We start from the raw sequence: 144,179 nt of genomic DNA, 5'->3' as shown, positions 1-144,179 counted from the left end.
CAGTAGTGCTTATTATCTTCCAATTTTTATTTCTGCATCACGTAGTTCCGAAATAGCTGGTCACTCCAGCATTCGCAAGTTTCTGGAACTCATCTCCCAGGTGTACTGGTGTCCCATGTAGTCTAAAGATGTGAAAGATGTTATCGCATGTCTGCACCATCTGTGCACAAAAAAAAAAATCTTCTGGCAGAGACTAGTGGGTCTTCTTCAAGTGCCCGATCATGCCAGGGTATATATTTTCATGGATTTTATTACAAACTTACCAGAATCATCTAACTGTTCTGTCATCTGGGTAGCAATGGACATATTTTATAAGATGGCACATTTCATACCACTCCGTGGTATAGCTCTCCCTCTTTGTGCAACATATTTTATTTCTTTCTTTTACATATATAGCGCCAACATATTCCACAGCACTGTACAGAGGTCCTTACTTACTGTCCCCATTGGGACTCACAATCTAAATTCCCTATCGGGGTGTGGGAGGAACCCGGAGTACCCAGAGGAAACCCACGCAAACACGGGGAGAACATACAAACTCCATTCAGATGTTGTCCTTGGTTAGATTTGAACCTAGGACCAGGACTGCAAGACAATAGTGCTAACCACCGAGCCACCATTTTGTTTACACTGATTTCCTGACCACATTGTTTTTGACAGAAGTGTAAAAAGTATAAAAAATATGGGCACGTATATATAAATGAGAGCCAACAACTTTTGAAGTCGAAAAGGTATATTCTTTGTATAAATATATTGATGTACAAAAATACTATTGCAATAGTGTAATATTCACCCCATATGATGAAGTCTTTTGGTTCAGATGAGCCGGTGAGACATCACTTTTTCCGGACTTGAAATCTGAAGAACTGCAGCAGAGATCCATGTGGAAGGTCAGTCGGCGTTTAGGTTACGCCTGGTGTGACATTTCGGGGGTCCTCCCCCTTTCTCAAGCATTTGACAGAGGTTAAAATTAAATCGTAGATTTTGGCGTGCTGTTTGTAAACTGCTAGACATCTAGCTGGATTTGTCATTGCGTATCATGACACAGCATTGACTAATTTGAATGTTTTTTTATTTATAATGTTGTGTTAGAGATTTCAAGTAATGGAAATGTTTCAACTATTGTTTTGGAAATCATTTGAGGTCCAAGCTCAATGACTCCGCTTTTCTAACATGTTGGGAAATAATGACAATTTAATCTATGAAGCGCCAACCTTTTCTGCTTCGCTGCACAATAAGTTACAGGGTACAGTGACGGAGTAAGGGCCCTGCTCGCAAGAAATTAGGGTGAACAATAGGAACAAATCACTTTTTGGCACATTCCCATTTAAATTCTTCCTACCCTCCTGATCATATGTATAGATGAGGATGGAAGTAAACTCATTACATAAGTAAGAAGTCTTGGTGATTGTACGGGCAAAGCAACTGTGCCCAATTGATCACCATGGGAAACCAGCTGTGATTGACTGCCAGACTCTTGTATTAACCGGGATCAAAAAGAAACCTTTAAATCTCACAGTTTCTCCCTTAGATGCTGCAGTCAGTAGCCGCGGCATCAAAGGAGCTTAACAAAGAGAGGGGGCTTCCTCTGTCAACCCATTGTTGCAACTGAAGAGTAGAGTAGCAATGGGTACCATGGAAGTCAAGGGCCTAACAGAGGCATGGCTTAATAGATTGTCTATTATGATGCACTGAAAGGCAATAATGCTATAAAATAATAGGTATTCCAAAGCATGATATATGTGATCAAACAATCCCAGCTAAGTCCCTAGCGGGTCAAAAAAAATTAAATGGAGAGAAAGTCCCCCCCCCCCCCCAAAAAAAAGCCCCTTGTTTTTAGTATAAAACATTTTATTGTTTAAAAGTAGTACACCAAAAAATAAAAGCTGCAAACGTAATGACCCATAAATTGACTTAACGAAAACGAGAAATGCCATGGATTTGCTCTCTTTTTCCCATTCACCCCCAATTTTTTTTTCTTATAAATCTTCAATAGTAAATTTTATGTATCCAAAATGGTGCAAGTGAAAACAAGCCATTATAACCTGTGTGATACCTCCTAAAGAGAACGAATTATAAATGTAAAACCATTAGCTGTGTCAGTGGGTAACCGACAGCATATGCATGTGATAAGAGGATCTTCTGTCATTATGTAAAATAATGATCTACTTTCACGGCACACTGAAGCAGGGCAGCTCAGTAAGACATTTCTTTGCAGTCATTAGACATCAAGATTTCTCATACCTTCTTATATAAAACTACAGAAATAGTCTTCTTTTCAGTGAAATGTTAATCGCTAATTACCGTATATGATCAAAGTGCGAAGAAGTCATCTTTTTGAGAAATAAGGCTTAATGCAAATGACGAAAAAAAAAACCTCTACATCAATCCATTCATAAGCATATTTTGTAATAAACCCCTACTGCCGGAGCAGACTTAGCTCTGTTTTTTTTTGCCGTTTTAATTTTTTATTATGAATTGGCCTGTTCTGTCCACCTATATGTATCATGTGACACATCATTACTTGCAGCATTGCGAATCCAGGAAGCATTAATAAAGGCTATGTACACCTTTGGAAGGATTTTTTTTGTTTGTATTTTATTAAAAGAATGTGTTGTGTTTTTAAGCAATTTTTAAATTTAAGCTGTATTGTTCTCTCTTAGCCGAATCTGTCATTTCAGCTGAACTGATGGCTCGGTTGAGAGCGGGTCGTGCGTGTCTCTGACACACAGGATCCAGATAATCCAGCTAATATCGATCACATTTAAGTTCATAAGCTCAGCTAGTGTCTGAATCACTAAGAGACGGCCGCTGTCAAAATAAGCTTTACTGAGCATGTATCCAAACAGAACAAATGGTCACATCGTCGCTAAGCAACCAACGTAGTTATGTTTAGATATGTGCATCTATTGCGCATCCGTCGGAATCCAGCGCAGGTGAACTTTACAGACATTTGGAATAAGGATCTGCTCATCAAAAAGAGGGATAGCATCTAAAATAGGATCATATATAGATGGTGATAAAAGAACAAGCAATTCTTAACCTTGGGACATTTAGAATAGTGCACAGTATCAATAGCACAGAGATGTATGAAAGCGATTCTAGTTCAAGTATATATAAGGGGCATATAGTCATCAATATAATAGTATATATCAGGGGTCAGCAACCTCTGGACTCCTGCTGCTGCGCGAAACTGCAATCTCCAGCATCCCCTGACAGGCTTCGGCTGGAATAATAAAGCCTTTGGCTGTCAGAGTATGCTGGGAGTTCTGGTTTCACAACAGCTAGAGTGCCAAAGGTTGCTGTCCCCAGGTCTATATAGTACCTCATAGGATGTCCACCTAAAGGCCTGACAATGAAGTATGGTGTGTCAATACCACTATATAAGAGGCATTTCACAGCCCATATGCTGGCTCAATGCTACCCCTCCTGCAAATTCCCAATCTCTATTACACCATGTAATGGCTGCCTCCCTCCACCGTCATATACTTACCGGTCTCCAGCATCTTCTGGCTCTTGGCCAGTGCCGCTCCTTGTTCATGCTGCTGGAGGCCTCCCACACAGCCGGTGCTCACCTACTGGTTCTCCTGCTGCTGCTTCTTTCTCTGAGTATAAAAAGGTACCTCCCACATTACTCCAGGCCTGAGCAATTAGGTTCATACTCTAGCTTGCTAGCTGTAATCTGCTGAGACTTCTAGTTTGATTATCTGTTACCGAACCTGCCTGAAATTGACCTTGCCTGCCTGCAGCCTGAGTTGACCATTTGCCTGTTAACCATGCCGACCGCCGGCCGCCTGCCATGACCTCTGGCTTAGCTAACCACAAGTGTACATCTGACGCCTGCCCTGACCTACCGGACGCTGCTTGTTGCCTGCCATTATTTTACTTCGCCTGTCCATGTCGGCCGTTGCCAACAGAGAGTATTCGGAGGGTAGTGACCTAGGGATCCTATCGACCAAATGTACACCTCTGTATGAAGGTTAAAGGGTGCACAACTAGCTATCACTTAGTCTCTGCTCCCCAGTTTAGCCCCACGCCAAATCCGTTGATAACATAGTAGGTCCACACCATCCTCTGTCAGTCACTACTTCTACGGGCCCAGTGGAACAACATAGATACGATGGAGCGAGGTGATGAGGGACAGCAATGAGGGACAAAGAATCAGGCATAAGCCACCAGCATCCCCATATATGGTTTAGATGCAAGTGGATCACAACCCTCAGGGGGATTATTAAATTCTCTATACAGAATATCTAGTTCAAATATCCATTTCAGTTCTAGTTTCTTTCAAAGATTTTTACTATCCCCTCTTCTCCTTAGGGGAAGCTATTCCATCTATAATTTTGAACCATAGTGCTATATTATGTTTAAATGCCAAAAAAAGCTCTGGAATTGGCAAATCAGTCAAATATTTTCTATTACTATACCAATGTTGATTGATCCGATTGCAGTATTCCTGTGTGGTCTTCCCCACATAGAAAAAACCATGTAGACATTGAATAACATAAATGACAAAGTCAGATTGACAGGTAAAAAAATTCTGATCTGATAAATCTTACCAGTTTTTGGGTGCTAAAATTTGTCTCTCTTTAACATGCTATTGCAGTTGCAACAGTTTCAGCAGGGGAATGACCCCTTTCTTTTATTCGTGAATAGATTTTTAGGCCCCAAATCAGCATGAATCAACATATCTCTCAGATTTTTTGGTCTTCTGTAGGACGTAATCAGTGGAAGCTGAAATTCATATATCTGCGTAAACGCATCTTACAGGATCGACCAATGTTTTCTTAAAATCTTAGAAACGTTTACACTCATATAAGAATAAGTGGAAACAAAAGGTACTCTGTTTAGTGATGTTCTGATCTTACACTATATGGACAAAAGTATTGGGTAGTAGTCCTAAAGAACTCACTGTGCTGAAATCCAGCGTGGTAATGTAATAGGCTGCCACCGTTTCAACATGTTAGTTAGTGAAATTTCTTTCCTCTTAGATATTACACAATCAAATGTAGGTGGTATTATCGCAAAATGAAGGCATTTAGGAACCACAGCAAATCAGCCACTAAGTGGCAGACCACGTAAAGTTACAGAGTGGGGTCGCTGAGTGCTGAGGCTCGGAGTGCATAAAAGTCGCCAACACTCTGCTGACACAATACCTGCAGCATTCTAATTCTCCTCTGGCATTAACATCAGCACAAAAACTGTACACCAGTAGCTTCATAAAATGGGTTGAAACAACGGCCGTGTTAACGGCCCCATTGAAATACATGAGTGCGTGTGACGGCCGTTGTTTTAACGGCCGTCACACAGACGTGATACACGCTCATCTGAATGAGCTCTTAGAAGATCAATCTCAGCTCTTTATTTGCAAATAGCGAGGCAGGTAAAAACAGGAGACATGCACATAGCAGTTGACCTACGGCTGTTTCCCAATCTCCGGACACTTCCTCAAGGCCTCTTCTGGATGAATGGCCAAAACTTCCCACAGACACACTTATCCTATCAAGTTGCGTAGCTATAGGGATTGCAGTCTTATAGATGTGCTGACTCCGATATACCAGTCCATCTCAATGAATTAGAATATCATCAAAAAGTTAATTTATTTCAGTAATTCAATTCAAAAAGTGAAACTCATATATTATATAGATTCATTACACACAGAATGATCTATTTCCAGCATTCTTTTTACTTTAATGTTGATGATTATGGCTAAGGGTATGTTCACACGGCCTATTTGCGGCCGTTTTTCTCTGTCGTGTGAATGTAGCCTTATTCTACAGCTGTGTGAAGAGAAGCGCCTGCTGGAACTGTTTAAATCGGGCCCTCTGCTGCCAATAATGTTTATTAGGAACACTTTGCTGCCAATAATGTTTATTAGGGGCACTCTCCTGGCATTATTTAAGGGGGGCCACTGCTGGCAATATTGTTAATGGGGGCAGTCTGCTGAAATTATTTATAGGGCACACTGCTGGAAGTATTGTTAAAGCCAGGCAGTCTGCTGAAAATATTTACATAGGATACTCTGCTGCCAATAATGTTTATTAGGGGCACTCTGCTGTCAGAAATGTTTATTAGAGGCACTCTGCTGCCAAAAATTTATATTAGGGGCACTCTGGTGGCATTTTTATGGGGGCACGCTGCTGGCAGTATTGTTAATGGGGCAGTTTGTTGGCATTATTCATGGTTGGGCACACTGCTAGCAGTATTCTTAAGGGGGGGCAGTCTGCTGCCACTATTTAAATAGGATACTCTGCTGCCAATAATGCTTATAAGGGGCACTCTGCTGGCATTATGTGGGGCACTCTGCTGGCACTAATTATGTAGGGTACATTGCTGGCAGTTTTGTTAATATTAGCACTCTGTTTGCATTATTTATGGGGGCATACAACTGGCAGTATTGTTAATGGGAGGCACTCTACTGCCACTGTTTGTATAGGATACTCTGCTCTCAATAATGTTTTTTATGGGCACTCTGGTGGTATTATTATTTATGTGCGGTACATTACATACTTACATAGTACGGTTGAAAAAAGACACATGTCCATCAAGTTCAACAAGGGATAGGAAAAGGGATGGGAAAAATGTCTACACATCGACATAGGAGCTAATATTTTTTTGTTCTAGGAAATTATCTAAGCCTTTTTTAAAGCCATCTACTGTAGCTACTGTGACCAGCTCCTGCAGTAGACTATTCCATAGATTCACAGCTCCCACAGTAAAGAAGGCTTGTCGCTTCTGCAGATTGAACCTTTTTTTCCTGAGATGGAGGATTTCACCAAATTTTTTGGATGTGCCATTCATATATTTATATAAGTTAATCATGTCCCCCCTTAGTCATCTCTTTTCAAGACTAAATAGGTTTAATTCTTTTAATCTTTCCTCATAACTTAGATTCTCCATGCCCCTTATTAGTTTTGTTGCTCTTCTTTGCATTTTTTCAAACTCCAGGGCATCCTTTCTAAGAACTGGACCCCAGAACTGAACTGCATATTCTAGATGAGGCCTCACTAATTCTTTGTAAAGTGGTAATATTAGATCCCTGTCCCGCGAGTCCATGCCTCTTTTAATACACGACAATATCTTGCTGGCCTTTGAAGCAGCTGATTGACATTGCATGCAGTTTTTTGGCTTAGGATCTACAAGTACACTGAGATCCTTCTCAACAAGTGACTCTCCCAGTGTAGCTCCCCCTAGGACATATGATACATGCAGGTTGTTGGTACCCAGATGCATAACTTTACATCTATCTACATTAAACCTCATTTGCCAAGTGGATGCCCAAACACTCAGTGCATCCAAATCAGAATGCAATTCACGAACATCTTCTATAGACTGAACAATACTACATAGCTTGGTGTCATCTGCAAAAATAGAAATAGTGATATTAATCCCATCCTCTGGGGTACAGCACTTATAACCGGGGATCATTCAGAGTAGGAATCATTGACCACAACTCTCTCGATACGGTCCTTGAGCCAATTCTCAATCCAATTACAAACTATACTTTCTAAACAGACATGAGCCATGAGTAAGGACGAGTGTTGTCCGAAACGCCTAGGCTGCTGTTACCACCCCCATGCACTTTGAATTACTTTTAACCATCGAAAATAAACTTGGAACATTGTTTCCTTTTAAAATTCTTCTAAAGCGCTGAATCATTCCTTCTTTTGTCCTGTTGCCTTGCTATGTGCCATCACGCTGGATCCGAGTGCAGTCTGGACTGAGACGATCAGTGGGTGAGCTGAAGGATTCCTCCTAACTTTCTTTATATACTTTCTAAACCTATAGACCTTAATTTACCCATTAGACGTCTATGAGGGACAGTGTCAAATGCCTTTGCAAAGTCCAAAAACATTATATCCACAGCGGCCCCTCTGTCTAGGCTTCATAAAATCAAATCAGGTTGGTTTGACAACTTCTGTCCTTAGTAAAGCCGTCCTGGCTGTTACTTATAATACTATTTTTTGTCACATAATCCTGTATATAGTCCCTCAATAGCCCCTCAAACATTTTTCCCACTATTGATGTTAAGCTAACTGGTCTATAAATACCCGGGGAAGACCTAGAGCCCTTTTTGAAAATAGGCACCACATTTGCCCAATGCCAGTCCCTCGGCACTATACCAGTAACTAGAGAATCTCTAAATATTATGAAGAGGGGGACAGAAATAACTGAAATAAGCTCTTTAAGAACTCTTGGGTGTAACCCATTTGGTCCCGGGGCCTTGTGCACATTTATTTTATTTAATTTAGCTTGGACCATATCTACATTCAGTCAATTCAGTATATTAGTTGCTGTATTAACAGCACTGGCACCGGCTACATGAGCTGCTCTTTCTTCTGCTGTATATACAGAGCTAAAGAACACATTTAGTAACTCTGCCTTCTCTTGATCCCCTGTGACCATCTACCCATTACCACTATCTAGGGATCCTACATGTTCAGACCTTGGCTTTTTTGCATTTGTATACTTAAAAAATTTTTGGCCATTTGTTTTACTATCCTTGGCCACCTGCCTTTCATTTTGTATTTTTGCTGATTGGATTATTTTTTTGCAGATTTTTTTAAGCTCTTTGTAATTTACAAAGGCTACAGATATACCCTCAGATTTGTATTTTTCAATTGCCCTTTTTTTGTCATGTATTGCCCTTTTTACATAAGGCGTAAGCTATGTGGGGTTTAATTTTAGTCGTTTATACATTTTAATTTATATTTAATTATAAATGTAATAATTTAATTTTAATTTATCATTTTAGTCGTTTGTACATTGCTGGCAGTATTGTTAATGCAGTCTGCTGACACTGTTTCTAGAGCTACTCTTATGGTGCTGTAAATAGAGACACTTTGGTTAATGTTTTGGGTTTGTATTCTGTACTTGTTTATAGGACCAAATAAAATATTTTTATAGGGCAGAAATTAAATACAGCATAGCATATGTATTTCTGTCTGGTATTAGCTATATTGCTCCTTCTACTATGAGAGTATATTATAAATACCCAGCACACGCCAATGTATTATTACTGTCTACAAAATGATTGTACAAAGCCCAAAATACAGTAAAAAATACAATAGTGAAAGTTATATGAAGACTTCCAGAGCTAAATGTGCTATAATATCAAGATGTATGAAATAAACAGTGCAGAAAACTGTGTGATCACATGTTAAAGGGATTCTCCCACGAGAAACATTTCTCACCGATACATGGGAAAGGCAATAATAATACTGGAGTCCTTTAGTAACCGTTTCTCCAGAGAAGTAACTTGAAACTCCTGGACCCCAATAAAACTTTGTAACAGGGTGCCCCATCTACCATGTCTTAAGATAAAAAGGGGGGATAAAAAAGAGAAAAAAACGGCGCTCCTCTAAGGTGATATCGTTCTGGTATTTGTAAGATATTGAGTAACTTAATGAATGGAGCTCACCTTGGTGAGTTGTGCAATGTCGCCAGCACAACTTAACTTTGTAGCTTGTACACGCTTGATCACACTGTGCTTGCCTCTGGAGCCATAACCGCATGGGGTGAATTCGTGTCAGGAACTCCTCTCCTTGCGGTTTTGAAGTAATGCAGATTAGGAAGAAAAAGCTGCTCCTCTGAACGGGCGCTCAGGTGTGGATTGTACTGATATCTTCACAAAATCGTCAGGGTGTATTTTCAACGATTTTATTATTAAAAAAGAACAATATAAAATTTGATTGCTGCAACGCGTTTCAACCACGCACTGTGGTCTTCATCAGGCATATAAATTTGGTTACAATACATCATCTTATATACTTGTATCATATGCTTCACTTCCAGGTTAAACTGGCAAGGTGAAGGTTCATCATGGGTGTTTCAGCACAGGTGTGTGTATGTTTTTTCCTCAGACTGATTTTCTCTTAATTGCTATTTCTCCTCTTTTCTACCTTTTAACCAACTATTTTCTGCCAAATGGTAGATATTCTTAGCTTTAGTGTAAAAGAGGATTGATTTTTTGTATACATATATATATATATATATATATATATATATATATACACACATATATATATATATATATATACATATGTCCACATGCAGGTGACCGTATATTTCAAAGAAATCATCATCGTCCGCGTATTCTCGCCGCTGACAGACAGTGTGAGTACTCTTAGTTTCTTTGATAATTGTGTTTATTCTTTTTGATAGTTTTGATGCTATCCTTTATTCTAACTAAGATAATTGTATTACTGGTAAAAAATGCTTCTAGTTTCATTGCTGTTCGTTTGAATCTAATTGTCGGGAGCCAGGCGCTCCTGTTTTTTATGTATATATATATATATTTAATTTTAAGAAGAGAAATATTCCCATTATTATTTATTCTTTGTTGGTGTATCACACTCAATCTTATCCTATCATTTTTAATACAGATGTCATTGTATTTTAATAGATCGTTCAAACTACACTTGATCAATTTTTTCATTGAGTCCGTTTGGGCTCAAGGTCCCAAATTTAAATATCCAGAAGGACTCCCTTTTATTCAGGGTAGAGATTCTGTTGTGTGTTTTAACATTTACTTGTTCGATTGGGGAAATTTTTATTTTAGAAAAATCAGATGAATGGTTATATAGTAAATGCCTTGATAAGCTATGTTTGAGAAAACCGTTTTTTGCATTAAAGCGGTGACCATTTAATCTCTTTCTTAGTGTCTGGGTTGTTCTTCCAATATATTGCAATCCGCACTCACATTCAATCATATAAATTACATAATCAGTTTCACAGTTCATATAAGTATTAATTTCAAATATTTCTTGTGTTACATTTGATGTAACTTGAGTTTTTCCTTTGTTAATATTAAAACAACACAAACAGTTTCTTTTCCCACATTTATGGATCCCTGCCGGTTTATAATAATGATCTTGGGTAGAGGTGGGGATATTCGTTTTCAACCTACTAGGTGCTAATATATTTTTAATAGTTCTCCCCCGACGGAATGTTATCCCTGGTTTTATAGGGATAATTTTATTTAAAATCGGATCGTTTAAAAGTACATTCCAGTGTTTTTGCAATGCACTTCTAATAACATTATGATCTTTATTAAATGTTGTAATAAAATTGTTTGAATGTCTTTTCTTTAAAATATCTTTGTTATGTGCTATATGTACTTTTTCTACAAGGCATGCTTCTTGAGATGTATCTAAATTTTTTTGATACGCATGTTTAAGGAGATCTTGAGGATATTTTTTCTCCTCAAACTTTGCTTTGAGGATTTTGGATTGTTCTTTGTATCCATTCACTGAGGAGCAATTTTTTCTTATTCTCCTATACTGACTGTGTGGGATATTTGTTATCCATTTTTTATAGTGTGCACTTTTGAAATTTAAAAAACTATTTTTATCTGTGTCTTTAAAATGTGTTTTTGTTAAAAATTTATTATCAGAATGACTGATTTCTAAATCTAAAAATATTATTTTTTCTTTTGATATATTTTGTGTAAATTGTATTCCCCACGTATTCTTATTTAAAATATTTATGAAGCTGTTCGCTTCCTCCCTAGTACCAGACCAGATTAAAAAAAGATCGTCAATATACCTTTTATAATAGACAATTTTATTCCGATATATATGAGCATTCTCTATATGTATTGATTCAAAATGCCCCATGAATAGGTTGGCATAGCTAGGGGCAACTCGTGTCCCCATAGCTGTGCCCCTTATCTGTTTATATAATTTAGAATTATGTTTAAAAATATTGTGGGTGAGAATAAAATGTAATCCTTCTAATAGAAAATCATTTTGTTTTTTCGGGAGTATACCTCCATGTTCTAAAAAAAAATGTATGGCCTTTAATCCAAGAGTATGATCGATATTCGAATATAAGGAAGTCACATCCAATGTTATCAATACGTAATTTTCATTCCAGCTGTATCCTTGTAATTCTCTGATCAGACTCGTAGAGTCTTTCAGATACGATGGTAATTTTTTCACTAGATTTTGCAAATGTAAATCTATATAATGTGAAAGCTGACTTGTCAGGGAATTGATACCAGATATTATTGGTCTACCTGGAGGATTCGTTTGATTTTTATGAATTTTAGGTAGATGGTAAAAAAAAAGGGGTTTCCGGATTTGCTGTCATTAAAAATGATTTTTCTTTTTTATTTATAATGCCCTCTTCGAAGTTAATTTTTATAAAATCTGAAAATTCTTTTTCATATTGATCTGATGGATCAGAGGTTATTGTTTCGTAATATTTTTTATCAGAAAGTATTCTCTCAGCTTCTTGGATATAAGTTTCTCTATCTTGTATTATAATTCCTCCTCCTTTATCCGCTGATCTTATTACAATATTTTTATTATTTTGAAGGTCTTTGAGTGATTTTTTCTCTCTTTTATTAAGATTACATTGGCTAGGTACGCTTTTTTTCTTATTGATTATTTTCAATTCATTTGACACTAATATATAAAAAGTTTCTAAAAAATTGCCCTTATGATGCAGTGGGTAGAAGCTCGATTTTCCATTGACTTCAAGATGTGTATATGGGTCTTCTACACTATTATCTTTTTCCGTCAGCTTTCACATTATATAGATTTACATTTGCAAAATCTAGTGAAAAAATTACCATCGTATCTGAAAGACTCTACGAGTCTGATCAGAGAATTACAAGGATACAGCTGGAATGAAAATTACGTATTGATAACATTGGATGTGACTTCCTTATATTCGAATATCGATCATACTCTTGGATTAAAGGCCATACATTTTTTTTTAGAACATGGAGGTATACTCCCGAAAAAACAAAATGATTTTCTATTAGAAGGATTACATTTTATTCTCACCCACAATATTTTTAAACATAATTCTAAATTATATAAACAGATAAGGGGCACAGCTATGGGGACACGAGTTGCCCCTAGCTATGCCAACCTATTCATGGGGCATTTTGAATCAATACATATAGAGAATGCTCATATATATCGGAATAAAATTGTCTATTATAAAAGGTATATTGACTATCTTTTTTTAATCTGGTCTGGTACTAGGGAGGATGCGAACAGCTTCATAAATATTTTAAATAAGAATACGTGGGGAATACAATTTACACAAAATATATCAAAAGAAAAAATAATATTTTTAGATTTAGAAATCAGTCATTCTGATAATAAATTTTTAACAAAAACACATTTTAAAGACACAGATAAAAATAGTTTTTTAAATTTCAAAAGGGCACACTATAAAAAATGGATAACAAATATCCCACACAGTCAGTATAGGAGAATAAGAAAAAATTGCTCCTCAGTGAATGGATACAAAGAACAATCCAAAATCCTCAAAGCAAAGTTTGAGGAGAAAAAATATCCTCAAGATCTCCTTAAACATGCGTATCAAAAAAATTTAGATACATCTCAAGAAGCATGCCTTGTAGAAAAAGTACATATAGCACATAACAAAGATATTTTAAAGAAAAGACATTCAAACAATTTTATTACAACATTTAATAAAGATCATAATGTTATTAGAAGTGCATTGCAAAAACACTGGAATGTACTTTTAAACGATCCGATTTTAAATAAAATTATCCCTATAAAACCAGGGATAACATTCCGTCGGGGGAGAACTATTAAAAATATATTAGCACCTAGTAGGTTGAAAACGAATATCCCCACCTCTACCCAAGATCATTATTATAAACCGGCAGGGATCCATAAATGTGGGAAAAGAAACTGTTTGTGTTGTTTTAATATTAACAAAGGAAAAACTCAAGTTACATCAAATGTAACACAAGAAATATTTGAAATTAATACTTATATGAACTGTGAAACTGATTATGTAATTTATATGATTGAATGTGAGTGCGGATTGCAATATATTGGAAGAACAACCCAGACACTAAGAAAGAGATTAAATGGTCACCGCTTTAATGCAAAAAACGGTTTTCTCAAACATAGCTTATCAAGGCATTTACTATATAACCATTCATCTGATTTTTCTAAAATAAAAATTTCCCCAATCGAACAAGTAAATGTTAAAACACACAACAGAATCTCTACCCTGAATAAAAGGGAGTCCTTCTGGATATTTAAATTTGGGACCTTGAGCCCAAACGGACTCAATGAAAAAATTGATCAAGTGTAGTTTGAACGATCTATTAAAATACAATGACATCTGTATTAAAAATGATAGGATAAGATTGAGTGTGATACACCAACAAAGAATAAATAATAATGGGAATATTTCTCTTCTTAAAATTAAATATATATATATATACATAAAAAACAGGAGCGCCTGGCTCCCGACAATTAGATTCAAACGAACAGCAATGAAACTAGAAGCATTTTTTACCAGTAATACAATTATCTTAGTTAGAATAAAGGATAGCATCAAAACTATCAAAAAGAATAAACACAATTATCAAAGAAACTAAGAGTACTCACACTGTCTGTCAGCGGCGAGAATACGCGGACGATGATGATTTCTTTGAAATATACGGTCACCTGCATGTGGACATATGTATATATATATATATATATATATATGTGTGTATATATATATATATATATATATATATATATGTATACAAAAAATCAATCCTCTTTTACACTAAAGCTAAGAATATCTACCATTTGGCAGAAAATAGTTGGTTAAAAGGTAGAAAAGAGGAGAAATAGCAATTAAGAGAAAATCAGTCTGAGGAAAAAACATACACACACCTGTGCTGAAACACCCATGATGAACCTTCACCTTGCCAGTTTAACCTGGAAGTGAAGCATATGATACAAGTATATAAGATGATGTATTGTAACCAAATTTATATGCCTGATGAAGACCACAGTGCGTGGTTGAAACGCGTTGCAGCAATCAAATTTTATATTGTTCTTTTTTAATAATAAAATCGTTGAAAATACACCCTGACGATTTTGTGAAGATATCAGTACAATCCACACCTGAGCGCCCGTTCAGAGGAGCAGCTTTTTCTTCCTAATCTCCATCTACCATGTGACATTTGTAATACTGGAATCTTATTAGTTGGCAGCAGGATATCCGGGCCCTCTTAGGTATCAGGACTTGGGTGCTACTGCTACCTCTGCACCCCCTATGGATACGCCCCAGTGCTCAGACCCCCACTAATCTAAACTTCTGACATGTCACTATGACATGTCAGAAGTTTGTCGAACGTTTAGTTACCCTTTAAGAATAATAATGGCGAACATTTACTATTAGTACATGTGGAAACTTGCAGGAATTTGGGTCTTTATCAGATCTGTGATTAAATCTTTTTTTTGTGTTAGCAGCTTTTGATTTTCGATAATTCAGGATGCTTACAGGATAGCAGCAGCCAGCAATTCTATGGCGGTCAGTGGCTTCGTTGTCTTATCTTTGCCCTCCGTGTGATGGACATAAACCAGCAAATTTGGATCCAGCAAAAGAGGTCCATGTAATTATAATATTAATTACAATTGTGTAGCAATAATAATAAACTCCTCAACATTGAAATTGCAACACCAAGAAGGAAAAGTTTTGGAATTGTGGAAATCACAGGATCGATAGACATATTAATGATATAAAAAAATGGAAACAAAATATTCCAAACATCTTGATTTATTTAGTATCTAGTAGGAGCGCCACGCACAGAAGTACACACACTTGCACGCCTTGGCATGCTATCAATGAGGTTATTAATGGTTGTCTGAGGAATGTTATGCCAGGCTGAATGCACTTGGGCATGCAAATCATTATAATTGGCTACTGGCAGCACCCTTTGCAATTACCGACCATTTAAGTCCCAGATGTACTCAATGGGAGACAAGTCCGGAGACGCTGTAGGCCATGGTATCACATTTAGGCCACACAGGCTGCTCACAGCAGCACGAGCAACATGCGGCCTGGCGTTGTCCTGTTGAAAAACAGCTTCTGGGAAACTTTGGAGAAGTGGCTGTACCACTGGTTGCATGACCAAATCAATGTAACGCAGAGCTGTTAGTGTATCTGAAATGAAGAGGGTACCGGCTACCGTACATTATGCCACCCCGCACCATAATAGTAGGACCGGTGTGACGTTTCTTTGTGAAGGTCTCTTCATGGCGTTGCCCACGTGGTCTCCAGAGCAATCTCCAGCTATGATTGCATCCCAGACAAAAGTGGGACTCATCGCTGAAGAGGATAGATCTCCATTGAAGCCTCCATTGCCGTCTTGCTGTGCACCATGATAGCCTTTGAGAGCGGTGGTGTGTGGTCAATGGAACACATGTAGCTGGATGCCTGGTTCATAGCCCAATGTCGTGCAAAGGTCTTCTGTTGGTTTGTGTCGACACCGGTTGCCTTTCTAGGCTTGGGATGTGACGTCCAATTTTACTTGCAGTAGAGAATGGATCACTACCATTCTTCCAATCAGACTACCCGTCCATGTAGAGGTTCGCCTCTGCACACCTCTTGCTGTCATTCCCGTTCAGTGTTGTTCTCCCAACCTCCAGGACACGCAACATTGAACAGTGCTGACATCTCAGCCTAGGCGCGTAGCGATCTGCCGGAGTGATAAACCAAGTTCTCTCAGTTCAAGGATTCTTTCCCTCTCAGTTTGCGATAAGTGGCACATAGACGAACATGAGGCATCGCACAATCATCCTACACCACTTGATCTGATTTTTGAGGTTTCACGCCGCTAAAAAACCTTTGCTTTCAATCTGGCTTTTATGCCCCTCCCACATGCCACAGATTGGAGCTAGGTGCTTGAACATTTGATAATTTGCAGATCTTAGGGACACCTGCTACTTCCTCGATTTGCATAACCTTAGAGCTTGCCCTTCTTGGTGTTGCAATTTCAATGTTGAGGAGTGTAGTAACATTATATTATTTATAAAAGAATAATAATAATAATAATAATAATAATAATAATAATAATAATAATAATAATAATAGCAAAATAACACTAACAATATATTAATACAAATTATTTTAAATTAAATTTAAGTTAAATAATCATAATAATTTGTAAACTGTAACAGGCATCAATGGGTTTGATCGAGGGTTCTAGAACTGGGGTCAAAAAGGAATTTTCCCCCTGTGGCATTGGCCGAATGTGTCCAGGGTTTTTCGCCTTCTTCTTGATCAACAGTTTTAGGTATAGGGATATAATTTATAGATATAAATATACAATAAGAAATAGAAATATTAGTAATTTTGGTAGTTATGTACTTGTAATAATATAATGATAATCATAATATAATTTTAGGATCAGTGTAATAATGAAACATAATGATAACAATAGTTATAATATTACTAATAATGATAGTATAGTACCATTAGAAATCGTATAATAAGTCATATCACTACCAGAATAATCTAGTAGTAATAAAAGAATATAATTGTAATGGCAGGGTGTAGGGAGACGGACAAGTGAGCCCTAATCTACCCGCCACTCTGTCCCTGCCTACTTGCAACGACCCGCCCTAGGCGACGGGGTACAACTGGGCGGCGGTCCCTGCGCTCAGTAAGTGCACGACAAACACGACAAACATACAAGGAACACAAGCAAGGAAAAGGGGCCGTTGCCCACGGCAACACCGTGAGCAACCAGAGTGGTGAACGAGCCGAGTCAAGCCAGGAGTGTGCGAGGTACAAAACGAAAAGCAGAAGAGTAGTCGGTAAGCCAGGGTCTGTATGGAGCAGGATCAAAAATAGCAGGAGCTGTAGCTGGGCCAGGAAACCACAAGGAAAGAAACACAAGCAATAACAAGCACCGAGGGACAGGAAGTGCAGGCTTAAATAGACCGAGGGCGGGAGCTAGCTGAGTCTGGCCAGGTTACGATAGGCTCTCCCACTCCTAAGCCTGCCAGCCTGAATGGTGGAAGCAGGAGTCAGTCTCAGGGAAGTATTCTCAGGTGCTGACTGATTAGTTCTGGGAGTTAACCCCGAAGCTGTGCCTGGCAGATCCTTTACAATAATAATACAATTTTTAGGTTAATTTATTATAGTTAGTAAACTTTAATAGGAAATAGCAAGTTTGATTCAGGGTTCTCGGACTGATCGCCTTTTCCCGTCAAGAAGGACTTTTCCCTTTGTGGCACAAATTGGCTGAATGTGTCCAGGGATTTGCCTTCTTTTGGATCAACAGGGATAGTATTGGGATGATAATAATAACAGTAGTATAATTTTAGTAATATTATATTCGTTACCATAGGGTAATGATAGTAATAATTGTTAGAAATAAATGATAATTCATAAACATAATTTTGTGTCTTCTCCTCTTTGTCTCTTGGAAAGTACAGATTTTTCTTGCGGAGATGCTGCTAGTAGGGAGTCTTAAGGGCAATGCTTCCAGGAAAAAGCATGCAAACTAGCTCTTCTCCAGAAGAAATCTGTATATCTGGTTCCACCTATAGATGACTACCCTGTAAATCAATGTCTGACCCTTTATAGAGCCTAGAAACACAACAGAGGTTAATAGCCAATCCAGAGACATCCATCTGTAGACAGCACTGTTTCAGAGTTATTGCTCCCCATTAGCCCAGTGTAGGGTTCTGGTTGGCTGAGTGCGATGCTTTTAAAGCTGCTTTTGAAAGATACAGATCTCCTTGGTCAGACATTGACTATAACAGGGATGCATTAAAAAATAATAATTTGTCTAAACCGACGCTAATTTTGCAATACAATAATCAATTTAAAGAAATACGGGACATGGTACATCGGTATATCCCAATATTGTTTGAGGATCCAAAATTGGAGTCTATATTAAAAAATGGGTACCGCATAGTTTCCCGTCGAGCTCCAACTTTGGGTAATATTCTTTCCCCTTCATATCTGCCATCTATTAGTAAGCCTTCCACTTGGTTACAATATACGGGGTACTATAAATGTGGGTCCCACCCGTGTAAAGTTTGCACTTTCAGTAAAATCACTAAAACTTTTTCAGACTCCAACGAAACAACTAGTTTCCCCATCAAAACCTATATTAATTGTAATAGTGACCATGTTGTCTACATAGTTGAATGTTCACACTGCAATCTTAAATATGTGGGTTGCACTACAAGGAAACTGAAGGTCAGGATATTAGAACATCTTAGCTACATCAGGAACCCGGCTATTGTCAACATTTCAAATGTAAGTAGGCATTTCATCACCTGTCAACAGGAACATCGACTCCTTTCAGATTTATGCCATAGAAAAAATGATTAAAACGAATAGGGGAGGTGATTTCAAACATAGGTTACAAACACGAGAGGCATTTTGGATTTACCATCTAAATACCAGATTTCCACAAGGTCTTAACCTCCGAAAGGAATTAATGTTTCATTATTGAAATTTACATATTATCTAGCCCCTTATTATTGTGAATTTTGGTGTTACTGTTTTCATGTCTTGGGTCTTATACTAGCTTCTTTCTGTATACCAAATCAACAATATTTCATTTAAGCCAATTATGGGACTTTATGTATTTACATTTTTGTATTTATCTTTCTTTAAATTCGTAGTGTCGCATTACATTTATTCATATTATTATGCATGTATCAGTCAAGTGTATATATATATATTTTTTGTAATCTAGATATTCCGTTTTTATTCTTCATATTTTATCAGTGTAAATATTACCCTTATGGGAATTAATTCCCTTTCAGTCATCAGTATTCATCACATTTATATGGCAAAAATTTTTTTTCTCAACTCGTTACCTACATTTCCATAAGAATGTACAATTAGTGAGTTAGTTATGATTCTCATTTGCCGACCTTACCATTCCGGCTAAAGAATTATATTATTATATGTTTACATATTCTTATGTATCATACTTTGTATCAGTTTATTTATTTTGCATAGTCTTGCATAGTCATTTTTTTATGTTACTTTCATTGTAAATTTTTCCCATATGTTTTTCCTATTCCCTTGATCTGACACATTTGTTTATGACTCATGATGCTCTGCAAGTGCAAAATATATGTACATCTTTACGTATTTTTCACTAATAGTTTGAATATTTTCCTGGGGGGTCTCATTTTAGTTATTTTCCAACTTATTTAGTATTATTTTTATATTTAGTCTGTATTGGATACACACCCTCCTACGGAACTTGTCTCCTGGATTTGAAATTAACATACTATTGGGCGTTGTTACGTTCTAAGTACATCCTCCCATTTTTCCAGGATACATTTACCCCTATGCCTTGCAGCAGCTCATTTGTCTGAGCCATGAGTAAGAGCACAGCCAGTGCTTGAAACGCGTAGGCTTCATATCGTACCAATTCCACCACCTTGTCATCCTCCTGGTGTTTTTCGTTCATTTCGTTGTATCATTTGTGTTTTGATTTTTCTAATAAAGTGGGAACAGAGTTTCCCCCACCTTTACCACACATCGCTGGATCATTCCTCCTTTTTGCTATTGACTATAAGGGTAGTCATCTATAGGTGCCACTAGAGAGACAGCATTACAGATGGAGGATACTGTAGCTGCAGGATCAGACAACAAAGGGTTTACTTGTAGTTGGTTACCATTATGACAGATAGGCCTGCATAGGTGCTGTAGACACAAAACAAAATTTTTAATCAAGACCATTTGCAAAGTTGCTTAATTTTCAATGAATTGGGACAATAAAAAAAAAATGGTGGAAAAAGATGTACATAGCTTTTAATCTCAAAATGGTCACATAATTATTATAATCCTCATTTCCATTAGTTGTAGTTTCAGCTTTGAACATTTCGTTTTTAGATCCAAAATTCTGTGAGAAATTATTATTAAAAATATATATCTTTATAGAAGATGCAGCTCTGTTTTTCTGATACAGAGCTCCATACATATAGTTATAGAGGTAAATTATATCATTCTAGCTGTTTTTAGTCACCACTAGGAGCTTACTATATACATATTTATACAGCTCAATATAAAAGCTAGTGGTGACTGTAGGCAGCTAGAATTTTTTTATTGAAAGGGTTGTTCAGCAAAGACAACCCCCTTTGTAAATGCAGCCTCCTGATATTCAGCTGCTGAAACCTCCTATGGTCCTCTACAGTCAGTACAGGTACATTTTAAATGGGTCCTAAAGTGGCCTGGCTTGTGTCTGCAATAAATGAGCGGGACACCAAGGGTTATATTATTTACAATGCTCCTTTAATGAACTGCAGAAAGGAAAAAGCTAATTGGTATTGGATGTAGGAGCCTATAGATGCAAAATGCCTGGTGTGATAAGGCTCTCTCATTACTGACACAACAAAAGCCAAACTCCTTATGTAAATTATAATATAGATTAAATCTGATTTTTTTTTGGTCAATAATATAAATATATTATTACAAAGGACTCTTAACTAGTAAAAGGCCCCGTTCAGGTTTTGATGCGCATTCTACGTCAAAATCAGCGTCAAATCCAATAACAATCCAAATTTGATGTATGCGAATGGGGTATTTGTATCCCAGTCCACATGCACCGCAAAAATATCAGTGTAGATTTTTATACTTACTACAGAAAAAAATCAACAAGTATGAGTGGCATGCTACTTATTCCCACGGATTCTACATAGAAGAAGCAGCAGATAAGCCCCACGTACATTAGCCCCATTGAATAGGGGTAATCCTTGTGTGGATCTGCGGCCCTACAAATTGCATATCCGTGGCAGAAATCTGAATGTCAGCCTTAAATTTCTGACGCGGATCTTGTAATAAATATGTGTTGGATTTGCCTATATAAAATTTGACACTTGTGAACATGCCTTAAAAGTCATAAAAAAAACAAATAAATGCAAAGTTCAGACTATCTCCCCCCCCCCCCCAATAATGAGTAAGTCAATCAACTCCTAATTGCAAGACAAATGGGTGGTGAATAATACACTTTTTGACATATTACCTGACATGATGGTTGGGAAACCAGAGTTTTCCTTCTCTCTCAGGGCCCCTTCTACAGTTTTGTGCCTGTAGTTGAATTTATGTAGAGGAACACGACATCTCCTGCTCAGACAATGGCCCCCTCTCCCTCCAGGCTCCTTTTTCAACTTGTATACTCCAGTATCTCAATCCCAATAGGAGAAAATGGTTTCCTAGGAAGGATTTACAAGGCAGGATGTTCTAGGAAATGATGAGGATGTACAATGTTTCTAGTGTTATTTTATGTATTTTTTATTTATCTGTCCTTGAGTTAACAGTCGTCTAATGCATTATGTAATCACATTCTGTTGCGTTGTCCCATTATAATATACTATGTCCCGTATTCACTAAGACTGGCATATCTTACACCAATCTAAGTAAAGGAGATAGTGAAAGTGCTTTGTTCCAAACTAATACATTTGGCTCATTTTGAACTGTCAAAATTTTAGCCATTTTCACCTATTTATTTAAATAAATGTGGTCTAAACTACGTCTCTTAGGAGACCATGGCAACTTTTCTTTTCACTTTCAGTGCAGTAGTACTGCAAGAAATGTTAAATCCCCTGATCTGTACTGTCATGCTTCCAAAATACTCCTGCTACATGTTAGGCTACATTCACACAAATGTAGCCCACCTTGGACGCGAAAAACTGCAGTTTTCCACGTCCGAGGTAGATCCGTGTGGGACGCATTGTCACGGTTCCCCCACAGACTACAAGTCTATGGAGGAATGCGTGACACGCAGTAAAATAGGACATGTCCTATTTTTCAACGGACCATTCACACACCCTGTTAAAACAATGGTCGTGTGAACAGCCCTATTGAAATACATGGGTCCGTGTGACGGCCGTTGTTTTAATGGCTGTCACATGGACGAGATTCACGTTTGTGTGAATGAGCTCTTAGATTCCATAAAAAACAACATATTATGGAACTTTTCATAATGCGGTCTCCTAATATTTTTGGGTACCCGCCGCTATGTTGTATAGATGAATTAACAAACCAGTCTGTGGCACTAAACATTATTTGTTGGATAATGTTGTCAAAGTAAATGTATACGTGCATAGCGGGAAACCATTTCTAATCTTAAATAGAATGACATCAGCTTTTTCAGATGGGGTTTAAGGTAATATAATCAGGAATTCATAGGCTATGGAAGAATAGATTCACCCCCTTGTAGTGTAATATTCCCCAATTAACTTCTCCAGTGCATTCATGTATATCACAATTTCATTAATGATATCTCATCAGCTGCTGGACCCCTGGAGACAGGTTATGTAAATAGAGACCATCAAGCAGAGAGGATTTACTTCTACACACAAATCAAACCCAATTATATCAATAGTACAAGAAAAATCCATATCCATTATCTGAATCGACCATAAAACATCTATGCAGACATTGTAGTGAATACTGTCACATCACATTGTAGACAATGACCCTGGATAAAGCCTTTGTTAAGACAAAAAAACAAACAAAAACATTTAACATGAGATCAAACAGAAGGGGGGAAACAAAGAGATGATCTGATGCTGATTCATTTTAATATGTATAGGAGGGATCTGTTGCCTGTCAGAGCCATCCAGACAGGGCCTCTAGTTAACCTATGCAGCATCATTTTTATTCATTCCCTAGAGGCTTAGACATTTTATCTTTGTTTCATTTGCTGCAATGAAAGAGCAGGGTGACCCACTGTGATGCATAAAGGATTTAGCTGTACCTTTCAAGATACTATGTCTTCTGAGGTTAGAATATGGCATTTAACTACGCTGCCCTAACTTAGGTGAATCAGTGCAGTGTTAATTGATTGGGAATAATTCATAAATCATCCAGAAACGCTGAATAATTTATGAAACATTGACGGGCGGTGGAAACAAATAGCTTGGATGTGACATAGAAGCTGGAAAAATATACACAACATCTTTTCCTAGAACACGTATCAGCTCTACATAGTCACTGATTTTAATTCCAGAAATACGTATTGTAGATGAAAATTACAGAATGATTTTGGTTTCAACTAGTAAAATAAAATAAAATGTTTTTACTTCACGTGTATTGCCACAATAAAAGCGATTATTTTTGTTCACTTTAAAACATCCCTTACAAGGGTACAGATTTTAGAGTAGGGAATCCCTAGATCAGGTCCCTGGAAAAGTCTCCGATAGCAATATCTGGTGACTTACAATAGTATACAGATATGACATATAGGATCATAGAGTGAAAGCAGAGTTCAGGGTAAGCAGAGGTCAGGGTAAGCAGAGTTCAATCCATATAATCAATCCATACAACCAGGGGTGTAGCTAAGGGGCTCAGGCGGTTTATGTGCCCCGGGCGCAGTTAGGATAGAGGCACACCTAGCACAATTAGCGCCTCTGTGAGCAGCATTCAGCTGTTTTATTCAACAGCTGTTTTATTCAGTTTGAGGGAGAGTGGACAGAAGCATGGGGCAGGGGCTCTGTGATGGAGGACAAGGACATGGAAGACGAAAGGTGGAAAGGGCTTTCTTAGGGGAGGAAGGGCACAGAAGGTGGGGGGGTACTGCATGGGATGGGGGGCATAAAGTGGAAGGAGCTCTGTAGGAGCAGGGGTGCAGATGGAGATAGGGGTCTGTTATGGTAAAGGTGAAAAGCAGATGGCAGGGACGCTCTGTGAGGGAGGTCTGGAACATGCAAGACAAAAGTTGGCAGGTACTCTTATAGGGGAGGGGATACAGAATATGGTAAGGGTACTGTGGCTGACATGTGACTGGGGACATGGTGGCAGGGGTCAAGTGGGGGTCATGGGCATTTGTGACAAAAGGTAGCAGGGACTCTGTTGGGGAAGGAGGACCAAGAAGGTGGTATAAGTAGTGTGGATGGTAGGGTACAGGCGGACAGAATAGAGTGGTGGTTCTGTGGGAGGCAGTGGGACAGAAGATTGCTAGGGTCTGTTGGGGTAAGGGACACATAGTGGCAGGGGCTCTTTGAGGGTGTGGGAAGCAGAAAGTGGTATTGGCTTTGTGATGGTAGGGAAGAGGTGCACAGAAGGTGGAAGGCATTCTGTGGAGGAAGGGTTTACAGGGGCTATTTGGAATGGCAGGGGGGACACAAAGTTACAGGCAGGCATAGTTTTCTTACCTGTAACTGCTGCGTAGGCTATCCTTATGGCCTGGCTTCACTAGCACTGCTGCTGAGGGCTGGTGATGACATTAGCAGGCACTAAAGCCTCCCGCTGCTGCAGGCCCGCCACAAAGGGAGCTCCACCTCCTTCTAGAAATGCAAACACACGTTGCATCACTGTGAGGAGGAGAGGGGACAGGAGGAGCCAAAAGGAGATGAGGGCAGACACAGGCTGTTTCTTGGCAGGGGCATAGCTAAAGGCCCTTGGGCCCTGATGCAAAAGTCCTTCTTGGGCCCCCCCCAACTTCTTCTCATGGCCGACAGCCCGCAGCTTTCAGTTGCATCGCTGGGTCTCCTAAGTGACCCAAAGATGCAGCATCAGCAGCCAGTGGCATCGCTAAGGCTATGTTCACATCAGTGTTGCCCTTCCGTTGAGGGGTTCCGTCGGAGGTTTCCCTCACCATTGATCTCAATGGTGACTGAAATGATGCTAATGGTTTCAGTTTGTCACCGTTGTGACAGGGTTCCGTTGTTTTGACTGAATCAATAGCGCTATTTGTTCTGTCAAGAACAACGGAACTCTTTCACAACGGTGACAAACGCAAACCATTAGCAATGTTTCCGTCACAATTGAGATCAATGGTGAGGGAAATGGAAACTAAGGTTTCCGTTTGCCTTTCCGTTGAGGGGTTAACCCGACGGAAACCTCAGAAGTAACCCCTCAACGGAAGGGCAACGCTGATGTGAATAGGCCCTAAGGTCTTAAAACGTCAGGGGCAATAGCCCCAATACATATGCCCCCAAAAAAGTGTGTGCGTGTATGTATATGTGTATGAGGAGACAGCATACCTATATATATAGGAGACAGCATACCTATAGCACTATGACCCTATAGTTATGGATAGGATTAGATACAGTGGTTTAGCAGACTTTATCACATATAATAGGCTTAGATATAAGGCCCAGCTCGCTGACATTGCGGCTCCAGCGCTGGACCCAGGAAAGGTAAGTATAATAATTGCTTTACTTTTTTATGTGTTACTCATTTTTTTGGGGGTTTGTGTTTTTTTTATAGGTTTGGTTGTTGGACTACTTCAGGCTTGGATGATGATGGCTTTTTTTATTCTCTATGAAATGGTTAGCGAAGGGTTGTGTGGGGGGTTTTATTTCAATAAAATATTTTTTTCTATGTCCTTGTATTTTTTTAAAACTTTATTACTACAGCCTTAGTAATGGCCACAGGCTGATTGGCATTGTCCATTACTAAGGCGGGGCTTAATGTTAGCCAGTGAAAAGGCTAACACTAACCCCCATTATTACCCCGGTACCGCTAACAGGGGGGCTGGGAAGAGCCGGGTACAATCCAGAACCAGATCATCTGTAGTGATGTACTTGGGCGGGCGCACGCTGATATTATTAGGCTGGGAAAGTCCAAAAACAGTGGACCTTCCCACCCTGGTAATGGTAGCCTGCTGCTGTTATGTTGTATCTGGCTGGTTATGAAAAATGGGGATGAGCCCACTTTGTTTTTTCTAATTTTTTTTTTATTTTTTTAATGACATGGGATCCCCTCCCCATTTTTCATAACCTATTGTAACTTTTTATAGACGTGCTGAGGGAGGCCGCGGGTCCCCTGGCTTCGGGGACTGGTCGCAATTGCGACCACTGCAACCCCTAAAGCTACACCACTGGGCCCCTTCTTATTACATTTCCATACGGCAGTGCCACTAGTACTGCCTTGATGACGGCCCTGTTCACAACCACCCACGATGCTGATGGATAACTGTAGCATTACACTGTGACTGTGTCCATTCAAATAAATGGGCCCAGAGGGAGAGTCATGGGGAACCTACTCTATTCTATCCATATGCATTAATGAAGTATATGAAAATGAGTTCTCTAATGCAGAAAAGCCCTTTAACATATGAACATTGTGGTTACCTAATTCAGTAGAGAATTAAAAAGAAAGATCCACTTTTTAAAGTTTATCCAGCAGATAACAGCTAATTGCGGTGGATGCAGCAGGGTAGTGAAGAGATAAATGCTAACAATTTTGGTAATTTAGGGTAGTGAATGGGTTAATGATAACATCCCTGTTGGACTAGGGTAGTGAACAGGAAAATGACAGCATTCCTGGACATCTAGGGCAGTGTTGGGGTTAATTTTAACATCCTAGATAGTGTAGGATAGTGTAATGGAGACATCATTTGTGGTCTGTGAGCATATGTATTGAAGAATGCAGGAGACACTCTTTATCTTGCCTTTCTAAATGGTTTTTATGGCTGGGGAAGCTAGCCATAGTGGATCCCTGGGTACTTCCAAAGCAAAGTGATCTTCTTTACCATTGGCCTGTAGTACATCCTGAAACCACAGATCTTCACCTCTCAGCTTGGATACTGAAAGGTTCATACTGAAAAAGAGGGGCAATACTGAAGCAGTAATATCTACCCATCTCGCAAGCTTATAACCTCAATAATTGACTTAAGAGTGTGAACTACTTATATTGGGTTTTTTGGGCCTACAAGACATATCCTTCATCTTGCAGATTTTAGATTTTCTCCTTCCGGCCTGGAGAAGGGATTAAAACAAGCTACCCTTAACTCCCTAACGCTCCATGACCTACTATTAGGTCACGCTAACTAGAGCGTTCGCGCTCCTTGACCTAATAGTAGGTCATGGGAATAACCGCCCTTCCACCCCCCTTCCCGGCACTTTTATGAGCTGTGACAACTGCTGTCTCGTACAGCAGTTGCCGCAGCTTCTTCAGCAGGGATCGCGTTGTCCCCACCGATTAACCCCTCAGAAACCGCGTTCAATAGCGATCACGGCTTCTTAGGGGTTAAAGCACCATTGACGTCCCACGACATTATCGCGGGCGGCGATGGTTGCTACGGCCTAATAATGGCCTCCGGCTATGCCATCTATGGAAGCCTAGTGGGTCCTGACAAAGTCAGGACCCACTATGCTTGCTGTCAGCGAGTAGCTGACAGCTCTAATACACTGCACTACGCAAGTAGTGCAGTGTATTAGAATTGCGATCAGGGCCTCCTGCCCTCAAGTCCCCTATTGGAACAAAGTAAAAATAAGTTGTATAAACATAAAAGTTTTAAAATAATAAAAGTAGAAATCCCCGTTTTTCCCTTAGCAGTCCCTTTTTATTAAAAATATCAATAAAATAAATAAATAAACTATACATAATTGGTATAGCTGCGTCCGTAACAACCTGAACTACAAAAGTATTTAGTTAATTATCCCGCACGGTGAACGCCATAAAAAAAATAAAAATTAAACATACCAGAATCACAATTTTTTGGTCACTTCACCTTACAAAAATGGAGTAAAAAGAGATCAAAGAAGTCGCATGTACCCAAAAATGGTCCTGATCAAAACTACAGTTCGTTACGCAAAAAACAAGTCCTCACACCACTTTCTTAATGGAAAAATTAAACAGTTATGGCTCTTAGAATATGGCAACACCAAAAGTAAATGATTTTTTATAAAAAGTATTTTATCGTGCAAACGCAGTAAGACATAAAAAAAACTATAAACATATGGTATCGCCGTAATCGTATCGCCCCACAGAATAAAGTGAATATTTAATTTATAGCGCATGGTGAACACTATAAAAAAAAAAGGAATAAAAAAACGCAGTAGAATTGCTCTTAACAAATAGAATAAATGCTCATCAAATGCACCCCATGAAAACTACAATGAATTCCTCAAGGGGTCTAGTTTCAAAATGGGGTCACTTTTACGGGGTCTCCCCCATACTGGTACCTCAGAAGCTCTGCAAATGCGACATGGCGCCCAGAAACCAATCCAGCAAAAACTACATGCCAAATAGCGCTCCTGTCTTTCTGAGCCCTGCCATTTGCCCAACCAGCAGTTTATAACCACATGTGGGGTTTTTCCGTAATTGTAACTTTGATTGGAAAAATATGTGATTTTCAATTTCACAGCCTAACTCCACAAAATGCAGCAAAAAAAAGTGTATGGTCTAAATGCTCACTATACCCCTTGATAAATTCCTTGAGGGGTGTAGTTTGCCAAATGGGGTCACTTTTGGGGGTTTCCACTGTTTTGGCACCACAAGACCTCTTCTAGTCTAAATATATTTCTAAAAACTGCAGAATATGGGCAATAAGTATTGAGTTGCGTTTCTCTGGTAAACCCTTCTGTTTTACAGAAAAAAAATTAGTAAAAAGGATTTTCTCACAAAAAAATTAAATGTGTAAATTTCACATCTACTCTGCTTTAAATTCCTGTGAAACACCTAGGGTTAATAAACTTTCTAAATGCTGTTTTGAATACCTTGAGGGGTCTAGTTTCTAAAATGGGGTGTTTTATGGGGGTTTCTAATATATAGGCCCCTCAAAGCCACTTCAGACCTGAACGGCTACCTAAAAAAAAGTGGCTTTTGAAATTTTATTCAAAATATGAGAAATTGCTGCTTATGTTCTAAGCCTTGTAACTTCCTAGAAAAATAAAAGAATGTTCAAAAAATGATGCCAACATAAAGTAGACATATGGGAAATGTGAACTGGTATCTATTTTGTGTGGTATAACCCTCTGTCTTAAAAGCAGATGCATTTAAATTCAGAAAAATTCAATTTTTTTCCAAATTTTCTCACAATTTTGATATTTTTCACAAATAAATACTGAATATATCGACCAAATTTTACCACTAACATAAAACCCAATGTCTCACTAGAAAAAAAGTCTCAGAATCGCTTGGATATGTTTAAGCATTCTGAAGTTATTACCACATAAAGTGAAATATGTCAGATTTGAAAAATGGGCGCAAGATTCATGAAAACAGCTGCGGTTACTACAGTTTCTTCTACCAAAGTTCCTTTCTGAGACTTGAGTGGGATCCTTAACATCCCTTCGAACTCATTCTGACATATTTGTAAAACTCTGAACATTAAAATAATTTTTTTTAGCGGCCAAAACTTCTGCCAGAAGAGTAGTGGAAAATCAGGACTTATCCATCTAGTCCCTGTACACTCAAATTAGGGATGACCGAATCATTTTCAAACCTGACCCTTCTTTCCTACCAAAAGTGGTATCCCAATTTCATCACTTACAAGAGATTATCCTCCCATCTTTTTGTGTCATTCCAAAAAATTATAAGGAAGGAAAATTTCACCATCTTGATGTTAGAAGGTATATTCTTCAATACCTACAATGAACTAAAGATTGGAGGAAGGATAATAATCTTTTCAAAGACAAATGCAAAAGGATTGATTACTCTTACCGGTATTCGTTTTTTCCTGAACCCATGACAGCACCCCTAGAGAGACTTTCCATTCGCTGGAGAGGAAACTTGAGATGAAAATAAACATACCTCTCCACACCCCCAGTCTTTAGCAAGAACTCAGGTTGAGAAAATCACAGTTTAGTTTATAGGAAAAAATCATCTTTCTTTTCATATATTTTCAAAAGATCGCCTCACATCTAAGCACGGGAACCACTGCTATTTAGGATTCTTAGGAGAAATACAGAAGAGAGATAGGAAAGGGGACACCACCTAAGGCAAAAACTCTGATAAGGTCTTCATGAAATCTCTATCCTCTAGAATGGAAATGTGAGAGGGAAAGGCAGTAAGTGCCTGGATCTCACTAACCCTATGGGCGGTGGTACAGCCCGCAAAAAGGTAATTTTAAGAGTCAGTATTTTAATTGTGATGGAGTCTAGGGGCTCAAAGAGAGGACCTATCATGACTGAGAGTACAATGTTTAAATTCTGAGGATTTAATTTAAGTCTTGAGGAAGCCACTAAGAGTCTTTTGACTCATGGGTGATCTGTCAAGCTAAAATAGAAAAAGGTACTTAGGACAGAAACCTTTGACATGTTGGGTTTAAGATTTTATCCAACCCTGCTTGGAGGAAGTCCAGGTTTAAGGGAATATCTGGTTTTCCAAAGGGTCCTGCTCTACTCCAGTGAAATTAATAAAGGCCTTCAACACTTGCCAATCGATATCTGAGGTGACTTGCTTTATGCTGGCTAATAGGGTAGAAATAACAGACTCAGAAAATCCTCTCATTCTAAGGATTATTCTCTCAGTTTCTATGCTGTCAGATGTAGGTGGGATACTTTAGGATGAATTACTTGAATCTGGGACAAGAGATCTGGCCTATTTGAAAGGATCCATGGCTGATCTTATGACATCTTCCTCAACCATGTAAACCAGGGTCTCCGGCTAGAAGGGGGCAATGAGGTGGCCTGCGACGGAGCTGGACGGCTGCAATTTATGTGAGGTCCTACTCATCTATACCTATCCGGATCCTCCTCCTCTCCACACTGCTCCCTAGGAGGATTGGGGACCATTTTCGGCATCTACACCATCAGCCGAACATAAGAATTGGCCCCCTCTGCCAAATTCTTTAATTTTATGCCAATACAATACCACCAGAAAGGGGCACAGACACAGAGTGATGTTCAATATAAAGCAATGTTGCTGAACACTATAAAAACTACTGTGTCTGCGTCCCAAGTAATGACCAAGATACACTTGGTGCGTCGATCAACAATTGATGAACCCAAAAGAAGAAATGATCGACTGGAGCACAACAAAATAATAGCAAAAATACAAAATTTTATTAACATGAAAATATGACAAGGTTAAAACTGGAACAGGGAATGAGTCACACAATAAAAAGACATCAAAAACAATCATGCACCAGATGTAGATGTGACATAGATCTATACAAGCTTGTTTATTTGTTAATACAGCAAAGGAGAATAGTATATGTGCCTATGCGGACCTGTAGCTAATAAAGCCTAATGAATGATGGCAAAAAGAAGGTCAACAAGGGATAAAATACATGTATGTACTGCCTGGGTTGCCTCTATGAGAGTATATGTGTGGCAATAGTTATATGCAGATACCTGAATACAGTGATTGTCTGTATATGTATGATAGCCTAATATACGCAGTGGCGGATTATCATTAGGGCGTTTCGGGCGGTCGCCCGGGGCCCAAGACTGCCAGGGGGCCCAACCCCCTCATGCCCAGTGGCGTCGCTAGCACCGGAGGGAGCCCCGGTGCCAGGACCGCACCTGTCAGGCGAGGGGAGCTTTGCTTCTACTTAGCAGCCGTGGTCTGTGCTGCTTTAGAAGCTCCCCTTCCAGCCCCCCTTCCCTGCTCTAAACACCTCTGCTGCTAGCTGTCGGGACATGGGGGAGGGGAGACTGTCGGCGGGCTCTGTGCTGTGAGCAGGAGAAGAGCTGCAGTGAAGACATAAAAGGTAAGTGCATGTGTGTTTAATATCCATATTCATGTGTGTTTAATGTCCATATTAATGTATGTTTAATGTCCATATTAATGTGTGTTTAATGTCCATATTAATGTGTGTTTAATGTCCATATTCATGTATGTTTAATGCCCATATTCATGTGTTTACAAGGTGTACTTTGTGTATAATGTGCATACTCGTGTATAATGTGCCTACTTAGTGTATAATGTGCATACTCGTGTGTACTTTGTGTACTATGCATACTTTGTGTATAATGTGCCTACTTTGTGTACTTTGTGCATAATGTGTGTACTTTGTGTACTGTGCGTACTTTGTGCATAATGTGCCTACTTTGTGCATAATGTGCGTACTTTGTGCATAATGTGCGTACTTTGTGTACTTTGTGCATAATGTGCGTACTTTGTGTACTTTGTGCATAATGTGCGTACTTTGTGCATAATGTGCGTACTTTGTGCATAATGTGCATAATGTGCGTACTTTGTGCATAATGTGCGTACTTTGTGCATAATGTGCGTACTTTGTGCATAATGTGCGTACTTTGTGTACTGTGTGTACTTTGTGCATAATGTGCGTACTTTGTGCATAATGTGCCTAATTTGTGTACTTTGTGCATAATGTGCGTACTTTGTGCATAATGTGCCTACTTTGTGTACTTTGTGCATAATGTGCGTACTTTGTGCATAATGTGCCTACTTTGTGCATAATGTGCCTACTTTGTGTACTTTGTGCATAATGTGCGTACTTTGTGCATAATGTGCCTACTTTGTGTACTTTGTGCATAATGTGCGTACTTTGTGCATAATGTGCGTACTTTGTGCATAATGTGCGTACTTTGTGCATAATGTGCGTACTTTGTGCATAATGTGGTACTTTGTGTACTGTGCGTACTTTGTGCATAATGTGCCTACTTTGTGTACTTTGTGCATAATGTGGTACTTTGTGTACTGTGCGTACTTTGTGCATAATGTGCATAATGTGCATAATGTGCGTACTTTGTGCATAATGTGCCTACTTTGTGTACTTTGTGCATAATGTGCGTACTTTGTGCATAATGTGCCTACTTTGTGTACTTTGTGCATAATGTGCCTACTTTGTGCATAATGTGCCTACTTTGTGTACTGTGTGTACTTTGTGCATAATGTGCGTACTTTGTGTACTGTGTGTACTTTGTGCATAATGTGCCTACTTTGTGTACTAGTGTTTAGGTAGTGTTAGCAATAGTTACGGCGCGGCAGGGTGGTGGTGGAGAAGGGGGGCCCAAGTTTGGGTAACAGCCCAGGGCCCATGGTCTTCTTAATCCGCCACTGAATATACGCCATAGTGTGTATTGCAGGATCAGTGCTACAGATAACATACAGCAATGTGCATAGACGCACAAAGAGGTAACAGGCCAATACCAGGCAAGAAAGTCAGTAATAGCTGTACAACATACCAGTGGACATGATGAGGATGTCTGGACCCGACGCGCGTTTCGGCAACTGCCTTCGTCCGGGGTTAGGGTCAAACTGCTAATATCTACCTATATATAGAGCATAGCTCAGGTGTTTGCAATGTATACAGAGATGAGGAAAGGAGGAGGCAAGATCAGGTGACAGAAGTCGGCGTCTGGTGCGGGGTACCAAGATGGCGCTGCCCCACTTCCGGTCCGCGTCATCAGAGAGGATGTGGGGCGGCGCGGACTAACCACGCCCCCCACACATCCCACTCCGAGTAGAGACAGCGGTCGGAAGAGGCCAGGGCCACTCCCCCCATGAACACGAACATCTGATCAGGATGTCATGAACACCAGCGCGCAGTCCATCAACGATATGTGCCAGAAGGAAACAAGAAAAGAAAAGAAAGATGCAAATGATTTGCAAGATATTGTGTATGATAGAAAATAAACAAATAGCGTTAAATGACTTCCTATGGTGTGAGTTGTGTAATATGTGACATAAAAACTAAGAAGGAAGGGGTGATAAGAATGAATAGATAAATGCATCGCTGACAATAGTGAAAATGATAAAATAAACATGATGAAATGAACAATGTGATGAAGAAATATGAGTGTAAGAACTTAAAGGTAGAAAAAGTGAAAGTGTAGGAGATGATGGATATGAATGCCAATAAAAATATGCGTGGGGTGACAAATATGAAATATGATGCAGGTGAGTTAAACTACAAAGTGATAAAATAATAATGAAACACCATACAACAAATTGATATGTGTGTGAACATACAAAAATAGTGGACACAAAATAATTCTGTGAATATCAGTACGGGATAGCACCTAAGTACTGAGTCTAAGATAACCATTATAATGAAGCCACATGTATTAGTAAAAAGGGGGTATAGTACAAACACATGTCTATACATACGGCAGATAGTATATGTTAACAATTTAAGTTCTCTGTATTTGTGAATCTTAAACATATATAGTTGCGGATAATAAATGAGTAGGAACAAATATTAGATAACTAATACATGATACAATAAATAAGATATATAGTCGATGCAGAGAATGTATATAGAACACAGTGTAGTATATCTTGTTTCTTCTTAAAAGAAGCGAGGGATGGACCGCAAGACACCTCCTCAGATGGACTCGGTAGAAGAGTATCATAGTTCTGTATACATGAATAAATGGAAAAAACAACAGGAAATGGTAGTTAGTTTTTTTTAAAAATGACAACAGGGATGAGGAAAAGATAAAAGCCAAGACCCACAAGGAGTCAATGGTTACAGAAAAGAAACATAGCTCAGGGATTCATTTAGTCCATGTGGAGACATTGTCCCAAGGGTCCAGATCCAACGAGACTCACATTGTGCGAGTTCTTTAACTCTTTAATTTAGTTCTTTAGTTCTTTAATTGCGGCCTACAGACCAACCCGAAGCCGCGGCCGCTGGCGTGACCCACGCTCTTCGCTCCCCGGGAGTCCTGACACTGTGGCCCAACCAGCTGTGGCCCCTGCCAGCCTCAACAGTGATCCCAGCTGCTCGCTATCCCACAGGCGGCTCCTCAGCAAGCGGGGCACCGTCGGCGACGGCCGCCATCTTCAGACCCGACCTGCGGCTCCTTCTACCAGCCATCCTCACCCACCAGGAATCAGGTACGCAGTGGGGACAATTTGGGACTTTTTCTGCATGAGGCTGGAGAAATTAATCAGTGGGGCCTAGTGACAGTGCTGGATCCCCAGCCTTAATTTTGACAAGGCTACAGTGGCCATTGTTCCCCCGAGCCCTCTCCTTCTACAAGGGACTTGTTGGGACTCTTGCTCACCAAAAATGTCTTATTTCTATTTACGGACCACAAGAACCTCACCTATCTCCAGACGGCCCAACGACTGAATCCTCGTCAGGCCAGGTGGTCGCTGTTCTTTGCCCGGTTCCAGTTTGAGCTCCACTACTGTCCGGCCGACAAGAATGTGAGGGCTGATGCCTTGTCCAGGTCATTCGAGACAGAGGACACTATGGAGTCTCCACAGAGTATCATTAACCCATCCTGCATCATCCCTGTCAACCCTCTGCAAGTTAGAGACATTGTGTGCGCCTGGCAGACAGAAGAAGAATCCTCCGCTGGGGAGACAGTTCCAAATTGGCAGGTCACGCGGGCGACCATAATACCTGATTGCTCGTCAGTTCTGGTGGCCCACAATGCCCAAGGACATCACTGACTTTGTCTCCTCCTGCACGGTGTGCGCAGCAAATAAGGTTGCCCACTCCAAACCGGCGGGCTTGCTCCAGCCGTTGCCTGTGTCCGATGCCCCCTGGCAGCATATTGCTGGTTGCAGTACGATCTGGGTGGTGGTGGACCGATTTTCCAAAATGGCTAATTTCGTTCCACTGACCAGCCTAACGTCTGCTTCCCGACTGGCCAAACTCTTCGTCCAACACATCTTCCGTCTGCACGGCTTGCCTCTACATATTGTGTCGGATCGGGGAGTTCAGTTCACCTCTAAGTCCTGGAGAGCCCTCTGCGTACTCCTCGGTGTGAAGTTAGACTTTTCCTCTGCCTACAATCCCCAGTCCAATGGTCAAGTCGAGAGAATAAACCAGATTATGGAGAACTATCTACGACACTTTATCTCCAGGCAGCATGATGACTGGGTGCAGCTGCTTCCTTGGGCTGAGTTCTGCTACAACAACCATACTAGTGAGTCCACCGCTAAGAGTCCTTTCTCTGCATTCAGGGACTTTCTACAGATCTAGCAGCAGACTCGATCTTCTATTCTGCTGGCGGTCGACCGCATGAAGAGAAAGGCAGACACAAGAAGACGAGAGCCTCCCCAGTTCCTTCCAGGTACTAAGGTCTGGCTGCCCTCTAGGAATATCCGGCTGAGGGTGCCATCGTACAAGTTTGCTCCCAGGTTCCTTGGACCCTTCGAGATTTCAATAAATCAACCCTGTTTCCTACAAGCTTCAGCTGCCAACTATCCTCAAGATCCCCAACTCCTTCCATGTCTCCCTGCTGAAGCCGGTGATCTTGAACCGCTACTCCAAAACTTCCACTCCTGCAGTGGCTCCCAGCGGTTCATCAGAGACTTTTGAGGTTAAAGAGATCCTGCACACCAAGAGAGTGGGTGGAAGAACCTTTTATTTGGTGGATTGGAAGGGGTTTGGTCCTGAAGAGAGGTCCTGAAGAGAGGTCCTGGGGGCCAGAAGAGAACCTCAATGCCCCTACTCTCCTGAAGAAGTTTCTCTCTCGTACTGGCCCCAAGAGGAGGGGGCGTAAGAGGGGGGATACTGTCATGCCCATGGCCGCGGGCCATCAGGCTCACTCACCTCCTGATGCCCGCAGCCATGGAACTGTGAGGGCTGGTCCCCCATCTCCTCCTCAGGAAACACCAGTGCTCACTTCCACTAGGGTGTGCGCGCAGGCTGTGTGCCCGCTCTTAAAGGGCCAGGGCGCGCACCTGAAATTAGTACTAAATTAGCCCATGAGCACCCTGGACTATAAGTAGGGCCCAGCCCCTTCCTGCAATGCCTGAGCGTTGTTGTTGTACCCTAAGTCTGTCTAAGCAAATGGTTTCACAGTATTTCCCAGTTCCCAGTGTTTCCCGTTCCTGCTACCTGTAACCTGTATCCCGTGCTATCCTGGTCAAGTGCCGTGCTGAGCTGAAGTCGTGCTGTAAACTACGCCTGTGCTGCTACACCACGCCTGTCTTGCTACTGTCTGACCTACCACAGGTACACTATACGAACTACAGACTGTGACCTGTGTCCTGTTGGCCGGCTGCCATACCGTTAAGGCGGTATGGCCAAGTGGGTCCACGTACCCAACGTGACACACAGTATAATGCCCCATAGCTGCCCACATACAGCACAATGCCCCATAGCTGGCCCTACACAGTATAATGCCCCATAGCTGCCCACATACAGTACAATGTGAACATAGCTGCCCCATACAGTATAATGCACCTATAGCTGCCCCATATAGTATAATGCCCCCATAAAGTATAATGGCACATAGCTGCCCCATACAGTATAATGCACCTATATCTGCCCCATATAGTATAATGCCCCCATAGCTGCCCCATAAATTATAATGCCACATAGCTGCCCCATAAATTATAATGCCACATAGCTGCCCCATACAGTATAATGCCCCATAGCTGCCCCCACACAGTATAATGCCCCAAACTGTATAATGCCCCATAGTTGCCCCATACAGTAAAATGCCGAACCCCCGATCAGAATGAATGGCAATGGGGTAGTGATCACCCTGGGGAATAAAACTTTCCTGGAGACTCCATGGGTCAGATTCTAACTGTTCCGCCATAAAGATATGGACAGAAAAGTTCTGTATGAAATCGAGCTGTTAGGATCTCCTACTGAAGAATCCTGGTATGACTCTGGGCCCATACCACGGGCAGGATATAGGCTGTCAGGTTTACAAGGAGGGACATTGCTTGTCTTAGAGAAATGTAGGGATCCAATTGATTACTTTTTTTTATTTTTCTCTTCTGATAAATAGCATCTTTGATGTATTGAATTCAGTTGGCTCCTGAGAAAGATCTCATTTTTTATTGGTGTTAGTCTTGATTTTCTTGAATTTATAATTAAGATCTGAAAGGATAGAGGATACCTCATTTGCTTGATAAGCTGAGGTCTTCTCTGTTCACAATATGTTTAAAAATGTATTCAAATTTGGAACAAAAACATATTTCCTTTTCCCTGATGTGAGCCAACATTTCTCCTACAAATTTGTTGAATACCCGAGGGGGTCATAGAATTTACAAAGGGAAGAGCCTGAAACTGGAGATGATGCAGAACACCCCAAATCCTTACTGCCAGCCTCAGAAATCTTTGATGTTCTGAATGGATAGGGATGTGATAGTAAGCGTCGCATAAGTCGATGACGGCCATAAAACAGTGAGTACAGAAGATTTACCATAGATCTTATAGTTTTCAACTTCAATCTGTTGTATTTAAAAAACTGGTTCAAGGCTTTTAATTTTAATATTGTTCTGAAGGAGTCTTTTTTTAAATTTTTTTACCAAGAACAGAGGGGAGTAAAACCCCCTACCTCTCTCCGGGACTGGAATTAATACTTGTTTTCCTAATAATTCTAGAATTTCTGAATTCAGGGCAGATTGCCCTTTTGTCGACTCCTGCGGCTTTGTTATCAAAAACCTTTCTGGAGGTGGAGCATGAAATTCTAGTTTTAACCAAAGGGCTATAGTCTCCAGAACTTACTTGCTTTATGAAATTGCTGACCAAGCTGGCAGAATTTTATTTTTTTTACCTTCCCCCAACCTGGGGCCTGGCGTCATTGCCGATTGGCTCTTTTGTTTCGGTCATAGGAGTTCTCAAAAATTAAACCTTTCTCTCCAACCCTGGGGAACTTCCATCTCTCTTCTTTCCTCTGACTGATTTGTCCTACCTAAACCTTCTAGAGGGACAAAAAGTTTTTATAAAATTTGTTGTTCAACAGTTTTTTTATTAGTTTTGAAAAATAGAAAGAAAAAGCATAACAGTACAAAACATGCAAGGAAATGCATGTAACTTACACAGGTACAGTACATTGTCTCAATTTCATACATAACAGCACTAAAGTAATGGCGTATTGAAGGCATACAAAGTATACATCTATATAAAACAGTATAGAGCAATGTAACATAGTAGAAAATAAAATAAACCAAATCAAAATAAAACAGAGAGGAGGTGAGGAGTTACAGGGAGATCGTAAACCAGGAAGGCATGTATTTGTAATTACTATTACAAACTAATGGATGGAATGTTTGCGGAGGAGTAAACAAACATGAGGCAGGTCTGTCCAGCGAGCCCGTTTAGTCAAGCATTTTGTTCTCAACCTTTTCGATGTGGCATAATGTAGCTCATATTGGAAGTGTAGGAACATTCTATTAAGTACTTCCGAAATAATTAAAGCTGCAACCGTTTTGCATCTCTGCGCAATGTGATACCTGGTAGCTATCAGAATATACCCTACCGGACATCTCATATTCGCTGGTATATCACCTAAGTTCATATCTAGTAAAGCTAAGGCAGGATCAGGATCAAGAGTCAAGCCCATAAATTCCGAAATATATTGAAAGATATGTTGCCAGAACGGATATACTGTTTGGCAGGCCCACCAAAGGTGGAACAGTGTACCTCTATCTCCACAGTTTCTCCAGCACACAGGGGATGCGCTAACAGACATGTGTTGCGGGATGAGATACCATCTAAACTGAATTTTCCTGATGGCTTCTATATGGTTAATACATTTTGAGGTTTCTGCAGTATAGGAAACAGCCACTTCCCAGTCCTTCTCAAGGAAAGTCTGCCTCATGTCCGTCTCCCACTGACACATATATTTTTTCTTAGTAAAAGGTGTGTGGGTGGCTAAAGCGAGGAAGGCCGAGGCCAGCCCCTTCAAGGGAGACTTCTCCAAGTTGGAGTACCCGTTGTAGAGGAGGCATGTTGATGCTTATGTAAAAAATGTTGAATCTGCAAAAAGGCAAAAAACTGATACTTGGGAATTCAAATTCTATTTTGTATGTCTGTAAGGCCTCGTGCACACTTCCTTCACGGTTTTTGACGGATCCGTGTGCTCGTTTTGTTGGCCGTGTGGTTTGCGTGTGCACTCCGTGTTTCCGTTTCCGAGCATGGTACTGTCCAGGGTGCTGAAAGAGCAGGGTTGTTCAGCGTTTGTCACTGTACAGGGTGCTGAAAGAGTTAATGAGCTGCACTGATCGGCGGTAACTCTTTCAGCACCCTGGACAGTGACTAGTGATGAAGAATGACCATGCTCGGCGCTCGCAAAATACAATTTTAATGAAATGAAAAAATCAGTTCATACTTACCCAGAACCCCCTGCATTTTCCTCCTGTCTGGCCTCCTGGGATGACGTTTTATCCCATGTCACGCTGCAGCCATCACAAGCTGTAGTGGCGGTCACGCCGGACTGGATGACATCAGAAGGCCGGCCTCCAGGGATGACGCTTCATCCCACGTGACCGCCTCTGCAGCCAATCACAGGCTGCAGCGGCCATATGGACTGCCGCGTCATACAGGAAGGTCGGACTGGAGGAAGAAGAGGGACTCGTCACCAAGGCAACGACCGGGGTACGTATGAACTGCTTTTTATTTTATTTTTATCAGCAGCCTCTTCTCTCTATCAGTGCTGGATAGAGATAAGTGGCTGCCGATTAGTGTAATATCTCTAATGTACTTCTGCCCGCCCGGCCGTTGCTAGGCAACAGCTCCGTCACACACGGACGGCACACGGATGCCTTCCGTGTGCCTTCAGTTTTTTTGACGGCCCCATTGACTTGCATGGGCCTCGCGGTCACGGAATCTCGGACCAAAGTAGGACATGCTCTACTTTGGTCGGAACGGAGGAACGGGACCGTCAAAAAAACTGAAGTGTGCATGGCCTTATTGAAATGAATGGGTCAGGGTGCTAGCCGTCAGAAAAATGGTTAGCACCCTGAAGAAAAAGAAAAAGTGGGCATGAAGCCTTAAGGAGCATAATTGCGAGTTGGTATACAAATCTGATATACACGTAATACCGGATTGTATCCATAACGTCAGGTCTAAATTTGGGATCCAATTGGAAATATAGTCAAATTAGGCAATTACATAGTTACATAGTTACATAGTTAGTACGGCTGAAAAAAGACACATGTCCATCAAGTTCAACCAAGGGAAGGGAAAAGGGAAGGAAAAATTTCTACACATAGGAGCTAATATTTTTTTGTTCTAGGAAATTATCTAACCCTTTTTTAAAGCCATCTACTGTCCCTGCTGTGACCAGCTCCTGCGGTAGGCTATTCCATAAATTCACAGTTCTCACTGTAAAGAAGCCTTGTCGCCTCTGCAGCTTGAACCTTTTTTTCTCCAGACGGAGGGAGTGTCCCCTTGTTTTTTGAGGGGGTTTTACAAGGAACAGGATTTCACCATATTTTTTGTATGTGCCATTAATATATTTATATAAGTTAATCATGTCCCCCCTTAGTCGTCTTTTTTCAAGGCTAAATAGGTTTAATTCTTTCAATCTTTCCTCATAACTTAAATTCTCCATGCCCCTTATTAGCTTCGTTGCTCTTCTTTGTATTTTTTCCAACTCCAGGGCATCCTTTCTATGAACTGGAGCCCAGAACTGAACTGCATATTCTAGATGAGGCCTCACTAATGCTTTGTAAAGTGGCATTATTACATCCCTGTCCCGCGAGTCCATGCCTCTTTTAATACACGACAATATCCTGCTGGCCTTTGAAGCAGCTGATTGACACTGCATGCTGTTATTGAGTTTATGATTTACAAGTACACCCAGATCCTTCTCAACAAGTGAATCCGCCAGTGTAGCGCCCCCTAGGACATATGATGCATGCAGGTTGTTGGTACCAAGATGCATAACTTTACATTTATCTACATTAAACTTCATTTGCCAAGTGGACGCCCAAACACTTAGTTTGTTTAAATCTGCCTGTAATTCATGAACATCTTCCATAGTCTGAACTATATTACATAGCTTGGTGTCATCTGCAAAAATAGAAATAGTGCTATTAATCCCTTCCTCTATATCATTAATAAATAAGTTGAATAATAGTGGTCCCAGCACTGAACCCTGGGGTACACCACTTATAACCGGGGACCATTCAGAGAAGGAATCATTGACCACAACCCTCTGGATACGGTCCTTGAGCCAATTCTCAATCCAATTACAAACTATATTTTCTAAACCTATAGTCCTTAATTTACTCATTAGGCGTCTATGGGGGACAGTGTCAAATGCCTTTGCAAAGTCCAAAAACACTAAATCCACAGCGGCCCCTCTGTCTAGACTTCTGCTCACCTCTTCATAAAAACAGATTAGGTTAGTTTGACAACTTCTGTCCTTAGTAAAACCGTGCTGGCTGTCACTTATAATGCTATTTATTGTCACATAATCCTGTATATAGTCCCTCAATAGCCCCTCAAACATTTTCCCCATGATGGATGTTAAGCTTACTGGTCTATAATTACCCGGGGAAGACCTAGAGCCCTTTTTGAAAATAGGCACCACATTTGCCCTGCGCCAGTCCCTTGGCACTATACCAGTCACTAGAGATTCTCTGAATATTATGAAAAGGGGGACAGAAATAACTGAACTAAGCTCTTTAAGAATTCTAGGGTGTAACCCATCTGGTCCCGGAGCCTTGTGCACATTTATTTTATTTAATTTAGCTTGGACCATCTCTACATTCATCCAATTCAGTATATCAACTGATATATTAACAGCACTGGCACCGGCTACATCAGCTGCTCTTTCTTCTGTTGTATATACAGAGCTAAAGAACCCATTTAGTAACTCTGCCTTCTCTTGATCCCCTGTGATCAACTCCCCATTACCATTATCTAGGGGTCCTACATGTTCAGACCTTGGCTTTTTTGCATTTATATGCTTGAAGAATTTTTTAGGATTTGTTTTACTATCCTTGGCCACCTGCCTTTCATTTTGTATTTTTGCTAATTTTATTACATTTTTACAGATTTTATTAAGCTCTTTATATTTTACAAAGGCTACAGCTGTGCCCTCAGATTTGTATTTTTTAAATGCCCTTTTTTTGTCATGTATTGCCCCTTTCACAGAAGGTGTAAGCCATGTGGGGTTTAATTTGAGTCGTTTATACTTATTACCTGTAGGAATAAATTTTGCACTATAATAACTCAAAGTAGATTTGAAAATCTCCCATTTATCATTTGTTCCATTATTTGACATTAGTTCTTCCCAGTCTATATCCTGAATTGCAGCCCTCATCCTGGGGAAATTGGCTTTCTTAAAATTAAATGTTTTTGCCCTCCCAGCCTGCGTTTGTTTTTTACAGTATAGGTAAAATGTAACTATATTATGATCACTGTTACCGAGGTTTTCACGAACATTGACATTCCCAACAAGATCTGCATTATTAGAAATGACCAGATCCAACAGAGCTTCACCTCTAGTCGGGTCTTCCACAAACTGGCCCATAAAATTTTCCTGCAACAGGTTGAGGAAATGTCTCCCCTTTGCAGTTGAAGCCGAACCATGACACCAATTAATATCCCGGAAATTAAAATCTCCCATTATCACTACAGTACCCGCCTGTGCAGCCCGCTCCATCTGTTTATATATCTGACCTTCCATCTCCTCAGTTATATTGGGGGGTCTATAGATTACACCAAAAGTAATTTTTTCAGTGTTTACCTCCCTTTCTAGTTCCACCCACAAGGTTTCAACCTCCTCACAGTCTTGACCCACTATTGTCTCTTTCACACTCGCCTTCATATCACTTCTCACATACAGACATACACCACCACCTTTCCTATTTGTCCTGTCTTTCCGAAAAAGTGTAAAACCCTGTAGATTTACAGCCCAGTCATGTGAAGAGTCCAGCCATGTTTCAGCAACACCAACTATATCTATATTTTCTTCCAGTATCAAGGCCTCCAGCTCCCCCATTTTGCTTGCTAGACTTCTGGCATTTGTGAACATACACTTTAACTTGCCTGTCAGTTTTTCACTTTTATTATCAGAAATGTGATTTGACATTAATCGGTCCTTTTTATTTACACTGATGTTTTGTAACGAAAGGATCTCCTTATCTTGTCTAGCCCTCTCCCCACATTCTGTTTCTCCCCCCACCAATATAGTCTGACCCCTCTCTAACCTGGCTACCCCTTTTTTTTTCTACATTGACCTCCCTCCTCAGCCCTAGTTTAAATACTCCGCCACCCCAGCTAGAATTCTCTCCCCCAGCACAGCGGACCCCCTTCCATTTAGGTGCAAATCATCTGCAGAATACAGTTTGTACCCCAATGAAAAGTCAGCCCAGTGCTCTAGGAACCCAAATCCTTCTCCTCTACACCAAGACTTCAGCCATGCATTTAACTCCCTAAGCTCCCACTGTCTTTCCTGTGATGCGCATGGCACAGGCAGTATTCCTGAGAATACAACCTTGGAGGTCCTTCCCTTCAGCTTGTAGCCTAGTTCTTTAAAATTATTCTTAAGGCTCCTCCACCTACCATTTATTCTGTCGTTGGTACCGACATGGACCACGACAGCTGGATCATCACCAGCCCCTCCCAGCAATTTGTCCACCCGTTCCACCACATGCCGAACCCTGGCACCAGGGAGACAGCAAACCATTCGGTTGAGGCGGTCTTGGCGACAAATTATTCTATCCGTCTTCCTGATTATAGAATCCCCTACGACTATCAATTGTCTTGGCTTGCCTGCATTACCATCCCGCCGACTACTAGCTGGGCTGTTCTCCCGGCTGTTAGGGAGATCAGTATCCACTAGGGCTGCCTTTTCTGAGACTGACACCCTCGCATCATCACCCAACGTGGCAATTTTGCTTGGAATGCCAGAAACCGGATCGGCCTTCCTTGTCTTTGACCCCTTTCTACTGCCCCTAACTACATTAACCCAGCTACTTACCTGATCCTGCTCACCCATGTCTTCACCCTCCAGTTGTAACCCACTAACTGCATGCTCTGTGAGCAGCAAGCTCCGCTCAAAATTGTCTATCCTCCTCATTGTCAAAGGAAAAATCATAGATTCGGTAAAGGTTTATTTTAAATTTTGGAAAGGCAGCAGTTGGGAACCCCTTTTTACTATCTGTGGCCTTCTGTAAAATATCATCTAAGATAGGGCCGAAGAGAAATTCCCCCTGATAAGAGATAGCACAACGTTTAGACTTAGAAGGCAAGTCACCTCCCCAGTTCTTTAACTATAATGTTCTACGAGCTGAATTAGAGAGGGAAGTGGTACGAGCGGTTAATCTGACTGCGTCCACAGAAGCATCTGCCAAAAAAATTAGCTGCTTTTTGTATGGTGGGCAGAGAGGCCAGAATCTGGTCTCTAGGGCATTTGCTTTTAAGTGGAGATTCCAGCTGATTAAGTCAAATAATAAGGGCCCTTGTGTTGCAGGTACCACAATGTTAGGTTTAAAGGAGGTTGATGCCGACACACAGGCTCTATTTAAGAAACTCCGTTTTTTTAAATCTAATGGATCTTTAAGCAGTCCCATGTCATCAAAAGGCAAGGCTGTCTTCTGGGAAACTTTGGAAATTGGCACATCAATTTTGGGGGCTCTATCCAAATTACTACAAAATTCCTTTTCAAAGGGATAATTAGGCTTTAACTCTTTAAGGACAAATTATTTACATGTACTGGAAAACATTTCTTCTTATGCCCCTGTAGAACCTCAAACATCACATCATGCACAGATTTAGGCTTCATGGTATCTTCAATTTTCATAGTGGATCTAAGTGCTCTTAATAGTTTGTCCGAATCCTCTAACAGAAAACATGGGCAACCACCTTCGCCTGTAGAAGCTGGCTTTTGAATCTCCCACCACTCTTCGGAACGCCCACTTCCACGGTAAGTGCACAGGCATCCTCCATCTCCCAGCATTGCGTGCACATGCTTCAATACGCGCAAGCTTGATCAAGCGATCCTCCTCCTAATCAGAAGCAAGCACTTGGTGATGGCGTAACTATGAGAGCACACACCCCCGGCGTTGCTACTTCCAACCGGAATTGCGCCTGATGTCACCGATCCACCAGTCCCTCTCCTGGTCTGTAGCGTGCTAGAAGGGAACGGGCGATAAAGAACCAGTTTCCTGAGAGGATTTAGAACATGAATCCCCTGGAAGATAACTACCCTCAAGGTACTTGAAACTAAGTTCCTTTCACCCTGGCACACCAGTGCCTGTAGGACAAGAAAACACAGCGGCGTGAGGAGAGGCTCCACCTTTCCATCTGTAAGTGTCCTGTCCTGGGAGGCAGATCCTGACTCTCTTAGTGCTGTCATGAGTGAAAGGTGCTGGTCACAGAGTTTTAGCAAAAAGAAAAAAAAAGCTGGAATAACTCCACAAAAAATATTGATACGTTTTTTAAATTGGACACGACCGATTTTTTTCAAATCTGACATGTATCACTTTATGTGGTAATAACTTTGAAATGCTTTTTATCAATCCAAGCGATTCAGAGATGGTTTCTCGTGACATATTGTACTTTGTTTTTGGTCGATAAATTCATTATTTATTTGCGAAAAACCATCAAAATTGTAAGAAAATTTGCAAAAATTAGCATTTTTCTAAATTTAAACGTATCTGATTGGAAAACAGATAGTAATACCACACAAAATAGTTACTAGCTAACATTTCCCATATGTCTACTTTATGTTTGCATCGGTTTTTGACGTCCTTTTTTCTAGAACGTTAAAGGGCTTAGAACGTTAGCAGCAATTTCTCACATTTTCAAGAAAATTTCAAAGGCTATTTTTTCCAGGGACCAGTTCAGTTCTGAAGATTTTTTGAGGGCCTTATATATTAGAAATCACTCATAAACGCCCCAAGTTAAAAACTGCACCCCTCAAAATATTCAAAACAGCATTCGGAAAGTCTCTTAACCTCTTTAAGCTTTTCACAGGAATTAAAGCAATTTAGAGGTGAAATTTACAAATTTCATTTTTCTTTGCCGAAATTCGGAGTTTTACCTGAGAAACGCAACCCAATATTTATTGCCCAGATTCTATTTTAGAAACATCCCACATATGGCTCTAGTGTACTAATGGACAGAAACACAGACCTCAGAAGCAAAGGAGAACTTAGTTGATTTTGGGGCCTCTTTTTTTTAGAATATATTTTAGGCACCATGTCAGGTTTGAAGAAGTGTTGTGGTGCCAAAACAGTGGAATCCCCCCAAAAGTGACCCCATTTTGGAAACTACACCCCTTAAGGAATATATCTAATGGTCTAGTTAGAATTTTGACCCCAGTTTTTATGCTAAATTTATTAGAATTAGTCTGTGAAAATGAAAATCTACTATTTTTTCTGAAAAAACTGACATTTTTAGGAATAAAAGGAGAAAGAACACCCCAACATTTGTAAAGCAATTTCTCCCGATTACAGCAATACTCCATATGTGGTAATAAACGGCTGTTTGGACCCACGGAGGGGCTCAGCAGGGAAGGAGCGCCATTTGGATTTTGGAGCGCAGATTTTGCTGGAATGGTTTTTGGTGCCATGTCGTGTTTGTCACATCCTGGAGGGACTAAAACCGTGGAAACACCCCAAAAGTGACCCAATTTGGAAACTACACCCCTTAAGGAATCTATCTAGTGGTATAGTGAGCTTTTAGACCATACAGGTCTTTTGCAGAATTTATTAGAATTAGGCCGTGAAAAAGCAATTTCTCCAAAGTACGGTAATACTCCATATGTGGTCATAACTGGTTGTGGTTTTTTTTCATTAGAAATTAATTAACCCTTTCAAGACTCATCCAATTTTTTCTTTTTCATTTTAGTTTTTCACTCCCCGCCTAATAAGAGACATAACTTTATTATTTTTCCGTTAATAGAGTGGTGTGAGGGCTTATTTTCCATGGGAGGAGTTGTACTTTCTATTGACACAATTTAAAGTACCATATAATGTACTGAGAAACTAAAAATAAATTCTTTGCAGGCTGAAATTGGAAAAAAAAGCAATTCCTCCATTGTTTTTTGTTTCGTTTTTACGGCTTTCACCGTGCGGTAAAAATGACAACTTAACTTTATTCTGCGGCTCAATACGATTACGGTAATACCAAATTTATGAGTTTTTTTTTAATATATATTTTACTACTTTTTCAAAGAAAAAACTATTTCTTAAAAAAAAAAAAAATGTTCAGTTTCACCACATTCTGAGCGCCATAACTTTTTTATTTGTTGGTCGATTGAGCGGTGTGAAGGTTTCTTTTTTGGAGGACGCACTCTAGTCTTTATTGGTCCCATTTTTTGGTACATACAACTTTTGATCAGTTATTATATTTTTTTTTTTGAGAGCTAATGTGGACTTTTTCGGACGCAGCGATACCAATTTTGTTTTTTTTCCCCATTACTTTAGGGGAAAAAGGCAGTTTTTTTTTTACATTTAATAATTTTTTCCACTACTAATAAAAAAAATTTTTTCATTTTTTTTTAAATCTCTCGTACAATACACTGCAATACAAACGTATTGCAGTATATTGTCATTTTTACAGGCTTCTGTAACAGCGCGATTGCTGTTCCTGTCCGTTAGTCCCGGGTGTCAGCTGTAATACATGGCTGACACCCACAGCATATGAAGCGGGCTCAGCGTGAGAGCCCGCTCCATGACGTTCTAGTACATCATGGTGCGCAAAGGGGTTCAGTGGCAGCGAATGGTGCAAAGTGAAAATTACAGTTTTCCACTGATATGCCATTTTAGTGCACAATATGTTGTGCCCAGTTCGTGCCACTGAAGACAAATACCTCATAAAATGTTAAGCGGGTTCTCCCTGATATGGCAATGCCATATCTGTGGACATAAACGGCTGTTTGGGCACGCTGTAGGGTTCAGAAGGGAGGGAGCGCCATTTGGCTTTCGGAGTGCAGATTTTGCTTGGTAATGGTTCTGTTTGGGGTATTGCTGGTATTTAAGTTTAAATTTGTGGGCTGTAAGCTGTGCGGAGAACATCAGGGAATAATAATGTGGTAAATAATCTGCAGATGTGTAGCCAGTGTCACACAGATAAACGGTGCCCAATCTTATCCACTTTTGGAACACTGCACATAGTTAGTTACATATAGTTACATAGTTTGTACGGTTGAAAAAAGACACATGTCCATCAAGTTCAACCAAGGGATGGGAAAGGGGAAGTAAACAATTTCTCCACATAGGAGCTAATATTTTTTTGTTCTAGGAAATTATCTAAGCCTTTTTTAAAGCCATCTACTGTCCCTGCTGTGACAGCTCCTGCGGTCAGCTATTCCATAAATTCACCATTCTCACAGTAAAGAAGGCTTGTCGCCTCTGCAGGTTGAACCTTTCTTTTTCCAAACGGAGGGAGTGCCCCCTTGTTTTTTGAGGGGGTTTTACATGGGACAGGATTTCACCATATTTTTTGTATGTGCCATTAATATATTTATATAAATTAATCATGTCCCCCCCTTAGGCCTCATGCACACGACCGTAAAAACTCCCGTTATTAGGGGTCGTGATTACGACCCCTAATAACGGGCTCATAGACTTCTATTGGCGACGGGTGCCTTCCCGTTTTCTCACGGGAAGGTGCCCGTGCCGTTGAAAAAGATAGAACATGTCCTATTTCAGGCCGTAATAACGGCACGGACAGTCCATAGAAGTCTATGGAGCTCTCGTAATGACGGGTGGCTACATGTGTGCACCCGTCATTACGGCAGCGTTGCTAAGCGACGTCAGTAAATAGTCACTGTCCAGGGAGCTGAAAGAGTTAACTGATCGGCAGTAACTCTTTCAGCACCCTGGACAGTGACTACCGATCAGTATAAACCTGTAAAAAATAAAAATAAAAGACGTTCATACTTACCGAGAACTTCCTGCTTCCTCCAGTCCGGTCTCCCGCCCGTTGCCTTGGTGACGCGTCTCTCTCGACATCCGGCCCGACGTCCTGGATGACGTTTCAGGCCATGTGACCGCTGCAGCCAATCACAGGTCAATCACAGGCTGCAGCGGTCACATGGACTGCCGCGTCATCCAGGGATGTCGGGCTGGCTGTGAAGAGAGGGACGCGTCACCAAGACAACGGCGGGTAAGTATGAATTTCTTTAACTTTTATTACAGAAAAGGCTGTCCCTTCTCTCTATCCTGCACTGATAGAGAGAAGGGGCTGCCGATTAGTGCAGTGCTATTTTGCCGCCAAAAACGTGCTCGTAAATACGGGTGGAATACGTGTGACACCGGACCCATATTTACGAGCACGGGTTCGTAAATACTGGTGCAAAACGGGTGGAATATGTGTGACACCGGACCCGTATTTACGCCAGTATTTACGGGTGGGAAAAAATACGGTCGTGTGCATGAGGCCTAAGTCATCTTTTCTCAAGGCTAAATAGGTTTAGTTCTTTTAATCTTTCCTCATAACTTAGATTCTCCATGAACCTTATTAGCTTCGTTGCTCTTCTTTGTATTTTTTTTCCAACTCCAGGGCATCCTTTCTATGAACTGGAGCCCAGAACTGGACTGCATATTCTAGATGAGGCCTCACTGCACATATTGTGCAGTCATATTCTGAGAGAGAGAACTTAATTTTTTCTGCAACAAAGCTGTGTGGGTTTATTTGTTGTGGGACAATCTGTAGTTTTCATATTGGTAGCATGCGATTGTTTGATCACTTTTTATTCCATTTTTTGGCAAGCAAGGTGACCAAAAATGGGCAATTTTTTTTTTTAATTCTTTGTGTTCACTGCGCGCTATAAATTACATTTCACTTTATTCTGTGGGTCGATACAATTACGGCAATACCATATGTATACTTTTTTTATGTTTTGCAGCTTAAAATCAGATTTATTTATTTATTTTTTTAAATTACTTTGTGTCACTATTTTTTGAGAGACAACTTATTTTTCAGACAAAAAAAGCCGCGTAAGGGCTTGTTCTTTGCAAGATGGGTTGTAGTTTTTATTGGTAGTATTTTGGGGTACATGCAACTTTTTGATCACTTGATTCTATATTTTGGGAGGGGTGGTGACAAAAGCAAATCTGGCATTTGCTTTTTGCGGTATTCACTGTGCGGGAAAAATAACACCATAGTTTTAAAGTTTGGGCTGTTATGAACGTGGTGATACCAAATGTGTACTTTTCAAATTTACATTTTTTTCCTACAATAAAAGGCTTACAGGAAAAGAAGTAGTTTTTGCCTTTTTAACTTATAACTATTTTTACACTTAACAGTTATTGTGACTCTGCAGGAAGCCTATCAGGACCACCTAGAGGCTGGTCCTGATAGTCTTCCGTACATGGCAGACCTGGGGGCCATTGACTGGCCTACAATTGCCATGCCAACCATCAGATCGTGGGGACTGCCGATCCATTATAAACGCCTTAAATGCAGCGATGGACCACTGGCCGGCAACAGTGGAGTGTCAGCTGTCGGAGACAGCTGCTCTCTCGGCGGTGACAGTGTCCATCGTGAACGACTAGAAACTGTACGTCCTGGTGCACGAAGAAACTTCCGCCAGGACATACAGTTGCACCTTGGGGTTAAGGTATGTTAATTTTTTCTTTTAAACAAAACAGGTCAGGAAAATATTTGTCAATATTACAAAAAATTAGCACAAATATCTGTGACTGGAAAAAAAACACGTGAACATACCCTTCGCACAGAATTAGGCCCGGTGAAGGTACCATATAGTTGGTGCCAAATATAGGATCGGCACATTCAGTGAGACCTTGAAAGTCTTATATATGATGTGAACAGGACCTTAGTTGTCAGTCACGCCAACATAAAATTAATCATTTTGGGGAGTGCACAAAAAAAAAAACAAACTTGAAAAGAAGATCTGCCATGATATTGTGACGCTAGTCACCCAAAACAGGTTGTTAAAATAGAGGAAAATGTCTCCACTTCATCATAATACGTTTGAAATTCTTTGGTTATAACCAGTGAATGTCTACATTTGTGTAATTTTTAATACTGGGAATCACAGGGAGTTTGTTTGTAAATTGGAAAAAAAAAAAAGCCAAAAAAAACACAAAACACGATATATCGTCTAACCTCCGTTTTACACGGGCAGATATTGCCAGCGTTAAACCACCTATAATGAGCGCCAATGAATACAGTTTGTCCATCAGCGCTCGTCTGCTCCATTCATACGGAGCAACGATCGTTAAGTTACTACAATTGTTGGCGCCCATATATTTGCATCCTTTCAGCAGAACATCCCGTTTATATAGAGAAATGTGCTGGCGACTATTTTTTGGGCAGCGTAAAAGATGTGAACAGCTACAAGCGATTGCTCCTTCAGCAGCAGAGCTTTCACCTGTTTACACAGGGCAATGATCGGGAACAAGCTTTCCTATGAATGCTCGTTCACCGCGTGTAAAAGGGCCTTAAAGTGAAGACATGCCAAAGGAGTAAATACTACCAATTAGGCCTCTTTCACACAACAGTATATAGGTCAGTATATTGCATCAATATTTGGAAGCCAAAACCAGTAGGCAGTCCAAAACACAGAAGAGATACAAATCTTTCCATTATACCTGGTTTATTTTTTACTCCTTGTTTTGGTTTACAAATACAGATGCAAAATACTGACCTCAATACTGCTGTCTGCTACGGGTTGGCTCCTACATTACAATCCACTTTGAATGAATCAGTCGTGAAGATCTAATGTACTGTTGTTGGATATACAAAAATCACGTCAGATGTGCCGCAGAATCCATGCCAATATGACTGGTTTTTCAGAAGTAACTAAATGTTATAGAGCAAGAGGAGCTCAGCAAATTGAGTTATAGTTTTGTTGGAAATGATTCAGTATAAATTATTATTGCATTTTAATTCCGCCTCATTCTAGGGTTGAGTCCAGTGGGCAGTACTACTCAGGGTATGACAGTATTCCATGCATGAGAGTGCATACAGAGAAAGCGGTCAATCACTGAGTAGGACCTCCCACTGGACTCTGACTAAGGCTGGGTTCACACGACCTATTTTCAGACGTAAACGAGGCGTTTTATGCCTCGATTTACGTCTGAAAATACGGCTCCAATACGTCGGCAAACATCTGCCCATTCATTTGAATGGGTTTGCCGACGACCTGTCATTTACGCGTCGCTGTCAAACGACGGCGCGTAAAAAAGACGGCTCGTCAAATGAAGTGCAGGACACTTCTTGAGACGTAATTTGAGCCGTTTTTTATTGATTCCAATGAAGAACAGCTCCAAATTACGGTCGTAATTGACGCCTCGCAAAACGCGAGTACATGCAATTACGTCTGAAATTACGGAGCGGTTTTCTCCTGAAACCAGCTCCGTAATTTCAGACGTAAATGCAGTTATCGTGTGCACATACCCTAAGAATAAACAGGGATTTAAATGAGTAGATTACAAGTTATACTTAATTTCTTCACACAAAACTATATATTAATCTGCTCAGCTTCTCCTGCTCTATAACATGCAGCCTGCAGATAGGACAATGTTCAACATGACAGGTTCCCTTTAAAGAGAATCAACCCCAGAAAAAAAACAAAAAGTTCTCTCATTGTTAACCAAGAATGCATGTTATGGTTTGCATAATGAGTGTTTTCAACTGAAAGTCTTTCACCAAGGGACAGAGGCACTGCAAAACTGTTCAATCCTCAATAACTGCAAATACATTTAGGGCACATTCAGACATGGCGGAATGGGTACTGAATTCCGCTGCGGACAGTCTGCAGCAGCTGTTTTTTTTACATTTGTTTCTATACATTTTTAGGAAAACTTAGTTCAGACGTTGCGGAAAATAACGGTGCGGAAATCAGGCTGCGGTGCAGAATTTTCCCTCCGCAGCATGCTCATTACATTGCGGAGAAGCGGAATTTCACTGTGGTCTTCAGCCTTTGCAATGCAAAAACTGAAATCTGTGGAAAGTCCGCTGTGATATCTGCAACGTCGGAATTACCTGTCAAATATGCAAATGTTGCTGCAGATTCGTTGCGTAATTGCCCCAAATCTGCAGCAACATTTGCAGCGGAAAAATTCCGCCACATCTGAACATGGCCTTAGGCTGAAAGTATGTCAATTCTGTAAGCTGTTCCATAAAATCATCTAGACAGGAGGTCTTGTCAAGCACATGGACATGTCCTGTGGCTTTGCTTGCAGTATTATTTCAAAGAAACAGGTCAAACATACCGTAAAAGTGTGTTCTACTAATCCAAAAAAAGATCTAGTCTATGAAAAGCATGGCTATATTATGGTCCTCAGCCACACCCTAGAACTTCTATATTGCCATCTATAGGTGATGTATTAAAGCTCCCATAGACTTGTAGGTGATGTATTTATTACAGCTCTGTACAACTGGGAAGCTTGTATAGAGCAATACAGCTGTGCAGATGAGCCCTTTAATGTAAATTGTAACCTGTATTATATTAGCGTGCGAGGCAAGTTTTTAGGACATTGCCCCAAATGTGATTTTTAGTGTCCCAGAAACTCCAGGTGATGTTTTTCAGTGGTCAAACATCTTTCGCCCTGTTGGCCCTTCTCCTAGGCTGCACGAGAAAGGTCACAACTACCTGAGGATTTCAGGCTCAAAGCAGTTGGCATTTTTTTAAGTCTCAACCCATTGTCAGTGGGTTGAAAATGCTTGCAATAGTCCCCATGCACACAACCATATTTTCATCTATCCCGAAACAGTTTCATGGCCATCCGCAACTTATCGGTATATGCGAAACGCTATCCGCAATTATGGCCCGTAGCGTATCTGTATTTGATCCGTATATAAGGATCCGTGAAAAAAAAAATGGAGGCTGCAAATTAGGTCACCAATGTTGACTCCATAGAAGCTTCTATGGGAGCTTCCATGCCGTAGTTACGGACAAGAATAGGACAAGTTCTATAATTTTTTCAGCACGGACACCCATCCAGAAAAATACAAAAAGGTGTCCATGGCCAATAGAAATGAATGGGTCCGTAATTACAGATGAAAAATACGGTCGTGTGCATGGGGCCTAATGTGGAATTTAAGTTGAGAGCCCCAATAGGGACAGGGACTGATGAGTGATCACAATTTCTGTCCAGTGCTGCAGAATATATTGGAGCCATAAAAATAAATAAAAATATAAAACATGAACAGTTTTGGGGTTTTACACTTTAAAGTTACTTTGCTAGGAGGGGCTCCTAAAACTATCTTTGTGATTACCCTTCATTGTAAAACGGGAATTATAGACTGGGATATTTACGCCAATACCAATCCTGATGATACATTAATAAATTGCACATTAAATCCAAATGCATTTTATTTTGGTAAATATGAGACTCTGCTTATAACAGACACTACAGATTCAGACATATGTTGTGGCTAGTTACTGATGGAGCTAGTAAACAGAACTGATGTGTACATGCCACAGCCTTTCAGTTAGAAGATCATGAGACAAATTTTCATACAAGAAAGTACAGTATTTATTTCCATCTGTGCATAAGCCGAGTTCAAATGTCAATTCGGAAGGGGCGAAAACAAACATGGTCTGTAAGCGGTGGGAAAAGGAGAGTTAGAGAGCAGGCTGCCACTGTGGCAAAGCAAACAGAAGTAATGGAGTTTTTTTCCTCAGCCGACTATATCCTTCAGTTTGCTGCCTGAACAAAATAAGCAGAAAGAAAATGGTGAGATAATTAACCTTTAATGCACAATGTGAACAAAAACACCTGCAAGTCAACTCAAGAAATTCATGAAATTGGTTATGCTTTCATTGCCATATGTGATTTTTTTTCAAGCGGTGCCACGTTTTTCATACTGCTATATGTACCTTCCAGAACAAAGAACTAAATTGACTTTGATAATATGTATCATTTTTGTAGAACCGGCCGTGACACTGGAGGGCCCTACACCACGTCTCTCCAAATTGGCACATAAGAGGGGGAGGCTGCAGAGTGTATGCGGTGCACTATAGTGATGCCAGAGTTCACGAGTGGCGTTCGTAAAAAGCACTAAAGTGGCAGATACTCATCATGAGAGCCCTTGCATGGCAATGCAAATTTATTGAACGGATGCTAAGTTATACAAAATTGCACCACTTTATTTAAGGCTTTTAAGTTTACATTTGGCCACCATAAAGCAGTTGTAGCATTAGGTTGGTCAATTGAGTTACTGTGGTTCCCTGCTGGATATATACACAATTTTTACACCCACACGTTAATGCATACAAAACAACAAGGCATTGATAAATAAACCAGCAAAAAAAAAATGGATTACTGCAACGCAGGCCTTGTGACCGATAACACAGGATTTAAAACTACGTCCCACATTCACATCCACTGGACTCTTCCACCATTTAACAACGCAACCAAAACAATACACATGGGAATCCACCACTGACAGGAAAAGGTACTAAATCTGTATTATTTGGTATTACATATGCATGAGCAAGCAAGGGGAAAGACAAGGGCTCACAGTGAGAATCTACAGCTGCAGAAGCATGGAAATGATTTACAAAATATTGATAAATCATAAAAAAAAGAACTCTTAAAATATACACTTGTTGTAGACCCCCACGTATTACACATCTATAAACAATTGTCCCTATTTAAAGAGTGGGGAAATGGAAACACTGGAGTAATAAAAAGAAAGCAACAGATAAATGTCCCTCCAAAGAGATCTCAAAAGGCAGAATGTTCAACCAAGACAGACTATGAGAAATACATTTATTGTAATGACTCCTCTGCCTCCAGACAGGTGCAATACAAGTCTCCACAGGATTCCCTAAAAATGAATGAAGGAAGAAAGGCAAAAACCATAGTCGTGAGAAACACTTTGTGCAACACAATAGATGCTGCTCTTGTATTTCTTTAAAGGAAGGAAAAAATATATATAGTTACAAGAAGTTACAAATACCAAAGATGCAAGGTCATCGGGAGTAGTCTATAGAGGAGCTCTTTGGACTTTCTCGTTTAGTAAGCTAAAATAGTGGTGCTTTTCATTGTACACTCCGATAGAAAGGAAGGGCGTGTGAAAGAATACAGTACACGTTTTTGGACGTGTGAAAACATTGCTGAGTGAACAATGTCTCTGTTAACAGTAATACTGGATGTGGGCTCTGTTGTTCCCAGTTGCATACGTAAAGAACATCTCAAAGCAGGCATCTTTCTTGTGACTTTAGGAGGGGATCTGATGGTGCACAATCTGAACTTGCAACTTCCATCCATATAGCAAAGGGTACCACCACAGGAAAGTCCATTGGAGTTGTTGACAGGATAATTGGAGTTGGAATGCTGGCACTGTTGTTAGACAACAGTTCTTCAGACCTGAAACAAGAGACAGAATTAGTGAGTACACCATTTACAGAGATGTAGCTGGTTTGTGATGTACAATCTGTACAAGTGAGAACTCCAAACCAAGAAGACAGATTGCCCTCCAATATAAAACTAGTGCAGACAATTGATTGAGGGGTTGCACAAGGCAAGCTTTCGGCTGCTCTAAATTTAATACAACGGCCATTGTCACCTACCGTTAGGTTTTATAGACGTTACATTAAAATGTATACGTACACATCATGTTTAGTGTCTACGATCGCCATATATGCCAGGAAAATCTCCTGATCCATATGGTGGTATACATAATCTACAGGTCCACATATTTTTTTTTTGTAAATCACATATTTTTTTTATTGGAGTTTCAAAATTAGACAATGCAAAACATAGCATACAAAACCTTTCCCTAACCCTCCCCCAGGCACCGTCCAGGTCCACATATTTAAAAAAATGTACACTGCGCAGTGTCCAACTGTATGGAAAAACCACAGCAAACTATGAATTCCTATATAGTGAAGTCAGTGGAACATCCTGGAGCTGAATTCCCAGCCAGAGCTTTGCTGACGAAGAAGCCCCTGACATCACTACCCATACATGGATAGTGAAGTCAGGCTCCTCCTGTAGAGGAATCACCAGCCAGAGCGTCGGCAATGCTCTGGCTGGGCATTCCACTCCTAGAGGGAGCCCCAATGGTGCCATCTACAAGGAGGGGGGTTGGCGTGGCACCACAAGGGAGGGTGGGGCTGTGTGGCACTACCTAGGTGGGGGGCTGTGTGGCACATTCTACAGGGGGAACTGCGGCACTATCTACAGAGGGCACTAAATATATGGGTGTGCAAAATGAGGGCCTAACTTCTATATGGGGGCACAACGTTTTCTGCCACTGTACTGCTGCCGCGAGTTCCCCCGCAAAGGGGCCCACTAAGTCTGTGTCGCCCAAGGGCCCACATAAACCTGGAGCCGGCCCTGCATTAAATGCTCTAGTAATTTCAATATTGCCTTTAACGATTTTCACCCCAAGAACATACAAGAAAATGTTGCATAGTTGGGATAGTAATGAGGGAAGGGATTAAAAGGATTCCTATAAAATGTTTACGCTGATCTGTCTTAATACTTTGCGACCATGATAAAGGGCAGCATATTACATAGGCAAGTCTAATCTACTGTTCGCCTAAATGGCACAAATAAATATTCAGCTAATAGCCGGTGACAAAGAATACAGTGGACTAATAGGTATAAGTACGATGTATTCATGAGTGAGAGCGCTTCCCTCACCCCTCCTACAAGTGTATCTGCATGTATACATGGCGGGCATCAATCACTGCTGAGAGGATATGCATACAGTGTACTCATAGTTATAGTCTGTTAGCCGCTATTGGCCAAATAAAAAAAGTGCCGTTTCGGCTAACGGTAAAGCAGTCTTCTCCCTTTAAGCTGAAGGTATAATGTAAAACCAGACAAATTGTTCACACTCATGAAATGCAGATTGGCAGCTCGTAATGACCTGTACATGCATTAAATAACCTTACAAACAAGCACAGAATGATTAATAAGGAGTCACTAGAGTGCTCATCCAGTCATTGTTTTCATCAGATGATGGACACATTCAGCTATACCAAAGTGCAGGGAGTATGTATGTTAGTTTCTCTGAAATACATGAGCAACAGGTTATCATTTAGACAGGCCATACGCTCTTTATAGATGTTGGACAAACAATCGTTTGGCCGACAGCTATTCCTCCTGACTCTCCCATATATGTCTGCTGGTCCGGGACGCTGCAATACAAATTAGAGGTTTGGCCGGTCACTCAAACTCGGCGGGTTCAGCCGATATACATCTAATGTGTATGACCAGCTTCAGACATCCCATTTCCACATGCCCTATTAGAGGAGATGGATGTCACAAGGATCAAAATCTACGTGTCATTACTGTCAGACCAAATTTTACAACCACAGATGCGTATGAAGGCCTTATTGTCCAACTGATGAGTACATGACGTTTGTATAACATTAAAATATGGCGGAGGTAGATCTGGATAGGGAAATTGGCTATCACTTCAAGTCCATTCAGCCACTGGGTTGACAAACTAAGTAGAATATCTTTACTAAGTCAGCACTAAGTAATTGCCCCCAAGGAGAAGAATATAGACCTGAAAGGATAGTAGGATGTCCATACTCTATCTGGAGTCCATTGTTTAAATTGATGAGAGTTTATATACAAAATATGTGAACTTTTACCTGGCTCAGAGCTACAGCACATCTGTGTATTAAAGCAGCCGACATGTTGACTTTTTGCGTGCCTTGCCCGGTACAGGAGTTTTTCTGTTAATTTGTCGCACAAGATCATAAAAAATCTGTGAATGGAAACATTCCAAATGTAAGGAGAGCATAAATTAATTCACAGGGAAAAATACATACAAGAACTGGATTGAGTTCACTATGCTTAGGGTTAGTGGTATGGTATAAGCAGTATGTAAGTTTATAAAGATTCCTTATTCACCGCAGGCTTTTATATGTATTGTCGCACTTTCAAACATGGACTCATCTTAAGTTTGTGTTTTTTTGGATATTTTTTCTCAAAGCAATTAAAATAGAGCAAAAGTTTTACTTGCATGCAATGCTATCAAAATCAAGATAATCTTTATTGGACTAAGTAGATACACAGCGCTGTGAAAAATTATTTGACCCTCGTCAGTTTTCTTCTATTTTTGCTTATTTGTCAGATTTAAAGGCTTCAGATGATCCAACTAATTTTAATATATAAGATAGACAACATTAATTGTTAGTCTTGGGGGTCACCTAGAGGTTTTTTGGCAAATGCGAGACGATCCTGTGTGTTCCTTTTGGTCAGCAGTGGTTTGCGCCTTACAACTCTCCCACAGATGTCATTTTTGCCCAATATCTTTCTTATTGTGGAATCGTCTACATTCGTTGATGTGACTGGGAATGTTCACTGTTCCAAGATTTTTCTTGTGGATAATTTCTCTCGCTGAGGTTCGCTGGAATCCCAGAGCCTTAGCAATGGCTTTGTAACCCTGGTAGATTTCAATGACTTTGCTTGGCATCTGTATTTGAATCTCCTTAGAACGTGGCATCGTGTGCAGTTTTCTGGGACCCTGTAGCCTGTTTCACATTGCCAGACAGCTTCTATTTAAGGGATGTTTAGATTCAACAGGTCTGGCAGTAATCATGACTGAATGTGGCTAGTGAAATTGGTTGTCAATTGAATTTGGTTAACTGGTTGATTTAGTAGCTGAGGGTGCAGTTTCTTTTTCACATAGGGGCAGGTAGAGCTGTACAGCATTTTTCCTTCAATAAATGAAATAATTAAAAAAAGCATTTTGTGTTTACTTGGGTAATCTTTGTCGAATATTAAAAGTAGTTTGATGATCTGAAACATATGCAAAAATGGAAGAAATTGGACAAATACATTTCACAGCACTGTATATGAACAGAAGATAACCAATAGAAGACCGTACAAGGAAAGCCAAACTGGATGCTTATTAATAGCTTAATCCACCAACTGAGCTGCAGTATTTGGCCTAGTACAGGTATACGGATTACTCTGGACAAGTTATATTTTTTATTGCAGGTTTTTGACAGATGGTAAATTATGCTCATTAGGGAATGACGACCTTATGAGAACACATCAAAACTCGAACATAATTCACTATAAAGACAGAATTAAACCTACCTCATTGACATTAATCTTGGACTTAGCAGAAGATTCCAGGAATGCACAATTGTTCCACTGTCTTGCTAGATTTTGCCCCTGTTCCTTGCCAACAACCCTTTCATCTTCCAAGTCACATTTGTTCCCAACCAAAATCATCGGCACCTAGACATTAGAACACTGGTTAGAAATTCCACCTTACAATGTTTACAGCATCATAGTAGACCACACAAGTCCAGACTAGGTTTACTGGTTAGATGCTCTCTGATCTAAAAAGTTCAGCTTACATACATAGCTCAAGTCCCTTCTTAGAGAGGGAAGCCATACAGGTAATATAAGAAAGTTACAGAATTGGTTTTTAGCAGGGATTTACGTATTGATCTAGATCACTGCACATAAAAAACTTGACTTTTGCTTCCTTTACGGTCATATGCAAATATAAAAAGTATCAGAAGGCCAAGAGATTACATCCCCCATACTTGGCATATAGTCTTAGCGAGGAATCTGCACTTGCATGCAAAGGCGGCTGCGAAGGACATTCAACAAGAAGTATAAAGTAGCATGGATACAGAGTATTCCTATTAATATGAAAGAGATGCTAAGTGGTTAGGCTAACCATGCGGTCTATTGTTGTCACTGCCTTGTATATTAAGAAATATTTGCAGTGCAGGAAAAACCAGTCCAGATCTAAAATATATTTTAGACTTAACAACTTTTTGTTAAATATAAAAGGTAGCCCCATATTATTTTAGAGCACCATTCACTTCCAAGGTGCTCTACATGTGAAATACAGAAAGGTTTAAATACATAACATGACGATAAAAACAACAAGAGCAATAAACATGAGCTTACTGAATGACCGACTGGTACAGAAGGAGAGAGGACCCTGCCCGTTAGGGCTTACATTCTACAAGGGAAAAGGGAAGGAGACAGTAGGGTAGAAGCGCTTCATCCGGTAGAGTAGTGGCATCAGGGTTATTGTAGGCTGTGAGCTTATCTGAACAGGTAGCTTTTCAGGTTGCTTTTGAAGGTTTGGATGGTAGGAGAGTCTGATGTGTTGGGGCAGAGAGTTCCACAGTATGAAGGATGCACAGGAGAAATCTTAAAAGACGACGATGAGAGGAGCAGATTAGAGCAGAGCAAAACAAAGTCTTGTGAGGACTGGAGATTAAATGTTGGCACGTATCGGGAGATTAGGGCAGAATGGAGGGGACAGGTTGTGAACAGCCTTGCGCGTCATTGTTAGTATTTTGAAATGACGTCACTGGGCAACAGGTAGCCAGTGAAGGGACTGGCAAAAGGAGATACACAGAGGAACGAGGAGAAAGGTGGATTAATCTGGCAGTGGAGTGAAGGATGAATTCGAGGGTGCAAGAGTGTTAGAGGGGAGGCCTCGAAGGAGGATATTGTAGTAGTCTAGGAGAGATATGATGAGGGCATAGTTTAATATAATTCCCAACTGATGTACATGTCTGAAAAAGGTGGGTGCAGTTTGTGACAGGAGAAAGGAAAGGGGTTGTCATGACCGTACATTGCAACAGCTCTTCAGTGCTCTCCATTATAGAATACAGGCAATGCAAAAGGTGCTAGAAAAGCAGCCATGGGGAATTTGATTTCCCTGCGACTGCTCGCTCCTATAACACATTCACTCTTACACAAAAAGGAATTATATAGGGTACTAGTTTCTCTGTAGCGAAGAGCAGACAGACATACACCTCGCTTATCACAATATGTAACGTTAACAAAAATATATTTTTCATTTTGTGTGTTAATATGTACATTTAACAATACTAAGGCTATGTTCACGTCAGCGTTGGGCTTCCATTCGACCTTTCCATCGAAGGACATGATGAACTGCAAGCCTAATGGAAACCATAGCTTCTGTTTGCATTACCGTTAATTTCAATGTTAATGCTTCCGTTGCAGTTAGTTTCCGTGAAGTTCCAGTTTTTTTGCGGAAACAATAATGTAGTCGACTACGCTAAGGTTTCCGTCAAACACGGAAACCATATGAAATGGAAACAAACGGAAACCAACTGCAACGGAAGTATTACCATTGAAAATCAACGGTAATGCAAAGAGAAGCTATCGTTTCCATTCATTCCTTCGATGGAAAGGTCAAACGGAACCAATGAACGGAAGCCCAATGCTGATGTGAACAGGCCCTAAGAAATAAAAACTATATCAACAAGAACAGCTCTGTGCATATTCAATGTGCTTATGAGAGGATGTGGCAACACTAGTTAAACTGATCATGTAGGAAAATAACAGTCCTTTATGACTTCTTGGGAAACTACGACAAATGTAAAAGGCTCGCTATAGAAAGACCAAGGACCAGTCCGACATTTCTAACTATCGATGACTACAGAACGAGTTCATGTGCAATATGGCTTAAAGGGTATGATGTGAGAGACATGCCACCTCCTGTTCAATGTAAACACAATTATTAACGTTGCTTTTTTTTTGTATTGCACTCCGATAATAAAGTGGCTTTTCTGTGAGTATTAAAATTCTAGCAATATAATGCTCTATGTACAAAGCGGCTATGAGCAACAAAGTGGAAAATCCTTATATACTTTAAGGTAAGCTTGAATAGAACTGCAGAGAAGTAAATCTCATCAATATGGAGAAAAAAAGATGAAGTAGTTCCTCCCACACAGTGCTTGGGTGCAGACCAGAAGAGAGAATATGCTGGGCAGTAATGAATTCAGACTTGTCAGTCAAGCCAATCTTTTGTTAAATAGGTCACACCCAAAAGTCCTTGCTGAAATATGCTGAAGAGGAATTAAAACAGATGACGTGACCTTTGTTAGCAAATTTTGAGTTTGAGAAGAGAAGGCCAGCTGAAAGGATACTGCAGGGAAAACTACGCAGATATACAGATGAACAGTACATGATCTGCAGTTATACAACATAAAGGAAGGCCATATTTGCTGTATATTGACTTCTAGTGGTACATGTACAATCCTATCTTTAACTAGATATAATGTAAAAACCAAAGTGACAATACACAAATTAAATCTAAATGTTTCATTCGTTCTAGAAATAAACCAACTGAGAACCAAAATGTGTACACTCACACATGGTGCAGGGTGCGCGCCACACACTCACACAGGGTGCGCGCCACACTCACTTACACATGGTGCAGGGTGCGCGCCAAACGTAGGTTGTTTTGTCCACATTTCAGGCCATTATATTTGTTGTCTGGTTTCCATGTTAAATATCTATCCTATAAGACTGTAAAATGGTATGCTGGGAACAAAAAGGTATTGGTTTGAAGAATAAAAATAGTTAGCCTAAGTGTGAAGAAAACCGTGAAGTGAATTCAAGTAGAATACTGTGTTGTTGGAAATTGAAGTGTTTATTAACTTTACTGAAGACATGGGGGGGGGGGGGGGGGGGGGGTGTTTAAGAACGGCGTTTCATATTCCCTGAAACATGCTGAAATTGTACCCGATTTACTAAAGGCGCTCGCCTCTTAATAAATTAGGCGCATTTCTGGCTGTGTGCCAGAAAGTCAAGTCCATAGCTGCCCTAGATTTGTGCTACAATTTGCGGTAGGTTTTGGCGTAGAGCCATGGGCGGCCTGCCCCTTTTTGATAAACCCTGTCCACTTTTTTCAGAAGTGGTAGAGGTAGCTTAAAAATAAAAAGTTACAATTTTTGAGCAAAAAGCAAATTTTTGCACAGACAGCGACTTTTCTATGCCAGAAAACTGCCGTAGAGTATTTAATAAACTTACCCCATTGTAAACATACCTAAAACAACTCTAATAAACACTATTGTTGGATTGGGCTACATTTGCTTTATATGAAACTTAAAAGGGGTTATCCCATGAAATACATCCACAGGATAGATAATATATTATCACTGGGGGGCCCACCACAGGGAGCCCAACCGATGACTAGCACAGGGAAACGGAAACAGTCCCTCTACGACGTCTATATGCTCTAATAGGACATAAGGTTTTTTCTACTGATTACCTATCCACAGGGAAGGCCATCAGTATATGATGGGTGGCGGGCCAACAACCGGACAGCGCACTGTTCAGCTGTTCCGGCTGTCCCCAGAACCAATACAGTGGTCGGTGCCAGAAGCAGAAGGCTCCAACCACTGTATAACGGCCGTGATGAGTAACTGCGGCTCTGCTCCTATTCACTTGAATAGGAGTAGCTGAAGTACTGCAGTACAGCCTCTATACTGTAACCGAGCCTTCTGCTTCCGGACCTGACCCCTGCATATCTTCCGGCGCCGGAGGTAGCCGGAACAGCTGATCGGTCCGAGATCGGGGTGTAAGACCCACTTCGATCATATACTGATAACCTATAGGTCATCAGCATAAAAACCAGCTCTGAACCTGGACAACCCCTTTAAGTTCTAATTGCAGAGTGAAATGTGAATATCTTCGTGCCCACTAGATGAGGTGAACTCAATACAACCTGCATTCTAATGTATACAAATACTCCCAATAGCAGGCTGCAAAGTTTTTTTACATTAACCAGGACATATGAAAAACAAATGCAACTCAAACCCCTAATACAGTGCTAAAAGAAAATATTTTAGGTATACAAACATTTTACACTAATTCTATAGACCTAAGTTATAAGAGGAAAAAAAAGGCAATACATGGTGTAGGAGGTGTGAAATATAATGCCGACACAGGGGTAACACATATAGTAAGATATATAGGAAATGTTCTGGAGCTTCACACATGGATCAGACTTTAGAGGTTAGATATGTAGAAAGACACCACTACTGAAAGTGATAGAAGAATGTTGTTACATGACGACAAGTGATGAGCCGTGGATTACGTGGTAATGTGATGGTATAAAGCAAGATGGCACTACATATCTGCCTATCCTTTTGGTGGTAACTTGCATCCACCCCAAAGAGGGGGATGAAAAGGTGTGTGACCAAACCTATCCGGGACGAATTCCATTATCGCAGTCCGTGTGTAGGCTGTGTGACGCAGAACATGTTGTACCAGTTCGGGATAGACAGGCGGACTAAGCGCAGTCATTAAGTGAGGAAGATATCGCAATTACTAGCATGTTCACTTTCCTTTTGTACCTATGTATCGGTTAGGAACATTGGCATTTTCTGGCCTTAATCATTTTGAATGCTGAATAAAATTCGCATGAGTGAAAACAAGTTTCTATGAAGCTTATGTGGCTCCCAGCGACAAACACTTTTGAAATATGCAGGACCCAGATAGCTTTGGGATTATTACACCCCAACGGTCAGCAGCATAGCACTTACATCATCAGTGTCTTTGACTCGGAGGATTTGTTCTCGGAGGTCCTGTAAATCATTAAATGTAGACTGTGCAGTTATGGAGTACACTAATGCAAAGCCTTGTCCATTCTTCATATAAAGATCCCGCATCGCTGTGAATTGTTCCTGTAGAAGAATAAAAATACAGGTTACACAATAGAGTATGCAGTCTTATTATTACGTTCCAACATTTTCCATGATGCCACATGAGGTTAATAAATAGAGAAGCAAAAAGCACGGTGCCACATGGTGCAGGTCAACAGGGCTAGAAAAGAGTAGAGAATGTAGTTTGTTATGCTCACCACGTAGAGGTTTGATACAGGCAATGAGTAAATCTACTGGTGCTGCTGCCAGGATCCAAAACCGGTAAACCGAGCGGTCACCGCTAATTCGAACACATAGGGTAGTGAAAAAAGGGAGGATCCTATAGGGCGCTGCTGCGTGGCTGTAGTAGATAGTCAATAAGAAATGTATAAATAGATATTTATTGAAAACATAAGTGGCTACACGTTTCAATGCTGAACTAGCGTCTTCCTCAGGCCTGAGGAAGACGCTAGTTCAGCGTTGAAACGCATAGCCACTTATGTTTTCAATAAATATCTATTTATACATTTCTTATCATCATTGACTATCTACTACAGCCACGCAGCAGCGCCCTATAGGATCCTCCCTTTTTTCACTACCCTATGTGGCCACATGAGGTTGAACTTCATTAATATTTATCTTTTGCATTCAGTTCGGTTTGCCAGACCCATATCCTTTATCACAGTCATCACTAAGATCAATACCACAAATAGGTAGACGACCAAAAAGGTATTATTTAAGTAAACTTTTCATGACGGCAGGATCGGTTTACAAACAGGACTGTGACATTTTGTTACATCGACTTCCTAGAGGATTAAAAAGGAGATAAACGTGACACATACCGTTCCTGCCGTGTCTAAAATTTCGAGCATGCATTGTTGACCGTCAACTTCAACTTGCTGTAAAAACAAAAAGATAAAAATATACGTTAGCCCATGATAAATATAACCTACAAAGTCAGTATGGGTGTGTAGGTGTAGATATCGAATCTGTGCCATATAAAGATGCTGATGAGGAATATGAATGATAATACACATTACCATTTAATGTACTTCGCTTACAGAGGTTCCGTACGGATATTTTCCTGAGTGTGAACGCGGTATAAAATACTCTATTCAAATGTATTTCTGGCGGAATGTGAGTGAATTCTGTTGGGATTTAAACACTGAGAACACACCCAAATACTGTGAACACGGCCTTACTGAACACATGGATGCAATGAGCTTCCATATAAAATATTGCAGAATAAGGAGCAACTTCCTATTGAAAAATCTCAGTCTTCCAGGATAGATCTCTGCTACCGTTTACTTCTGTGTGGGAAAGAGAACAACATCATTTTTTAGGTACCCTGGCTTTCAAGAAACTGCAGTGCAGATATCATTCACTCTGCGTGAGCTCAAACAACTTGCACTGCAGACAAGCAGATGACTAGCAGACAGCAACCACCACAATAGAAACTACCTATTTCCAGGTCCGCTTCCTTTTATATCCCAGAACATCTCAGGTCACTACCATACTAAAGGAGAACGGATTTTACTTTCGGATTAAAGAATTTTATTTTTTCTTTATATGATTATGTGGAACGCCATCTTGCCTGAGCTGCTGCTCTGAGCTGTGAACAGCAGTTAGAGATCTGCTTGACAGCAGCCACATAGGCATAAGAGACCTCAGTCAGAAAACAACCCATTGACTCCTATGGGAGAGTGTTCAGGTAATGCTCTGGTGACCTGTACAGAGGTCACTGTGCACGGAGGGGGGGAGATGAGATGTTCCGTCACCTATTGTCAATAGTGCGATCCTTTGCTTTTTATATATATACATAGCGCTCAGCAATAACATTAAAACCACCTGCCTAATATTGGGTGAGTCCACCTCGAGTCACCAAAAACAGCTCTGACCTATCAATGCATGGACTCCACGAGACCTCTAAAGGTGTCCTATGGTATCTGGCAACAAGATGTTAGCAGAAGATCCTAGAAGTCCTGTAAAATGCAAGATGGGGAAAGGACTTGTTTTTCCAGCACATCCTATCGGATTGAGATCTTGAGAATTTGGAGGCCAAGAACTCCTTGTCATGTTCCTCAAACCTTTCTTGAATAATGTTTGCAGTGTGGCAGGGTGTATTATCCTGCTGAAGGAGGTCACTGCCATCAGGGAATACCGTTGCCATGAAGGGATGTACTCGGTCTGCAACAATGTTTAGGTAACTGGCACATGCCAAAGTAACATCCACATGAATGCCAGGACTCATGGTTTACCCGCAGAACATTGCCCAGAGCATCACACTGCCATCGACTGGCTTGCCTTCCTCTCATAGTGCACTCTGGTTCAATCTTCACAGGTAAGCGAGACACGCACCTAGCCATCCACATGATGTATAAGAAAAAGCGATTCCTCAGACCAGGCCACCTTCTTCCATTTCTCCATGGTCTAGTTCTGATGCCCACCTTTCTATCTAGCCAGTTTTAACTTTTTCAGCAATTGTGTCCTACAGGAGCTCTTCTGTGGGATCGGACTGGACAAGTAACCTTTGCTCCCCATATGCATTAATAAGCCTTGGGCGCCTAGGACTATTGCCAGGTTCACCGGTTGTCCTTCCGTGGACCACTTTTGGTAGGTACTAACTACTGCATATCGGGAACATCAAACAAGACCTGCTGTTAATGAACATTATTCATTTAACCTGTCAGTGGTTTTAGTGTTACGGCTGAACAGTTTAAGGGAGCCAATACACTATGCGGCCAAGCCGCAGAGCCCAGAAACGTTGCGGTGGTTTTTGGATCATTTGGAATTGTGCAGGTTAAGCACACTGAAACCATAAGCTTTACCCATAGAGGCCATGCGGCTGAATACCCTATCGCAAATCGCAGTAAAACAGAGTTTAGTTTTGCTGCGCATTTCTCGGCTGTGCAGGCACTACCGCGGCTCACCGCATTTTATTCGGCACCCAAAGTGTTACCCTTCATTGCAATGCTGCCCTGTGATAAGGATATGAAAAGCGATCTCTACAAAAGATGAATAGTCAGCCTACTGTAAGAGTGACTAGTCAGTATGAAAATCGCAATATTTTAGATCCCTTATATTTTTCTTAATAAAGTGACATGGAAAACAAAAACTTTTGTTTAGGTACGGTTTGTCCTTACATAAGCCAACTACTGTCTAGCTAATGTCCAGCAACTGTACATGACGCTTATTTTGGGGAAGGATAAAATGTCACTTGCAGTAAGAATGATGCACAAGCACTGTCCCACCAAAGCTGCAGGCTATGGAAGGCCATCGCAATACTTTGCAGGAACTGCTGACAGGAATGTTTTCCTACTTTGACTGTATCTGTGCAGTGGAGCTTGAATGGAAACAAATGAAGCGGTAATTCTTCATAACACGTATGTATTAAAATATTAGAATACACCTATATGTGGAATTCATTGAGCACACTAAAAGGCTACAAAGAAAGTCAAAAGCGAGTCGCATCTGCATAAGAATTCAAGTCACTGTGTAGCGCGAACATCAAAGGACTTGAGGTATTGCTTTCTATTATAATGCAAGTCAGATCTAATTAATAATAAATTCCAAATATACTACATGGAGACTTACAAAAAAAAAGTATATATAAGTGAGCAGTGTGATACAACTTTTCTGACTGAATAAAAAAAAACCTGCATAGCAATTGAAGGCGTACAGAGGTACAGTAAGGACACTTTTATTGGTGCCGTATTACAGCGCCATACAAAATAAAAAGTAAACACTAAGAGGTAGTCATCATCATAGCTAACCTTTCTGTAAGAGTCTTCTATTGTGGGGTCATATTTTTCAACAAAAATCCCTTGGACAAACTGGACAGTCTGTAAAAGCAAAAACAAGAAAGGTGATTCAAGGGATAGGAAAAGCAAACTTCATGAGGAAGAAAAGTTTCATAATGGAATAATACATTTGGAGTAAGTAATTTTGCCAATTTTGTTAGGCCCTGTTCACATCTGCGTTGGAGGCTACGTTAGGGGCCTCCGTCGCAGTATCCACAGAAAATACCGGAAACAAAAGCGCAGAATGCTGGACTATTGTGTTCGGTAAATCCACAGACTCCCGACGTAAACCATTAAAGTTACGTTGGGCACCCATTGTCTCAGTTGTTCATCGGAGCCTGCAATTCCGGCATTTTCATTGTTCTGCCCCTTTGGTGGAGCAGAACGGAATGCCAAACACAGATGTGAACAGGGCCTTACTGATGATTTCATACATAACCCTAATAACAGAAATGAAACCGGTAAGCATGGTAACAGACAATTTTTTGGACTTTGTTAACTTGAAGGCCTGTTCAAGTCGCGTTTCTATCATTCGTACATGCTAAATGTGTCCATAGAGCTCCATTAGCCAGACAGATGGACAAAGGAGTGTCCCTTTTAGTCTTCATCAGGCTGGTATACATCGGTTTACCTTTTTATTAAAGGAGGGAATAAGGCCTAGTTCACATCTGTGTTGGAGGCTACGTTAATACCGGAGCTGAAAATACCTGAAACAATAGCTCAGCATGCTACGCTATGGTTTCCAGTAAAACTATGGAAACTTCGACGGAACCCATTAAAGTCAATGAGTTCCGTTGGCTGCCGATCGGGTCTGCCGTGCAACGGGTACGGCGCTTCCGATATTTCCATTGTTCTGCTTCTCTGACAGAGCAGAACCAAGGAAAACCGAACACAGGTGTGAATCTATACTGATGTAGTATACTGTGCTATTTTATCCTGAAGGATCATGCAAAAAAAAAAAAATAAATTATTATATTGCGCGGTAAATGTTTTTTAAACATGGGAGCTTCTCCAGGACCGGAATCCCTAGGAAGAGCATCAGGTAGCGCTTGGCCTGGCCATGGGGCAGCCGCTGACGTCACTGTCCATATATGGACAGTGCTGTCAGGGGCTCTCAACTAAGGAGTCCCAGCCATAGCACCAGTAGTAGCCGAGGACTCCGGGACTGGGACTATAAAAGGACAAAAATGAGATGTAAACAGGCCCAAATGCCACAAAACACAAGTCAAGCTTTTCCCGGCCTGTAGTGACTGACTACAGAGTACAATAGTTTACATTTAGATGCACAGCATTACGTAGGCTTGTTGCACACTTGTAAATGAAGACACTAAATACTCTATGAAACCATATCCCTCATTCTGTTCTATACAACATACAATAGCCATTACTGTGCTGCATGAAGCAGATGCAGGTGGCGGGTGATAAATAGCTTATGTGCCACTTTTCCCATTACAGAGTCATAGTCTTGTATTATCCAATGGACTGACTATGCCGTCCATTGAACTCCGTCCAGGAGGCCTTGAAAACTAGTACAAACAGATTAAGTACACAGGAAATCTCACTTCTCCCATTAATGGTGTCACAGACTGTTCTAAGCTTATCTAAATGTCTCTGGAAGAAGCAGTGCAACATCTGCCCTTTCCCATTAGCAGTGCAGACGTAATAAGCAATATGTTATTAATCCATCCAGAATCAGAGAAAAAGGCACACCGTGGCTATGGAACAGAGAGAGTTTAATGAGGGCTTGTTCACATCTGCCTCGATTCCAGTATTTAACGGACAAAATAGTGCAGCATGCTGAACTATTTTGTCTGGCAAATAGACGGACACTGACAAAAACTCAACAGAACCTATTATTGTCAATAGGTTCTGTCAGGTTCTGCTGGTGTCCGTCCCGTTTTTCTTTGTTTTGCTCCTATGATGGAGCAGAACAATGGAAAGCCATAACACAGATGTGAACAGAGCCTTAGCTGTACTAATGCACTTAATTTCATATAGCTTCACAGACTTATGAATAATAATGACCGGTTCACTGAAAAATACATAATTTCAGATGTGAACGACGCAATATATACACACGTGTATTTTTCATATGCAAATTTACCGTATGTCCAATTATTGGACACAAGGGGATTGTGTTTCCAACGGGCTATGTAAGCTAAAATCAATACAGATCATCTTTACTTTGATCAGTGGCATATCCACAGTTGCAGCTAGGTTAATTGCAGGGGCATTGCTATAAGGGGGCACAGAGGATCCCAAGCCCTGGAGCCAGAAAGGGGTCAAATGTAAACTTACCACAGGAGTATAGAAGTACTAGAGTACAGTAGTACTAGAAAGGAGTCCTGAAAGATTCTGCATCGAAGCTACTCAGACAACAACCACCAAGATGGCTTGTGGCAGACATGCGGCATTGTGAGAAAAGGGACGCAGAGGTGGATAGAACTTCGTTTGTATGATCTAGTACTATCACCTCACTTTAAATTGCCTACGGTGTTTCCTTTTCAGTCATTACAGAAGTTCCAGATACATTAGGGAGGCATAGTAGAATGCGATAAGCCAGCCACAAAGATTAAAGAATGTGGAACAGTAAAAATTCTTAAAGGGGTTGTCCACCACCGGACAACTGATTACCCATCCACCGGATTGTTTATCAGTATATGATCTGTGGGGGTCCGAGACCCGGACCCCGCACCGATCAGCTGCTCCTATGGCCACCAGGCACCCGACGTCCATGCCGGAAGACTTTGGCTCCTGTCACAGAATAGTGGCTCAGCTGCAGCTCTGCTCCTATTCAGGTGAATAGGAGCAGAGCTGCAGTGCTAAGACTACCACTATGCAATGTACGGAGCCAACTGCTTCTGGTCGATAAATTCAGTATTTATTTGTGAAAAACACCAAACTTTCGAGAAAATGTGTAAAAATTAGCATTTTTCTTAATTTAAATGTATTTGCTTGTAAGACAGATAGTAATACCACACAAAATAGTTACCTGTGAGGCTGGGTTCACACGACCTATTTTCAGACGTATACGAGGCGTATTATGCCTCGATTTACGCCTGAAAATACGGCTCCAATACGTCGGCAAACATCTGCCCATTCATTTGAATGGGTTTGCCGACGTACTGTGCCGACGACCTGTAATTTACGCGTCGTCGTTTGACAGCTGTTAAAAGACGACGCGTAAAATTACAGCCTCGTCAAAAGTGCAGGACACTTCTTGGGGCGTTTTTGTAGCCGTTTTCTCAGACTGTATTGAAAAAAAGCTCCAAAAACGGCCGAAAAAATGGCGCGAAAACGGGGCGAAAAACGTGAGTTGCTCAAAAAAAGTCTGAAAATCAGGTGCTGTTTTCCCTTGAAAACAGCTCCGTATTTTCAGATGTTTTTGGCTCAGCGTGTGAACATACCCTTAACATCGCCCATATGTCTACTTTATATTTGCATTGTTTTTTGAACGTGCTTTTATTTTTCTAGGACGTTACAAGGCTTAGAACTTTAGCACCAATTTTTCACATTTTCAAGTAAATTTCAAAAGGCGATTTTTACAGGGCCAGTACAGTTTTGAAGTGGCTTTGAGGGCCATCTATATTAGAAACTCCCCATAAATTAGTCCATTTTAAAAAAAATGCAACCCTCAAAGTATTCAAAACAGCATTCAAAAAGTTTAACCCTTTAGGCGTTTCACAGGAATTGAAGCAAAATAGATGTGAAATTTACAAATTTCATTTTTTTTTGCCAAAATTAATTTGTAATAAAAAAAATTTGTACCATAAAAGGTTTTAGCCAAAAATTGCAACTACATATTTATTACCCCGATTCTACAGTTTTTAGAAATATCCCACATGTGGCCTCTTGGACTGAAACATGGACCTCAGAAGCAAAGGAGCACCTAGAGGATTTTGGGGCCTCCTTTTTTTGAGAATATATTTTAGGCACCAGGTCAGGTTTGAAGAGGCCTTGTGGTGCCAAAACAGTGGAAAGCCCCCAAGAGTGACATTTTGGAAACTACACCCCTCAGGAAAATTATCGAGGGGAATAGTTAGCATTTTAACCCCACAGGTTTTTTTGCTAAATTTATTGGAAATAGTCTGTAAAAGTGAAAATCCACCTTTTTTCTGAAAAAACTTAGAATTTTTAAAAGGAATAAATGGAGAAAAAGAACCACAACGTTTGTAAAGCCATTTCTCCCGATTACGGCAATACTCCATATGTGGTAATGAACTGATGTTTTGACCCACGACAGCGCCATTTGGATTTTGGAGCACAGATTTTGCTGTAATGATTTTCGGTGCCATGTCGTGTTTGCAACGTCCTGGAGGGACCAAAACAGTGGAAACCCCCCAAAAGTGACCACAATCCCTCAAGGAATTTTCCTAGGGGTATAGTTAGCATTTTGACCCCACAGGTTTTTTTGCATAATTTAGTGGAATTCAGCCATGAATATGAAAATCCACCTTTTTTTTTCTGAAAAAAACTAGGAATAAAGGAGAAAAAGAACCACAAAATTTGTAAAGCAACTTCTCCCGATTACAGGAATACCTCATATGTGGTTGTAAACTGCTGATTGGACCCACAGCAGGGATCAGAAGGGAAACAACACCATTTGGATTTTGGAGCACAGATTTTTCTGGACTGATTTTCGGTGCCATGTCGCGTTTGCAACGTCCTGTAGATACCAAAACCGTGGAAACCCCCAAAAGTGACCCCATTTTGGAAACCACACCCCTCAAGGAATTTATCGAGGGGTATAGTGAGCATTTTGACCCCAGTGGACTTTAGTGGAATTAGGCCGTGAAAATGAAAAAACAAATTTTTTTCTAATAAAACCTTGAAATGTTTTATTTTTTACAAAGCATAAAGGAGAAAAAGCACCCCAACATTTGAAAAGCTATTTTTCCCGATTACGGCAATACCCCATAAGTGATCATAAACTGCTGCTTGGACAAAGGCAGGGGTCAAAAGGGAAGGAGAGCCATTTGGAGCTCAAATTTAGCTGGAATGGTTTTCAGGTGCCATGTCACATTTGCCAAGTGCCTGCGGGACCAAAACAGTAGGAACCCCCCAAAAGTGACTCCATTTTGGAAACTACACCCCTTAAAGAATCTATCTAGGGGTATAGTAATCATTTAGACCCCACTGGTCTTTTGCTAAATTTATTGGAATTAAGTAAAAATGAATATCAGCGTTTTTTCCACTAATAAGTTGCATTTTTTCATTTTCACAAGGAAGAGGAAAAAGTACCCCAACATTTATAAAGCAATTTCTCCCGAGTATGGCAATATCCCATATGTGAAAATAAACTGTTGTTTGGACACACAACAGGGCTCAAAGGCAGGAGCGCTACTTGGCATGCAGATTTTGCTGGCTTGGTTTTTGGGCGCAATGTCACATTTGCACAGTAGAAGCCCCCAAGAAGTGACCCCATTTTGGAAACGACACCCTTCAAGGCATTTAACGTTTGCCTGGACATATGACAGAGCTCAGAAGTGAAGAGCAACATGCGCATTTGAGGTCTATTTTGGTGATTTTCACAGCATTGACCCACAATTGCAGGGCTCTGAGGTCAAATAGCAAAACAAACCCCCAAGTAGTGACCCCTATTTTGGAAACGACACCCCTTGAGGTATTTTTAGGGGTTTGGTGAGCATTTTGCCCCCACAGGTGTTTTTGCATCAGTAATTAATGCGCAGCGGATGGTGCAAAGTGAAAATTGCAATTTTCCGCTGATATGCAATTTTAGTGCGAAATATGTTGTGCCCGGTTTGTGCCACCGAAGACACATCTCGTAAACTAAGCTCGTTCCCCCTGGTATGGCGATGCCACATATGTGGATGTAAACTGCTGTTTGGGCACGCTGTAGGGTTCAGAAGAGAGGGAGCGCCATTTGGAGCGCAGATTTTGCTCAGGCAGTTCTGTTTGGGGGTTTGATGGTATTTCAGTTTATAATGTAGGGCATATGTAATCTGTGCGGAGTACTTCAGGGCATAATAAGAGGGTATAATAATGCGGTAAATAAATAATATTTCATAGATATGTGGCCGGTGTCGCACTGATAAATGCGGCCAGATCTTATCCGCTTTTGGACACTCTGCACATTACGTGTCGCTATATTCTGAGATCCAGAACTTTTTTATTTATCAGTCAAAAAAGCTGTGCAAGGGCTTGTTTTTTGCGGGACGGGTTGTAGTTTTGATTGGTACCATTTTGGGGTACATGCGACTTCATGATCACTTTTTATTCCATGTTTTGTGAGGGGTGGTGATAAAAAAAAAATAGTGCATGGTGTATTTTGTTTTTGGTTTTTTTGCGTCGTGCACCGTGCGGGAAAAATAATATTATGGTTTTATAGTTTGGGTCGTTACGGACGTGTTGATACAAAATATGTGCACCGTTTTTAACATTTTCACTTTTTTCCAATAATAAAAGCCTTATTATAGGAAAAAAGCCAGTGTTTGTTTTTATTAACTTGAAACTTGTATTTTTACACTTATGAAACTTTTTTTCAACTTTTTTTTTTGTCCCACTAGGGGACTTGAGGTCCTGCACCTTTGATCTTTACTCTAATGCATTGCACTACCCACGTAGTGCAATGCATTAGAGCTGTCAGTCATTCACTGACAGCAAGCCTATTAGGTCCTGTCTGTGGGCGGGGCTTAAAAGGGCTATCGTACGTGGCAGACCAGGAGGCCATTATTAGGCCTCCGGTTGCCATAATAGCGATCGGATTCGTCACGTTAACATTGTGTCGATCGCTACAAACCACTAAGATGCCACGATCGCGGCATCTGAGGGGTTAATGGCAGGGATCTGAGCTAGCTCCGTTCCCTGCCGTTACAGCACGGTGTCAGCTGTAACATACAGCTGACACCAACTGCTGATGTCGCAGGCTCAGCTACTGAGCCTGCGCCATCTTGAAATTGCGGCCGGACGCCTTATAGGCCCCGCCTCTGGGCGGGACCTAGCAGGCTTCCATACTTGGCAGACGGGAGGCCATGGTTAGGCTTCCGGTCTGCCGGAGCAATCATCGGAACCCCGCAATTTCATTTCGGATTTGAGGGCTGCATCTAAGGGGTTAATCGGCCGGATCGGAGGTGTCTGAAGAAGTGTCTGCCGAAAAAGTGCCCTGTTAATGCTGTGACGTAATAGTCCGTCAGTTTGCGTTAACAGGACAACTCCTGTGACGGACTATTACGTCAAATAGCGGGAAGGGGTTAAAGACTTCATTGAACAGATGAAGATTCAGCTTTGACAACAGTTAAATTCAATGAGGCAGATTTATTTAGAATGGTGTTTCAGACGCCATAGTAAAAGACGCCTAATTTTTTTTGAGGAGGTGCGCGCCTCTTAATAAATTAGACGCATTTCTGGCCTCCCGCGCATCAGGAAAGAGCTAGAGTAGATTTCCGCTATAATTTATGCCAGTTTCTGTCTTAAATTATAATGTAATTATTGGACTGAAAGGAGCCAGGCACCCTCTAAGCCCTGCCCACTTTTATAAAAAAAAAAAACTGCCCTCTTATTGTGGAATTAAACAATGACAGTGAAACAATCCCACCATGCAGCACCATAAATCTTCCAGTGTTGGGCTATAAAAAAAACCATAACATTTTAACAATCAATTCTGCTAAATTATAACTTCAGCCTGGTCAGATTTATTTGAGGTCACATAAAATATCTGGATCGGAAGGTTGTATTTTAATAAGTAAGCATGTTTAGTAACATGTATTGCTAGCAGAACTTGAACCATAAGCCAAGCTCAAGTGGCAATACTTTAAAATATAACAATTAAATTCAGGTTTAAATATAAGTTTATGGTTGAAAATAAAACAAGCCACGAATATCACATTTCCAAACCCCTAGCAGCAGTAACAGCCTCCCCCATCAGCATTCAACTCACCATACGAGTCAGAAAACTAATAAATCAGGGTGCCAGAACAAACAGACATGAGGCATCAGAAGCAGGAAGGAACCGGGAACCCGGCTGACTACAATAAACAAATGACACCATACTTTCTAAACGTCACCACCAGCTCCACGCTTTTACAGTATTCTCTACTGGTTTCAGCACTTTTTCTAACTGGCCTTTGTTTAGCTGCTCGATTTTAGCTTTTTCAATAAGAGGATAAAAGCAAAACCAGTACAAAGAATCAAACAGAAAATCTAGTAAGTGAAATTCCAAGGCGATCCTTTTTAGAATCGGGGCTTTGACTTTAACGGTTAATTGCTTAATATAAACAAGCATCTAACGTCAGTCCAAAATCACCAAGCAACATTTAAAATTAATGTCATTTTTACATCCAACAGTCTGTGCCAACTTAATAAAAGCGGATTGTCGACTAAAAAAAAAACAAACTTCTGACATATCAGAGATTTTCATCGGTGGAGGCCTAGGTGCGGAGACCCTCACCAATCACTAGAGCAGAGGGACATAACACCCATCCAAGCATTTCTGCCCTTTTATCCAAGTAATCTCTAAATCCTAACTTTTGATATGTGTAGATACACGTTACTGACAAGGGAATGGAAACAACCAGGTGCCAATTTCCACAAGGGATAACAGAATAAGGTGCTCCAATGTAATTTCATGGGGAATGCAACCATTTACTAAAAAAAGACAGGAAAGCTGACAAGTCCCCTTTAAAGTATAAAATGTAAAGGCTGGAAATAGTTCAAGTTTTGCATTAGCAGCTACAAATTCTAAAATGATTACGTTTCTCAGGTACCCTTCTATTTTTTTATCACAGTGCTTCAAACATCCCTAAACACATGAGTTATCAGGTGGATTCCCTCAAAATCCCCATTGTAGCCTTAAAAATGTGAGAGCAGAAGGTTCCTGTTTAGGCTGCCGTTATTCTGCCGGTTTATGATTTATCAGTAAAATTTTAAAAAAAGTGCTTACTTGAATATAACTAATGATGAAATCCAATCAAAGTGATACTTGATTTATTTTCGTGTCCATGCGTGGTATGTCCCATTTAAATTGGTCTACAGTACATGCCCATGGAGCTACAAAGGACTACTGAGGACCAGTCACTAGGTCACATAGTCTAAACGGTTTACGTGGCCTAAATCCTGCTGTCCCAGTAATTCCAGCATGATTTTTATTTTGTTCCTGGGCCCCCCGTTCCTGAGATAAGGCCCCCTGTTGTGTTGGCACCCTCTACATTAATTTCCTGTAGTTAGCCAACAGGGCGCGAACTACACCGATTACCTCGCGGTGACGCTAGCATCACAGCCAATCAGCGTGAGGCAGCTTTAGACACATCAGAGGCTGTGAAGCTGGCTCCACCTCAGGAGAATCAGCATAATTCACACCCTGTTGGCGAACTATAGGAAATTAGCATATAGGGTGCAAACACAAAGGGGGGGGGGCGCGTTGTTATAGGAATAAAAATGTTACCGGATTTAGTGACCGGTCTTTAAGTTGTGGGACTGTGCCATCATTAACGGCAAGTCAAGAAAATCTTTAGAAAAATAAAAACTTACCAGAGCAGACTTCCCGACACCGCCGGACCCAAGGACAACCAGTTTGTACTCACGCATGGTGCAGGCTTTGACTCAACAATTCCACACCTATAAAAAAAGAACGTATTATTAAATAATGTTTCTATTGTGCAAGTGCTACAGAAACATAACTAACTTTGTGGCACACAAAGAACAATAACACACAGGTAGCCGCAGATGGAGCCTGTATTCTGCAATTCCCGGCAGGTTTATAATCCGATCTTTCCTGCTTGTGAAGGAAGAGATTTTGAGATTATTATACAGCAACTGCCAATAAACCAGTTACCTAATACAATCTTTAAAGTATCTCCAAGAATTGTTTTCAGTATGGGCGCATGCAGTGACACTATGGTCTGTTTAGATATCTCAGAAATAAAAACATAAAAAGCTAAAAAGGGTTAAAGAGGACATGTCACTACTAGGTCCTACAAAGCGAATTATTAGACTCACGTAATTCCCGCTGTGTTGGAGTCCAGCGGTGGTGGTTCCTTACTTCTGCGTCCCCCCGTTGTGGAGATATCGCCCCCTCTTTATTTATTAAACAATATGTAAATTAACCAACTGGCTAACCAAGTGAGTTTGGCTGCCAGCGATTCTCAATGGGCGGAGCTATCAACGTGATGCTGTTTCCTCCAGACATTCCTAGGCCAGCGTGATCGCGTGAGTCTCGCGTGATAGGTCAGCGTCAGAGGCTCTTTGCTAGCTCCGCCCATTGAGCATCGCAGGCGGCCAAACCCACTTGGCTAGCCAGTAGTTCATTTACATATTGATGGGATGCAGAAGTAAGGAACAAACTCTGCTGGACTCAGACACAGCGGCAATTACATGATCACTAATAACTCACTTTGTAGGAGATAGTGACCGGTCCTCTAAAAAGATAAATATAATAAGTATCTCATCTGTGTTTCTGCATTTCTAAAATGAACCTACAAAAAGATTTTTTGCAGGATATATGAGGAGCTTTAATACAGCTTAGGTCCCGTTCGTGTGCTGTGCATGGAAATCACGCACAGCACACGGACCCATTGATTTTAATGGGGCCGTTCACACATGCAGGATTTTTCACGCAGCTGGAGTCTGCTGTGTGACACTCCCTGCATGTTCTATATTGGTGCGTTTTCACGCACCTAAGCGCCCATCGAAGTCAATCGGTGCGTTGAAACCACGCGCAGCACACAGATGCACTTCCGTGTGCTGTGTGATTTTCGCTTTGTGAGTGCGTGAAAAACACATGCCACTTGCAAAGCACAGATGCAATAATGCAAGCGGATTTAAGTGTTTTTTTACGCACGTAAATCTGTCACGCTCGTGTGAATGTAGCCTTAGAGTAGGACACATCTGCTGGGTGACACTAAAGGCCCTACCGGTTTCCACTATACAAAAAAGGTATAGATTGCAGACTGCAGGATATACAAACTACTGTAGACTTAGAAAACATAGGTGCACATAGCATATTCCATACAACTGGTATACTCATTTTAATATACCAGACACTGAATTCAGGTGTCACACTGGCTATGGTTCATGGCAGATCAGAAAGGCCTTTCACGTGAACATATTAGCACACTGAGCCATACAGGTCATTTTATTCATGGAGTGTGTCCGTTGTGAGAAAAGGACAGCATGTTCTTTTCTGGTCTGTTTGCGGGCTATACTGGCCTATTAAAATCTGGGTTGGGTGGGTTTATTAAAAAAAATAAAAAAATAAAAACGGATGACATTTGTTTTTCACGATCACGGATCAGTTGCTAGGAGAAAAAAGTTAAACCAGGAAGAGTTTGCAAAAGAAAAAAAACCGGCCACGAAAAACTGATGCCATACGGAAACGGACATTCAAATGGTTGAAAAATGGTCCGTTATTTATGCAGACGCAAATCGGACAAGCTTATGTGATAAGACCTGACCCTGCTACTTGTATACAATGTGAACAGAACTGTACAAGAAAGTATTAAGAAGGTTTCTGGGTATCAGGTAGGGTTAAGCTGGCCATAAATATTAAACAGCTGTCGGTTGAAAACATCTCACAAAAGTGAAGCTAAATATGTACATTTATTTAAAGAGGCTCTGTCACCAGATTTTGCAACCCCTATCTGCTATTGCAGCAGATAGGCGCTGCAATGTAGATTACAGTAACGTTTTTATTTTAAAAAAACGAGCATTTTTGGCCAAGTTATGACCATTTTTGTAGTTATGCAAATGAGGCTTGCAAAAGTCCAAGTGGGTGTGTTTAAAAGTAAAAGTCCAAGTGGGCGTGTATTATGTGCGTACATCGGGGCGTTTTTAATACTTTTACTAGCTGGGCGCTGTGAAGAGAAGTAACATCCTCTTCTCTTCAGAACGCCCAGCTTCTGACAGTGCAGATCTGTGACGTCACTCACAGGTCCTGCATCGTGACGGCCACATCGGCACCAGAGGCTACAGTTGATTCTGCAGCAGCAACAGCGTTTGCAGGTAAGTCGATCTTACCTGCAAACGCTGATGCTGCTGCAGAATCAACTGTAGCCTCTGCTGCCGATGTGGCCGTCACGATGCAGGACCTGTGAGTGACGTCACAGATCTGCACTGTCAGAAGCTGGGCGTTCTGAAGAGAAGAGGATGTTACTTCTCTTCACAGCGCCCAGCTAGTAAAAGTATTAAAAACGCCCCGATGTACGCACCTAATGCACGCCCACTTGGACTTTTACTTTTAAACACACCCACTTGGACTTTTGCAAGCCTCATTTGCATAATTACAAAAATGGTCATAACTTGGCCAAAAATGCTCGTTTTTTAAAAATAAAAACGTTACTGTAATCTACATTGCAGCGCCTATCTGCTGCAATAGCAGATAGGGGTTGCAAAATCTGGTGACAGAGCCTCTTTAAATTTGGAGAGATGCAAAATCTGCTTCCAGTCACGTCTGGCAGTGACTTACATCCCCCTGTACAACAAATGATCGGGCATGTTGAAATCCAACATGCCAAAACCTTCTAAGCGCTGATGTCTGCCTGTAGGGGGAACAGTCGTAAAGGCGAGTTAGGCCAACTTTGATCTAATGTGGAAGTCCAGCATGGGTGTAAAGTTTCATTACAGTAGCTGAGTGGTTAGCACGGCTTCCAATAAGCACTGGGACCAGGGTAATATCTGAATGAATTCTAAAGGGCCTTTTATACCGGCCGATGCAGTGAGCGCAGATCAACGAGACATTGATCGGAGCTCGTTTGCTCCTATCACACGGAGCTATGGATGGGGACGAGCGGTCATTACTCCGATCGCTCGTCCCCATATGTTATGTCGGCAGCGCGTCTTGCGGTTTACACAGGAAGATGTGCTGCCGACAATGATGATATTTAACTTATTTAAAACGATACGACCTGCAGATGATCGTTCCCACTTACACAGGGCAATTATTGGGAATGAGCATTCTATGAACGCTTGTCTGCCCGATAATCGTCCAGTGTGAAACCCCCTTAACCTCTTAGTGACCACCAAAACGCCTTTTCACGGCGGTCACTAAGGGGCCTTAGGCTAGGCTGCCACCTTTTCACAGCGGCCCAGCCTAAGCCCTGCATGGGTGTCCCATGCAGGCTCGAGCCGGGACTCGGCTGTCTGATGACAGCCGGGCTCCTGCTCCACCGGCCACGATCGAAGCTTACTTCAATCGTGGCCGTTTAACCCATTAAATGCCGCAGTCATTACTGACCACAGCATTTAAATCATTTGCAGAGGGAATGAGCTCCCTCTGTCACCCATCGGTGGCACGCAAATGAAATTGCGGGCCTCCGATGGGGTGTCATGGCAGCCAGGGGCCTGATAAAGGCCCCCAGGTCTGCCCTGGGCATATGCCTCAAAGCGTAAACCTGTCCGGCACGTCCTGACAGGCAATAATGCTTTGGTATACTAAGTATACAAAAGCATTAGATCAGCGATCTGAAGATCGCATAGTAGAGTCCCCAAGTGGGACTAAAAAAAAAAAAAAGTAATAAATGTGAAAAAAAGATAAATAAGAATTACAAAAAAATAAAAGCATTTTTTTCCATAAAAAGTGGTTTTATTTAGTAAAAGTGTAAAAAATAAATAAAACTACACATATATGGTATCGCCTCGACCGTAATGACCCAATCAATAAAGTTAATGTAATTTAAACTGCAAGGTGAACACTGTAAAAAAAACGCAAAAAACAATGGCGAAAATGTATATTTTTTCCATTGCCCCCAAAAAAGTCAATCAATAAGTCCCACATACTCCAAAACAGTACCAAATCAAAACTACATCTCGTCCCTCAAAAAATAGGCCCCAAAAATCACTAAATTGACATAAAAAAATTACGACTCTTGGAAAGAGACGATGCAGAAATACATACTTTTAGTTCAGAAGTGTTTTTATTGTGCAAAAGCGGTAAAATATAAAAAACCTCTACATATGTGGTATCGTTGTAATCATACCAATCCATAGAATAAAGGTAGCGTGTTATTTACATCGCACAGTGAACAGCGTCAATTTAAAACACAGAACTATGGCGGAATTTCAGGGTTTTTTTCTATACCGTCCCAAAAAAAGTTAATAAAAGTTAATAGAAAAATTATATCTACCCCAAATAGGTGCCATTAAAAATGTACAACTAATACAGCAAAAAACAAGTCCTCATGAAGCGATGTTGACAGAAGAATAAAAAAAGTTCCAGGTCTTTGAATGAGACTATGGAAAAACTAAAAAAAAAAAAATAGCTTGGTCATTAGGGCCTAAAATAGGCTGGTCACTAAGGGGTTAAGAATTCACACCATATTTACATAGGTTTCTTTTTAATGGATTTGTAATGAATAGGGCTTAGCAGGTTAAGGTATGCGAGATAGTGGAAGTTTGATTGTGAGTCCCACTTTGGATCGGGACCGGTACGTGGCTAAATTCAGTGTTGAAAATTAACCACATTATAAGTGCCTTATCTCCTACATAAGGAGATCGGCGCTGTAATGTAGGTGACAGCAGTACTTTTTATTTAGAAAACGATCTCTTTTTAGCTTTATGCTAATTAGTTTCTTAATACCCAAGTGGGCGTGTATTTACTTTAGACCAAGTGGGTGTTATGGAAAGAAGCGTATGACGCTGACCAATCAGCGTCATACACTTCTCTCCATTCATTTACACAGCACATAACGACAGCTTGATGTGTATTCAGAATCCTGACACTTCTGAATCTTTTCTGTGAGATTTCCAGCAAGGCAAGCATAATCTGGCGAGATTACACTGTAAACTGTAATTTAAAACGAGATTGCATTTGCCTTGCTGGAAATCTCACAGAAAAGATTCAGACGTGTCCGGATTCTGAATAGAAATCACGTCCAGGCTGGTAGTGATGTATATTCATTATCAGGACACTACAGTAATGTTATAGTGTGTTTATGTGGCTGCACATAGCGATATAGCTATATCACTAGTGCAGTGTAAATGAATGGAGGGAAGTGTATGACGCTGATTGGTCACTGATTGGTCTAAAGTAAAAACACGCCCAGTTGGGCATTAAGAAACTCATTAGCATAAAGCTAAAAAATCGCTCATAAAGTGGTAAAAATAGATAGTTTTTCTAAATAAAAAGCACTGCTATCGCCTACATTATAGCGCCGATCTCCTTATGTAGGAGATGGGGCACTTATAATGTGGTGACAGAGCCTCTTTAAGTATACATAATAAATACCAATGAGACTGTACATAGGAGTAATTCTCATATTGCTATGTACACCTTTTGAAAAAAATTTAACTACACCTTGCACGAATCACACATTTTCAAAATTATTTTTACTTTGAGATACAGCTGCTTTGCATTCTGTATACAAATCTATGTAATAGGGATGTCACGATACCAGAATTTGGACTTCGATACCGATACTTTGTGTAGTATGCGATACTCGATACCAAGACGATACTTTGGCCACAAAAACAAAAAAAACAAGTTCTTCCTTTTTCTGATGTGAGGCTCGTGGTGTGATGAATTTTGAACCTTCATGTGCCTCACATTAATAGTAATTAACCCCATCATGTTCATAATGGACAACATTGGGTTAATGTGTAAGGTACATGTTGGGGTTAACTACTATTAAGGTGAGGCACATGGAGATTAAAAATTCATAACACCTTGTGCCTCACATTAAGTGAAAGAAAGCAGTTTTTATTTTTATAACAGCGTAAACATCATAAATGACGCTATAAATTTGATATTACGGTCGAGACGATACCGAATAGGCGTATATTTTATGTATTGAGACTTATTTGAATGTGTTTATTGTAAAATATGTGTGTATTTTTTTTTAAATTTAGCATTCATTTTATTAACTTTTTTAATTTTGAAACTTTAACATACTGGCATATATCTATATGCAAGTACATTAGCGTGTGTACTGATACGTATAGGTATGTCCTAAAAACGACCTGTGTACTAAGTATGCCCTAACAGGAAATTCCTTCAATGGACCCTGGGCTGTCTGCCCATATATGTTATGTCCCTCGATCGCGTCACAGGGATTCCCTGTGATGCATTAAAAGGGCACCCCCCCCATCTCATTTTCCCCTTGAATGCTGCCGTCAGCTTCGTTCGCAGCATTCAGACGAATAGCGGCGGAGGTCAGAGGTTTCTCGGATCTCTGCCGTTAGAGCGGGGCTGCGGCTGTGTAATACAGCCATTTTCCTGCTCCTGACGACAAGTGCGCGATCAGAGTGAGGTGATGTGGCCGGCACTGCACTAATGATCGGCGGTGCAGGCACAGAGGACAGAACATGGGTGTTTTGCAGTGCGCCCGCCATGATCTGTCTTCAGTGCCGACGCTCATTAGTGCAGCGCTGGCCGCATCACCTCATGATGTTCGCGTACGCACTTGTCAGGACTCCGTAGCGGGGCAATGGCTGTAGTCCAGTCGCAGCCCCGCTGACTAAATTCATGTGTTACTATAGTTAGCTGTGCAGCCGCACAGCTTAGTATCAAAATACATGAATTAACGGTATTGAACCGTTTGAGGGTGCACTGTATCAAAACAGTATCGAAGTTTCGATGCATCGGGCAACTCTACTATGTAATTGATCACATCTAAGTTATGAACTTAGATGTGATCAGTAACAGCTCGATCCTGCGTCTGTGCCGCTGACCTCACGGATACAGGTTCAGTGCTAGATACAGCTGCTCTGTATACAGAATATAAAGCAGCTGTATCTCAAAGTAAAAATTATTTTTAATAAAGAGTAATTACAAAGTTACACACTGGCACGTTATATCTGGAATAGCAGGAAGGTCCGTAAAACCAAAAGATAAAAGGCATCCGCAAATCCATTAAACCATGTAAAGCAAAAAAAAAAACAGGACACAATTTTCCATATTTAACACCAGCTAAAATCTGTAAAAGCCAGAGAGAAAAATAAAAAACACTCAGTCATTAGATTGGGAGAACAAAATGCGTGTTAAGCAATAGGACAGCAAAATTACTGAAAGTAGCATTTGATAGACTGCAGATGAATCAGCTAAGTTGACAGGAAAAACTATCACATATCTCCTAGATTTTAAAATAGAATTTTACCTTTCGACGATAGTAAATTAATTTTTTTTAAAACAAATGAGTTATTTCATTTAGGCCAGGATCAGATTTAATGCAGTTTTTGGCTCAGTTGTTTTCAAAGCCAGAAGCGGATCCAAAAGAAAGACAGGTATAAAGAAAAGACTGATACATTTATTTTGCGTCCAATCCTCCGTTTCGCATTAAAAAAAAAATAATAATAAGGGAGCTAAAAACTGCAGTTGCTCCATAAGGGTATGTTCACATGCAGGATTTTCAGCGGAAATTGTGCAGCATTTTCACAACTGAAATTGACATGTAGATTGAGAATCCGCACTACAGGTCAATTTCCGCTCTTTTCTGCAGTTTTTTTTATGCAGCAGAATTCCTAATATTTCTACAGCTGTTTCTGTCAAAGACAAACAAACCGTTTTTGTAGTACAGTTTGTAAAAACGGCAACAAATTTTTCTGCACAGTGGGGTAAAACACCACAAACACAGCAGGGATAGGGCATGCTGGGGTTTATAAAAATCATAATCACCAACGTAGAACATCTACCCAATGCGGTAAAATACTAGTGGCCAGAACCTGTTATAAAAAGAAAAATCAGAAGTGTGAACTTAGCCATGGTATTTGAGATTGTTCATTCATTTTCTGAAACATCATAAGTAGCAAACAAGAGCGGCATCAGGTTTTTTTCTTTGAAGTATTATCCTATTACACGACCCTTCCTCAGATCCACCCTGGACGTCAATGACTTATTAAGTGCCTCCAAGCTTATCAAACTCTTTTATTGCCAAAGCAGAAAACAGTGAAACACGCATTTATTTTAGCATGAGTATTATCGTTTGGAATACACGATTCTCTAAAGCAGGGGTGCACAACCTTTTCTAGCTGCGAGGGGCACGTTGTTACATTGCCCCGCTCCCAAAGGCTGCAATAAAACTTAAAGTGGTATCTTCACCTTGGACATGTATGGCATATCAACTGTATATGCCATAAATGTCGGCCAGGTGAGGGTTCCACTTTTGAGACTACCATCTATCGGGAACATACAGAAAGAGCCGAGGGTTTCGCAACTTCCATAAACTCCATTGGAGAGTGCAGCCAGCATGCGCGGCCACCATATCTCCTCCTCCCTAGAGTGTCGGAGAAGTAATCAAGGAATATGCCATATGTTTCCCAGATGGAAATACCCCTTTAATAGATCACTGCTTATACACTAGCGCACAGCCTGGGGGACTGCGTATGACAAGCCTTCATAGAAACTCAAAGATAAAATACAGGTCAACCACTGCCCCTCAGGTCTGAACTAGGTATAACAAAGTAAGGCCCTGTTCAGAGTATTTTGGCGATTAATTTGACTGGGAAGCCAAACTAAATCAGCGCCAAAAAACAGCCGAATTCGCCGCCCATTGATGTCAATGGGAGACAGAGGCGTTTTTTCCCCAGGCAGCTTTTATGTCCTTTTTTGCCACGGTTTTGTCTCTGACCCCTCATTGAAATCAATGGGAGGCAGAAAAAACATGCGGCGCTCGTTTCAGAGCGTTTTTTTGTGCCTACAGTCCTTGTATTGGCTGCAATAGCCATAGGCGAAAAACGCTGCGAAAACTACAGCAAAAAAGCACAGGCAGGTCAAAATCTGCCTCAAAACTCCTGAAGGAATTTTGAGTCAGATTTTTTTCTACCTGCAAAAACAAAAACTGTACGTGAACAGGGTTTAACAGTTTTGCCTGGATTGTGCCTCTAAGTTGCTGGGTTGGTGACCATATTATAGCATGCTGCTGCACACTCAATTTTCTGTTGAAGCGATTACGACAAAACTCATGGCCATGATGTAAATGTATAATATATTATTCACATTCAGTGGACAGAGTTTAAAAATATGCTGTAGTAAATGTCCTCAATGTGTAACAAGGACTATAAAAATAGGCAGGAAGGAGTTTCAAAAAAACAACTTTTGTTTCGGAGTTGGCTGCTCCATAAGGATATGTTCACATGTAGCGTAAACACGGCACAATTTCAAACCAGATGTTTTCTGTGGAAATTCTGCAGCGTTTTCACAAGTTCGCAAGAGAAATTGACACGTAGATTTGGAATCCACACCGCAGGCCAACTTCTGCAGATTTTTTCTGCAGTGTGTGAATGAGATTTATTCACTTTGCTGCTACTGTAATACGCAGCAAAATGTGCGCACAGAAAATTCGGTCAAAAATGATGTGAACATACCCTTAAGTAATTCATAATTCAAGTGACTAAAATATGGCTCGAAAAATCCCAGTAAGCATGGCGATTACAAAATGTAAGGCTTCACGCAAATTGCTACGCAGCATGCAAGGAGCCTGTATGGCAGCACACAGATGTTTCATGTGTCGCTGCGTAGAACCCCCCCCAAAGAAAAAACAAAACAGCTTCTGTCTAACTTGAAAACTGGCCACGTTACACATAGCCACCAATCATAGCTTTCATTTTACCAAACGAGTTAAATGAAAGCGGAGCTCTGATTGGTTGCTAGGGGCAAGGTAGCCAATTTTCATGGTAGACTGTTTTGATAAATCTCCCTCATTGTCTTCATGTGACTCCCATAGACTAACATAAGCAGCGATAACACGCGACATTACACTGTAATCTAAATAGATCAAAAAGTGCAGTAGTCGCAGCACATAAAATCCCTGCGCCCCCCGCGCCTTACGGTATTCTCCACGAAGCAAAACTCAGATTTTGAAGTTATGCCGAACAAATGCAACCACGTGTGGGGGAAAAAAAAAAAAAAAAAAAAAGCCAGTTCCTTCCATCTATTTGAGGCTGAAGCGTTGAGAATACCACCTCCGGTATTTGTGAATGTTTCTCCCTGCAGAGAGCCCTGGCAACAGTAAATATCTATCTATCTGTGTGTGTATGCATGTGTATATAGGTGCGTATATTACATACATACATACATACATACATACATACATACATACATACACACATACACACATACACACATACACACATACACACATACATACACACACATATACACACACATATACATATATATATATACATACACATATACATATACACACGTATATATATGTACGTACACACACACGTGTGTGTACATATATATATATATATTAGTGTCTCAGATGCACAGATGCAAAACTAGTGTCCCATATAAAGGAAGTTGATTTATTTTGATATCATCTGAGACGCACTTCACAGATCCACACAAAGTATTAATACATTAATGAAGATCTCCATAATCTGATAAAACTTGAGTTACTAGTTTATATTACAATTGACTTTTGTAAGCAGCCAACACCCAATGTTTCAGGAAATAACCCTGTAGATTAAGAAATAAATTGCTATATTTAAACGTTTCCGGTTTCAGACCTTTAAAATGAACGCTTACTATAAAATGTAGTCCACTAAGGCTATGCTCACACTTTTTATGTCCTATGTTTAGCATATACGTCGAGAAAAGCTCCGGATGTATACGTTAAATGTAGTCTGTGATAGATGCCCAACAGTGGCATCCATCAGCCAAAGACAAGTAAAAGTAGGGCAAACGTGATGTGAAGGAGGCCTCGGGGCATTTTTACCCAAAAACAAAAAAACCCTAGTAAGTACAACATCACTGTGCCTACTTGTTAAAACTTCCATTCAGATGTTTATTAGGTAGATCTGCGTCTGTTTTCGAAATGTGACAACAGGATAATGATGCCAGTACAGCTCCTATAGCGGTCATCCGATTCTCCCATACTGCAGAATGGCAAAGCTACCAAGTTATGCAGCAAATAGGGGCAGGGAATTTATTACTGCGATGGAGGCAGCCGTTATGGTGACTATATACCAAGATACCCAAAAACAGATCTAACCGCCAAGATACTGTGCTACTTGCTAGAGTTTCTTTAATGTGATCCCACAATTTCAGCACTTTATTAAAAGTTCTGCGGAAAACATAATATATGCCATGGGGAAAAGGGTTTATCTAGCTCTTGCGATGTGACATACTGTTTAGGCTGTGGAAATATAAAGCGCACCCTGAAAGTAAACAGAAAAGTACCCAGAAAATTAGGCATCAGCAGCCACTTTCTAGATGTATTACCCTGGGATTTGTTCAGCTCTCCAGGCAGGACTTATGTTAAGAGGAATCTATGGTAAGGGGTAGCACCCCTGGGGAAGCTTCAATAGTCGTGGGGCACTTTGTCCCCCTTTCCCCTCCTTAGCACTAGCGCTACACACACATCTGATGGTTTGATGCAATAATTAGATTTACCTATGCATTTTGCATGTATTAGCGACGCACGTTGAGGGGGGTTCATTTTTGTCCACCTATCAGGATGGCAGCCCCCAGGATTATATTGGTTAGCAGGTCTATACTATTTTAAATGTTTTTAATGTGGTGTAATTTGCTTCAAATAAAATGGATTCTTGTGTAACATACCACAACTTGATTATTTTGGCCTTATACATACCCTATTGTTTATTGCTCACTAAAGAAAGTGACCTATTGTTTAACCCCTTGCAGTCAGACATTTTTTTTTCTTTTTCACTCCCCACCTTCTATGAGCCATAACTTTTTTTATTTTTCCATCAATGGAGTGGCGTGAAGGCTTGTTTTTTTTGCGGGAGGAGTTGTAGTTTCTATTGACACTATTTAAAGTACCATATAATGTACTGGGAAACTGAAAATAATTTTTTTAGTGGGGTGGAAGTGGAAAAAAACCCAAAACGGATTCTTCCATTTTATAGGGGAGGGGGGGGGGCGGTTCGGTTAGTTTTTAGATCTTTCACGGTGAGGTAATGACAAATTAGCTTTATTGTGCTGGTTACTGCTGGTTTTCCTACTTTTAGAAAGAAAAACTATGGTTAAAAAAACATTGTTCCGTTATACTCTGAAAGCCATTACTTTATTTTCTCGTCAATTGAGCGGTGCGAGTGCTTAGTTTTTGCGGGACGAGCTGTAGTTTTTATTGCCATCAGTGTTTTTGGTACATAAATTTTACATCACTTATTAATTTTTTTTCTAGCACTAAGTTGACCAAGTAGATTCTGGCGGTTAAATTTTTTTTTTTACGGGGTTCATTGCGTGAGTTAAATAATGTTAAATTGTAATAGTTAAGACTTTTAGGGATTTGGCAATACCAATTTTGTTTATTTTTTACATTACTTCAGAGGAAAAATGGGAAAAGCTTTTTTTTTTGGTTTTTAACTTTTAATACTTTATTTTTTCACTACTGAAAACTAACTTTTTTCACAAAAGTTCCCTAGGGGACTCAAACCAGTTATCTTCAGATCACTGGTCCAATACACTGCAATACTAATGTAGTGTATAGTCATTTTCACATGCTTCTGCTAAGTCCTGCCAGAGCTTTACAGAGGCAGAAATGCAGCAGACCTGGGGGCCTTCATTAGTCTCCCAAGCTGCCATGACAACCATCGGCACCCCACGGTCGCGTCACTGGGGGGCCCCACCTTTCTAACAGCTTAGATGCCACAGTCGCGATAGATGCCGCGGTCAAAGTGGTTAAATGGCCGAGAACAGCGCGATCGCTGTTCCTGGCCGTTAGTGAAGGGTGTTAACTGTAATACACAGCTGACACCCGCATCGTATGGAGTGGGCTGGGCTAAGTGTGAGCCCGCTCCATACTTCTTCCCCTGCACCAGGACATACCGGCTCTTTCTTTGCACGGTTTGTGCGTCTGACCTACCACTGAAATCAATGGGAGGCAGGAAAATACCTGCGGTGCTCGTTTTGAGCGGTTTTTGCATTCAATTCAACAGTTGCAGGAAAAAAAGGTCTGAAAAGGAATTTTGAGGCAGACTTCCTGCATAAAAAAAATACATTCTGTGTGAACTAGGCTTTACAATGAAATCTAAAAGGTCCCATGCACAATAGACGATAGATTTAGATGCACCGGCTGACTAGTGTAGGGGTCTGTATCAGGGTCTCCTCATGGCAGATGTCGGGGAAAGAAGTATCCAGCATGTTAGATTTAACATGCACAATCCATTGTTCTCGTGGGAGATTAGGGGTCTGGTAGCGGTTTATTCCCCTATTAAAATAAACACGTGCGATTCGCTAAGATGAGTGCGCATGTTTATTGGGGAGTTAGCCTTTAGATATTCTGCCTATCTAAAGCGTACGAAGAACGAAAATATGAGCATATTTTGAATTTACACTAATTAAAAAAATGGCACTAAACATTACACTGAAAATCTTTATATGGTGCCACATGCTGTTTTAATGGCCTCCATTTCCTGTGTCCACCTTATTAACAGTGCCGAGGTGGACAAGTATGCGCTGTTGTGATCAGTGTTCTCTATAAGGTGTGTGGCTGCGCACCGTCTACAGTCCGCCGGCTCACTAAAGTTTAAAGCCCGCGCACTGTCACAGACGGATGCAGTGACATCGCTAGCACCGGAGCGGGGCTCAGGTGCTAGCGACAGCCACATTTACTTGTATGTGCGTCCTGAGGACACAGATACAAATGAATACTATAGGCTGCAGAGCACATTAGGAGTGCAGCCAATAAGGCGCTGGGAAGACTACATCACATCATCACGCTGGTCTTCGCATGCATCCCGCCCGAGAGGCAGTGTAGCTCTCCGTCTATCGCGAGAGCGGGGCAAGTTAAGTACTATTTTTTTATTTTTTGAGGGGACGCCATCCACAGGGGTCTGTGTGGCGCCATCCACAGGGACAGTGGTGTAAGAGGGATTCTTTCATCGATGCCTATAATTGGTGTTTATAACGGTCTATTTTACTAGTGGACTTGTAATATTATAGTATTTAAAAAAAGTAATTAAAAACTAACTTAAAATATGTTTTCTTATTCTCTTATTTAGTCGCCATATCAACGTTTACTGGGGGGGGGGGTATTACTTTTGGTCATCAGATCGTCCACCATTGATGGAGACTTGCCCTGCTCCCTAACTGCCCAGCTGAGGAGCTGCCAAGACTCAGGAGCTGCTCGCGAGATCATGCTGTGCTGTCACATACACCCACATTGACTTTAGTGAAGAGTCTTGAGAGTGAATAGACATCACCTTCAGCCAGGACACGATGTTTATTCACGATCCTGACACTTCGGTAAAGTAAAGTAACTACCATAGAAACAGTAACGAAGTGCAGAGATTGTGAATAGACATCCCGTGGAATGTCTATTCACTGTCTAAACACTTCAGTATTGTTCATGTGTAAGTATAAGGCCCCATGCACAGGACAGCAAAAAACCTCAGTTTTTGCGGACCGCAATTGCGGTCCGCAAAAACGGAGCCATTCACTTTCATTGAACACTGACACCTTTCCGTAGCACTACGGAAGGGTGTCAGTGCCGTGGAAATGTTCCGGGAATTATGGAACATGTCCGTTCTTTCGCATTTTGCGGGCCGTGCTCCCATACTTTGTACAGGAGCACGGCCCGAAAATGCGGCTGTCAGTCAGCGGCCGGCCGTGGCCGCAATTGCGGGCACGGTCGTGTGCATGGGGCCTTAGACAGCACATAAGGATCTAACAGGATCCCTATGGGCTGTGTAAATGAATGGAGAGGAGTGCATGACGCTGATTGGTCAGCATCATACACTCCCCTGTACAACGCCCACTTGGTCTAAAGTGAAAATACATTAAGCAACTCATTAGCATAAATCTAAAAAGGCTAATAAAGTGGTAAAAATAGATAGTTTTTTTTTAAATAAAAAGCACTGCTGTCATCTACATTATAGCGCCGATCTCCTTATGTAGGCGATAGGGCACTTATAATGTGGTGACAGAGCCTCTTTAACAACTCTATCATAAAGCTAGATGTATATAACACAGGATCACACAACAGACAATAGGTAATTGCCAAAGTTTACCTCCACCCTCTACCTGTAGAGGTCACACAGCATGCGCACAACACTCTCCCATAAGAGTATAGAACACAGCCAGCACTCGCAAGTGATGGCGTAGGCAGACCTCCTGTGACTGCACCACCACTATGCCATAATAGTACAAAGGTTCACGGGAATGACCCATTAACCGCGACATCACAGGCTGGGAATAAGTTAAACATTTGTTTTATACTTTCAAAGTCACTATATTAAAAAAAAAATGAAAAAAAAAAATAAAAAAAATTCAGTTTCCCACTGGCCACTGCGCCCTGAATAGGCTGAAACTTCCTTTTTTATAGACATCACTATTATGAAAAGTAACACCTATAAAGCTGGAGGAAAATAACACAGGATCCGCTCTTACCAATAGGCGATGGACACTGTTGTCCTCATCCCTGCACAAAGACATCTGCACAGGTCACAATGCATGCAACACTCTCCCATAGAAGACAACAGTTCATTTTCAGACTTTCCTTAGGTTTAGTAGCTTGCTATAAAGCAAATCTCAGAAACTACGGTTTACAGCTCAAAGCAACAGGTAACACAGTGGACAAAGGTTCAGCGATAGCAGCAGTTAGTAGAACGACAGGGGCCAGGAGCCCCGTATTAGAGATAGATGTGGGTCCCTGAGGTTCCTAGTTTTTACACTGACCCCTAGAGCAGACATTTCCTGTTTTTGCAGCCAGCTTTGCCATATAGACTGGGAAAACATGAGCAGAGTCCTCTCATTATCATGAGAGGGCAGGGATTTAATGACAGCTGTATAGTACCGCTGGAGGCCTAGGAAAAGGTAGAACACCACTACACTCCCAAATAAGACTCTGTATGCATCTCCCCTTCACTCCTGGTAATCTGTGAGAGGGAGCTACGCTAAATCCCTTCATAAAGACTGTAAAGGTAGCCATGTACTTTAGATTGTTGTCGGCCAACAGCTATTCCTCTTGACTTTCCATACACAGACATGCTTCGCTCGGCTGTGTTTGCAAGTGTTTTTAAAGCAGAGCGAAGAATAAGTCACTGCCAGAAAACCTCCGGAAGCGGTTTATCTTCTGTGGGAATAAAGGATCTTGTATGTTGAAATCCAACATGCTCGATCCCTCTTTCTCCCAACATCTGCCATTGGGGAGTGTTAGGCCACACCCAGGCCAGTCACACTGAAATCGTAGGGTTCGGACAACAGCTATCTAATATATATGGGCAGCTTAATAGTCTATGCCATTTCTCTATCAACAGACAATATAGTAAGGAAATGTCCATCTCCAATATGGCCCCCCCCCCCCAAATAGCTAAAATGTTAGGGAAAAAAATAAAATGCAAATTTCTCTATTTAAATCGGATGAACAAAATTAAATATATGAGAGATTCCCTTTAAGGAGAGAGTTCAGTCACACTATGAAAATGCATGGACAGCCAAAAAGGAGCTGACAGGAGAAATGCTAAGCCCCATTGCACATATCTTGTGCCTTTCCAGCCAGGTGGAATCTGCAATAATGACAGTCAAAGATCAGAGTTGGTTTGCTTCCTTTTCACTTACAGACCCTCCAGCCTAGAGCATATTACCTCATTAACCTTCTATATATAGAACCCCTTACTCAGGGACTAGGAATAAATGAACCTCTGGACTGCTCGGTGGGCACAATTCCCATGCAGATGTGTCTCAGGCTTTATAATATCTAATCAGAGCGTAATTAAAAGGAGAAACCAGCCCGGAGATTTTCTGGACAGTGCCATGTACTAAATCGTGACTCACTGACAGAACCATGACATACTATGGAACTATTCATTATCAGATGTGCACAACTTATGACAACACTGGGAGTAAAACCCCCATGTGACCTTCATCCTGTACAATTAATTTTCTAAGGACGTGTTACACTCTGTGCACACAACCAATCAGAGAACAGAATATAGCATACATGAAGTGTAATGGAAGCATGGGCAGAAAAGCAAGCTCTACTTCTGGACTGAAAATGGCATGCAAACCAAACCCACTGTGTGCCATTCCCCTCCACCCCCTTCAACTATGGGGGTGCAGGGATTGTGCTATAGTAGTCATAGCAGCATAGATTACTGGAAAACCGTGGTAAAAAGTGCAATGCAACCGTTGTGTGTCTCATGTGGTCCCTGGAGACCGACCATTTAGCAATAACAACACAATGGAACTATTTTTTGTGAGATGGTTGAATAAGTAAGAACTCCAGATCTTTGGCTGGCGTATTATTGGAAAATGACTTTCATTTGTTTGAATACACGTCAAGCAACGAATAGATAAGAAAGCAAATGAGCGGACGCGTCAACAATCATTGATAAGGCAATTGGCAACCATCTACAGATTCAATGCTATTCTTAATAGACGAAAAATATATTGGCTTTAACCAGTATGCGTCCATCAGCAGGGCAGCCCAAAGCTCATAGCCCTGCATCCAGAAAAATTCACATACAGAGTCCATATGTTAAAAAAAAATACATCTAAAGTTTATAGTACAGGCAGCCACCATGATGCAGCTGCTAAGCGCTGTTCTCACAAGTAAGCCAAGACCTGGCTTTATAAGCAGCAACTTTATATTCGAGTTCAGATCTTTGTTATGACAGCTCTGTTCACACCATGTCATTTGTATGTTCAGAATATAAGCCGGGAGACACTCTCGGCGCATACACCGAATGTATCCATAGAGTCCTCTAGACCCAATGGATGCCAAAACAGCGTCCTTTTGGCATCCGCCAGGCAGGTTTACTTCAGTATACCAGTCTGCCACCGAAAAAACCTTATGCAAAACCGTTACTGCATGGTATATGTTTTTATATTTTTTTTTTTAACATGGTGTCACGGATGATGTATGGTATACGACATGACTTTACGTTCGACGCATACTTTATAAGATTTCCCTAATAAATGACAGTTTAAATAGCACAACATGCAAACAAGTATTCCATTTATGAGAAAAATGAAACCCTTTGTTTTATAAAGAAAGTTCTCGCAGCATAAGAGGAGAGTAGGGTAACCGGCTGGGCTGTTCAGAGAGAATGCCAGTATTACATTGCACAGGCTGCCGCAGCCATCACCATGTTAAGAATAGACGGCCCCTGCCATATATGGTCATGCTCAGCCAAATCCTGAATTCCTCATCTGCAGAGGCCTCTCCAACCGGCCACCCCGAGCGCGTGCACATATCTCCAATGTCATAATCATTTCCCAGAAATTCTAAGCATTTTATACTTCACATGTCCAGAGAATAACAGGACATACGATGATCACCAAGGCATTAAAAGTACGCTTTTCCTATGAATTATAATTTTTTTTAACTAAAAAGGCATGTGCAAAGCAGAAAAGATTGTTCTAGTACCCCGTATCACCGAGGCTGCTGGAGCATTTCTTGAACTATAAGGCAGAGTTTACACAGTGCAGATTTTGCATGCGTTTCTTTTTTTTAAGCCACAACCAGAATTGGAGCCCGGAGAGCAGACCTATAAGGCCTTTCTTTATATATTTCTTCGGTTTGGGTTCCGGTTTGTGGCTAAAAAAAACGCATGCAAAATCTACAGCGATACTGCACTGTGGGAATCCGGCCTTAAGGTGTCATGCACATGGCCATATTACGAATTTGGAACACGGGTGCCATAGCCTGGCTCCATCGCATACAGTATCATGGAGGTATTCTACTCTAGAAGCATTGCAGATGCTCCATATTTAATGTGGGAACTTCATATGTCATTGTACTGGGTCAATGCATAGGGCACAGACAGCCCTGTTAATGGCCCTAAGTTCTTATTCACACAGGTTTTGAACTGCATTTTAAATATGCAAAAAAAAAGTTTGAAAAACGTTTAGTGTGTTTATTATAATTGAGATCTAGGGGTAGAGAAAAGCCACAAATGTGTCAAATCGATATCAGTGCTGGAAAGAGAGAAGGGGCATCCCTTACGGGAAGAGTTTCCGCAGCGATTGAAAGTAAAAGTAGTTCATACGTACCGTTGTCTTTGTGACGCGTCCCTCTTTTGACATCCAGTCTGACCTCCCTGGATGACGCAGCAGTCCATGTGACCACTGCAGCCTGTGATTGGCCGCAGCGGTCACATGGGATGAAACATCATCCCGGGAGGCCGGACTGGAGGTAGAAGAAGGTACCCGTGGCCAACAGAAGTCTATGGGCCCGTAATTACTGCCGTTTTTACGTTCGTGTGCATGAGGCCTTAGGCTGGGTTCCCATGTTGCAGAATTTCCACAACAGAAATCTGTGCTGAAAATCGACAGCATTTTTAGTAGCAGCAAAGCTAATGAGATTTACAACTCTTGCACACAGAGTTCGGCCTGTGAAATACGGTCAGTGCTTCGACCGCAGTACAGGTGAACGTCAGACATTTTATGATGCTAGGAGTCCCTGCCTCCCCGCGGAACTACTGTTCCGTAATGTATCATTTTGTTCAGTACGGAACAGCAGCTCCGTGGGGAGGCAGGCACTCTTAGCGTCATAAAATGTCTTTGATGCCAGATGTCACGTTCACCTGTACCGCGGTCGGGCCGGGATAAATTGACCTGTGGGGCGGTTTTATAATCCGCAGCATGAATCGACATGCAGCAGATTGGAAAAAAAAAATAAAAAAACTGCAGGTCAATTTATCTTTGTACTCTTGTTGTGGGTTGAATTCAACAGAGGAAAAACCCACAGCAAATAGCAAATGTTGCTACTTTTTGCAGTGAAAACGCTGCAATTCCGACACTTTTTTTTTGTTTACATTTCATTAAAAAGTCTATACTTCCCACCCTGGCGTTGTAATTGCGACGGCTCCTTTTATTCCCAGCTGTTCTCCAGCGTTTCATCCCATGTGACTGATGCAGCCAATCACAGGCTGTAGCTGTCACATGGCCTGCAGCGGGTCGCATCTATATGGCAACGCCAGTGACGTAAGTATTGTCTTTTTTTTTTGCCCACCTCGTTTTCCGCAGTGGTAACAATGGAAGAAAATCTGCAGCACAATATGGTGCGGTTTTTAGGCTGGAATTCCCTGCGGGTTCTAGGTCTGGTTTGCTGCGTACTTTAACCCCTCCCCCTGCTTGCATTCTGGGCCCTGATGTCCAAGCCATTTTTTACATTTTTCCATTGTCACATTCGAAGAGCTGTAACTTTTTTATTTTTGCGTCGGCATAGCTGTATAAGGTCTTGTTTTTTGCGGGACGACATGTAGTTTTTATTGGTACCATTTGAGTGTAGATGCGACTTTTTGATCACTTTTTATCACATTTTTTTTAAGTCAGGATTAACAGAACACAGCAATTTTTCCATTGTTTTTTATTTTATTTTTTACGGCGTTCACAGTGCGGGTTAAATAATGTAACAGCTTTATAGTCGGGGTCGTTACGGACGCGGCGATACCAAATATGTGTAACTTTTTTGCTTTATTGTAGTTTTTTTAATAGTAAAGCATTTTGTAAGGGGAAAAAGTGGGTTTTTCATTTTTTTTGTTTCACTTTTTTTTATTTTTATTAACTTTATTAAACTTTTTTACTAGTCCCACTAGGGGACTTCACTATCCTCCGATCGCTATTATAATACACTGCAATACTTTTGTATTGCAGTGTATTACTGCCTGTCCGTTTAAAACGGACAGGCATCTGCTAGGTCATGACTGCGGCATGATCTAGCAGGCATTCGCTCCAGGCAGACCTAGGGGGCTTTATTAGACCCCCGGCTGCCATAGAAGACACAGACACTCGGCGATTTTATCGCCGGGTGTCAGTGAGATGAGAGTGAGCTCCCTCCCTCTCTCCAAAACCATTCAGATGCGGTGCTCGCTATTGTGCACCACATCTGAAGGGTTAAACGGGTGAGATCGATACTAATATCGATCTCACCCGGCAGAGCAGGGACGCCCCCAGCCATCAGCTGCCTCTGGCAGCAGAGAGCAGGGAGATTTCACGGCTCCCTGCTCGGTTTACTTTATTCTACAGCAGCGACGTAGAATGGCGGCGCTCTAGAATAAAGCCCATTAATGACCGCCGTAAAAAGGCTTATCGGCGGTCATTAAGGGGTTAATACAGCATATTCAACCTGTGTGTACATACACTAAATTCACTACAAGAGTAGTGTATGAAACAAGCAAATGGGGTTTTACAAAACCCTATTCTCAGACTTTTAGGGACATGCTGCATTTTCAATTATCTTTCATACATGGTGTATTTCTAGCAGATTTTCAACATAGATTCTGCACGGGAAATTTTTTTTTTATATATATTATGGCTTTTAGTATGTCATTAAAATACATTTTATTTGTGTTTTTGTGTTGTACTTTATTTTTTTTACTTCTCTATGGGGGCTGCCATTTTTTTAATCTTCTCTGTATGTGTCGATTAACGACACATACAGAGATGGAATACGGCACATACAACCCCATAGAGAATGCGAACGGGAGCCGTTCCATTCACTGCAGCGTACACCGTCTGTGTGGGAACACACAGACCAAAAGGAAGGTCTTCGGCAGAGCGACATCCGGCGCCATTTTCATGTGGACCGGAAGCCGCGGCCGGACAGCAAGAGGACTACTTCTAGTCACGGCTTCCGGCCATAAAAGGACTAGGAGCGGCGGCGGCAGGAGCAAGTAAGTTATGTTTGTGTTTGTAATGTGTGTGTATGTTCGTGTTATACTGTGTGATTACCACTGTATCTAATCCTCCTACACTCTGCATTCGCTCAAAAAATGGCGGCACACAGTGTGAGAGGTTTGAACATTCAACCACCTCCTTTCTCCTGGCACTAGCCAGGAGAAAGGAGGGGGATTAATTGAGCACACTAGAGCGAGTGTGTCTTCTCCAATTTTGCAGCATAAAGCAATGAGGTTGCTTTACCACATGCCAATGCTGCAATTTTGGGAATTGCTCCCTCTAGTGACCAGCACATGGAAATGTTATAAATTAGAATCTAATTTATAATATTTCCTGACTTGTGAAAAAAAATAAAAAAAAATAAAACAAATGTGTAATCATTTATATACGAACTGTTTAACTAAAAAATAAAATAAAAAAATTTCTAGTGACACATTCCCTTTAATAGGCAGCGTGCCCGTCAGTAGAATGTTTCTTCCGGATTTTCTGCAGATTTTCCCCATTGCGGAGACTGAAATCCACAGCAAAATCTGCTCGTAAGAATTTGGGCTTTTGCCATAGATTTCTGTGGTTACTTTTTGGAGCCAGTGAGACAAATACATAAACGCCTACAATGACTCACTCTGGTAATAATACGTTTCTTTACACAAAGGGTATGTTCACACTTAGCGCATACACTGGAGATTTTCTGTAGTGTACATGCCCTGTGTGTACATAGTCTAACAAAGAAAATGCACGTTCCCAGCATAATCCCGGTTTTCAACCAAGATGGATATTATCCTGATAGAAGCAGTGGAGAACCAGCACGTATTCTATAGAGAAGGGTAAGACGTGGGAAAACCACTTTTACTACACATTGTTACAGGTCCAGAGATTATAGATCTTCTATTCAGACTACATGGTCAGTCGCCAGTTCGGAGGATACAGGAAATTGACAAATAACCCTAACAAAAACTCCAGCCACCATCTGTGCCTCTCACATTACTCCCTTAAAGGGGACACAATTTGAAGGAAATTGTACATTTAGAGATAATAAATATTAAAGTGCTTCATTGAAGTATATACAATTCCAGTTGGAAACTACTTTATCACTAACTTAATGCTGATCCGTTCTCCCTTTAGTTTTAGTTAAACAATTCCCACAGTGTTATTACCGATGTGCACTAGTGATGCATAGATAAAAGGCATCACATTCTGTGCCAGTGAACTGGATTGTATGCTGGAAGCATTGTATATCTGATCCCTGACAACGCTGTAGCATTCTCTTGGTTTAATAATAAAAAAACTTCAAGGTAGACTATTAGGTTGGATTCACTCGAGCGGATTTCAACCCTTGTACATTGAAAGTGGTGAAATCTGCAGTGAACATCCTGAACAGAAAGAGAATGTGTGATTACCGGGACCATTTTATTTTCATTAACACTTCATTTGATATGGATGAGTTCACACTGCGTTTTTAACATGGTTTTTTTTTTTTTTGGTAGATAAACTCCAATTGAGAGACATGGGAGTTTATCCACCAAAACAAAAACCGCACAAAACAAAAATACACACAACAAAACAGCACAGTGAACCTAGTCTTTCACAAGTAAAACACAACACAAAAATTACTTCTATACCTCTTAAGACCATGCCATTTTTGGCCTTTCGGACCACACGAAAGTTTTTTTTAATTTTCAGATTTTGGTGCATTTTTTCTTTATAAGATGGAAATGCAAGATAAATTGACATGCAGCAGATTTTAAAATATGCAGCGCTGATCAATGTAACGTGTAGATGAGATTAATGGTCATTTAGTTTACTTTGCTGGTACTTACACTGGCCAATTATCGGACAAACGAGCACTCATAGAACGCTTATTCCCAATCATTGCCCTGTGTAAACATGGCAGCGATCAGCCGATGAGCGATCAAATGCACGTTCATCAGCTGATTGCATCGTTTTAAATGAATAAACTTTTATCATTGTCGGCAGCACATCTCCCTGTGTAAACAGGGAGACGTGCTTCCGACATGATAGTAATGTATGGGGACGAGCGATCCTAACAAGCAGTCGTCCCCATACAGAGCTTCTTGTGAAAGGAGCAAACGAGCGCCGATCAATAAGCTTTCTCGTTGATCGGGACTCGTATACACGGCCCACGTCGGGCCGTGTAATACTACCTTTGCGCTGTGGATTTGCCGCAGGAAAATATGCGTGGCAGATCCACACTTAATATGTATCGTGTGCATTTGGCCTTCAGTCTTGAAGCAAGAACTCTCTCGGTCATTAGTGGTAAACGCTACAATCGTAGTGTTTACCATCATCCATGAAAAGGCCCTTAGGGGCAATGTAAAGATATGGGATTTTCCACAATGGGAACAATAGTTCATGGGGAAAATATATATATATATATATATATATATATATATATTTGTATTTTCCACCACTGTCCGGTGAGCTTGGGCTTGTTTTCATGGCACACCTATTGAGAAATTCAGAACTAGCTACTAAACTGTGTCTAGTGTAGTGTAGTTTGATCATCAGCTATCTCATGCGTATACTAAGATTATGGGTCCTCTTACATTGCCCGACATGGGCTGTGTAAACGAGCACCGATCAAAGGCAGCTGATCGGCGCTCGTTTGCTCCTTTCACAAGGAGCAATGCATGGGGACGAGCGCTCGTTACTGGGATTGCTCGTCCTCATACATTTCATGTTGTCGGTTGCACATCTCTCTGTTTGTATTTATTAGGAAACTGTTCCAGAACGGCTTAAAGAGGCTCTGTCACCAGATTTTGCAACCCCTATCTGCTATTGCAGCAGATCAGCGCTGCAATGTAGATTACAGTAACGTTTTTATTTTTAAAAAACGAGCATTTTTGGCCAAGTTATGACCATTTTTGTAGTTATGCAAATGAGGCTTGCAAAAGTCCAAGTGGGTGTGTTTAAAAGTAAAAGTCCAAGTGGGCGTGTATTATGTGCGTACATCGGGGCGTGTTTACTACTTTTACTAGCTGGGCGCTCTGATGAGAAGTATCATCCACTTCTCTTCAGAACGCCCAGCTTCTGGCAGTGCAGATCTGTGACGTCACTCACAGGTCCTGCATCGTGTCGGCCACATCGGCACCAGAGGCTACAGTTGATTCTGCAGCAGCATCAGCGTTTGCAGGTAAGATCGACTTACCTGCAAACGCTGATGCAGAATCAACTGTAGCCTCTGGTGCCGATGTGGCCGACACGATGCAGGACCTGTGAGTGACGTCACAGATCTGCACTGCCAGAAGCTGGGCGTTCTGAAGAGAAGTGGATGATACTTCTCATCAGAGCGCCCAGCTAGTAAAAGTAGTAAACACGCCCCGATGTACGCACATAATACACGCCCACTTGGACTTTTACTTTTAAACACACCCACTTGGACTTTTGCAAGCCTCATTTGCATAACTACAAAAATGGTCATAACTTGGCCAAAAATGCTCGTTTTTTAAAAATAAAAACGTTACTGTAATCTACATTGCAGCGCCGATCTGCTGCAATAGCAGATAGGGGTCGCAAAATCTGGTGACAGAGCCTCTTTAACACAAAGTGACGTGCATGTACGTCATGATGATCGTATGGGCACAGAAGCTGTGCCCTTACAATCAACAATGTGGGAACGGAAGTGTTGGACCCCCAGGATGCCGCTGTGATGTCCGGGATCAGAGAGACCTCTGATCCTAACCATTTAACCCCTTAGAGGCTGTGGTCAATAGCGACTGCAGCATCTAAGGTGTTTGATAGAGGCATGGCCTAATGGTTTGCACTTCTGTGATACGAAGGCAATAATGATTTGGAATATTAAGTATTCCAAAGCATTAAATAAGCTATCCCTATCTCAAGTCCCCTAAAACAAAAAAAATAAAGGATTCCCACTGATAAAATTTAATAAAAGCTCCCCCCGAAAAATAATGAAACCCCCTTTTTTTAAAAAAAGAAATAAAAAATTATTTTTAATGACATTTTTGCGTATTCAAAAAAAATAACTTCTTTGCTATTGCATGAATTCTAACATCCCATATAATAAAAAGGTAATTCATTATTTATACCATCTAGTTCTGAAATAAAAAAAATAATGGCTGATTTGGTGTGGTTTTTTTCATTATTAAAAAAAAAAAAAAAAGTGAGACAAAAAGGTAATTGTACAATGCCCTCCCCCTTGCCTATGTCGCTCTGTCAGCAGTTTTGAGGACTCAAAACTGCTGACAGATTCCCTTTAAGCAATACCAGATTGGTGTATCTCTGCCATACACCATGGGTTGACTGGTTCACTGATGACATCACCATCGGAGGAATAAGGAGCAACCATTGGCTGATTGCTCCTCTGGGCATGCCCAAACACTCACACACAACTCTAGAGCTGCAATAGTGCACACTTCAAGCTGAGCTCCTCCTGCATATTCTGACCTGGCCCAAGGAAAACGGTTACCTCCTTCACTGTAATTCTATAGTAAATGAAAGAGCATTACCACCTATATCTATTCTGTAAAAGGTAAAATTTAATTCCGTTAGATTTTATCTATATCTGGGAAATCTGGATGACAACAAACATGGGTCACAATTACAGCTCCAAGAGAAATATCACCTGGCATTCTCGGACTTCTAAATGGGCATCTAGGAAAGTGGAGTGCCATGCCTTAAAGGGAACCTGTCAGCAGCTTTGACGTCGCAAAACTCTTGACAGAGCGATAAAGGGGGTGGCATTTTAAACATACCAAGTGCATGACCGAGAAACTGATGCTCAATTCCCCCGACGTGCCGGTCGCAAGTGCCACTACGGTAGTACCCCAAAATTGCTTTAGAGGTTCCCTTTTAAAGGACAACTGAAAAACCTACAGTTACTGTTGATTTTTTGCATAATTTTAGAACCAATTCAAATTTCTAAAACCACTGATATTACCTACTAGAGACAAGTGGGTTTATTCCCCAAGAAGGAAAAAAAAACACCCACCTACAAAGCTGTATGCATGGAGGATGGTTCCTGTGAACCCATATTGTACTCCCCCGGCAGGCAGGCAGGAAAGCAGCTACCTGCAAAGGACCACGTAGTCCAGCCATAGACAAGGAATCCTCTCCTGTGTGGATGTCAAGCATATGGGTACCCACGATCCAGGGCAGCAAATTATCTGCAGGGAGGCAGCAGTGTGCTCAAAGCAGACGAATGCCTTCCAGGAGAGGAGAGCTCCGTACAGGACTGATGTACCATGAACAATGCAAACAAAAACAACAGTAATAACCCTACTGACAGGTCCCCTCTAACCTTCAAGTGGCAGCATGTGACTAAAGAAAAGAAATATAATAGAAAGATTTATACTACTTTTCTTATTTGAATCTAGTCCTTATTTTTGGCTTTAAAATACTGATGCAATGTACTGACCAAATCTGCCAAAAATGTAATGGAGGCTTTATTTTTGACATAGGATCCCTTGTTTCTAATACACATGGATTGCCTTCAGCCATGTCAATGTGTATATATCTGGAAGGGGTAGCCAGCTAGCATTCTTTTGGCAGCATAGGAGTACATTCCACAGCAAATTTTCAGATGTATGCCCCATAGCAATTATTGGCGGATCCTCCAATACCAACCTTGGTTGTCATCTGAATATGTAATAGTAACTTTTCTGAGGGCTCAGATCTAGTGATGCGAATGGCACCCCTAAATTGTTATAGTGCTCTCAGCACACGGTCAACACTAGGGCTACACCTTGAACCTATTGAATGGTCCACTTTACAGATATTCTATGGTGCAGTGCCCATACAGTAGTGTAGGGCAAATAGTGCCAGAACAGTAATAACCACAAAGAATTGGCAACAATAGATGTATGTGCACCAGAACAGTACATGCATGTTAGACTTGGAGAATAGCTTCCACCAGTACCTAAAAGAATCAAAAGTCTAAGGCTCCATGCACACGACCGTAAAAAATATGCATAATTGCAGACCAATTCACTTCTATTGTCCACGTACACCTTCCCGTTTATTTACGGGAAGGTGTCCGGGCCATTGAAGTGTACCGCAAAAGATAGGACATGCCCTATCTTTTGCTTTTTACCGTCATACTTTGTATGGGAGCACAGACGAAAATGCAGGCCGCTGCCCGCGGCCGGCCGTGCCCGCACTGCATTCGCAGCCCGTGATTACGGACACAGTCGTGTGCATGGGGCCTAAGACACCGTATGTAATAATTTATAAAAGGCGTTGTCCCATCTGGAAAACCCGTTTAGATGCCCCCTATTGCCAGCGTATAGAGATAGGGAATAGCGTCTCCTACTCTCTAGGGGGACTTGGCACTACCATGTATTGCATATATAAATGAGCGCAGTATAATACTACATTTTGCCTGCAGCAGCCAGGTTAATAGTATTTAGATGAGCAGAGGGGAGGTTCCCTTTTGATATTAGATGAGCAATGGGGAGGTTTCTTTTTGAGAAGGGGTTCTTCAGTTGGGACAGCCCCTTTAGGGCCTATTCAGACAAGCGTTCACGTCCGTGTGCTGTCCGAGTGTAGAACGGACAACACACTGACATATTTTAGTCAATAAGCCAATTCACATGCCTGATTTTCCACACTGACAGTTGGTCCGATTCTCGCACTAGACTCACTCATTCTAGTCAATGGGTCAGTAAAAAAAAAAAGACAGTACACAGATGCCATTCGACTGCAGTCAGTCCACTGATAGGTTGCTAGCAGTTCCAGGAAAAAATAAATAAAAAAAGTAGCCTTTCTTCAGTCTTCTACTGAAGTGAAAAATGGATGATCACTGCTGTTAAAATGACCTTAAAAACTGCCACACGGAACGCACTCTGACAAGACTGATTCAACTCCGATGTAAAATGGTCAGTTTTTCCCTGAAAAATCAATGACGAGATTTACCTCATTTGTCTGGATACAGCCTTAGGCCTTATTTACACGAACGTGATTTTCACGCACGTTGCACGAACCTATGTAACTCAATGGGGCCGTTCAGACAGTCCCTGATTTTCACGCAGCGTGTCCGCTGCGTAAAACTCATGACGCGTCCTATACGTGAGCATTTTCCACGCATCACGCACTCGTTGAAGTCAATGGGTGCGTGAAACCCCCACATGGACGGGCTACAGTTGTTAAATAAATGAAGGAAGGAAAAAAAAAGCCATGCACCAAACACTTACGACACACGGAACTGCAACGCGCGCAATACGCTGCGTTTTTTGCACGTGCAAAACGCACAAGTTCGTGTGAATTTCGCCTTAGGCTACACTCAAACGACCGTCAAAAACGGCCGTTTGCAGAACAATGGAATTCTATGGATGTGTTCACATGGCTGTTTTTTTAACGGCCAGTGAATATTGGCCGTTAAAAAATAGGACATGTCCTATTTTTGGCCGTTTTCACAGTCAGGCGGCTCCCATAGAAGTCAATGGATCAGTTCCGGCCGTTTTTTAGGAAACAATCCTTGTAACGGCCGGTAAAAACTGATCCTAGCCGAGGGCTCCCCGCACACAGCGCTACTATGAGCGCTGATCCCGAGGAAGCCCTTGACATTACTGAAAATATAAGGACAGTGAAGTCAGGGCTTTCAACAATGGAATCCCCAGTCAGAGCATCGCAAGATCTCTGGCCGTGGACTACAGTCTTGTAGATAGCACCCCCCTGCCTGAAGATAGAAAACCCCCCCCACCCATCCCCAATAGATAGCCCCACTGTAGCTTCCTGTAGGAGCGGAATCCCCAGAGGCCAGACCACGCTCTGGCAGAGTATTCCGCTCCTGGAGAAGCCCCTGGCGTCACTATCCATATATGGACTGTGACGTCAAGGTATTACTCCTGGAGCAGAATCCCTGGCCAGCTCTGGCAGGGGATTCGGCTCCTGGAGAAGCCCCCGGCGATGATACTTTCCATATATGGACAGTGACGTCCAGGGGTTACTCCTGGAGCTGATCATATGTGGACAGAGACGTCAGGGGCTCCGTCTATGAGGAGTACCCAGCCAGAGGGATTCCGCTTCTACAGTGGCGCTATCTACAGGGGAGGGAGGTGCCATCTACAAGGAAGCAGATGCAGTTCCATAACCTAGTTGTCTAGTAGGAATTAAATAGTGTGAGATAAGAAATAACATTTAAGAGGAAGTTAATTTTTTTAGGACGATGACAATGGCACCGGTATAAATTAAAAAGATATGGACATTGATGGGAAGAAAAAACAAAAGTCAAAAGCCTAACTTTATAATAAGACGCTATAAGCAACATTGCAACCTATGATTTTATCATTAAAACTGTAGAAATGTGGTCATGTTTTTAGTTTTCATTATCCTTGAGGGCATACGCTTACCGGTGACTAAGCTTCCAGCTGTGATTACTGTTCCTTTATGTTAATTGAATTACAGCTACGGGTTGTGAATGTCCCACAAACATATCTAGAAGTGGCAAGTCAAATTGATCTTTATCTTCTACTAGATATACCATGACAAATGAAAACCTACATAGGCACCCCACAACCATGTTTGTCCCTTTAAAATATACTCCTACAATACAACAAATAGAAAAAAAAGAATGAACAACTCTGGCGGTTTGTTATTAACAAAAAGGAAAAGTATCTCAATTGATTTTTGTTTCAACGAAGAATAAAATCAACGGAATTACACAAGTTCCATCAGAGAAGAAACATCAATAAGACATGGCAAGTGAGACACATCATCTTTTCTAATACAATGTGGCATTAATCGGCTTCCCGTCCTTGTTTTCTGCAAGCTAGCCCTATCGAGCCATCCCCTGCCAATGCCACAATCTCTTCACGAAGGATGAAGACCGTAACAAAAGCAAGACGTGGACCATACCAAGTGTGATTTACAGGTTCTGCCGTTTTCATTACACACCGAAAAATGTGACCTTTATTAACTATTTAAGCAGATACTAAACATAAGGAACCAAAATTCTGTCCAAAAGACTGATCTCGCTTCCTTTTGCAGGCCACAAAGGGGAGGAGATCTTGTGCTCAGGAACCGCTTTCCGTTCAGGGTTTAGGTGGGGCTCATTTCTCACACTCAATTTCTAATGTCCATAAAAGAGAAATGATACTGCATTGTGCTCCACAGAATCTGGCCATCGATTGTATTGTAATGTCAGCAGGCACATTTTGCTGGGTTTTAATCACTAGCTGACCTCAGCTGCCCGGCAGTCATTTGTGGTATGTGAGGTCTGGCCACCTGGGCACTTCAGTGAAGTGGTTAATAAATAATAGTAGTGTCAAGCACTGCCTAGGGGCTCACATCACTGTTTGCATCCTTGAGGTTCTGCAGCAGAAGACCTTTTACAATCCAGGAACTTTCAGAGGAAACAGTGACAGTAATGCTGCCCCTGATCCACCGCTGCCAACCTTAGTATTCAGTACCTGGCTCTCTTAATAGCCAGGGCACATGCCAATCACTCAGCAGTGATACAGAAAAAAGAAGAAGTAGATGGCACAAAGGCTGGCACGCACATAGACAGCACGGTGTGCTCTCAGGGAGGACGGTTGGCACTATGAAAGTACACATAAAAGGAGTGCCATGATAAACATTACAAGTATGCAGAAAATGGCATGCATTGCTATCAATTCCAGGAGTGGCCAGCCCGTGCATAGCCACATCTGCTGTCACGTCTACTTACACCAAGCTATTGTCTGACCACGGAGATGCGCCGTCCACACCCATGGGCACAAAGAGTTGCCCTTTAAGTCTCTGATTCGGGCATCACAGCAGTATACCACAGCCGGCCTCAGTGGCACAGTACCTGGGCCCAACCCTCACTCCACTATCCCGTCCAGGAGCCCAAAAAGGCAGTCCGATTATCCCCTGCACATGTTCAGCCAACACCTGATACACTCACCCCGCTGTCCTCCCTCTCCTGGATGGGCCCGGGCGCTACCTGGGATCCACGCCGCCTCCCGCTTGTCCTCCTCCGCTCGGGACACACAGCGCCACCAGCCCAGCCTGGGTGAGGCTCCCAGCACTCCCCCCTCCCGTGACGTCACCGCGCCAGTCTCCCTCAGCCCGTGCGCGCTCCCAAGAATCAGCTTGTGAGAGGTGATCCGTCGCTCGCTGTGCTCAGCCACAGTGCACGTTCTCGACTGTGAGGAGGGAGGGTGCCGCGCGCGCAACCCACAAGTGTTAACCCGTTCACTACCAGGGGTGGGGCACGTTACAGCCCTTATTCCTGCTGGTGTCCAATATCATGTGTCAGGCTCGGGCTACACACATACTTTTTGTAAGTTTTTTTTTCTATCAGGTAATTTAAACCTTATGGAGCGATTTTCATGTCAAGTGACTCGCTTAACTAGAGCGATTCTGAAGAGATTTTCAATGTATACAATGTATTCCTATAGACTGCGATTTTATAGTGATTTTTTCGTAGCGAGCGATAAAAAGTGTAGTTGTAGCCCTAGCCTTCCTTACACTAAAAACTAGCAGGACGCTGGTTGAGTGTGAACGGCAAATAAACGTAAAAACAGATTTGGGAAATATTCGCCCTGGACGCGTGTAACGTGTAATAACATTGCGCTATAAGTGCCAAGGGTTACTCCCTTCGTGTGTTTTACCAGCGAAAACCGCATGGCCAAAATATCACAGAACTGCAAGAATTTGCCGTACAATCCATGTGGTTCTTGCCACGCGGTCAGAAATAAGACTCCCTAGTCAATAATTATATAAATCAGTTGTTACCACAGCAAAGCTTATTTATGTTTGGTCTGTTGCTTAGCAACGTAGTCCCTGATGCACAGGTGACATAGAGATCTCTGCGCTCCTGTGAGGATATGAGTGTCACCCTTATTTAAAGGGGTTGTCGAGGTTTTGAAAATCATGGCTGCTTGCTTCCAAAAACAGCGCCAAACCTGTCCGTAGGCTGCGTGTGAAGCTTCAATGGAGCTGAGCTGCCATTCCAAGCACAACCCATGGATACGTGTGGCACAGTTTCTGGAAAAAAGCAGCCATGTTTTTGCTATCCTGGACAACCCCTTTAAATTAAAGAGGCTCTGTCACCAGATTTTGCAACCCCTATCTGCTATTGCAGCAGATCGGCGCTGCAATGTAGATTACAGTAACGTTTTTATTTTTAAAAAACGAGCATTTTTGGCCAAGTTATGACCATTTTTGTATTTATGCAAATGAGGTTTGCAAAAGTCCAACTGGGCGTGTTGAAAAGTAAAAGTACAACTGGGCGTGTATTATGTGCGTACATCGGGGCGTGTTTACTACTTTTACTAGCTGGGCGTTGTGTATAGAAGTATCATCCACTTCTCTTCACAACGCCCAGCTTCTGGCAGTGCAGACACAGCCGTGTTCTCGAGAGATCACGCTGTGACGTCACTCACAGGTCCTGCATCGTGTCAGACGAGCGAGGACACCGGCACCAGAGGCTTAAGATGATTCTGCAGCAGCATCAGCGTTTGCAGGTAAGTCGATGTAGCTACTTACCTGCAAACGCTAATGCTGCTGCAGAATCAACTGTAGCCTCTGGTGCCGACACGATGCAGGACCTGTGAGTGACGTCACAGATCTGCACTGCCAGAAGCTGGGCGTTCTGAAGAGAAGTGGATGATACCTCTCATCAGAACGCCCAGCTAGTAAAAGTAGTAAACACGCCCCGATGTACGCACATAATACACGCCCACTTGGACTTTTACTTTTCAACACGCCCAGTTGTACTTTTGCAAGCCTCATTTGCATAAATACGAAAATGGTCATAACTTGGCCAAAAATGCTCGTTTTTAAAAAATAAAAACGTTACTGTAATCTACATTGCAGCGCCGATCTGCTGCAATAGCAGATAGGGGTTGCAAAATCTGGTGACAGAGCCTCTTTAATTTAAAGGGGTTGTCCAGGATAGCAAACACACCCTCCTAGTTAATGCCACAGTGCCCTCTGTAGATAATGCCACACTGCCTTCTGTAGATAGTGCCAAATTGCCCTCCGTAGATAATGCCACAGTGCCCTCCGCAGATAATGCCACAGTGTCCTCAGTAGATAATGCCACAGTGCCCACTGTAGATAATGCCACAGTGCACTCTGGAGATAATGCCACACACCCCCTTCTAGTTAATGCCACAGTGCCCTCTGTAGATAATGCCACATTGCCCCCTGTAGATAGTGCCACATTGCTCTCTGTAGATAATGCCACAGTCCTCTCTGTAGATAATGCCACAGTGCCCTCTGTAGATACTTCTACAGTGCTCTCTGTAGATACTGCCACACACCCACCCTTAGATAGTGCCACAGTTCCCTCTGTAGATAATGCCACAATGCCCTCTGTAGATAATGCCACGCACACCTCCAGATAATGACACAGTAGATAGTGCCACACACACACACACACACACACACACATACACACACACACGCACACACACACACACACACACACACCCCAGTAGATAGCTTCATTGGGGCCTTCTCTAGGAGTGGAATCCCTGGCCAGAGCGTTGTCAACGCTTTGGCCAGGGATTCCTCTGCTGGAGGAGCCTTGACAGTCCATAGACAGTGACGTCAGGGGATCCTCCTGGAACGGAATGTGATGTCCGGGATAATATCAGAGCTGGAGTAGTAGAGCAGAGAACTAGTTTAGGCTCCACTCTGGAACTCTGGGGAAGCCCCAGACATCACTGTCCATATATTGACAGTGATGTCATGGAGAACCCCAGAACCGAAATCCCAGGTAGAGAGCGCTACTAGCCTGGGACTCCAGCTCTGCCCCTGACATTACTGTCCATATATGGGCAGTGATGTCAGGGCCAACCCCAGAGCCGGAGTCCGCTCTGCCTGGGACTTCAGCTCTGCTCCTGACATCACTGTCCATATATGGACAGTGATGTCAGGGGCTTCCCCAGAGCCTGAGTCCCAGAGCAGAGTCGCTTCCAGCGCTCTGCCTGGGACTCCTGCTATACTTCTGACATCACTGTCCATATATAGACAGTGATGTCAGGGGCTTCACCAGAGCCGGAGTCCCGCAGCAGAGCCACTTCTAGCGCTCTGCCTGGGACTCCTGCTATTCTTCTGACATCACTGTCCATATATTGTCTATAAAAAAACCATGTCTATAAACATGTTACAACTCTCCCTCCTGAAAATTAGATCTACAATTTTGGCTTAAAATTTGCTATTTTCCAGGCTTCCGTGATGCCTGAGTATCTGTCTGCTACTTTGGTTTTGTGAAAGTGTGGCGCATAAGCCCAGAAGCAAACTACATACTTCACATATAAAAATCTTCAAGGCTACTGGAAATTTATGTGATAAAAAAAAAAAAGCTCAACATTTGTTGAAAAGTACTCTGGCTAATAAAGACTAATGGTCAGTATCGTAGCTTGCATATTCTGAAAATAACCCCAATCATTTCCTGATACTGTCAAAATGCGTATGTCTATTGCCAGTTTCCTACTGTACGAACAGACCACAGCCATCTTGTTCATTTAGACCAAATGGAATGAATTCTTTGAATTGTAGGATCAGGCTGTACAGAGAGCAGTTGTCAACACTCAATATTATGAAACAGTTTTATAGCAGTTAGCATCTGTAGGAAATATACAAGTGGGAAATTTGTGGAAAACATATGTGAAGCTATAACTTTAAAGAGAGAATGCAAAGGATGTACCATAAGGATCCAGTGTGACACACATGTTTATTGCATGTTATCTGCACATTATTCCTCTCTCCACAGAGTTTAACGGTAATGAACATGGGTAATGGAAAGCAGAGATAATATTAATATGTTTCCATCACTGCAAGATGGAAAGCCAGTCAGAAGTGGCGAACATGCCACTCAGCACAAGTAGGGCCAGTTCACACGTTTCTTAAATACTGCAGATTTTACAGTATCAGCAAAGTGAGTGAGATTGAACAAATCTCATCCACACGCTGCGTAAATACTGATTGGAAATACCGCTCAGAAATTGACCTGGGGTGCGGAAGTTCATTCCGCAGCATGTCAATTGTCTTTACATAAACGCTGCTTATCTTGAATTCATTGGGGATGTAAATCCCGCATCAAATAGCAGTTGTTCCGTTTTTTTGTGGCAGATTCGTAGCGAACCCGACGCAAAAAACGCAACTCAGAAAAAAAATTAAAAATAAACTTACCTAAGAGTCTGTGTTTCATCCTCCTGGGATGACGCTTCATTTCATGTAACCGCCACTGCAGCCAATCACAGGCTGCAGCGGTGGTCACATGGACGAAGCCTAATCCCAGGAGGATGACGTCAGGGGGTCGGCCTCCTGGAATGACGCTTCATCCCATGTGATACAATTATTCTGCCTGTGTAAACGTTTAAAATAAGTTTTAATTGTCAAAATTTATCATTAAAAATAGTAGGGCATCAAGTGCCAAAAGATCCAGATACAGGCGTTGGCAACCAGATCCAAATTGCACACGAAAGCCTGCGTGAAATAGACATACAGCATGCACCTATTCAAAAGTGCCTGAAATGTCAGATAGAATTTTTAGCATTGTCTTGCCACGTGTGCTGGCAAATATTTAAGTCAATCTGATTGCCACAGATATAACAAACACACTTCCCAACGCGTTTCTGCACCACATAGGGGAGCGTCCTCAGGGGTATGAATTGTCTAGTTATTCTGGTTATATTAACAAAGTGCCGGTCAGCATGTGTTACGCTGTTCATTTATTTACGGCGCGTACGAGACAACTGATATCGGTCCCAGTACGCGCCGGGACCAATCACAGGCTGCAGTGGCCTCCTGGGATGAGACATCATCCCAGGAGGCCGGCCGACTTTACTGCTGCAGTTTTTCGCAGCGGACATTCCGGGCCGGAAAACTGCACCACAGTTTCGTGTGCATTTTCGCCCAGAATTGCGATGTGTGCTATTACGTAGTGTATCCGCCATGTGTGAACTCAGCCGTACCGTATGAGAAGATTTATGCAGACATATGCAGCTGGACCACAGATGTACATAATATAAAACTCTTGTTTCTTGGTGCTTTGGAAGGTGTATAGTCTGATTGGAAGATGAGCACATTCATAGTTTTGTCCCAGCTAAAGGTAGTAATCTTTGTCTAACACACAGGGCCGTATTTAGAGTTGATGCTGCCTTAGGCCCCTACAACTCCCGAAGTTACGAAGTCTGAACTTTGCATCAATGTTTAGGGACTGCACAACCCCTTTAAGCCTACGATGTAGCAGGCTTAGAGGGCCCATTAGACAGGATCACAGATTGTGTGATCCTGTCTGCTGGGCCCTGTATCTAAGCCAATCACATGGTAGGCTTAGATACATGGCTCATGTGTGATCTTGTCTGATGGGCCCTGTATGTAAGCCTACCACACTGTAGGCTTAGATACAGGGCCCCAGCACACAGTAATCTTATACTGTATAAGATTACTGTCTGCTGGACCATGTATCTAAGCCTACCTTGCTGCTGCTTTATTGTATCTGGCTGGTTATGAAAAATGGGGGGGACCCCACGTCATTTTAAAAAAATAAAAAAAATAATAATTGGAAAGAACGATGTCGGGTCCCGCCCCAATTTTCATAACCAGCCAGATACAATACAACACAGCAGCAGGCAGCATTACCAGGGTGGTAGGTGCCACTATTTTTGGCCTTCCCCCGCCTAATACTACCAGCCTGCGGCCACCCCGGTGCCTGCCCGTCACGACAGATGGACGGGTACTGGTTCGTACCCGGCTCTTCCCAGTACCCCTGGTGGTGGTGGGTACCAGGGTAATAATGGGGGTTTGTGTTAGCCTCTGCACCTGCTAACAAGCCCCGCCTTAGTAATGGAGGTTGTCAATCAGCCGGCGGCCATTACTAAGGCGGTGATAATAAAGTTTAAAAAGATACAAGCAAATAGAAAAAATATTTTATTGAAATAAAAAAACACAACCCTCATTAACCATTTTATTGAGAATAAAAAAACGCCGTCATTGAAGTCCTCGAATCCGAAGTCCAACAACCGAACCTGTAAAAAAAACACAATCACACCAAAATAATCCGTAACACATAAAGAAGCAAAATTATTATTCTTAGGCTTTATTCAGACGAACGGGAATTACGTCCGTGCAACGCGCGTGATTTGCACGCGCGTTGCACGGACCTATATTAGTCTATGGGGCCGTGCAGACATGTGCGTGATTTTTACCCAGCGTGAGTCCGCTGAAAAAAAGTCACGACATGTCCTAACCTTGGGCGTTTTGCGCGAATCACGCACCCATTGAAGTCAATGGGTGCGTGAAAACCACGCATGTCGCACGGAAGCACTTCCGTGCGAACAGCGTGATTCGCGCAACAGCTGTCAAAAGGATGAATGAAAACAGAAAAGCACCACGTGCTTTTCTGTTTACAAACATCCAAATGGAGTGTCATAATGATGGTGGCTGCGCGAAAAGCACGCAGCCGCGCATCATATGCTGCTGCCACACGGAGCTGTTAAGTGGCTTTTGCGCAGGCAAAACGCTGCGTTTTTGCGTGCGCAAAAACGCCACGCTCGTGTGAATCCAGCCTTACCTTTCCTGGGTCCAGCGCTGGAGCCGCAATGTCAGTCCTGTATCTAATCCGATCATGTGTGATACTGTCTGCTGGGCCCTATATCTAATCCAATCATGTGTGATACTGTCTGCTGAGCCACTGTATCTAATCCTATCATGTGTGATACTGCCTTCTGAGCCACTGTATCTAATCCTATCATGTGTGATACTGTCTGCTGAGCCACTGTATCTAATCCTATCATGTGTGATACTGTCTGCTCAGACACTGTATCTAATCCTATCATGTGTGATACTGTCTGCTGAGCCAATGTATCTAATCCTATCCATAGTTTATAGGGTCATAGTGCTATAGATATGCTATACTGTCTCCTATACACACATTTTTTTTGGGGCGGACACATATGTATTGGGGCTATTTCCCCTGACATTTTAAGCCCTTAGTGACACCCCCGGCTGCTAGTGCTGCATTGTTGGGTCATTTAGGAGACCCAGCGATGCAGCTGAAAGCTGCAGACCGTCGGCCATGAGAAGTTTGCAGGGAGGGGCCCAATAAGAACTTTTGCATCGGGGCCCAGGAGCCTTTAGCTACGCCCCTGGGAACCAGGAAGGGGAGGGCCCAAACATAACTGCTGGAAGCGAGGGCACCCGTATTATACCAGGACAACACTTTTCCAGTAAAATTCCACAAACTGCAAAGGTGCAGAGTGTGGACCAAATGGGGGATAAGAAAGGACACCATTTATCAGTGTGACACTGGCCTGTGCATAAAGGATTGCTTCACAGCGTAACACACATCTATGGATTATTTTATTATTTTTTTAACCCCATTATTATACCATCTGACTATGCCCCTGGTGTACATTGCCCAGCTTACATGTACCCCCACATTATAAACTGAAATACCAGTAATACTCAAACAAAACTACTATCAAGCAACATCCACGCTCCAAAAGCCAAATGGCGCTCCCTCCCTTCTTAACCCTAATGTGTGCCCAAACAGAAGTTTACTTCCACATATATGGCATCGCCATACTCGGGAGAAGCCTTTTAACAATTTATGGGGTGTGTGTCTTCAGTGGCACAAGCTGGGCACGACATATTTGCCACTGAAATGGCATATATAGGGAAAAATGAAAATGTTTAGTTTGCACCATCCACAGCGCAATCATTTATGGAAAAGTCCTGTAAGGTGAAAATGCTCACTACACCCCTTAAAAAATGCCTTGATTGGTGCAGTTTCCAAAATGGGGTCACTTCTCAGGAGTTTCTTTTATTACTTCATATTAGAGCCTCTGCAATTGTGAACCAATATTGTGTAAATTGCCAAATTATGCCTCAACTTCGCATGGTACTCTTTAACTCCTGAGCCTGGTCGAATGTTCAGGCAAAAGATTAGGGCCACATGTAGGGTGTTTCTAATACCGGGAAACACCACATCATAATTAGAGAGCTCTCTTGTTATGGTGGCACAAGCTGGGCACTACATATTGGCATATCTATAGAAAAAAACTAATTTTCACTCTGCAACATCGAGTGCACACTAATTTCTGCAAAACACCTGTGGGGTTACCTTGCTCACTACACCCCTAGGTGAATGCATTGAGGGGTGTAGTCTACAAAATAAGGTCACTTCTGGGAGGTTTCCACAGGGGCTTTGAAAATGCGACATAGCGCCCAGAAACCAATCCAGCAAAATCTGCACTCCAAAAGTCAAATGTCCTTGCCTTCTGATCCCTACTGTATGCACATACAGCAGTTTATAACCACATATGGGGTATTGCCGTATTCGGGAGAAAATGCTTTACAAATGTTGGGCTTCTTTTTTTCCTTTATTTGTTGAGAAAATTAAACATTCTGAGCTAAAGCTATGTCTTATTGAAGAAAAAGGATTGTTTTTATTTTCACTGCCCAATTCTAATAAAATCTATGAAACCCCTGTGGGGTCAAAATGCTCACTGCTCCCATAGATGAATTCCTCAAGGGGTGTAGTTTCCTGCATGTAGTCACTTTTTGGGCATTTGCACAGTTTTGGTCCCTCAGGGGTTTTACAAATGCGACATGGCCTCCGCAAACCATTCCTGTTAAAATTGAGCTCCAAAAGCCAAATGGCGCTCTTTCCCTTCTAAGCCCTGCTGTGTGTCCAAACAGCAGTTTATGACCACAGGTGGGGTATTGTTTTACTCGAGAGAACTTGCTTTACAAATGTTGCACTGCTTTTTCTCCTTTAGTCCTTGCGGAAATGAGAAAAAATTAGCTAAATCTAAATTTTCTTTTGAAGAATGTAGATATTCATTTTTACGGCTTACTTTCAATAATTTCTGCAAAAAAACTGTGGGGTCAAAATGCTCACTATACCCCTAGATAATTTCCTCAAGTGGTGTCATTTCCAAAATGGGGTCACTTGTGGGGGGTTGCCAATGTTTTGTCCCTTCGGGGGCTTTGCAAATGCGACATGGCCTCTGCAAACCATTCCTGCTAAATTTGAGCTCCAAAAGCGAAATGGCTCTCTTTCCCTTCTAAGCCCTGCCGTGTGTCCAAACAGCCGTTTATGACCACATGTGGGGTATTGTTTTACTCGGGAGAAATTACTTTACAAATGTTGTGCTGCTTTTTCTCCTTTACTCCTTGTGGAAATGAGAAAAAATTAGCTAAACCTACATTTTCTTTGAAAGAATGTCGATTTTAATTTTCACGGCCTGCTTCCAATAATTTCTGCAATAAACCTGTGGGGTCAAAATGCTCACTATACCCCTAGATAATTTCCTTGAGGGGTCTAGTTTCCCAAATTGGGTCACTTTTGGGAGATTTCCACTGTTTTGGCACCGCAAGATCCCTTCACACCTGACATGGTGCCTAAAATATTTTCTAATAAAAAGGAGGCCCCAATATCCTCTAGGTGTTCCTTTGCATCTGAGGCCTGTGCTTCAGTCTATTACCACACTAGGGCAACATGTCCCAATATGTGGGATATTTCTAAAAACTGCAGAATCTGGGCAATAAATATTGAGTTGCATTTCTCTGGTAAAACTTTCTGTATTACAAACAAAATTGATTAATAATGAATTTCTGCCAACAAAAAGTTAAATTTGTAAATTTCCCCTCTACATTGCTTTAATTCTTGTGAAACGCCTAAAGGGTAAAGAAACTTTCTAAATGCTGTTTTGAATACTTTGAAGAGTGAAGTTTTTAAAATGGGGTGACTTATTGAAGGGTTTCTAATATATAAGGCCCTAAAAGCCACTTCACAACTGAACTGGTCCCTGTAAAAATAGCCTTTTGAAATTTTCTTGAAAATGTGAGAAATTTCTGCTAAAGTTCTAAGCCTTGAAACCTCCTAGAAAAATAAAAGGATGTTCAAAAAATGATGCCAATCTAAAGTAGACATATGGGGGATGTTAATTAGCAACAATTTTGTGTGGTATAACTGCCTGTGTTACAAGCAGATAAATTGAAATTTAGAAAAATGCAAATTTCTGCAATTTTTCACAAAATTTAGTTTTTTTTCCACAATTAAAAACTGAATGTATCGAGCAAATTTTGCCAGCACCAAAAAGTCCAATGTGTCATGAGAAAACAATCTCAGAATCGCTTGGATAGGTAAAAGCATTCCAAAGTTATTACCACATAAATTGAAACATGTCAGATTTGACAAATGAGGCTCTGTCAGGAAGGTCAAAAGTGGCCAAAGCGGAAAGGGGTTAAGATCCTGCAGGGCTAGATTCTCTTTTAGACACAAAAATGTTGTGCCTAGGGATTGCTGTTCCTCAGGGGCACAGTATAGTTCATACACTGGGACCTGGTGCAGTTGTTTCTATTCAGTACTTTTTTGCCCAGAATTTTGGATCTAAAAATTAAATTTTCAATGACCACTCACCCCTGGTGGTAGAGACTGAGGGTAATAGAATGAGTAATACAAGGAGGTGCTATATCTCCCCATCTCTAATTCTTGGCCCTGAGCAAGACAAAGAATAAATAGAGCAATTTAGTTCTTTCAAGTTAATAGGGGGTCAGTGTCTAGAGGGGTAATTTGGGACACATTTAAAGTATTGGGAGGAGATTCTAAAAAATAAGATACATAGAGAAGAAAAGAGGAAGGAAGGTGGTGAACTCCTTGAAACAGGATCTTAGTAGAGCAGAGGAGGAATACACACAGTACCCCTCTGAAGACAAGTGTTGGCACACTTGTCAGGAGTGTTATAAAAGCGTTCTTGAGACACGGACACTTCAAAAGAATGTGGTCAAGTCAGATGAATTATTTTTGGAAGGGCATAGAGATGGAATATTTTTGGCGGCTTGTGTCAAAAACCAGAAGGGGAATTGAGAACTAATTGCAGTTAGATAAAGTTCGAAGGGATATCTATAATGATGCCGGTAAGATAGTGGAGGATTTCATGGTCAAACGACCATGCTTCTGTTTATCGATTCTAGTACTACGCTTTGGAAATACTGAAGCTGTCAACGATTGTTATTAGAGACTACTCTAAGCATGTGACCTGGGTATTTACTGAGCAAAGTCAATCCCCCTGAGAGGGAACAATTAAGGTAAAATCTCTTAGACCTTGCCTTTCCGGTTAATTCCTAAATCATCTAATGTGACAAAGCAGGCCCATGCTTCTATCCAGAACCATGACCGTGACACAAGTCAATGGGAAACAATATCATATGTTATTTATATGTTTTGTATATACGCTGTTGGTATATAAAGTTGGTTATATACCAACTTTGGTCTTAGGGCCTGTTCACATCAGCGTTGGCTTTCCGTTCAGGGGTTCCGTCGGAGCTTTCCGTCGGGTGAACCCTTCAACGGAAAGTCAAACGGAAACCTTACCTTCCGTTTCCATCACCATTGATATCAGTCGACTGCGCTATTGATTCCATCCGAAAAACGGAAACCTGCCGGAATGGTGACAAACGGAAACCATTAGCAATGTTTCCGCCACCATTGATATCAATGGTGATGCAAATGGAAGCTAAGGTTTTCGTTTGACTTTCCGTTCAGGGGTTCCACAATGGAAACCTCCGACTAAACCCCTGAATGGAAAGCGAACGCTGATGTGAACCGGCCCTTACGTGTCTGGCACCACCAGACCCCCTTGACTTCTGGGCTCCCTAAATCAATTCCGCTCCAGCCTCCCCATTTGGGTGACTACATCATAAATGCGAACTATGAGATATTAAAATAAAAGGGAGTCTCCGGGACTAGAACATTGATGGCCTATCCTTAGCACTGTGTCCCTTTTGTTGTTTAAATAGGCTCATCAGTACAAGCTGCTGTGTCTGGTACTGCTGCTCATCCCATTCACTCGAACCAGAGCTTCTTTATTGCGATGATAAGCGGTGTTCCATTGGTTGGACCCACACAAATTTCTTTTGCTAGTTTTCTGAAATTTTTACTACAATAATTTCTGCAAAAGTGATAACAATCCATGCACCATATATCTAGGGTGCCTTCTCTTAGAACAGGAAAATAGCACATTGGAGAAAACACCATGGATTTCCAGATTCCAGATCAATGATGTCTGTTTCTCTTGATACATTGGTTATCTACATTATGGCTGTCCTCTATTGTAGAGCAAAGGTTATAATCCCCACCAAGAGCCCCACTCACGCCTGGTGATGTGGAAGAGAATCGGACTACTACTGTCCCAAAATAACTTGCAGCAAAAATTTTATTCTAATTTATTATTCAATTGTTGCTAAGAAATGTACATATATTTTTAAATGCAGTACCACAATTACGTTGCTTTCCAAACTTAAAAAAAAAATGCCATGAATGGGCCATGCTGTGCTAAACTCCTTGGAGACATAGACAATTAAATTTTTTTCATTTTTCCATTATTGCATTCCAAGACCCATAACTTCTTATTTTTTTGTCAACATAGCCGTATGAGGGCATGTGAATTATGGGACGAGTTTTAGTTTTCAATGATATTTTTTAATGTACTATATAATGTACTAGGAAACTGAAAAAACTATATTTTTGGAGGGAAAGTGGAAAAAAACAGTGATTCCTCCATCATACTTTGGGTTTCATTTTTGCAGCGTTCACCGTGTGGAAAAAACAACACGTTAACTTTATTATGCGGGTCAATACGATTTCTGGCGATACCAAATTTATATCGTTTTTTTCATGATGCACTACTTTTACAAGGAAAAAACTATTTGTTAAAAAAATATATATATTTTGTGTCGCCATTTTCTGAGACCCAAAGCTTCTGCATCTTGGCAGCACATCCACTGTTTACAAAGGGAGGTGTTTTGCCGACTAGCAACCATTTCAAGCAATTTTGCAAGCAATTTTTTAATGGCACTTATTTTTGTGGAATTTTTCTATATGGATATTTTCATTTTAGATAGAGAACACAGGAACATTTCTGGGGATGAACTACATACATTCAAATATAATAGAACTCTACTATTATAAACAATCAGTTAAAATGATTAGATTATAAAGTTTTAGCATCAGTATAAATGCCAATTCACAAACTGTATATTCATGTTTAGAGATTGTAGCAGACAGACAGGATGGAAAATGTATTTATAAATGTAAGTATAAGCGTATGTTGTCATATTGTTTCTGAGAAGTGGATTCCAGTTTTTTCAAGCAAATGCATAATTAAAGTACAGCTGTAATTAAAAATGCTAGATACACCTACACAACCATCTATAAATAACTCTTCCCCTGAACACATAAAGGCTTCAGTATATACCTTTTATAACAACATGTCAATAATGCTATAAATCACTTAAAGAGGCTCTGTCACCAGATTCTGAAATCCCTATCTCCTATTGCATGTGATCGGCGCTGCAATGTAGATAACAGTAACGTTTGTTTTTTTAAAAAAACGTTCATTTTTGGCCAAGTTATGAGCTATTTTATATATATGCAAATGAGGTTTGAAATGGACAACTGGGCGTTTTTTTTTCGTTATGTCCAACTGGGCGTGTATTGTGTTTTTAACTGGGCGTGTTTACGTGTATGATGCTGACCAAACAGAGATTAACGTTAATCAAGTGTCCTGATAATGAATACACATGACGTCCAGGCTGGATGATCATGTGTATTCATTATCAGGACACTTCTGAATCTTTTCTGTGAGATTTGCAGCAAGGGAAACGAAATTTCGTTTATCTCCGAAATCTCGCGAGATTTCGTTTCCCGTGCTAGAAATCTCAAAGAAAAGATTCAGAAGTGTCAGGATTCTGAATACACATGACATCCAGTCTGGATGATCATGTGTATTCATTATCAGGACACTGCAGTAACGTTAATCTCTGTTTATGTGGCTGCACATCGCTGCTGTGTAAATCAATGGAGATGAGTGTATGATGCTGACTGGTCACTGATTGGTCAGCATCATACACGTAAACACACCCAGTTAAAAACACAATACACGCCCAGTTGGACATAACGAAAAAAAAAACGCCCAGTTGTCCATTTCAAACCTCATTTGCATATATATAAAATAGCTCATAACTTGGCCAAAAATGAACGTTTTTAAAAAAACTAAACGTTACTGTTATCTACATTGCAGCGCCGATCACATGCAATAGGAGATAGGGATTTCAGAATCTGGTGACAGAGCCTCTTTAAAATGATAACTCGATTCTAAATATTTACATATTGCTGTTAAAATGTTTAAATCCTATTTTATACATGAATAGCACTATAATTTCCTACAATACTTTGAGCCGGTGGCGTAACTACCGCTGTAGCAGCCATAGCGGCTGCTACGGGGCCCACGGGAAGAGGGGGCCGTGCCGCTATGGCTGCTACAGCAGTAGCTACGCCACATTCAATAGTGTCTGTGTCCTTTGGACGCAGATGCTATTGAACAATATGACAGAGCAGGGAGGTATCTCCTTTCTCTGCCATAGGCTACTGTACACAGTGGTGTAGCTCTAGAGGTCGCAACGGTCGCAATTGCAACTGGGCCCCTATGGCTGGGGGCCCACAGGGCCCACGTAGCCACACAGCGCTGACCGCGCTGGTCCCGCTTCCTGAATGCTGGAGCAAGTAACTGACGACTCCTTGCTCCAGCATTCACTCTGCCGTGAGCGGCTTGGCGCAGGCAGGCGCAATGTGACATCATCGTGCCTGTCTGCGCCGAGTCACTCACAGCACAGACCGGACGAGAAGGATCCTCCACCCGTCGTGGGAATGGGGATAGGTAAGTAATTATGTTATTATTTTTCTATTAGGCACTATGGGGCATTATACTGGGTAGGGAAGGGGGGCTGATATGGTGGCTGCTGTAGGAGCATTTTACTATATGGGGGCATTATACTGTATGGGCGGCATTATACTGTGGGGCATTACACTGTATGGGGGCATTATACTGTGGGGGCATTATACTGTGGGGACATCTATGGGGGGGTATTATACTGTATGGGGGTATTATACTGTGGGGACAGCTATGGGGGACATTATACTGTGTGGGCAGCTACAGGGCGCATTATATTGTGGGAGAAGCTATGGGGGGCATTATATTGTGTGGGGGCAGTTATGAGGGACATTATACTGTGGGGGCAGCTATGGGGGGCATTATACTGAGGGGGCAGCTATGGGGGGCATTATACTGTGGGGACAGCTATGGGGCATTATACTGTGGGGACAGCTATGGGTGACATTATACTGTGGGGGCAGCTATGGGTGGCATTATACAGTGGGGGCAGCTATGGGTGGCATTATACAGTGAGGGCAGCTATGGGGGGCATTATACCGTATGGGGCAGCTATGAGGGGGCATTATACTGTGTGGGGCATTATACGGTGGGGGCAGCTATAGGGGGCATTATACTGTGGGAGCAGCTATGGGGGATATTATACTGTATGGGGAAGCTATGAGGGGGCATTATACAGTGGAGCAGCTATGAGGGCGCTATACTGTGTATGGTGCAACTATGGGGAGCATTATACTGTATGGGGCAGATATAGGGGCATTATACTGTGTGGGGCATTATGCGGTGGGGGGCTGCTATGGGGGTAATATATGTGGGGGACGGGAGGCATTATACTGTGTGGGGGAAGCTATGGGGGCATTATACTGTGTGGGGGCAACTATGGAGAGCATTATACTGTGGGGCAGCTATCGGGAGCATTATACTGTATGGGAAGCTATGGGGGTATTATGCTGCATGGGGGCAGCTATGGGACATTATGCTCTATGGGGGAATTTGTTTTGGCATTATACTGCATAGGGGCATCTGTGTGGGCATTATACTGTATGGGGGCATCTGTGTGAGCATTATACTGTATTGGGCATCTATGTGGGCATTATAGTGTATGGGGGCATCTATGGGTCAGTATACTGCATGGGGGCATTATTCAGTATATGGCAGCCATGGGGGCATTATGCTGTGTGGGGGGCACTATGGGAGCATGATACTGTGTGGGCTGAACCAGGTGTGTATGAGCGGGGATTGGGTGGGATTAGAGGCGTGGCTTAAAAAAAATTGCCGCTGTGCGCTGCATCGATTGTACCTCTTTGTAATACTTGAAAGTATAGCACTGTCTACAGGGGGGCTGTATAGTACTGTCTACGGAGGTGGGGTTGTGTAGTACTGTCTACAGGGGGGGCCGTATAGCACTGTCTACAAGGGGGGCTGTATAGCACTGTCTACAGGGGGGCTGTATAGCACTATCTACAGGAGAGGGCTGTATGGCACTATTTACAGGGGGGCACGATCTACAAGGGCGAGCTGTGTGTGGCACCCAGGGGAGGGGGGCCCAGTGAAAAGTTTGTTATGGGGCCCAGTGTTTCCTAGTTACACCCCTGCTTTGAGCTTTCCTGCATTAAAGCAGTGATCCCCAACCACCGGGTCAAGGACCAATACCGGGCCGCGGATCATTTGGTACCGGGCCGCGGTAACTAGTAGCCGTCCCAGTGGCCTCAGGGAATTTCGGGAGAAAAACCGCACCAAACTGTCAGCTGCGGAAAACTGCTTAGCAGGCCTCCTGGGATGACGTTTCATCCGAGGAGACCGCTTCAGCCTGTGATTGGCAGCAGTGGCGGTCAGATGGGATAAAAAGGTCACCCAAGGAGGCCGGCCCTCTAACGTCATCCAGGTTGGCCTTCTGGGATGATGTTTAATCCCATGTGACTGCCGATGGTCCCAGTTCCAACTGCATCTGCATCTGTATCCTTAGGATGCAGATACAGTTGAATTGAATGCTGGAGCAAGGGTGACGGCTCCTTGCCCCAGCATTCCTTCTGCCGTGAGCGGCTCGGCGCAGGCAGGCACAATGTGACGTCATCTCATCAATGTTGTGACGTCCTAGCACAGACCGGAGGAGAAGACTCCTCCACCTGTCGTGGGGACGGGGATTGGTATGTAATTATGTTATTATTTTTTATTAGGCACATATGGGGGCATTATACTGGGTATGGGAGGGGGGGCTAATATGGTGGCAGCTATGGGAGCATTTTACTGCATGGGGCAGCTAAGGGGGGCCTTATACTATATGGGAGGCCTTATAATGTATGGGGCATTATAATGTATGGGGGCATTATACTATGGGGCAGCTATGGGGAGCATTATACTATGGGGGCAGCTATGGGGGGCATTATACTGTGGGGGCAGCTATGGGGGGCATTATACTGTATGGGGGGCATTATACTGTGAGTGTCAGCTATGGGGAGCATTATATTGTATGGGGCAGCTATGGGGAGCATTATACTGTACGGGGGCAACTATGGGGAGCATTATACTATGGGGGCATTAGGCATTATACTGGGAGAGGGTAGCTATGGGGAGCATTATACTATGGGGCATTATACTGTGTGGGGGAAGCCAGAGGCGTAGCTAGGTTCTCCTGCACCCGGGGCAAAGATTCAGATTGGCGCCGACCCCCCAACTTATTTCCCGACATCTCCTTCCCCCTCGCCATGTTTGCTTTCTCTACCAATCAGTGAGGTGTAATTTTTTTTCACAATTTTTTTAATGTAACTCGAGTATAAAAGCATTTCTACATTTTACAAGCGATATAGTTCTATGATGTAATTAACATAAAAATAAATTAAAAGAAAATAAATTAAAGAGGCCACACACAGCCCCCTGTAGATAGTGCCACACACAGCCCCTCTCTTGTAGATAGCGCATACACAGCCCCCCTTATAAATAGCGCCACACAGCCCCCCTTGTAGATAGTGCCACACACAACCCGCTTCCCCCCTAGTAGATAGCGGCACACCCCTTGTAGATAGTGCCACACACAGCCCGCTGCCCCTTTGTAAATAGCACCATACTCCCCCCCTTGTAAATAGTGCCACATTCCCCCCCTTTTAAATAGCGCCACACTCCCCCCCTTGTACTTAGTTCCACATTGTGAACAGAGCGGTGAGCGGTAGCCTACCGCTACCACTCTCCGCTCTGCCTGGTGTGACTTGACTTACCGGAGGAGCCGAGGAGGTCATGCGGCGCAGGCAGCGGCGGAGTTCCTTCTGACTAGGGTTGGTGACAGCCAGGGCCGGCCTTAGCTTGGATGGCGCCCTGTGCGGGACTCTCTATTGTCGCCCCCTACACAAACCAGAAATTAACAACATATATGGGCACACTGGAACATATATACTGTACATACATAAAGACAAATATTTAGACATACAGGTAAATATACATACACACATTCTAGAAAACATACATACAGGTAAATTTATAGACGTACAGACACCGGCAGATAGATACAGATAGATACACAGACAGGAACATATACAAATACATAAAAGGCACATATATACAAGCACAAAGACACATTCACAAACAGACCCATATATACACACACAGGCACATATGTACACAGCACGGATAATATAATAGATGTTACCTGCAGTCCTATATAACAACACAGATAACACATTGAAAACTCTCTGAGTATAGATAATGTAGTAGTGTTGCCTGCAGTCCTATGTAAGACCACAGATAATGTAGATGTTACCTGCAGTCCTATGTAATACCACAGATAACAGTGATAATTCTCTGAGTACAGATAACGTAGTTATGTCACCTGAAGTCCTATGTAACACCACAGATAACACACAGTGATAACTCTCTGATTACCGATAATGTGGTAGATGTTGCCTACAGTCCTATGTAACACCACAGATAACACAGTGATAACTCTCTAAATACCGATAGTAGTGTTACCTGCAGTCCTATGTAACACCACAGATAACACACAGTGATAACTCTCTGATTACAGATAATGTAATAGCTGTTGCCTGCAGTCCTATGTAACATCACAGATAACACAGTGATAACTCTGATTACAGATAATGTAATAGATGTAAGAGACAAACACATGCAGAGACACACACACACACACACACACACACACACACATACACACACTGTAACATATACACATACTAAGACAGAGACACACACTGTATACACACTACACACATATACACACAGACACTCACCATGTCTCCTTGCTGACAGGTCAGGACGGGCTGTGGGCTGAGCTTCCTCCTCTGCTTCTTGGCTGTGTGTAACAGCAGAGCACAGAGTAGAGGCAGAGCTGGAAGGGTGCAGCACGGGAGTGGACCTGTCCCCTGACCTGAGTCATCTGACCTCATGTCACTGACGTGAGGTCAGGTGACAGGTAAGGTGACTGGACTGGTCCACTCCCTGGCCGTCACAGACCCCAGTCAGAACACCGTAATTTCCTGGCTCCTCCTAAAGCTGCAGAAGGTGTCCGACACACAGGGCGCCTATCAGCAGCGATCAGCTGCTCTTCGGCGCACCCCCCTTCCCTACCACCTAGTTGCGCCCGGGGCACGTACCCCGCCTGCCCCCCCTAGCTACGCCCCTGGGGAAGCTATGGGGGCATTATACCGTGGAGGCAGCTATGGGGGCATTATACCGTGGGGGCATCCGTGGGGACTGTTAAATAAGACGGCTGGGCATAGGCGCGGGCAGGGGTCTGGTGGAGTTGGGGAGGCCCAAGCTGAATCCTTGCACCAGGGCCCCTGAACCTTTAGCGAAGCCCCTGCTGCTATTTGTTGTGGATTTTACCTCCCCATTGAATTCAATGGGGAAAACCCGCAACATATAGGCAGCGTTTACGCAAATACAATTGATTTGCTGCGGAATAAAACTGTGTGCAGGTATAGGTCTATTTCTGAGCGTTTTTTCCGCTCAGTATTTACGAAGAGTGTGGATGGGACTTGTTTTATCTAATCCACTTTGCTGCTGCAGTATTATGCTGCGGATTTTCCGTAGCATAATACAGGTATTATAATACAGGTATACGCCTGTGTAAACTGACACTACCACCACCCCACCCCCCCCACTTCCCGCTTGGCCCCGCTGGTCCCCGGAAAAATTTTCTTGCATTAAACTGGTCCTTGGTGCAAAAAAGGTTGGGGAACCCTGCATTAAAGGATAATTCTGGAAGTACAGTGCAATAACGTTTTTTCCCCAAAACAAATGTAAGCTGTTTACTGAAAATTACAATCCAGTTCTGGATATTGCTTGCAGAAATTACACTTGCCCCCTAGCCACTGCTTTGACAGGGGAGAGCTCCTCGACAGGGAGAAAATACACATGGCTTTTTCCACAGGACTCTGCTGATTTTTAGCACCTATAATACCCCTAGGGCAACATAGTAACCATAAGATATAAACTATGATTTAAGAAATCCTATATACGCCTCATATTATTGTATACACAAGACAAAAGAATCCTCTAGACATTGTTAGTCCAAAAATAATTTTTTTAATTGTTCCACAATGGGAATACCCCCCTAAAGATACCCATACAAGTACATACAATTTAAAACATACTTAAAAACAAACAGAGACCAAGATAATCAATACACCACCATGTCCCATATGTTATAATGATACATAGTATACAACAAGTATATAGTGACACCAGTAACAGTAACAGGAAGATTGTAGAATCTCCATGTAATGACAGGGATAGGGAAACAGACAAGTGAGCCCTAATCTACCCGCCACTCAGTCCCTATATAAACCAACTGGTACATGCAGGGGAGGTCTAGTTAAAATGCATATATATACATGTGTATACTATATAAATGACTGTATCTCATACTAGACCTGTAATGAAACCAAGTAACCTTGGTGTATTGCCCTCAATAATTAATAGAATACCTATAAGTATGTAGGGTCAATTAACACATAGTCATATGAAGAGACATATAAATTTTATTAGATATAACAATATAACAAAGTTAAAAGATGAATCATGCTGATCATGACATAAAACGTCTGTCCATTGCAGAGGGAGTACAGGTAATGCAAGAATGGCAATGAGATGAATGAGTATGTGCACTACAAAACAAAAATGAGCCTGACCAGAAAAAATGATTGCAGCTTCTATATCAATGTGAAAAGACAAGAGTGAATTACTCTGCTAGGAATAACAACACATGACTAGAATTGTAACATCAAACAGCTGTCAATTACTGGACTAGACTAGTGTACCGGTCAGGCAACTTGAGGTGGGGTTCAAGAGGTGAGGTGAGGGGCACTACCATGGTAGCGTCAGGCTGGTTGACCCTCTGAGCCAGGGCCTGGACCTGTAGGGAGAGACCCTGCATTTGCTGAGCCAGGGTCTCAAGGGGGTCCATAGTAGTGTGAGGGACCAGGGTAGACTAGGTATATGGGCTTGTGATTATGTAATGATGGGGGTAGGGAAACAGACAAGTGAGCCCTAATCTACCCGCCACTCAGGCCCTGCCTACTTGCAACGACCCGCCCTAGGCGACGGGGTACAACTGGGCGACGGTCCCTACACTCAGTAAGTGCACGACAGACAACCAGACAAGGAAACACAGAACAAAGGGAAACGGGGCAGTTGCCCACGGAAACACCGTGAGCAACAAGAGTAGTAAACGAGCCGAGTCAAACCAGGAGAGTAAGAGGTGCCAAACGCAGAGCAGGAGAGTAGTGAACAAGCCGAGTCAAACCAGGAGTGTACGAGGTACCAAACGCAGAGCAGAAGAGTAGTCAGATTACCTATGGGTGTGGATACAGAAGCTGTGCCTGGCAGATCCTTAACAGTCCAAGCTGATATAAAATCCAATGGTATCAGTCTCTCCACTATCTGGGTAAAACTCTATCAAAATAGTTGTATAAACCACCATACATGATATTTTAGCATAGTTGCATATCAATTACCTGTTGCTGACATGATGACTATTGATGGTCTCAGAGAAAACACCTCGACGCGCGTTTCGCACCCTTCGTCAGGAGTTGGTAGTAGTGTACAGAAATGTGGTTTAAATACTATACCACTAGATCGGTGACCAATGGCGCATGACAGTTCATAAAACCCTCCCACATGTGTCTTCCGCGTCAGGAGCGTTCCGTGCAGTGACAGGATCCCCCATCATCTGCACTTCCGCCCTCACTGTGACAACTTCCGGTACAACATGTGGAGGGTCAATCAAGCGCATGCGCACGTCACCCTATGTGTCAGATCGTCTGGTGATATGATATACATCGACCATTTAGACCATTTACAATATATTAGAAGCGGGGGTGATTTTAAATTGTTTATTATATCCATCAACAACCATCAGTGCATCCTACGGTTTCTTATGCTCACTATGTCATGTGCAGTAGTCAATTAAATGCATTTAAAATATTAGCGTGTCATAAATAATGCGGTACATACAGCGACACAAAGTGGAGGCACGGGAGAGGGAGACCACCACCAGTGCCCAACACCGGCGGTGGAGATCCCCCACCCGGACCCCCACTCCGGAGGCACCGCGACCCAGAGTTTCAAAATATATGCATCAACTAATCAAGACCCATTATTGGAGTGCATCATACTACCATGCCGCACGGCACGCACCAGCACCGGGAGAATGGATGGGGGAGACCACCCCAGCGCCACACACTAAAGGTGTTTTCTTCTCTCCTGATTTTTAACACTTCATACTGGGGAACTTGTGAACTGTCGATCAGGAGCTCTGTATACTCTTTTGTGCAGATGTTGAGAAAGGTAGTTCATTTTCTTACAACCATGTTATGTTAATAAATAAAGCTTTGCCTCCTTTCATAGCAATGTCGACCCATGACCCCCTACCGAATCAAAAAACTACAGAACTGCCCCTAGAGTTCTAATTTTCTGCACAATGTATGGACTATTTATCTGGATGCCGTATGACACTCGTTGTCTCTACACTGTATAATATTATTTATCTAGTGACTGTATTACAATATTTATTAGAGACCCATGGGTTATTTATCTGGCTGTACACACCATTTATGTGAACTCGGTGAGTACTATTTATGTGAGCACTATAACCATTATTTATCTGGATGGTCCTTGTACTTTTTGCCTGGGTGTGGTGTGCACTTTTCAGTTGGGTGCAAGGCATTTATCAGGGTGCTGAATGACAATATTTATTTGGCTGTTATTTAACACTATTTACCTGTATTTTGCATGACTCTGTTTTTCAGGATTCCGAATGACACTAATTATCTGGAATTATTGAAAAAAATGTTTAGAACTTTATTAATTAAACCGATTAATACAGATTTCACCATCATACATGAAATCACTTAATATATCTCAGCATCAAATATTATATAATACAATTTATAAGAAAATGTTATGACATTATTTACCTGGACGCTGCGTGACACTATTTATCTCAATGCACATTTATCTGAATTATGTATGATACTCTTTATCTTGACACTATTTAGCAGAAAACTGTCTAACTTATTTGGAAATTATTGTAATGATCCCCATAATACCCTAAGAAAGAAGTAACGAGGTGGCACAATTTCACCTATAGCATCCCCTTTTTCCATGACTTTGGTTAGGGTCGAGGTATTCAATTGGCCCCAGCACTTAGATGCCTCTAGCTCAATGGTGAATTACCATAGGGGCATTTGGTTCGACTGCCCTGGTCAGAGGCTCCCAGGGAGTCCATGGCCGGCCAAAAAGTTTAAGTACATTGTGGTTTTGTTGCGACAAAAAAAACGTGACAAAACTGCTTTGTGCAGAACCTGCAAGATGACCTGCAGACATGACCATGTGGGCAGGTCCGGAAGCTGGAGATGAGTGCAGCAAAGCTCAACAGAGTAGAGTGTGTTCATGATATGTTTGTGCCTGGTGTCTGTATTAGTTTAGGGGGTTTGGGGTCTGTATTTAGGGGTCAAATCTGGGGCGTGCCCTCCCCAGGGAACTGTCATAGTCTAACCTGCTTCCAGGCTGGGCAGCAGATCAGCTGATCGATCTGACCAGCCTGCTAGAGTACTAAGACGCTGGATCAATCAGCTGTCAGGTCCGGCGTCCACTCATATTAGGCAGTGCCATATTTAAAATGCCTTCTCCTGGGCTAATTCTACCTGGTTCACTATTACTGCCGCAACTCTGCTAAGTATCTCAGTGTTTGGACTTCTCTGTTTGAGTCCACTCTGAATATCCTTATTGTTTTCCTGTGTGCAGACTGGACTAGGTCTGGATTTCTTTCATTTACTCTGTGTTCAGACCTTTTACTTGTACTGCTGGATTTATACATGACAACTAGTTCCCCTGTTGCTGTTATTATTCTGCTGGATTTGTCACATGCTTTCTGGTTTACCTTTTACTTTTCAAGTACCATTCTCCTCGTACTGCCAGTCAGCGACTGCCAAGAGGTTACCCTGATATTCCGTAGCTTCTAACAAGGACCGCTCAGGGTTACGAAGAGGTTCCTGATAGTGGCATCGCTCTTATCAGTGCGGCAGTTACGCTGTTGTTAGGGCTCCTCTACAGTTAGGGTCGTGTAATGTCAGGATAGGGAGACAGACAGGTGAGCCTTAATCTACCCGCCAGTCCTTGCCTACTTGCACAGCCCGTCCTAGGCGACGGCGTACAACTGGGCGACGGTCCCTACGCTCAATAAGTGCACGACAGACAAACAAGACAAGGGAACACAAAAGCAAAGGAATGTGCGGCAGTTGCCCACGAGAACACCGTGAGCAACAGAGTAGTGGACGAGCCGAGTCAAACCAGGAGTGTACGTGGTAACAAATGCAGAGCAGGAGAATTGTCAGTCAAGCCAGGGTCAATATGAAGCAGAGGTCCATAGGAACAGCAGAGCCAGGAAACAGGAAAATCACAGGCAAAGGACAAGCACCAAATGAAGGTATAAGTGGACTAAGGACGGGAGCTAGAACCGTATGGCCAGGCTGCGATAGGCTCTCCCACTCCTCAGCCTACCAGCCTGAGTGGTAGCAGATCGAGTCACTTTAGCAGACCTAGGAACAGATGCAGGCTGATTAACCACGGGCGTCGACACAGAAGCTGGGTCAGGCAAATCCTTCACAGGTCGTCTTAGAGTTTGCCCTTCAGATCTCAGAGGCTGCTTACTGGGTAGCTTGCACCAAGTCTGACTGCAATACATTTTTTAGTTTAACGGTACAGTGAAATAATTGTAGAGTTAACCCCTTCACTGCCCTAGAACACCAGGTATACTGATTAATCTTTTCATTGCCCTAGGCCTACAGGTATACTGACATCAACCTCCTCACTGCCATAGAACACCAGATATATTGACAATTAACAATTTTCCTGCCCTAGACCAGGTAGATATTATGGCCCTATGCATTAATATTTATTTGATGCTATTCTTAATCACCCGACTTAGTCTTCCATCAGAGGTATACATTGGAACTATTTCCTGATGTATACCTACGACTTGTACAGGCTTACAGTGGCATATGTGGTCCATAGAGGCTTATTGTAAAAAAAAACGTATTCTCTCTGCACTTCCAACCAACATTTGCACTGAACTAAAATCCAAAATGAGTCCAGATGTACCTTCAAGTGCAGTATTCAGTAGAGATTAAGATGAGCTGAAATACCAAACACAATCCATGGACAGGTGGGTGCTGTTCCAGGAAGAAAACAGCCATGTGTATTCTAATCTTGTACTACCTCTTTAAATTTACAGTTACTTAGTTGGAAATATAGTAGTGAAGCCAAAACTTTTCTTGATAAATTGAGGTCCAAGAGGGTGGATGACATGTTGCCTGTAAGTTTTTATTTGCATTTTAATCAAAAGTAGAAGTAGATTTCAAAAGGGGGAAGCTATAGAGGAAAGCCTCTCCTCTTTTTCTATTTTTTTGATTCAACGCCAGTTTTGGCTAGAAAAGTGCAGGCAAAAACTGTATCAAAGGGCAAGGGCAGGCTAAAACTGTATAAAACAAAAAAATAAAAATACATTGTTTATTCTGGGTGATGCAAGCAGTATTAATGTTTGTGGCAAAGAAAAAATAGTGCCTCTTAAGTTTCTAATGATAGCCAGAGTGGTGTTAATGCAATATTGAATGTCTCCACAAATCCCTCCGTCTGTTATGCAAATGCAAGTGGAGCGATACCTGAAGGCTGCTGGAGTCTGCTGGGAGAGAGCGTGCACATAAACACGCAACCTCTTATCCATAACCACTCTGGTCGACAGAATCTAAGGCGATTCTAAGCAGGGGTGAACCTAGCCCCTCTGCTGCCTGATGCGAACTATAAAAAGACGCCCCCCCCCCCCCAAATCTATCCGAGTTTTTGTCATTACTAGCTTTACACAACAAACATGCAATATATAAAAAAATTTAAATAGGAAAACATTTGTTGTTTATTTGTTAAAGTGCTGTTTAATGTATAGAAAAGATTTAAAGAATTCTTCTTACTGTATTACTTTAGTATCATACATCAGCAACGCAGCAATTACACTGAAAATGGTTTAACACATCTTCTATGCCCCCTTTTTATTACCTAATTGACTTATGATTTTTAACTGAGTTCAGTGGCCCGGCGTGGACGGCATGATGCAGTGACGTCATCGAGCCGGGCAGTTGACATCATCAGCGTGCTCCCGATCTCTTGTAGGCCTCAGGCCTAAACCAGGCTGTGGCTTACAAAAGCAAACGGCGGAGCAGGGAGACAATGGCCAGTAGTTGGCTGTCAAATTTTAGTCTGGGCGCAAGCACACAGCCCTGGCCCAAGAGTAGCGGCCCATTCTGGGGGCACTGGGCAATTGGTGAATTTGCCCCCTAACACCGCTATGGAAGAACTCTGCTACCCGTCAACGGAAAAATCATCCGGCAGGAGGAAAAACGTTTCTTGATGGCGGAGTACAAGAAAGCCTCACCTGGGAATTAGACTTTCTTGTACTCCGCCATGGGGAGACATTTTTCACTCTGGTGGATGACTTTTCAGTTGATAGGTAGCAGAGTTACATGAAGGGGAATTATTTTTCCTTGACCTCTAGTTTCTATTGTTGCAATTTTTTTATTTTTTATTTTTATACTGCTAACTTTTTTCTGGTAGGTTCCACTGGACCGTTTGGACTACGTCGTAGATTCATTGGACTACTCCGATGATCTACTTTTTAAAAAAAATAAAATAAAATGGTGAAAGAGGATTGCATGGGGGAGCTTTGATCTCAATTATTAGGGTATGTGCACACACACTAATTACGGACGTAATTCGGGCGTTTTTGCCCAGAATTACGTCCGAAAAAAGCGCCTCGATAGCGCTGACAAACATCTGCCCATTGAAAGCAATGGGCTGACGTTTGTCTGTTCACACGAGGCGTATATTTACGCGCCACTGTCAAATGACGGCGCGTAAATAGACGCCCGCGTCAAAGAAGTGACCTGTCACTTCTTGGGGCGTAATTGGAGCCGTTATTCATTGACTCCAATGAATAGCAGCGCCAATTACGTCCGTAACTGATGCGGCGTTCAAGCGCCTGCACATGCCGTTACGGCTGAAATTACGGGGATGTTTCCTCCTGAAAACATCCCCGTAATTTCAGCCGTTACGGACGCTGCCGTGTGAACATACCCTTATTCTTTTTTCTTATGTCTGTTTTTTTAATACTTTATTATGGCCTTAGGGCTGCTGTCTGATTGACAGCATTTAATTATTAAGGCTGGGCTTAACATTAGCCAGTAACAAGGCTATCACTAACCCCTATTATTGCCCCGGTTCCCACTGCCGCCAGGGATACCGGGAAGAGCCGAGTACGATCCAGTACCTGACCATCTGAAACGACGGTTAGGCAGCGGGGCGACCACAGGCTGGTATTATCAGGCTGGGAAGGGCCAAAAACCATGGCCCTTCCCACCCTGGTAATGCTAGGCGGCACCTGCTTTATTGTATCTGGCTAGTTATGAAAAATAGGGGGAACCCCACGTCATTTTTTTAAAAATAAATTGAAAAAAATTATGTGAGATCCCCTCCATTTTTCATAAACCAGCCAAATGCATTACCAGGGTGGAAAGGGCCACAGTTTTTGGCCCTTCCTAGCCTGATAGTACCAGCCTGCAGTCACCCCAGTACCCTTCACTTCAGATGGTCGGGTACTGGATCGTAACCAGCTCTTCCCGGTACTCCTGGTGGCGGTGGGTACCGGGGTAATAATAGCGGGTTAGTTGCAGCCTTTTTACTGGCTAACACTAAGCCCCTTCTTAGTAATGGAGGCTCTCAATCAGACAGCTGCCATTACTAAGGCAGTAATGAAGTATTTAAAAACAGAGACATAAAAAATTTATTTTATTGAAATAACAACTCTTCCACACAATCCACTTTAACCATTTTATAAAAAAAAAAAGAAAAAAACCTTAAATCAGTGAAGTAGTCCAACGGATCTACGACGTAGTCCAAATGGTATAGCGGAACCTGCAAAACAAAAATTAGCAGTATGAAAAATAAAAATAAAGATGGCTGCGCCCACGAAAGTACAAACATATGAATAAATAGTTACCTTAGGGAACATATTAAAATAATTAGAACAAATAGGCCCATAAAGTAAAACATATAAAATAAAAATGAAAAAATTATAACACCTTTCCTTTAGGCCCCATGCACACGACAGTAAAAACGGCCGTAATTACGGGTCCATAGACTTCTATTGGCCACGGGTACCTTCCCGTTTGCTTACGGGAAGGTGCCCGGGCCGTTGAAAAATATAGATCATGTCCTATTTCAGGCCATAATTACGGCACGGCCAGGCCCATAGAAGTCTATGGGGCTCCCGTAATTACGGGTGGCTACGTGTGCGTACCCGTAATTACGGGAGCGTTGCTAGGCAACGACAGGGGATAGTCACAGTCCAGGGTGCTGAAAGAGTTAAACGATCAGTGCAGGATAGAGAGAAGGGGCTGCTCTGATCAGCCGTAACTCTTTCAGCAGCCTGGACAGTGACTACCGCTGGACAGTGAGTAAAAACCTGCAACAAAAAAAAGTTCATATTTACCCAGAACTCCCTGGTCCTTCCTCCAGTCCAGCCTCCTGGGATAACGTTTCACCCCATGTGACCGCTGCAGCCAATCACAGGCTGCAGTGGTCACATGGACTGCCGCGTCATCCATGGAGGTCGGACTGGATGTCAAAAGAGGGACGCGTCCCCAAGACAACGGCCGGGGTACGTATGAACTACTTTTTCTTTCTATCGCTGCGTTCCGCTGTGGAAACTCTGCCCAAAAGGGCTGCCCCTTCTCTCTATCCAGCACTGAAAGAGAGAAGAAGCCGCTGATCAGAGCTGGATAGAGAGAAGAGGCTGGCGATCAGTGCTGGATAGAGAGAAGAGGCTGCCCCTTCTCTCTATCCAGCACTGATCAGCAACCTCTTCTCTCTATCAGTGCTGGATAGAGAGAAGGGGCTGCCGATTAGTGCAGTGCAATATAGCAGAGAAAACGGGTCCGTAAATACGGGTGGAATAAGGTTGACAACGGACCCGTATTTACGGGCATGGGTCCATAAATACGGGTGGAATACGAGTGACAAAGGACCGGTATTTACGCCAGTATTTACGGGAGGCAAAAAATACGGTAGTGTGCATGGGGCCTTAAAGAGTACCTTTCACCTGCACATACGTGTGCAGAATGTAATGGGCAGAGCTGCACAAACTCTGGGGCACTTACATTTTTTTTCCTATCCTCCTTCGTTATTTAGATATCGGTGCCATAATATTTGGCGCCCGATATTTAAATAACCCCCTGAACTGTCAATGGGAAGGTAATTGGCAAGGGGGCGTATAACATTGCTGTGACACTGTCCAATCAGCTACCGACAGTGTCACAGCAAGAGCTGGAGAGAGGAGAGCGTGTGTGCGTGAGCGCGCAGCTCCGCCACCACTACGGAACAGAAGAGGAGAAGAAGAGTGGGAATTCTTCTTCTACCGTTTCATGGCATCGGAGCAGTGCGTGCATGCACGCTCTCACTCTTTAGCTCTCGGCAGACAAGGACGACAAGACTGATCTCTTGCCTGCCGAGAGCTGAAGAGTGAGAGCATGCGCGTGCACATGCTCTCCTCTATCCAGCTCTTGCTGTTGACAGTTCATGGGGTTACTTAAATATCAAGCGCCAAATATTATGGCACCGATATCTAAATAAGGAAAGAGGGTAGGATTTTTTTTTTAAAGTGCCCCAGAGTTTGTGCAGCCCTGACCATTACATGCTGCACTCAAATGCAAATCTATGGGCAGGTGAAAGGTTCTCTTTAAAGTGTAAAAACTTTTTAAAAAACTTTTGACATGTCAGAAGTTTTGATCAGAGGGGTCCGAACACTGAGACCCCCACTAGTCGCTAAAATGAAGCAGCAGAAGTGCTCGGGTGAGCGGTGTGCCACTTCAATTCTGTTTGGCTTTCCTTGGAGCAGTATACAGGCTCCATATAAAGTCTATGTCACGAAGGGTCTGTGGACCCACTGGGCCGTACTGCCTTGGCGGTAAGGCAGCTGGCCAACAGGGTGCAGGACAATGTCTATAGTTCGTATAGGGTACCTGTGGCAGTTCGGACAGTAGCAAGGCAGGCTCGGCTTGGACTAGGCAGCAGGTAGATGTCAGGCGAGGTGAAGTAGGTCAGACGTGGAACAGCACGACACGAATTTGGCACAACACAGTGCTCGGCCAGGAAGGTATAGAATGCTAGGAACAGGAACAGGAACTGGAACAGGTACAGGAACAGGAACTGAAACACACTAGGAGGCCATCACATATACAATCTATAGGGAACAACAACAACAACAACAACAACAACGCTCAGGCATAGAACTAGGTGGCTGGACCCCTCTTATAGTCCAGAGTACTCATGGGTCAAAGTTCATCAATGAGGTCCGGTGCGCGTGCTGCCCCTTTAAATGCGGGCACGAGCGCGTGCGTGCACCCTAGAGGATCCGGCTGAGGTGAGAGAACACGAGCGCTGGCGTCTCCTGAGGAGGAGGATGGGCCAGCGCTTGCCGACTCGTGGCTGCGGCTGTCATGGGGAGGTTGGAGCTGACAGCCCGCAGCCACGGACATTACAGTATCCCCCCTCTTACCCCCCCTTTTCTTGGGACCAGAGCGAGAAACTTCTTCAGAAGAGTAGGAGCATGGACCTCTCTTCAGGACCAAACCCCCTCTAATCCACCCAAAAAAATGTATTTTCTCTCACTCTCTTGGTGTCCAAGATCTCCTTGACCTCAAAGATGTCCGAAGGGCCGCTTGAGGCAACCGCAGGGCTGGGAGTCTTGGAATAGCGGTTCAGGATCACTGGTTTCAGGAGGGAGACATGGAAGGAGTTGGGAATCCTGAGGGTGGGAGGCAGCCGAAGCTTGTAAGCGACAGGGTTGATCTGCTGCAGGACCTCAAATGGTCCGAGGAACCTGGGGGCAAATTTACATGACTGCACCCTCAGTCGGATATTCCTGGGCGACAGCCAGACCTTAGTGCCAGGAAGAAACCGAGGAGGTTCTCTTCTCCTTGTGTCAGCCTTCCGTTTCATGCGGTCCACTGCCATTAGGATGGAGTATCGAGTTTGCTGCCAGATATGCAAAAAGTCTCTAAACGTGGAGTCAGCTGCAGGTACCTCGGAAGTATCAGGCACCGGGAGAGGAATTAGTTGGTGCTGGCCGTAGACAATGCAGAACGGTGTATTCCTAGTAGACTCGAGATGAAGTGGCGTAGGTAGTTCTCCAAAATCTGGTTGATCCTCTCGACCTGACCATTAGACTGAGGATGGTAGGTTGAGGAAATGTCCAACTTCACGTCAAGAAGTCCGCAGAAGGCTCTCCAGAACCTCGAGGTAAACTGAACCCCCCGATCAGACACAATATGCTGCGGCAAGCCATGCAGGCGGAAGATGTGTTGGATAAATAACTTGGCCAACTGAGGAGCAGAAGGAAGACCAGTCAGAGGAACGAAGTGGGCCATCTTAGAAAATCGGTCCACCACCACCCAGACAGCACTGCATCCAGCAGAGAGAGGCAGGTCCGTGATGAAATCCATAGCTATATGCTGCCAGGGAGCATTGGGCACAGGCAATGGCTGGAGCAGACCAGCAGGTCTGGAGTGGTGGCCTTGTTGGCTGCACATACAACACAGGAAGAAACGAAGTCCACAATATCCTTGGGCAGCATGGGTCACCAGAAATGACGAGAAATCAAATCTCGGGTCTTACGTAACCCTGCGTGACCTGCCAGTCTAGAGGAGTGTCCCCAGCGGAGGATTCTTGCACGATCAGCCAGGCGCACAAAAGTCCTCCCTGGAGGAATGTCCCCAACTTGCAAGGGATTGACCGAGACAATGCAAGATGGATCAATAATGTTCTGTGGATTCTCTATGGTGTCTTCTGTCTCGAAAGACCTGGACAAGGCATCAGCCCTCACATTCTTGTCGGCCGGGCGATAATGAAGCTCAAACTGGAACCTTGCAAAGAACAGTGACCACCTGGCCTGACGAGGGTTCAGCCGTTGGGCCGTCTGGAGGTAGGTCAGATTCTTGTGGTCCGTAAAAATCAAGATCGGATGAGCTGCGCCCTCCAGTAGATGTCTCCACTCCTCCAGAGCCAATTTGATGGCCAGTAACTCCCGATCCCCAATCGAGTAGTTGCATTCTGCGGAAGAGAAGAGCTTGTAAAAGTATCCACATTCCCTTGACTTGCCCTTGGGACCTCTCTGGAACATGAGTGCACCAGCACCGACAGAGGATGTGTTCACCTCCAACGAGAATTGCAGAGAGACATCCAGATGATGGAGGATAGAGGCTGACGTGAAGGCACCCTTCAGGCTATTGAATGCGGACTCTGC

General features: G+C 42.0%; 1 protein-coding gene across 1 annotated transcript; it reads right to left on the bottom strand.

Moving 5' to 3' along the window:
* Window positions 1-55,337: 55,337 nt before the first annotated feature.
* RAP1B (RAP1B, member of RAS oncogene family) lies at window positions 55,338-111,703 on the bottom strand. The gene is made up of 8 exons (XM_075856923.1): window positions 111,532-111,703; window positions 79,679-79,765; window positions 70,166-70,234; window positions 67,235-67,291; window positions 66,294-66,434; window positions 61,057-61,200; window positions 59,601-59,716; window positions 55,338-57,357 (listed from the first exon to the last, which is right to left on the bottom strand). The coding sequence occupies exons 2-7, from the start codon at window positions 79,733-79,735 to the stop codon at window positions 59,630-59,632; spliced, it is 555 nt and encodes a 184-aa protein (XP_075713038.1). The 5' UTR covers window positions 79,736-79,765; window positions 111,532-111,703; the 3' UTR covers window positions 55,338-57,357; window positions 59,601-59,629.
* Window positions 111,704-144,179: the final 32,476 nt, after the last annotated feature.

Source organism: Rhinoderma darwinii, chromosome 3, assembly GCF_050947455.1.
Source record: "Rhinoderma darwinii isolate aRhiDar2 chromosome 3, aRhiDar2.hap1, whole genome shotgun sequence".
NCBI lineage: Eukaryota > Metazoa > Chordata > Amphibia > Anura > Rhinodermatidae > Rhinoderma > Rhinoderma darwinii.
The sequence above is the reverse complement of the archived record's forward strand: the minus strand, read 5'-3'. Positions and strand labels throughout refer to the sequence as shown.

What these genes read in the sequence shown, in the direction of transcription:
- RAP1B (XM_075856923.1), bottom strand. Translation starts at nt 79,735, where the DNA reads ATGCGTGAGTACAAACTGGTTGTCCTTGGGTCCGGCGGTGTCGGGAAG. An exon ending in GTGTCGGGAAGTCTGCTCTG is followed by an intron (nt 70,235 to 79,678) that starts GTAAGTTTTTAT and finishes TTGCTTTTACAG; the next exon opens with ACTGTCCAGTTTGTCCAAGG. An exon ending in TTTTAGACACGGCAGGAACG is followed by an intron (nt 66,435 to 67,234) that starts GTATGTGTCACG and finishes ATTCTTCTACAG; the next exon opens with GAACAATTCACAGCGATGCG.